The 144,179-nt window shown below is 42.2% G+C and overlaps 1 protein-coding gene and 1 long non-coding RNA gene across 14 annotated transcripts; both read right to left on the reverse strand.

Moving 5' to 3' along the window:
- Positions 1-593: 593 nt before the first annotated feature.
- SHLD1 (shieldin complex subunit 1) lies at positions 594-86,458 on the reverse strand. Of its 13 annotated transcripts, none has more exons than XR_011430881.1 (5): positions 86,361-86,458; positions 77,844-78,025; positions 54,829-55,061; positions 8,675-8,915; positions 594-1,090 (listed from the first exon to the last, which is right to left on the reverse strand). XR_011430881.1 is itself a non-coding variant. In XM_023626147.2 (4 exons), the coding sequence occupies exons 2-4, from the start codon at positions 78,019-78,021 to the stop codon at positions 916-918; spliced, it is 594 nt and encodes a 197-aa protein (XP_023481915.1). In that variant the 5' UTR covers positions 78,022-78,025; positions 86,361-86,458; the 3' UTR covers positions 594-915. The 13 variants fall into 13 exon arrangements, 8 of the variants coding, with proteins under 8 accessions (XP_023481915.1, XP_001496174.1, XP_070103545.1 ...); XR_011430882.1 differs by lacking the exon at positions 54,829-55,061 and adding an exon at positions 77,544-77,749; XR_002802804.2 differs by lacking the exon at positions 594-1,090 and adding an exon at positions 77,544-77,749 and having other exon boundaries at positions 4,149-8,915.
- Positions 86,459-112,627: 26,169 nt separating this feature from the next.
- LOC102147657 (uncharacterized) lies at positions 112,628-141,181 on the reverse strand. Its single transcript, XR_001379429.3, has 2 exons — positions 139,167-141,181; positions 112,628-113,140 (listed from the first exon to the last, which is right to left on the reverse strand). It is a non-coding gene; the product is annotated as an uncharacterized lncRNA (long non-coding RNA).
- Positions 141,182-144,179: the final 2,998 nt, after the last annotated feature.

Genomic DNA, 144,179 nt, shown 5'->3' on the forward strand with positions numbered 1-144,179 from the left:
CACTGAGCTCCATAATTTACAAAGCATTTTCATGCACATTTCGTGTACATATATATTGAATAGTCACTAACTTATGAGAGCCTCATAAAGACTCTGAGATGTAACAATCACCTATGGTCTACAATTTGCAGATAAGTAAATTCAGGCCCAGCGAGGTTGAGTGACATGCCTTGGGGTGCACAGTAGCAAAGACAGATCTCAAGGTCTCTGTCTCCAAATTCCAGCATCTTGGGTCTTAGCTATTTCCTGGGTCCAGAAGACGGGAGCAAAGGGAAGAGGAGGAGCTGGATAGAAACTAAATGAAGGCTTTTTTGTGCATGGGTATACATGTGTGTGTGTGCAATTGTTTTTAAAAATAAAGGAGTCCTGTAAATACATGATGGAAAAGGGAGAGGAAATGGGAGAGAGCTGAGGATACAAGACAGTGGGGAGAGAATGTGAAAATCAGGGAAGGGTTAAGCATTGCATCTTTGCTGCCAAGAATTCCACACCTTCCACCCAGATGGGCCAGGCACCTCTAGAGTCAAGAAGGTGGCAACCATTAACCAGGATCCCAGGGGTATCTTGCAAAGACAATCAGAATGCTTTCACTGTTCAAATATACACGAATTATATTCTCATGAAATAATAAAACATGCTTAAGGCATCTGACATTAAATGCAAATGTTGAAGGAGGCAGAGGAAAAAATAACAGAGAGCGGAGGGGTCCTAAATCTTGTGTCTTCTGTGAATGCACCGCCCAGTGAGACAGCGGATGGAAGGACGCACTTGGCTGGATTTGGAGAATTCTTGGCTCAGTTGTGGTAAAACCACTATCTCTGAAGCACAGCTCTCAGGTGTTTAAGAAAAAAGCAATGAGAGAATAAGGCCAGTGGGTTGCAAACAGGTAAACAGGCCTAACTCTGGTCCACAAGCCTATTTGCCGAGAGAATCGTTTACCCCCAAGGGGCTCTCGCTGGGATCACCTGAACAGGTTCTTTCTCTGAACGTGAACTTGCTCGTGAAGACTGAGTTCTGACACCTCGGGAAGGTGACTTTCCCCCAGGAGAAGAAAGTAGAGTCTGAGAGACCCAAACACTTGCCATGTGACCTGAGAGAACAGGAATAGAGAGAGGAAAAGGAAAAAAAAGTATTGAGTCAAAATGTAACAAAAAGCAAGCTGTTTTGTCATTTATTTGGATGTACAGAAACCAACATATAAATGAAATTTATCGTATCTGCTTCGTCTTGCTTCCACTGAAGTATTTTAAAGTAAATTACAGTCATTAAGACATTGTACCGCTGAATCCTTCAGTATACATCTCTAAACAATACGGACAGTTTCCTACCTTTTGTTTGATAAATATAAATGTTTGAGCATCGATGTTTGCCAGCCTGGATGTGCTAGGCATGGATGACCGAGACAGAGCTCACGTTCCTTTGGCAGGGGTAGGGGATGGGAGGTGGGAGGCAAACCATGCACTACGTTATGACATTTGTTTGGTGTAATTAAGGTGAAGCTCGCAGTGCTGTCGGAGTATAAAAAACGGAGAACCCCAGCTGTAGTGGGAGGTGGAGGGAAAGTAAGGAGTGGAGAGTCTCGAAAGGTCTCTCTGAAGAAGGCGCCCTGTGGGATGGCCCTGGGGTGGGAGGAAGGACAGCATCCAAGAGCAGGGAATGGAGAATGATAGCTTGGGTTTAAGTACGGGCTCTGGCACCACCTCCATTACTTATTAGCCCTCTGTGCCTTGGTTCTCCATCTGTAAAATGGGGTCAGTAACAGTGTTTTTTTCAAACAGTGGTGTTTGAAATGATGGTTGACACTTATTAAGGACTCCACAATCCTACCTTAAAACATGTTGGTTAAGGAGGTGGCATGTTGAGCAACTGAGAAGCCACTGTGGCTGCAGCAGAGAGAGTCAGGATGAAGCAATGAGCTGAGCAGAGGCCAGCTGCTGGACCAAGGACATTGAGAAGCATGCAAGGGGGTATATGAAAAATTCAGGTATATATATATTTTTAGCTATTTATTTAATTACAAAGGCCATACATGCTTTTATTTTTTAATTTTTATTTGTTATGAGGAAGGTTTGCCCTGAGCTAACATTTGTTGCCAACCCTCCTTTTTTTTTCGCTTGAGGAAGATCAGCCCTGAGCTAACATCTGTGCCAGTCTTCCTCTACTTTGTATGTGGGACGCCTCCACAGTGTGGCTGATGAGTGGAGTGGGTCTGCACCTGGGATCCAAACCCGAAAACCTGGGCCGCCAAAGCAGAGCATGCAGAACTGTAACCACTCGGCCACAGGGCTGGTCCCATGCTTTCATTTTAGAGTGTCCATGTCCCCACATCTTTGTCATCACTAGACAGGGTTGATCGTTTCAATTTTTGGCGAATCATATAAATTTAAAAATGGTGACACCGGGGCCGGCCCAGTGGCACAGTGGCTAAGAGTGCACGTTCTGCTTCGGTGGCCCAGGGTTCAACGGTTCAGATCCCGGGTGCGGACATGGCACCGCTTGGCAAGCCATGCTGTGGTAGGCATCCCACATATAAAGTAGAGGAAGATGGGCACAGATGTTAGCTCAGGGCCAGTCTTCCTCAGCAAAAAGAGGAGGATGGCAGCAGATGTTAGTCAGGGCTAGTCTTCCTCAAAAAAAAAAAAAAAGAAAAATGGCGACACCTTTTAAAAACTGCATTTCTGTATGACGTACTTCTAGTGGCTATTCATATTTATTGACAATTTACATTTCTTTTGTGAGATACCTGTGCATACTCTTAGCTCACTTTCCTATTCGTCATTTTAGCTTTCATTTACAGAAGCTCTTCATATATGATGACATTAAACTCTCGTTTGTTAATATCTGAGCAAATTTTCCTTCAAGTTTGTCTGCTATCTTTCAACATTGTTTTTTCTTTCTTTTAAAAATTTTTTTTATTATAAAAATCTCATACATAGAAAAGTAGAAAGAATAGTGATCTTCCGTATACTCATCAACTAGATTTTTGGTAACTTTAACATTTTGTCATATCCACTTTATCTTGTTTCTGTTGAAGTATTTTAAAGTCAATTACAGACATTAAGACATTTTACCCTAAATTCTTCAGTATACATCTCTAAAAAATAAAGACATTCTCTTACAAAACCACAATGCCATTATCACATATTTATGATATCTCTCACTCTAAGTTTTTTATTTGCATGTAGTCAAAACTCAATCTTTTATTGTTTTGCATTACTATTTTAGGAAGGCTTTCCGCATGCAAAGATTATAACAATACTTACCAAAATTGTTATCTGCAACTTTTATAGTCTTATTTTTCACATTTAGTTCTTTAATCCATCTGCAATTTATACTTGTTATAGTGTGAAGTGGGGAATCTCCCTATTTATTAAATATTTAGGTAATTCGATGTTTACCAGTGTTTTGAATACACACTAAATTTCCATGAATATCTTCTTATTCTCTTGCTTGGAATCCTCCCTATCATTTTCCATTGCTTTTAGAATAAAATTCAACTTCCTTATCCCGGCTTAAAAGGCCTCAGCCTGCGTCTGAAATTCACCCACCCCTGCCCTCCGTGCACTGTGCTCCGGCTCGTGGGACTTCCTTCTGCCCGGACACTATGAGCTCATTCCAGGCTGTTTGGCACTAATTTTGCACATGCTGATCCGTTTGCCTGGATGCTCCTTTGTGCGGCTGGTTCTTGTGAATCCTGCAGCTCTCAGCTCAAATGCCGCTTCTTCAGAGTCTTTCTCAGACCACCCAGTCTCGAGCGCCCACCCCAGGCACTAGCACGTCATCCTTTATTACCCCAGAGCACTTCTCACTATTTGCAATTACCTTGTCTGCCTGTCACCCTCACTAGCCGCGAGCACTGTGAGAGCAGGAGACCCTCCACCTCTGGTTCACTACTGTAGCCCCAGTTGTAGGCGATGCTCAGTCTCAGTTGGAGAATGGATGAGTCGTTGGGGCAAAGAAGATAAACTTTCACAATTTTGAGAAGGTTGCCAAATTGCCCTGAGAAAGGCTTCGTCGACTTACCTTCCTGCTGAGAGTCAATCAGAGCGCTCACCTCTTGCAACCTTGCCAGCACCACGCTCCAACTTTTTACCACGCTCCAAAACACACAAATCAAGAAATAAAAACAAACCCCAAACATCAAAGAGTATCTTATTTAAGTAAATTGAAGTTTATTTACTCTCACAAATTGCAATTCTTTATGTTTGAGTGCAGTTGTACATAATTTCATGCTTATTAGCCATTTATATATATATATATATTTTTTTTCTTAACTATTCATGTTCTTTGACAATTTTTCTATTTGTTTTTCTAATGATTTGTAAAATTCTGTTTGTTGAAGAGAAAGTCTCTTATACTGTGTTCCCAGTATTTTTCCTAGTTTTGACCTTGTTTGTGATCTTAAATATTCTTTGCCCACAGAAGTTTAATATTTCCAGGAATTCAATTTTATCAAATTTTTCCTTTATGATTTTCACGTTTTGTGTCATTCTTAGATCATCCCTAGTCCAAGATCTCTAGATATCTCTGTCTATGTGTGTATCTATGTCACTCATTTCCTATTCCAGTATTTTTATGATTGGGTTTTTTACTTTCAAACCTTTGATCCACCTAGAAATCATTTTGCTGTCAGGAGTGAGGTGAAGAATCTAGCCTTTTTTACTCTCCTCCCCCAGTGTGTGGCCAATTATTCTAAGACCATTTTGCTAAAAACTCCACCTTTTCCTAAAAACCCCACCTTTTCCTTATGGATTTGAAATGCTCCCTTCATCAAATACTCAGTTGCCATGTGCATTTATACCTATTTATGGACTTAATTCTTTTTCTTTGATTTGTCTACTTCTGTTTTATTGCTGCTTTAGTTACTGTAGAGTTAAAACTGTTTTCATGTTTGACAAGGCTAGTCCCTTCTCTTTAATTTGCTGGCTACTCATGTATGTTTTGCTTTTTAAAAGGGTTTGCACTACGGCTGCAGGGTAAAGAGGGGCAAAGGGAGATGTGGGTTGACCTGATGGAAGTTTCTGGCAGGATTCCAAGAGAGATGGTGGGAGACTACCAGGGAGAATGGATTATCTATCCCATTATATTGCAAATTTCAGTCATTTTCAGGCAAAGCATTTTTATAATGTTTGACATATCTGCATGTTGCCTGTGCTATTATTAATTTAACTTTTTCACTAATTCAACTCACTTTTAAATTTTAAATACTTATATTAGGCTTATCCTATGTAATATCTGTACAAGTATGGATTAGATGTAGAGGTTCTAACATATTAAACTAAATAGATGACAATGAAAATAAACATTGTTTGTCCATGAGGTGCCTAAAACTATTTTGTGTGCTACCAGCAGTTTGAGAAACACCGGTTTGAGCAAACCATTCTGATCAGCTCTCCAGATGAAAATCTCCACTCAGCCACTTGGGCTGGCTGGTACTCTGTTGCTCAAACTGGATGCTGGGGGCACAGGCAGGTTCAGTTTGTGAAAATCACTGAGATGTTCACTTATAAGCACTTTTCTGTGTGATTATTATAATCCAATAAAATGTTTCAAAGGTGAGCTTTCAAAAGTTTTTAAAAGTATTGCTGTCTTGTTTTGTGCTAATTACCAGCAGTAAGATCTCTTACATGTGCTCTTATGCAGCCCATGCAAAGAAATAGACTAACGAAGTAAGTTACATGAATTTAAAACGCTGGGAGCAGTTCTCTTCTTTGGAGTTCTGAGGTTCCTGAAGCAAATCCATCCTCACACAGATCCCTGAAAAGGGCGACAGATGATATGCTGGCCTGTCAGAGCGTTCATAGGATAAGATATTGGTAGAGTGATCTGTAGGGCAGAATTAGATGATAATGGCAAAGGCCAGGGCCTCAATATCCTTATCTCTTCGTCTTTATTAAAGGTAAACAGACATAAATGGAAAATACCATCCTAACCTCATGAAGATCAAATTAAGGAGCGAGATTGCAGAGAATCAAATATCTTGTGCTGACCTGTCACAAGCACTTACTTAGATACAACCAAACACACACCATGCTCTTTTCTGTCCCTGCGGGGATTCTGGCTTTTAGACTTCTAAATTCTCTGGTTTCAGAGTCTACCTCTTGCTGGGCACCTTCAGCACTGATGTTAATAAAGGTTACAAAATTCCTGATATGAAAATCTCACTGCCAAAGAGAAGCTGCTGCTTCCCTGCATGGAGATTCAAAGAGCTCGCATCTTTTGTCCTCTAAAAACAGTATAAAATAATCCAGTTTCCCTCCGTTGGTAGCCATGGAAACTAATCTCCAATATTTCAGTGACTGCGCGATACTCAAAACGACAGCATTCTCCAAGGGCATCTATTAATTTGCTTCAGATTAAAAACCAATCAAACTAGTGACCTTAAAATTCAACCTGTAGGTTTTCAGTTATAAGTCTCCCTGGCTTCACAATTATTTGGGGGCCAGCTGAATAGGAGAAGCTCATGGAGAAAGACGCAGACAATCGCTTGTCAGAGGAAAACCCGGAGTCTTGTTTTCTCAAGTGTCTCTCAAGGACCCACTCATTTCCTGTTTCCTACCATGCAGGTCTCCTGCCGGCGGTGCCTCTGCACTTCAGCGTGGAACACTGTTTCTTACCTCTGATCTTCCCAGAACTGGAAGCCTGGCCTTTAAAAGGCTTATCTCGCCATCCAAGAGTCCCCAAGAGACCAGTGTGGGAGGGCACACTCGCTCTTTTTTTTTTCTTTTTTTTAAGGAAGATTGGCCCTGGGCTAACACCTGTTGCCAATCTTCCTATTTTTTTTTTCTCTCCCCAAAGCCCCAGTATGTAGTTGTATATCCTAGTTGCAAGTCATTCTAGTTCCTCTATGTGGAATGCTGCCACAGCATGGCTTGATGAGCGGTGCGTAGGTGCGTGCCCAGGATCCGAACCAGCGAACCCTGGGCCGCTGAAGGAGTGCACGAACTTAACCACTCGGCCATGGGGCTGGCCCCCACACTCACTCTTAATGTACACTTATAGGCTGATCTATTTGCATAATCAGCTTTCTGGAAAGCTTATGGAGTCTTATGCCAATTAAATTTCACCTAAAGTTTCTTAAAATCGAATTGCACAGCCTTGCCAGCTTCTCTTCTTGCTCCCCCAAACAAATGCTATAACCCTTTCCGTCAATGTAACTGGTTTGAAGAACTGTCGAGGTCAGGATGAGTACGAGGCCTCCAATCACAGTTTCAGAGAGCTTGGTGCCAGGTGATGTCATCTTACCAACCGAGTCTCAAACGGGGGCTCAGGACACGGCCGGGGAGCAGAGCATCTGCCAGTGCGAGCCGGCACCGGCTATTTAAAGCCTCTCCCTGGCGAGGCAGAGCTCAGGCCTAAAGGGCAGGGGCAGGATGGCAAGGAGCACCTGTTCCCGGCAAACGTTTGCAGATGGAGCTCAGGGTGTCAGAAGCAAGAGCAGGATCGGGGCGAGGGGCCAACCATTCAGAGGGTGACACAGGGTGCTGGCAGCAGGCAGGCAGAAGGCAAAAATAACGAGGAAGGAGTCGACTTGGGCAGAAGATTGCTGTTTCTCTTCTACCACAGACTGACAAGGCTGCGTCGTGTCAGCCTAGCACACAATTGAGCTTACGCATACGTTGGGGGTGGTGCACATTTGTTTTCTTCTCATCTTTCCCATTTGCAATCTGATGAAGATGAAGAGACTTTCCTTTTTTTAAGAATTTGTGGATCTTAGCTGTTATTTTAGAGTCCGAATGTTCCTTCCACACCCAGTTAGTATTACAAAATAGGGTGTTCTGGCTTTGGAGAGAGAAAGCTGTGATTAAGATGTGATGTACTTTCGGAATCTGTATTTAAATCTTCATATTATTTTAGAACATATGTTCTCCATCACATGGTCTCAGTTTTACAACCTGGTACAATTCTTGTATGTGATTCAGCATAAGGCTTTGTACTCTTCAAAAAACTCATCTGATGTAAGCCTGTTCTTGTAGGTCGGGTTCTCCCACAAGTACACCCTGAGTCAAGGATTCAGGTATAAGAGATCTACTAAGGAAAGGTTCCCAGGAGACACCAGTAAGTGAAGATGGGAAGGAGGACAGGGAAAGGGAAGGAGCCAAGCAAGAGTGTGATTTCATGTTACGTCCCAGCCTTGGCCTGATCCAGAGGGGAGCTCTGCGGAGTAAATTATGCCTCAGAGCATGTCTTCCTTGAGGCAAGGAAGGTGGGCTTCTGGACTCCCAAACCAGTCAGTCACTGGCCTTAGGTCAGTGGTAGAGGGTAGGTAGAGGGTAGGAAGTGGTAGAGGGGTGGGAGGTGGGGTGACCGTGGGGGCTATAAAACCCCCAGACCCTGCTGGCTCTCCATATGGGCGCAACTGCCTCCAGCACTGGGTCACTGGGGGCTGGGCACACAGAGCTGGCAAGAGAGACCTGAGGGGATCTGGGTGGTGCACCCTCCATAGTGTCTGCTCTAACCACCAGGCACCAGTTATGGATCTTTCATCACATTCTGCTGCAAGAGGAAATGAAGAACATCTTTTGAAAGCCCTGGTGTTGGCTTTTCATCTTCTAGAGACATACTTCCTTCTCCTGGTGCGTAGAAGTGGGCGTCCCTGGAATGCTTCCGTAAGACTGAGCAGCCATCCCGATTGAGGATGACCCGGGCCATTTGAAAACTGCGGAGGGCATACCTCTGGTTCTCCTGGCCCTTCAGTTCATTGATTTTCTGAGACAGACACTGGCTGACAGATGCGGAGAGTGGATTTCCAAAGGCTGGCTGTGGATGGCTAAACATTTCGTAGAATCTATCCAGGGATTGCCGCAGTCCGTCATCCTCTTCCTTGGTCTCCAGCTGGCCCTTTACAGAAGGGTCAAGCCAGAAGTTCTCAGACGTCCAGGAATCATCTTGTGCAGTATGGAAGTTACTGCTGTCTGCAAGAGAAAACATATTTCAATACTCGAACACACGTTCAAAAACATCAGACAGCCAGCCAAGAGCAGAGCATGTCTCTTTTCAATTCAACATAGTTACTGCTCCTGGGAAACCGGCAGCGGGCAGAATCAGCTGATTTCAGAATCTTTCCCATCACCCTGGGGTTATGCTACTTGTTTGCACAAAACAAGAACATCTTACTGGCATGTTTCAGGGGTTCTTAACCTGGGGTCCTTGAATAGGACCTTGCTCAGGGTGGCTGTGAACTTGGATGGAAAAAAAAAATCCTATCTTTATTTTCACTAACATCTACCTGAAATTACGCATTTTCTTCCATGATGAATGTAGGCAAGGAGCCTCTTAGCAGCAGCACCTGTGATTTTTGTCATCAAGAGATCACAGGAATTTTCATATCACATTATAGTTTGTGGCAGATGTTTTGAAATATCATTTATGCCTATCACTATGCTACGGACTGAACTGTGTTTCTCCAAAATTCATACATTGAAGCCCTAATCCCTAATGTGACTATATTTGGAGATGGGGTTTTTAGGAGGCTATTAAGGTTAAATGAAGTCATAAGGGTGGGACCTTAACAGGAGAGGATTGGTGACCTTATAAGAAGAGGAAAAGATATCTCTCTCCATGTGCACACACTAGGGAGAGGCCGTGCGAGGACACGGAGAGCAGCCAGCTGTCTGTAAGCCAAGAATAGTCCTCACCAGAACCCAGCCACGCTGGCACCCTGATCTAGGCTTCCAGCCTCCAGAACCGTGAGAACGTAAACTTCTGTGGTTTACACCACCTAGTTTATGGCGTTTGGTTATGGCAGCCCAAGTAGACTAAGATACACTACCTCGAAATCACCATAGTTATTACTCCTGACACTGGATCTTATTATTTAAGCATTAATTTAAAAAGCATATATTCATTACAATATCATACATTTGTTCTTTAGATATTTCAATAAAGACATTTCAATATTTTTTCATTGATAATCCTGTATATTCCGCTTTATGGATTTAAAAATTTTGTTCTGAGAAGAGGTTGATGGGCTTCACCAGACGCCAAAGGGATTTGTGGCACGAACACGGGGAGGACCCCAAATGCAGACAGTTCTGGGCATTCACATAGTTCAGATATATTCTTCCTCTACTCCCTACTATAATCCAATAGACTCTTTATCTCCAAATGAAAAGCACCATCTTTGTTTTTTTTTAAGGCGGAGTAACAAATAAACAAAGTGATTTAATGATAGACTATAAGAAACCAGAACTGGAGCAAAATCCTTGTTCTTGCTCTAACTTTCTGCACCTGTCTGGGCACCCTAATCCTTAACGTAGGAATCTCTTAGGTCTTTTGAAACAAAGAACTTTCCTATCAATGTGTTCTAGAAAAGGTTTTACACAAATAATTAATTTGTAAGTTGCAGAATTCCTTATATAGCCACCAGTTTTATTCTTTAAAATTTATACTTTAAGTGAAAATAGCGTATTTTCCTTTTTTTGCTCTGATATAAGCTTTAATAAATTATCAGCTTTAATTCCACATCCTCCTTGCAAACTCAATTAGTAGTTATAATAAAAATATTTGTGCTTGCTAATGATGAAGAGAGTGCATGATGCAGTGAGTGGAGTTTTGGAAAAGGAGCTGAGACTTGGAGTTTTGACTCTAGTTTTGCTCCCAGCTAGATATGTCACCTTGAACAAGTCATACCACCTTTCTGAGCTTCAGCTTCCTTATCTACAAAGCAGGAGTTTTACTAAGAGATCTCTCTTCTAGAACGTCAATGGTAACACAGGGAACAGAGAAGTAGATAATCCAAAGCATTAGAGCATTCAAAAAAATGTGGACAGACGTTCTGTGCAACACATGTAGGCCCCACAGGGACAAGCATTCATTGATTCAACACACAATTAGCCTAACAACAAAGCACCTACGGGGAGGAGAGCCAGCTCGAAAGGGATCCCCTGGCCAAAGCTAGAACAACTTGATCATCAAAACAAATAACGAGAGTAACAGATTATAACCCGTTTATTAAAACAGAAAACTGCAAATCCACAAAAGAGTTAAAAGTTTAATGAGGAACAGAATATTTACAGTCTCAGAGTACTTCCCTCTAAAATACTTACTAATTACAAAGGGGAAAAGAATAACTTTACAGTGGAGAAGCCTGGCAAATATCACCTTAATCAAGTGATCTGAGTGAGCACCATCAGTAATGGGACAAATAGAGATCACGTGCCACCTGACCAGATAGATGCAACAGGAAGACCCGCACCACTTCGCTGATAGCCTTGCCAAAGGTGCGTCACCTGAACCCAATCATGAGGAAGAGTCAGACAAAACCAAATCGAGGGACATTCTACAAAGTGACTGGCCTGCGCTCTTCAGAAGGGCCAAGGTCATGAAAACCAAAAAAAGACTGAGCAACTCTTCCAGACTGAAGGAGACTAGAGAGACACGACAACTAAACGCACATGTGATTTTCAAGTGGATCGTTTTTGCTATAAAGAACATTGTTGGGACCCTTGAATGGGTCTGAGGAATAGATGTCTGAGGATTCAATCGCTTTTAATTTCCTGATTTTGATGGTTTCATTGGGTTATGAAGGAGAACGTCCTTGTTTCTGGGAAAACCAGGGGTGGTGAGAATCTGGTTGGCAACTCACTCTCAAATAATCCATGAAAAAAACTTATCTATATTGTACTTGCAGTTTTTCTATGAGTTTGATATTATTCCAAGAAAAAAATGAAATAAACCTTTGAAGGGATAATTGTTAAAATTTCCTTTGGTGGCCTACTTTAATATTAAAACAAACAAACAAAGCCTTAGCTCAGGGCTTGACAAATGGTACTGCTCTGAGAGAGCCAGGGAGAGAAGGGAGAAGGGAAGGGGTCTTACAATGGCAGGAAGCGGTGTTCCTTCCCACCTTCTTCACAGATGATCTGGTCCTGGGGTGGCAAGACAGGGAGACAGGGGCTGAGAAGGGTCAATGAGAAGAGTGGAAGAGAGAAGGGAGATACTCAGCAGTAATGCTGGGAAAGCTGGAGAATTCCTGAAACTGCCCACCCGAGGCAGCCACTTACACAGAACACGCCAAGTAGCAGGGCATGTACTCATTAAGGAACTGGTCAGTAACTCTGATATGCAGGATTTTAAATTTTCATCTGAGTTTCATCTTTATATTTCATTTAATTTTTGAAATTCTGTATCCACAAAAGATCCTAAAAAACTAGCCAGTCTGCTCTATTTTTCATACAAACGTCAAGCAGACTGCAACTCATCTTCAAAGTACCCCTCCCTCCCCTTTCCGGAAGAGCGATGACAATGTGGGTTGAGTCATTTACTGCGTCAGTTCTTTCGAACACTGCCTCCAGTTCATTTCAGTCTGATTTACTTTTAAGATTTGCTTTACAACCAAGTACAAGGCCATCTCGCTAATCATGTAGCTATTGTGGCCTTCTGGATGTCACTGCTTCTTGGCCAGTATATAAAGTTAATTACTTCTTTTCCTGATGCACCTACTCGTGGACAGAATGATGGATCTTTGATAACTCTGTCAGTTCCTGCTCAGTGGTGCCTCTTCTCGGCTGTGTCCAAGACTCCCCCACCCCACCTCCTTATTCTACCTGTTGATATAGCCCAGAATTGTAGGGCTCTCAACTGAGGACAGTAGTGTCTACTCTAATCATTTTTATGTCAGTGAGTGGGATCAAGGATGTAAATATCCTACATGGTACAGGATAGTCCCACACAACAAAGAATCATCCTTCCCCGAAATGCCAGTAGTGACCCCCACTCCCTCCAGAGGAAGACTGGCTCAAAGGATGGATTCTGGAAGGAGTGGGACATGAATGGTGAATCCCACCACACTGTAATATATTGATTTGCCTTGAGCTCCCCAAGGCACCTTTACTATCGATCCCTGCTCAGTGCCCCTCTCGCTGGCACCCATGTGCACCATGCATTCTTCCCTTCTCACACCTTGAGATGGCGTTTTTTTTTTTTCCTCTCAGCAAGGGCCCTAGTCCCAATGATTCTGGCATTATCTAAATTGGGTGGAATTCCCTTTTTATTTCAATATGCTTTCTGTCCTGAATAGAATTTCTTTAGGAATTGACAAGAAGAAAAGCACCAGGCTTGATATGGCAATGCTTTCACGTGCATTGTTTCAATGAGGTCACCTATCTACCAGAGCATCCATTTCTTAAATTTTCTTTTGACCAAAGACAGAAGAGAGAATACATAGGTGTTTGAGATCCTTATCAACCTAAAAATATTTTTATACATTTAGGAGTTATAGACGCTAATTTGAGTCAGTGATCCAAGACAATCGATTAGCATGGAGCATTTGAGATCAATGGTTGTGTTCTGTGAGATGCCATTAGCTTTTGGAAACCCAGATGTTTAACGGGGGTGTCTTCCAGAGAATCTTCCATGCTACTTCTCTGGTTAATAAATGTACAGCAGGATTTTATCTCTGAAACATTTTAGCCTTCAACTTTAACAGGTCTCCTCCAAAGGGTTTTGACATTTAGAATTTGATATTTAGATAATCTAAACTTGATATTTAGAATTCTGTCTCCTCCATGCATCAGCATCAATAGCCACCCACTCGGCCTTATTTGTCCAGAGTTTCTTTTACTAGCAATTGGTAATGAGGAGGATCTGTGATTTCAAGGCTGTACAGAGCTAGAAGAAACCTAAGACTTAATAAAAAAATATGGAGAGTTATCAGGACTTAAGGAAGGAAGAAATATGTGGCTTGCATGGTCTCCTACTGTGTGGCCCGCAGGGGAAGCAGCCCCTTTCTCAGGGCACTGTGTGGTGCTCCTACATGTGGCCCGGCTGCCTTGGTTTGTCTGTTGGAGGCTCCCTGGGTTCTGTGTGGCACTAAGAAAGTCACGGGAGGAGAACAAGGTGAATGGGGAGGGGGCATGTCCTGGTCATCAATGGTCACCTAGCACACTTTGCATGCAGTGACTCGTCTCCTTTATAATAGCAGTCAGACTTCAGAGGCCTCAAGGTTCTCTACATGGATGACTATCATTTTTAGTGTATTAGGAGCTGTGGCCCATGGGTCTGAGGCCCTGCTCTGCTAGGCTGTATCATGCTGCTCCAGATCTCACTTTCTTTTCCTTCCTACCCTCTTCTATTTCTCTCACTCCTGCCACCCCACTCCATACTCTGTGGAGGTAAATGAGAGTGAACAGGATCACTGGATGAACAAGATTAAGGCCTATCTCCAGGCCTATAGGCCACATGAATGTCTGAAATCTCGCTTTATTTCTGATCCTCGAATGCATCAAGGAAGCTCCCTCTTCAGAGCCTTTGCTCTTGCTGTTCCTCTGTGTGGAACATGCTTTCTCCACATATCTGCAGGACTGGTTTCCTCACCTCCTTCGGGTCTCTGCTCAGATGTTACCTTCTCAGTGAGGCCCTTCTGTATCAGTCAGGATGGGCTAGGTAATGCTACACAACAAGCAAGCCCCAAATCTCAGGGGCATAAAACAACGAAGGATTATTTTCACTACTTGCAGCTCTGAGTCATACTACAAGTAGATCTGTATCATCCTTGCTCTTACCCTTGAACCCAGGCCAATGGGGCAGCCACTATCTCAACATTGCTTAGTGACTGCAGCAGAGGAAAAAGAGCATGGTGAAGCAGGCAGTCACCGGGAAAGCTCGGTCACTTCTGTTCACATATCACAGGCCAATGATAAGTCATACAGCCAAGCCTGATTTCAAGAGGATGAGTATGAAAAATTCCTCTGTAGGGAGAGGCAGAGAGTATTGGTGAACAATAATCCAGTTTACCAAACTTCCCTGAACACACTATTTAAAACTGCATTTCCCTCACTCCCCTAGGCTCTGGCTCTACCTATCTCCCTTGTCTGCCTTCTATTTCTACATAAATCTAACAGCATCTAATGATATATATGATCTGTTTGTTTATCATCTAGCTTCTCCTACTCAAGGATTTTTGTCTCTCTTTCTACTTGTTGTAGCTCCAGGGCCTAAAACAGTGCTGGCACATGGTGGATATATTTTCAAAATTTTGATGTTTTGTTTCATTTGTTGAGTTTCATTTTCAAATGAACATATAAATGTGTGCTATTACTAGGGTGACCAGTACTTACTAGGGTGACTGGGAGGTTTGCCCAGGACGACTCCAGTCTATGCCTGTTGTCTCAATTAATTATTAATGGCATCCTCTTTCACTTGCAAAGGGGCCCTGGGTTACATGATTCATTGAGTGTACACATGTATCATGATGTACTACATATATCGGCTGACGGTGGAGGGGTAGGGCAGATATGTCTGTGTTAACAGTGAGAAGTTCCCGCCATACATCCCTATGTCCTGGGGGGGCTGATTTTTGCTACCAGAAATGATCCCATACTGTGGTTTAAATAAATAATAAGGTGTCTACAGACTTTTGTTTGTTTTGTTTGTTGCTAAACCTTCTCTGGCTTTGTTCTACAGCACTCCAAGACAATCCTCCTTTCCTTTCACTTCTTTTTACACAACTGGCACTTCTCCTACCCCCTTGCTGTCAAGAACCTTTGGGTTTCTGCCCTGCAAGGAAAGGACCTTCATTCACTCCACCCCTTCAGCAACTCGCTTCAGTTCCTCCTTCTGGTTTCGTCCAGCTTTCCCCCGCTGCGTAACAGCACCAGCACTGGAGTTCTAAGGCACTTACTTCCTGTCTTATTAATAACATAAAATTAATGACAAAAAAATCAATAAGCTTAAGCTTCCTTTTGCCTGATAGTACCCCCACCACCCATGGTTTATACAATTTAGAATTTGCAACTGTTCCTTTAAAGGACAAAACCCACATACTCACAAAGGTAGGGGGCAGGGTGTGGACGTCAAGAGATTTGATCCAAATTAACTCTTCAAAGGATGACCGGTCTGGTCAGGTGCCTTTGAAACGACAGTCTCAGTCTGCACGTGTTTACATCTGAAAGCTAACACTGGATGATTCTCCCAGAGGGAAGGTGGCATATGCTGTCACCCTTCATCCTAAGGATAAACAGATGTGATGGGTAGAGGACAGGGTCTTCTAAAAGGCAACTGCTGAGAAATAAAATGAATGCTGGAAAACCCCCAAATACGTGTGATCAGTGAATAACCAGAAGATCAGGTGCCCAGGCAACTAATCAGGCCAGTCTCCACGGTCTGATTGGCAAGCTATCTTGCTTCTACCGTGGCATTTTATATTCTTCTTAAGAAACTAAAATGTTCTGAAAATTATAGGGAACTATAATATCCAAGTTCACAACAGTCCAAATTGACAATTCACATATTGCCACATTTTCTTCAAGTCTTTTTTCTTATTAAAGAAGAATGAAACATTTCAATCAAAGTTGACTAGTTCTACATAGAAATTTGTTCCTTCCAGCCCGTTTTTATAAAGGGATATAAGGAATAGAGTGTTGCTTTGTGTGTGGTGGTCATTTTAATCTTATTTTCAATATACCAAGTTTTGCTTTTTTTCACTCAACTTTACGATCTTTTACTTCTAGCCATTGCTGACATATAGGGATCGGCTTCATAGTATTCTAATATAGGAATGTGCCGTATTACTTTTCATCCACTCTCTTGTTGATAGACATGTAGGCTGCATCTAATTTTTCACTATCACAAACAAGGCCTCAGGTACATACTTCCTTGTGCACTTAAGCGAGACTGTCTCTGGAAATACATCCGGAAGTGGAGTCGCTGAGTTGAAGGGAATGTGTGTGTCAGTTCCACTAGGTCCTGCCAAATCGCTCTCCAGGTGGTTGTAACATTTACACTCCCACCAGCAGGGTCCAGTCTTCCTGTTTCTCCACAGCTTTGCCAAACCCTGATATTGTCAGACATTTTAAATGGTGTCTCCTTATTTGGCCTCGCATTTCCCTGATTACTCGGAGGGCTAAGCTGCTTCTTATACTTAACCGGCCATGTGGGTTTCCTATACTGTGAGCTGTCTACTCACATTCTTGACTATTTTTCTATTGGGTTTTTGTCTCTTTTCTATCTTCTTTTTAATGGCATGACAAATGAATGACAAAGAAAACAATATCTTTGCCTGACTTTTCTTCGGTTCATCTCACAAGTGGATTAGTTTGAAGGGGATAAAAAGAATGTGAGGGTGAAAAAAAGACTTCATGAGAAGCCTCAAGTTTTGTTTTTTTCACAAGGCAATCAGTGTCACCTTATCACTACCAAAAGTGATACTGTGCTTCTGTTTAATAAAAACATCATGTACCACGCGGGACTTGGGGGTGGGGAAAACATCCAGCTTTCCAAGTCTCATTTTCTAGACAAGAAAATTGAGAGAAGGACCAAGTCTCCAGAATCACTGGATGAAGGGGTAGGAAATAGAACATAGAAGGCCAATCTGCTCATTAATTTTCTTAATAAAATGATCTTCACATGGCTGTCACTTGCCATAATGAGGATAGTGAGAGCTCGACATGCTGGCGACGAAGCAGGGCAGTCTGAGGCCTCCCTACGTGATTCAGATAATAGAAGTTTACGAAGCACAGACTTAGATCCTAAAAATGCTTAACAACTCTCTTCTTATGATGAGATTGAGGCTTGATATAAAACAGCTTGGTTTTGCATTTTTGTTAAGTAGTAATCAAGTTAAAGCATCAGAACCTGACCCCTTTCTAGCTAGAAAAGCCATAGGCAATTATCTGGTTCAACTCTCTCACTTTCTTGATAGAGTTGGAATACGAACTACGATCCTCTGACCCCCGAGAGAGAAGTTCCTTCAGGAGCCATTCGGAATTAGGAGCTTCACTGTGACACTGAGCGCAATCATTTTCAACGTTTTTCCCCCAATTGGTTTTTTAAACCTCATTTTACGTGGGAGCCTTCAGATTTGTTTCATATCCTGGCCTAGATAGTAAGGAACACTTGTGAGCAGAATGGAAAAGCAAATGATTCGGATCTAGGTTGCTATGGCAACACTGCTATTTCGAATACGACTGTTTACTTCAGCAGAGTGAAGCTAAATGTGAGCAGCTGATTAAGACGATGCCTGAAACTTTAACCTTAACCTTTACTGTTAGAAAAAAATAAGCACTTTAAAAATGATGCTTGAAGTGTTGCTGGAGACACATTTAGCGGGGAGATCATTTCCCTCTGCTGGGGAAGCAGAAACTTGATCCTTTTTCCTTGAAGAGGAACAGAGCCTACTCACAATCTGTGCAAATCCACAAGTCAATATTTCCTAATTTTAAGATTTAAAGAGGAACAGAACCGAATTCCTAACAAAACAGAGCCAGTTCCAATGCTGACATCAGCAGTAAGGCTTTCGGAGACTGTGATAGACAGGAAAAGTCTGATATTTTTCTATGCACAGTAGCATTTTTGTTAGATGCATACTTATATAAACAGATTTCACATCATGTCAAATCAGGGTCAAGTATAGCTATGAAGCAACAGATTGAATTGTAAACCAATACACCAGAATGTAAATATATAGCCGAGTGCTCCCCCTTCAAAGTAATCAGCATGGGGGCCAAGCTCTTATTTTTAAAGTGCTGACATTGCTGAGAACATGTCAGAGGCTCTTAGGAAGTGTTTCCACTCCCTCTAGAAGGCTCTTCTGAATGTCCTCTTCAGCGGCAAATCTCCATCCTCAGAGGACAGACTTACCTTTTTGGAAACTGTCAAGAGACATTAGGAGTGAATTCTGATAAATAACGTAGGTGATCAAGCAGTGTAACACGGCATGGGATAAAAAGAAAGGTTTATCTCCAAAAGGAGACTGTTTTTCTGTGTTTCACATGCTGGTTCTAAAAGCAGTTCTCACAAAGGAATTCCAAAATCAGTTCTGCACAATGGCAGGCAGTATGGTTTCGACGTATACATACCTTCAAATTTGCTACCTTGAAGGAGAGAAAGTGGATTTAAGTTCTGACCTTTGTGAAAAAGCTCACAGTCCTAGATCAGAAATCTGCATCTTTCTGTCCTGACAGACGAGATGCTCATGAGTGTGGACTTTGGATTTAGAAGGTTTGAATTTGAGTCCCAGCATGGTCACTTACTGGCTATGTGACCTTGGGCAAGTTACCTCACATCTCTGAACCTCCATGTCCTTATCTGTAAAATGGGGATAATAACAGCTCCTACCTCATAGGACTGTTGTAAGAATTAAATGATTTGTTAGCAGAAAGCCTAGCACATGATTAGCACTCAATAAATAAAAGCTATTTTATAATTATTATCATACTGACAAGGGTAGTACCAGCAACAGGGTTGTTACATATAAGTATTAAGGTATTTGTGGTTTGACATCTGGGATTTTTAATAGTGAATTGTAAATGCTCCTGTATGTCTAGTCTGTAGTGATAGGGGCCTCTCATCAGGAAAGTCCAGATGAACAAGCATTCACTCCTGACTGGAAGGAACATCACCTCTACCAATAGCTACTGCCCAACCTGGCATCAGAGTTGGTGGGATGAATCATAATGAACATTATCCATCTCACAGCAGTAGGTCTATGACTACAGCGAGGTCCCAAGTGCACGCTCTGCAAAGCAAACACGCTCCCAGCGTGGGTGGAAACAGCAGGTACCTCAGTGTGGGGGAGTGTCAAACACAGAAGCCCAGGCTGGTGGAGGCCTCCAGCTGTCCCCAACACGTCCCTTCAAGGGGGACCAGCACCAGAGTGTAGGTGGCATTGGAATGACTCAACCTCCAGGGAGCCTGAGGCGGTGGTAGCTCTTGGAAGTCGATGGAAACTATAAGTCAAGCGAACAGCTTCAGGGAAAAGTTTAGGTTAGTAAATACATGGAAGGTGGAGAAATAGGCTGCATTAAATTAAAAAGATTGATGAGAGATTATGCAGAAAAGATCTAGGGTTCACATAATGAGTGCCGGCTGAGTCAGAATTGTAGTGCTGAGTTAAATTTTAAAAGGCAAGATGAGACTGGGAAATATAATGAGAACAGTTATAGGAGATAATTGCTAATCTCCTGCCCTCTCCCCTCCCCATTTACAGTTGAATCTGAAGATAGGCAAAGCTTTGAGCCTTCTCTTCTGGAGCAAATAACTTCAGAGAACACAGAAAACTCAGAGAAACTGAAAAAAAGCCACAAACGAAATTTAAAAATAGCATAATATAATACAACCTATGCAGAAAAGGCCTATAGACAGCAGCTAAGTGAAGCTGGGGCTCAGTGAATGACAGAAAATATGAGATGAGGTTTAGGATGTATTTGTGTTAAAAATGTTTCTAATTCTGATTATTATGGGCTAGAAGTGGGTGCAAATATAGAATTAAATTTCCACCTTTACAAGGACACCTTTAATAGGACTGCAGAGATAGTTTTATATTTTTGACAAAAGAATATGGTGGATAAGTTATTATAAAAATCCTCCCTGTTACCAAATGTCTAAAGATACTGGGTAAAATATTTTTTTAAATATTTAAAAATGCATGACTGAGCTGAAATAAAATAATGTCCTTAGAGAACAAAAGCAAAATGAGAGAAGGCATTCCAAGAGGTGAGTGAATCCTGAGCTGGTGTCTAGACCTCACAAATCAGCTTTAATGGCCCCATAGGGTTCAGGACACAAAGTCTAGAGTCATGGTAGGATGGGGTGCTTGAAGGGACATCATTGTATAAAACTGAAAGCCCTGAGAGAAAAGATGAACTAGAAAAAAATTATGCCTTGCAAAGGGCAGCAGTAAGAAAACTTATTTGTCTTGGCTTTGACTCTGGGTGGAGGAAAAAAAAAAAAAAAACATCTCCTGAGATTTAACTGTGATCCAGACCTCACATGTTTGTGGCCTGATTTGAGACTATTTTTGTGGTCTAAAAACCTCCAAGCCAGCTATTTATTTTAATATGGTTCCAGATTGATGTGTCCTCCTATGCTTAGAGAAAGCAAAAGCAAATCCTCTTTAGAGGAATATACTGTCAACCCAAATCTCAAAAGAAACTCTACACATAAAGTTCCATTGAACATGAGCTCACAAGAAAAGCAATACTCACAAAATACATACTGAAAAAAATGACCTTTACTGAGAGGGAGAAAACCAAAAGAACCAGCACCAGAGTGAGACTCAGAAATTTTAGATATTGGAGTTCATGGACACAGAATATAAAAGAAATATGCTTAATACATTAAAGAAATAAAATAGTAAATAGAAAGTTTGAGTAAGAAACAAGAGACTACAAAAAATGAACAGATACATTAGAAAAAGAAAAAATTACTTAGAAAAATTATAATAATGGGTTTTTATACCTCAGTAGATGGGTAAAACAGAAGATTAGACACTGCTAGAAAGAGAATTAGAAAATAGAAATAAGATTTTTAGATATTACTCAGAATTTAGCACAAAGAGACAGAGATAGAGAAAAGAAGACAAAAAAATTAAGAGATATATAAGTCACAAGGAGGCAGTCTAACATGCATCTAATTGGCATTGCAGAAAAAAATAATAGAGAGAATGGGGAAAGGTCATGCATGATGAGTTAATGGGTGAGAATTTCCCAGAACTGATGAAAGCATGAATTCTCAAATTTATCAAACACAATGTTTTGCAAGCAAATAAATAAAAAGAACTCTATGATAAGGCACAAGAGAAAACTCCAGACTATCAAAGGCAAAAATAAAAATCCTAAAAGCACTCAGGAAGAAAAGGCAGATTACCTATAAATGAATGTTGATTAAGCTGACTATTGATGTCTCAACAGCAGCAATGTAAGCAAGAAGGCAGTGGAATAATACCTTCAAAGTTCTCAGAGAAAAGACCTTCCAACCTAGGGCCACTCAGGAAATGGTGAGGAAATTAAGATATCAATCTCTTAACTGACCAGATCAGCAAAATGATAAATGTCATAGCCAGATTGCCCTTCTATCCAAAGCTCATTCTCTGAGAGTGCTTAAAAGGGACAATATTCACACCATCTCATATTATGGAGATTTTGTCTGAAGGCAGAGGAATAAGCTACATAGAGTTTTCATGTTTTCTATTCCTTTGGTAATGTGAGTCTGTTTAATTCACTAATATGGTCCAGTCATCCTTGAAACAGTATTCCAATGCCAGACTTTGACCTCAAATCACATGTGATCATCTTAGAAGTGTAGTTCATGTCCACCCTACATTTTGTTTCTGTAAGTTTCTTTTTTAAAGGTTGGCACTTGGGCTAACATCTGTTGCCAATCTTTTCTTCTTCTTCTTCTCCTTCCCCTTCTCCTCCTTCTCCCTAAAGCCCCCCAGTACATAGTTGTAGATTCTAGTTGTGAGTGCCTCTGGTTGTGCTGTGTGGGACACCGCCTCAGCATGGCCTGATGAGCGGTGCCATGTCCGCGCCCAGGATTCTAACCCACAAAACCCTGGGCCGCTGAAGCAGAGCGCGTGAACTTAACCACTCGGCCACAGGGCTGGCCCCTGTTTATGTAAGTTTCATTCTGTAATAAGCCAAATATGTAAAATCATTCAACTTCAAAGTTGTTCTAGTTGGTTTTATAAAAAATGTAGATGATCTTAATGTTTATCAGATGTCATTTTCTCTGTAATCAACTATTTCCATTTGCTTTTCAAATAATTACTAACTTTGTCTTCCTAACTCAGCTCATGCCTGCTGTTCCAGTGCCCTCACCATTGCAGTACTAGTTATGCAGCCAGTGGCCCACGGAATAAGATAGGTGACCCAAACACTCTTCAGGAAAAAACGGAAATGAACTATTTTTACCCTCTCATGATAGTCACTCTCTTTGAAGAGATCTCATGAAAGAAGCTGTATAGCTTAGTGCTAAGAAAGTAGTTAAACTTTCTTTCATCCAATAAACTATGTCAATCGTAAAGAGACAAACAGAGTCAGAGATTATGACTCACAAGTTATTACTGGTAACCTTTATCACCTTATTGATATTCTGGAATTTTCTGTTACCTAAGGTCCTCCTTAAACTCATTTCATGTCACATATAAGTAATACAGTTTTCTTGCATAAATCTAGAAAAGAATAAAATTTTTAGGGGACTGTGAAGAAGAAAAAATAGAAAAATGACCTAATTGTACTGGTTATTCCAGATGATTAAATATTTTTGACCTCTGAGCGGCAACAACCTCAAATGCATTTGAAACTTTAGCTCCTAAAAGGAGCACAAAAAACCCAAGCACACAATAAATCTTTCATGCACATTCCTGTTTTTCTATATCTTGATCTGGCTAGTGATTAATTGGTTATACACATATGTAAAAATCCACCAAGCTATAACACATTAGATGTGTGTACTTTACTGTATGAAAATGGTATCTCAATTAAAAAATATCTACACACACACACTCCCTGTCTTCAGTAAGTCTTAGAGGTGGCACTCAAATTAAGTTTTTTAAAAAAGATTTCCAGATGGTTCTAATGGTCACTTAGACTGGCAACCACTACCCCAAAGCAACTAGAATAGGTCTTGATCAGAACAGAAATTCAGCAAACATTTGTTCCAATGAATGGATGAATGAACAAATCAATGAATGGGCCAACAAACTAATAACTATGTTATTCATGGTTGTAGGTATATCATTGACAAAGGCCAGAAAAAGCCTTAAGAATATATTTTTTTAAAAGCCAGATAATGTTTTAAGCCCTTTAAATGTCTTATCTTATTAACTCACACAACAATTCTGTGAGTTAGTTGACTGTTCGGTCTTTAGTTGCAGCCAACATAACTCACTTCGCCACTTTAAGCAGAAAGAGAGGTATGAAGAAGTATTACACAGTTCACACCATTGTTGGGAGAGCACAGAAACAGAATGTTAGCTGAGACTGTAAGAACTATTCCTCAAATCACTAAGCAGAACTGGACAGTCAAAGGGGCTGCTGACTCTCTCACTATTAGGAACCTAAAGAATTAGGAAGTTGCTGCTCCAGATGCTGCCCCACATTGACATTGTTTCTGCTATAATCTGGATGTTCCCTAGTCAGGAAGCTGCCTGTTGAATCAGGAAGCTATCATTACAGTTCCAGAACTATGCTGCCTCTGCCATTACCCACACCAGCTAAAAATGAACATCCCATGTCCCATCTCTCTATCCACACAATCTAGGTCTGAATTCAAAGGTTGCCGGGGATGCGCTTGATTAGCAGTTCTAACTCACATCCAGAACACTAGCTGCAAGAGATTCTGGAAATAGAAACTTCCACCCTCTATAAGACAAGAAATCATGCTAGGAGGAGGCTGGACTAGGCATTGAGTGGGCTAATTGATTGACTCACCGATCATGAAACCAAGGTGCAGAGATTAAGAAACTTGCTCAAAGACACATAGCTAGTAAGTGGCAGGGTCAGGATTGAGACTCAGGAAGTATGGCCCCAAAGACTCATAAGGCACATAAGAGAATAATAATAGAATGAACAGGCAAGCTCATGGGAGTGAGGTGACCAGTCCTGACATACAAACTTTTGTGGTCATGAAGAGCAACTTTCAATTTACTGTACTCATTAATTCTTACATCAGCTTAGAATTTTATGTCTTGTAGTTTCTCGTCTTCAAAATTCAAAAATGTATCAATTTACTTGATCCATTTGGTTTTGATCTAGTAAGTGTTCTCAAGTGTTTCAGGGTGTTGGGAGTTTGTGGGGGGTGGAGAAAACTGAAGAAGTTTCTATCACCAAACAGTGACTGAAGACATCCACACCATAACGGCCTCCAACTCCAGCTCCTCTCATTAGTTTCACAGAACAAATTAAAAGAACATTTAAAAGTATCCTGACGTTATTTTAGGACTTTCTAATGGAACATCTTACTGATTCCACTTTCATCGAAAAGTTTGGGAAACTATTTTGTATATAGTAGAATGATGGTTCTTTAGCCTCTGTTTAGAAAGCAGACCATTATACAGCTTTTATGGACTGAAAACCTTGAGACTAAAGCTTATGATGTATTCTCTGTTACCTTAAACTGTATTTCCACACATCCTTAGTACAGTTCGGTCTGTCAGTCTGCCTGTCTGCCTACCTGCCTATCTAGCTAGCTAGCTAGCTAGCTAGCTATCTATCCATCTATCATCCATCCACCCACCCACCCATCCATCTTTCTATGAGAATGACCCAGATAGCAGAATAAAAACATTAAACTGTATCCAAAATAAATACATCAATACGTACAGACTAAGGCTGAAAAGAGTGAGAAGGGCCAGTTCCAAATCATAGGATGAAAATGTTGAAAGTTCCCCACAAAGAAGAATATGGTAGCTATTATTAAGAGACTATAATTTTGAACAGAGATCCTTCATGTGGTGGGAGAAAGAGAAAATACTTCCCTTGATGTGACAAGTTATAAATTGCCAATCTGCCAGTTTTGGAAGGGTAAATATTTGCTGAAGATTAAGCACAGGGCAAAGGTACGTCATTAAATCGAAAGTAATTAAAAACTCAATTTAGTATCACGTGCATCGACTCCATTTTTAATGAGCAGACAGCCTCAACAACCATTTATGAGCCATAGTCCAATCTGTCTCCATGGTGGAGAAGGAAATGATAAACGTCTTCAGCGTGACTTCCGACAAAGCGAGTCTGAGTTAATTACTCTGTGTGCAAGTGAAAATGGATCTGGTTAAACAAACGAGCCTGCCAGCCAAGGAGATCAACCACATGCCGGACTAAATTTCATACTGATCAAGCGCACATCAAACTGTATCAGTGACATGTGCACAGAAGAAGGGCTGCTTAAAACTTGTATTTTATTTCCTAACTAATTTTTATGTTTATCAAAGTAATATATATGCTCAGAGCTTTCAAAAGTCAGATGAGGCTAAAAGTCTTAAAATGAACAACAGCAGTTCCCTGGTTCCTCCATCCTCCTTCCCTCTCCTGAGTCCACATTGCCACTTGCTGGTCCTTCTGGTTTTTAAATATGTCTAATTAATATGGTCACATATGATAATTTATCAGTTTTAGACAATATATGTTGATATCCTTAGCCCTTAGGGACACACACTCGTATATGTACATGTACACAGAGGCTTACTCTTCCCCCATTCTCTAAACACATTTATGTTGATTTCCTATGAAAGCAATATTCATTGTTTATATTACTGTATCTATATAAAGTCGATCACTGCAAAATGCACTAAGAATATGTTTCCTTTATTGTACGATATTATTGTTTCTATGGTTAATCACTATTTCTTTTTAGCATTTGCTTGCTTTGCTTTATAACCATCTCTAACTCTACCCACCCCTCCAACAGCCTCTCAGGAGAATTTTCCACACATCAAATTTGACAGGATAAACTCTTCATTCCCTACCCTCCTGGGCACTTCCCCTGAGAGCCTTCCACCCTCTTGCTCCACTCAGCCTGGCTGCTCTCCAGGCTCCACAGCTGTTGACTGGGGGCTCCCTTTGGTTGTCCTCCTAAATTTCTTGTATTATTTCTGCAGTAACTTCCTCTGCCTCATTTTCTGTTTTGTTTTTTGCAGATTTCTTCTGTTCCATCATTGTCTCTGTTTCTTCCAAGTTCTTTATTTCTTATTAGTCTTGGTCTCTGTATTTCGTGATGGACAGTTTCCTCAAATATCTGGTGATCTCTGGCTGTGAGTTCAGAATGTAAGGGGGAGGCATTAAAAAGCCAACTGGAAGCTCTTGCCATGGGTAGGGCTTACAGACGGGTGAGCTTCATACAGGGTGACGGAGCTGTGTGGTATTCATTCAGGTTTTCCCGAGATGCATCCTCTCCTCTCCTAACTGGTCAGAGAGTGATAAGTGAGGATGCTGTTTCAGATGGAAAGGTCTAGGAAGTCCTAAATTTAAAGAGGGAGGAAACAATGTGAATATCTGGGGCAGGTGGGTTGCAAATAGAAAATGGCAAATGCAGAGCCCCTGTGAGGATGAGCCAGGAGGCCACTGTCGCTACAGCAGAATGGGCAAGGAGGAAACAGAAGGAACGGTAAGCATTTATAATTCATGGAAACAATTTTCATGCAGACCTTGTCAGAGACATTAACAAGCCAAATATTAAAATCTTTAGTGATATTTCCTAAAAGTGGATCTGAATCATTGCTACAGCATTTGACATTAGACAAAGAAAAAACCACGATGGCTTGCCTTTGTTTGGTTAATCAGGCAGACGAACAGTTAGGTGAAATTATCTATCCCTGTTTAATCTTGTGAAGATTCTGAAAAATCAAGTCTATACCTCATAAACACTTACACTAGAGACTCTCTGAATAAGATATAAATCTGTACAATATCTGAGTTCAATCAAAGGCAGCAGCTCATGTTGTTGAGAAAAATCAAAAGCTTAAAAAAAAAAAAACCCAACCAGTTGCCAAGGCAACAAGAAAAAAAGTTACACAGAAAATGTAGTTTCCACCTGAAGCACTGTCACATTCAGAAGCTGAGTATCCTCTGGCTCTGCTATGGAAGTTTTATTTAACCTTCAGTCAGTCGTGTCTGGAGATGGGGCACGAATGGAGAATCCGCAGCCCAGGGCCTTTGTCTAAGCTGAGCAGTGGGGCAACCAGCTAGGAAAAAGCCCTTCAGAGAGTGAAAGTGAACCCGATGGTTCACAGGCTAAGGCATAAGGACTATTTTCTCTACTTGAAATTATTCTGCGGCTTTTCTTGGATGACACAATTTTACAGAGAACTTCCATTTATGAGCCAGACACCAAATGGTTACTGAGAGATTAGAAGGTCAAATACCTTGCTGGAGAGTTTCCAGATCCTTCTCCTTGAGTTTCTGTAATTTCAGAGAATGACTCAGAGCTGGCTTTCAACACCATCTGTGCTCCTCCACCAGCCACCCTGCTAAAAGCCCTGCCACTCGCAGGCTGCCAAACACCATCTCGACTCCCCTGGCCGGTTTTCTCCCCCTGGAGAGTCCACTGCTCCTTGGGGACCCCGTGCGCAAGCCCCTCCTCTATGACGCCTTGCCAATTCCCTAGGCCAAGTTGGCGGCCCCCACTCCTGGTCCCACAGCGCCCAGTATATGGTATCCAGCAGCTCATACATCCTACTGAAAGTCTGGGCATGGCTGCTTTCTCATTTTAACGTGACTTCCTAGAGACAGGAACCGTCTCATCTATAATGGGACACCAGTGCCTGGCACAGTGCTGAAGGAATGCTTTTGTGAATAAGATAGAATGAATTAATATAGCACTGTAGCTTTTAATGCTGAAGGACAATCCCAAATCACAATCAATACAACTAGTGGGAAGAATCCGGAAAGCTGGTGATGGGTAGAGGGAGGCAAATGTGTCTGGTCAGGCCCAAGCTGGCTGTGTGACTACTGAACCTCTCTCATTTTCCAAACTGTGTCTGCAGAACACCACCTGTGTCCTGAGAGATGGCAGCAGGTGTTCCACGAAAAAGGGGATTCGATTTTTCAATAAATTCAAGATGATGGGGGGTTAAAAACATTAACCAGGTCTTTTTACCGTAGACCTTTGCACAATGGCATCTTGCTTACAGAACTGGAGGAGGACGGAATGAAACCAGACAGGCGAAGCCCTACTGAGTGCTTGATAAATGCTAGTTGCTGTTTTCATCATTGTGACTCTTCTCATCTGTCTATACTCTGTCGATTTTTTTCATAATGTAGATTAATTTGAAAAACATAAAGCTATTTTACTAAAAGAATTAGTCAAATTAGAATGCAGCGCAGCTGGATGAGTTTGTAACATGTTTTTTCCTGTATTATCATAGAAATTATCCCTTTCCTCGTTCTTCCTCTGCATAAAAGTCACACACTGTTAATTTCTCTATCAAAGAATTTTTTTAACTTTGAAATGTAATATTTGAAGAAAAGGACTCACAGAATAGGAGACCCACTCACCTGGAGGCAGGAAGGCTCCACCCTAAACCTTCCTCCTGGCAGGCAGCTGTGTTCCCGGCCTCCAGAAGGCCGGGACATGAATGGTGGCTCCCAACCTGCTTTCCCAAAAACTGAGCACTGCCTTCCTGATAATGGTAACATACACATCACATCTATAAACTCACCCTTCAGCAGCTATCTGCATTCCAAGCATCACAAACTTGAAGGGAATCAAATGTAAACACATGTGAAGTTTTGTCTCCTCAATGCCGAGGACAGCAGGCGCATCTTAGGTGAATGGGGTTCCAGGAGAGAGGATTATGGGACCACATCAGGCCATAGGGTTAGGTTAGGGTCAGACATAGGCCAAGGGTTAGACAAAACGGAAATGATAAAGATATGGATCCAAATTCAATCCCTTTTCTCTTTTCCAGACAACTATTCTCTTTCTCTCTGTCTCCCTCTCTCTGTCACACACACACACACAGACACACACACACACACACACAGAGCAGGGGACTCACTTTAGAGGGACTCTGTTCAGGACAATTATTTATAGCGACACGGTTAAGCAGAGGCCTAGAGATAACGCAAATGTCACAGAGCCCTCAACCAGAGGAGAGCTGAACAAACAAAACAATGTACCCATTAAGGTATTTTAAAGGTCAAGAGAAACAATCTGTCAGGGCGACAGGGGTGATTTTTCTTCTTGCCAATGAATAATCTCATTTAAACAAGTATCAATTAAATACTTCAGGAGTCCAAGGAGAGACTAGAGACAAAGCTCAGAGGAGTCTGGAGGAAAAAAACTAAAGAAAGTCCAGAAGGAGAGAAAAATAGGAGTCTGTTTTAGGACTATTTCAGGAGGAGGAAGCAAGAATACAAATACCGTATGGCGTGTGCATCCAGGAGCACCACAGAGCTGGAGCTCCAGGCCACGACAAGGAGGACAGACACATCAGCCACATAGCAGTGGTGAAGGGAAGGTGATTAGCATGTCGTTCCAGGAACGTAAAGAGCAGCACAGCCTTGGACAGCCTAGAAATCTCTACCAGGAGGGGCAAATCTTCTGTTAAGATTCTTAGGCAGAGAACCAGGATTAATGGGATTTTAAGGTCAAAAAGATGTTAAAGTCTAAGAGATCAAAAGACCTCATCCTGCCTTCAGGATGAGATTGAGGACAATAATATTAGTAAGCAGAATGGTTCTATCCTGGAAGAGCTCCAAGTCTTTTTTAGTATAAAAAAAGTATAATGTATCCACCAGCCAAGCTAATCTCAAAAATTTAAGCAGTGGATAAGACAAGCTTGAGTTACATATTCTGTCAGACTATTCTGTAGCGAAGCATGAAAGCCCAGTTCTTAATCTAAATTACACTTCACATATGGAGAGTAAAGAAAACCGAGCAGAAAACCGAAACATGCACAGTTTCTACCCTACCCAAGAATCCTTTAAAACTATGGAGAAGTTTCTCTCCTAGACTCACTTCCATTACCACTAAGAAATGACAAAAAAGGGCGGAGAAGGGCAGGGAGCATGAAAGCAAAGGCGTTATAAGAAAAGCAAAAGAAAATATAGTAAAATAGTAAAAGAGTTTCTCTCTGAGTGGAAGGATTATGGGTGGTTATCTTTTTCTTCTCTGTGCTTTTTCATATTTCCCAATCTTCTGCAATAAACATGTAAACAAGAAAATTTTTCAAGAGAGAGAGAGATACCAAAGGGATTAGAGAAATCCAATTGAGACTACTCAAAGGAAGCCACACAAACTATTGCCACTTAAAAGCAAAAGCCTGCTCTGCCTCAGACAGGGCCTCTGTTCATCTTCCTATTTCTTCAAGGGTGACAGTCATTTGTCAAATAGTTATTATATGTCCACCAAGTGCCTGACCCTGGATGGATAGATGAAAGGTGGGGCTGTTGGTCTTGACAAACTTGCAGTCAAGAAAGAATCAAAAGAAATAAAACCCCTAGAGCACTATGAACTGCTAAATTCTTTTGATGATGGATGTTATCAGAGCTGATAGAGAACAGAGGTCAGAGCTGCCATAAAGATTTCACTGAACCAGGAAAACAGAGCTGGTGCCTAAAGGAAAAGGGGATTTGGATAAAGCTCCCATGGTTCTCCACAAAAAGGTCACGGCTGGGTTGAAGCATCTCCGTGGTCTCTCTTGGTAGGTAATGTGGTTCAGCTTAAAGACGGGGCAGTGCTTGTGTGCCCTTGAACCTTCTGTCAAAGCATCATTGTAAACTTCTGCCTTTTCTAATGAGTCAGCCTGAAAATTATAGTGGCGTCTTATTTCCAAATTAATATATTTTTAACTTTGTATTAAGTTATAATATATGTATAGGAAAGTGCCTAAATCACAGCTCTATTAATTTCACAAACTGAACACACCCAGTATAACCAACACCCAGATCAAGACACAGAACAGCATCAGGACTGCAGAGCCCTTCTTGTCCCCGCTTCCAGTGACTACCCTTCTCAAGGTTACTGTCATTCCCACTTCTAACACCTAGATTGCTTTGTCTCTTTAATACTGCACATAAATGGAATTATACACTAGGTGCCCTTTGGTATCTGGCTTCTTTCACTCAACCTCATGTTTGTGAGACTCATTCCTGTTGTTATGCAGAGCAGCAGTTGGTTCATTTTCAATGGCGTATGGTATTCCATTGTATGAACACATGACCATTTATTTATCCATTCTGCTGATGATGGGCATTTGGGAATTTCTAGTTAGGGCTGTTACCATTAGTGCTGCTATGACTATTCAGTCTTTGTCTTTCCACTAACATCCGGATGCATTTCTGTTGGGTACGTATCTGGGAGTAGAACTGCTGGGTTGTGGGATAGACAAATGTTCAGCTCTTAGAAACATTGCAAACAGGTGGCATAGCTTTTCTGAGAATGAAGGGCCCATCTCTGTTTTTGCCTGTTCCAAGCTCTAATGTTGGTGTCCTGTATCAGGCCTGCCCCAAGTCTCATCTTCTATCATCCAAGATTAAGAGCTCCCAAACCATTCTCTTTTCATTTACCTGAAAAATATTATTTTCATAGATATTGCCTATGCTTATTTTTTTTCCTAAAGAAGAGGCTTTTAACCACGAAGGGCAGAAGAAATTATATTGTAGTTAAAGGCAAATTATATTATAAAGGACAAGCTGTCTGGTAAAACACAACTTATAATTACAATTATCTTCAAAATAAATCAAATTATCCATATAAACTCAACCACTCCCTGGAAAATTAATGAAAAGCATGACAGTGTTGAGCTTTTAATTGCTTCTAATGCAAAACCTCTAAACCTAAACTTTGGTTATCAGGCAGAGAAGAGGCAATTAGTTTGCAACAGATGCGTCAGTAAAAACCTGTTACTACGTGGCCCCAGAATTAATCTTCTCTAGTTTATGAAGTCCATCTGTCCAATTTTTTCAGGTTTTCACTTTAGGCAATCCTACTTAGACTGTCCCTCCAAACTAATTGCTCTTTCCTCTTTTTTTTGATCAGGATCTTTTCCTAATGTCTCCAGTATGTAAGCTTCACAAGAGCCCTGTTATCTCAAACCCCAAGTTTAATTTCCTTTCCAGAACTTTTTTTTCCAGAATATTAAGCCTCAGAAAAACAGCAGATGAAAAGATCATTGAGCAACGGTGGGTCTTAAATAAATCAAGGCTTCCAGGCTGTGTTGCGACTTCCTGTTTCCAAAAAGTAATCTTTTTTAAGGTTATTAAACATCATTTGTGACCTTTAAAAAGAACTCCCTGAAGTCATTCATTCATAATAAAAGATGGTTAGACTATCACAACACTGAACAATATAAAATGACGCCAGTTTTCAATTCTAAGACCTGGTAGTGCCTAATACACATTTTTAAAATTACTGAATAGGTTTGAAATGGTCCAAATAACAATTGAATACATTTTACTTGGCACCAGCAGGTTAAGAAACTACAAATAAACACAATGAGGAAAGAGAAATGAGAAAGAGAATAACTTCAGAAAAATGATAATTCTCCAAATATTATATTCTCTATGGAGACTGAAGGAAAAGCGGATTTGTTCTTGGTATAAGACCTGCTCCCATACAAGTGGAAAGGGTGGCTGCTCTGCCGACAGGAGAGTGGGGACATAAAGAAATGACTCCTTCAAGCAGTAAGGAATGACTTGAGGGGCATGCAAAGGGAATTCATAGGCCCTTCCATGGCACCTAAAATCCCCACTCTGCTGGCCTGCTGAGGTCATGACATGTCATGGAGCATTGTGATCAATATGTTTATTCATTCAACATATCTTTGTGAAGGATCTATGATGTACCATAGACTGTTCTAAGGTCTGGAGACTCTGTGATGAACAACACAGATATGGTCCCTGCCCTCATGGAGCTAAAGATCTAGAAGAGGAGGTAAAACAAGGAATAAATAACTCCACAGATAAATTCTAAAGAGTGACGTATAGGGTGCCTGCAGAGAATATGACAGCAACTAAATCTGGATGTGGGGGAAGGGGTCAGGGACTGACTTGGTTATGTACAACATGTGATAGAGTTCACCAATGTTAAATATGCTCAATCCATTGTTCATAACTAACGCCATCTTTAGCCAGGTAAGTGATATTTATCATATCTTTCCATTAGCCATGTCAATACAACTAATTTTTTTGAGTGCTTGTTTTTATTTCAACCATTTGGAAGCTTCACAAAGGAATGCAGAGATGAGTATGGTGTGGTCTCCAATCCTCAAAGAGTGGATGATCTAGTCTGCAGAGGAAGCAGTCCCCGAAACCACCCTCCAGACCACAACATGAAACGCACCGTAATGAGTCTGTAAGGAAATCTAACTGGAGGCAGGGCGAGACTGCAGAGAACAAGCATATTTGGGCTGGATCCTGTGAATCTGTAGTACTTCTCCAGGCCTAAAAGGAGAGAAGGGAACTCCTGGGGAAGGGAATGGGCATGAAAAGTTGAAAAGAGGCATAAAGGTCACGGTGTGTTTGATGAGCAGCCTACAGACTGGCTGAGTGGCAGGGGAGGAGACCAGAGCAGCATGGGGGCAGAGGCAGGAGGGCCTACGGGCGTGGGCCAGACCAAAAGCCATCATGTCTCAAGGCTGAGGGGGCTGTAGACCAGCAGTACCCAGGGCACTGTGCAGATGTTTTCCACCTACCCTCTGGTCTAGATCCACTCTCTACCTGGTTCCACCCTGCTCTGCCCTGGGAGGCTGATTAAATAGACTGCATCGAGGGGCTGGCCCCGTGGCCGAGTGGTTAAGTTCGCGCGCTGCGCTGCAGGCAGCCCAGTGTTTCGTCAGTTCGAATCCTGGGCGCGGACATGGCACTGCTCATCAGACCACGCTGAGGCAGCGTCCCACATGCCACAACTAGAAGAACCCACAACGAAGAATACACACAATTATGTACCGGGGGGCTTTGGGGAGAAAAAGGAAAAAATAAAATCTTTAAAAAAAAAAAAAATAGACTGCATCGATGGGCACCTTGCCCTCTGTGTTGGAGTTGGGAACTACGGGGAGGGCTGGCAGGAGATGCAAGGAGGGAGAAAGGTGAGATTGGACTATTTACTTCCCTGGCTCCCTTCTTGGGTAGTTGCCATGGGCTGGCTACATCCCTCCACCTCCACCAAGCTCACAGCTCCTGTCAGGCAGCCCACTCATCACAGCTCCTGTGAGCGTGCTCTCTTGGTAGTGCTAGGCCTGTAGACTACTGTGCTTCCCCCTGTGGTTCCTCACACCTGCCCACACCTTCGTACACAATCTCTTATTAAGCCTTCCTCCAATTACGTGGCTCGACTGTGCTACCTGTTTCCCACCAGCACCTGCATTAATACAGTCATGCAGCAAGGACATCAGGGGGCGGCTAATGAAGCTATTAGAGGCAAATGCAAAGAGAGAGATGCCTATGGGAGCACGCGGGGACTAGGGGACAGACGGTCATGATGACAGTGAAGAGTAGGGAGAGGGGGAAGATGGAACAACAGACTAGCCACAGACCACAGCACTTATGTGAAACCCACCATGGGCCAGGCACTATTCCACAGGCTTTAACATAGCTCATTTGACTCTTACAGCAAAAGGTCACAAATGACGTTTAATAACCTTAAAAAAGATGCCTTATGAGGCATCCCACTTAACAGATGAGGAAAATGAGGCACAGAGAGGCTGAATGACTTGCTCAAGGTCCTAAGCTAGAAAGCGATGAAGCTTGGATTCAAACCCAGGGATGTCTAGGACAGAGTCACATTCTCAACCTCTGTGCAGGACTGACCGCTCTGGCAGGGGCACAGAAGGGGACTTCAGAATTCAAGATCTTGGAGGCGGCAAGGCCCTGGTGATGACAACTCTCAGAAAATCATCTGTGTAGATTGCTGAAGTAAGGCTACTTGGAGAAAATCTTGCTGCCCTATACAAACTCTGCTCAGTGACAATGCTGAATCTTGTGCAGGTATCAGAATGGCAGAACTTTCCAAAAAAACTGACCATGTCCAAATAAATTACAGTTGTTTCTGCTATCAAACCATAATTATGTTCCTAAGAAACCTCACATTATCAAAAAGCATATCATATAAATAGTTATTTCAACATGAGAAAAGGAGGATTGTGGTTAGAGTTGATAAAATTAGATAATTTTTCCTGTAGGAACTTTGACAATAAAGTTTAATTATATTTTGTTACCATCAAAAAATAATAAATGGCTTGATCACAGACCAACAAAAGAGAACCAAAGCAAAACCTGAACAGCAGAGAAAAATAACCTGCAGCCAAGTTCACACCCACTGTAGGTAAAGAAAAGCCCTTGATGCCACCTGGCCTCCGGCCACTCACACAGGGCAGCAACGCTCCCCTGCGCTCTGCGGGCAGATGCTTCTGTCCTCCAGGCTCAGGATTGTCTCTGATGGCACTCACATGACAACCCCTAGTGATCCAGAAAATGCAAATTGTGCTTCCCACATAGTCAAATGCATAATAACCAGTTCTGGGAATGCAAACTTATACCATAAGGAAAACATTGCTCAATAATGTTTGTTTCAGGTCTCTTTCAGCAGACCAGACCATGAACACAACAATGCTCTAGAAAGTGCTCTGGGAGTGCCAGAGACATGTAACAACTGCATGGCATGTCTCATGACATCCTAAATGGCATCTCACCATTGTAACTCAGGCTGTCTTCCTTTGGCCAGCAGGCCAATGCCAACACATTCCTGTTAATATCAGAAATAACTCCCATAGCAATCATTTCCCTTTCCTTAAGGAGAAAGAGAGGAAGGGAAAATATTCCCTAGTCAGACTCAAATATTCTTCACTTGCACTGGGGGCTGTCAAGCATGCCAGCCTAGCTGAGGCTATAATGAGCAATCCAATAACAAGCTCTTACACACGTCATTTGGGGGCCTGCAGCCACACAGCGGGCGTTCGATAATAGCTACTGACCGTATTGACCAGCCTCTGCCTTATTCTGTTCTTCCTGAATATGCCCATGCTGGGTCCCATGCGCAGTAAAGACGGGGCTATAGAGAATGGTCCATTTCTGCAGTTGTTCCCCTGATATCAGAGGCAGGTTGCCATGATTACGTGTACACGCAGCTTTTCCATGCAAGACGTGGTAGCTGGTGGATGACGCTTGTTAATCAGTGATGTTCCCTACATTCACAATAACAGGAGCCAAGAAAAGCTGAAACTATGGCGAATACTTATCCTTTCAGGTTCAAACTGTTAATTTGTTTTAAAGGCATACACCCTCTCTTTGGAGTTTACCAGGAGAGATTCAATAAAGTACTTTAGAAGGGATGTGGTTTAGCTAGGTGTATTGTCAGTTTTAAAAATTTCCTATTTCCCTGATGCCTCAGCATCCCCACAAACAGGCTGTGGGCGACCAGGCGCACGGCTGTGATAAAGCTGGTCCCTGCTACAAGCTCCCTTCTGGCCCGCCCCTGACTGTGACCGAGTGACATTCAGATACATCAATAAAATCTTCTCATGCCTTTTGCCTGTGTGGGGATAGGGCCCGACCCCAGTAAAGGCACTTGCTGCAGGTGCTCACGCTCTCTCGGTTCCCCACTTGGTTGGTTGAGTCTGCTCCCCGGGTACTCCTCCCCTGTGGCCCCCTGTGTGGCCTGCCTCCTCTAAGACCTGTAAACATAATAAATCCTTTCCTTTCATATGCCTCTCCAAGTGCAATTTCTGTGGCTCTGTTGCAATCATCTTTAAAGACTCCACAAGAGGGATTTACTCCCCCATTTACACACACTCAACCATCCAGTGGTTTTGAAAAGGAAGTGAGGGCCTCTGATGACCATGGCAGTCAAGGGATGTATACGGGCCACAAGAATTGATCCACATCCTTAGACTTGAAAAGTGCAATCCGAACATTAGGATTTGGAAAAGGCAACCTAAATTTTAGCATCTTCAAATAAAATTGAGAAGACACAAACGTCAATGCACATTGTAGAAAATTGGAGATTTCACCATAAAATTGTTCCATGGGTACCTTTTCCCCTTAAAGATGCAATCTTCATGACTACTAATGAACCAGCTACGTGCACTGGTGTAACCATGGGCCTACTAGGAGCAGTTCAGCTGACCTCACCTGATCAACAGAGTAACTAAGAGCTGTCTTTCAGGAACTGAGATGCCCCCCCTTGTCCAGTTCAGGCCAATTGAGACCACCAATCCATCAATTGGGCCTGTGCAAATGCCCGACGAGTGTCCCTTTCGACATCAAGGGGCTGAAAGCTCCACCCTCAGATCACACCAACACCGCCATTTGTGAGCATGCGTCCTGTGAGGGGCCGTGAAGCTTGATTACACTTGCTCAGATCATCAATTACATCACTTCTCTCCTCCAGTCATCTATCTCCACGCTTCAGACGGCCCTGCCTTTCATCCCATAAATTGTGCCCCAAGCCCTGGATCAGGGAGACAGATCTGAGGGCCCATGCCTCCTGTCTCCTTGTAGACTGATTTTGCAATAGAGCTGTTTCCTTTTCCCAAAAGCTGATGCCATAATAATTGGCTCTTTATGTGCATTGGGCAAGAGAGTCCCAATTTTGTGCAGTAACACTGGTATCTTAAGTGCAAGTTTTAAAGCAGGTATCTATGTATTCTGCTTGGTTAACAAATGTCCATTTGTAGACCTTTCATGCAATAGAATTCAAATTGTTCATTAAAACAAAACAAAACAATGATATAGGAGAAAATTGCCTTCCTGGATAGGAATATAGAATAGCAACATTTATGGATTTCACAATAAAGAATTCAATTCTTTACATGAAAAAAAAAAAGCAACCTTCATCTTCTAAAGACAAGGTTGGGAGCCGGCTGCCTGCAGGACGCGCGCTTTCTGGTCTATTCCTCCACGCTGACTCTACAAAGGGCAGCTTGCCCCTGTGGGCAGGGCCTGTGTTATTCAGAACTGCCTGTGATTCCTGAAATTCCTCAGTTATGGCTGACATAGAGGAGAGGGTACATTGACATCCTGCTCCATTCTACTGCAAGTAGTAGCTCTGAGAGTGTCTCCCTTTTTTCCTTCACATTGCACTACCTGTCCCCCCAAATCTGATCGCCTCTTCCATGAGCACACAGCTAGGCTGCCTTTGCCAGCCTCCCTTGCTGCCAGGTGTGGCCATATGACTAAGCCCATAACAAGTGCAGTGGTAAGTGTGTGGAGGGGTGGGTAGAGGGTGGGTGGGAGGAGAGGCAAAAGCCTGGCTGGAGTGGTTTGGAGAGAAATTGGGAAGGTAAGAATGGAGACAGCGGGTCTAGCCAAGTTAGATGTATTTTTCACAGCCCTTTGCTATAAAAAGGAAGAGAGAAATGGAGCTGTAGCTGAAGAGCAATGTGAGTCAAGGGAGGATTTCTTTTTTGAGATGGGAGATATTACAGTACGTTTTATGTTGCTAAGAATGAACAAGTCGAGAGGGAACCATCAGTAATGCAGGAGAGAGGAGATAACTGGAAGTGTGATGCCCGTGACCAGGAGAGAGGAGACGGGGACTGCCCACAAGTGGAGGGACTGGCCTTAAACAGGAGCAAAGACAATTCACCCACTCTAACAGATGGGGGCACCTGGGGACCAAGGCAGGTGGTCGGGGATGAGAAAGCTTTTTTTCTCTTGTTTGGCTTTTCTCAGTAAAATAAGAAGCAAGAAGTAAAGTTATGGGCTCATAGAGTGATCCTTAGAAGAGGCAGATAAGACCCTGCTTCCTCTAGACCCGGCAACAACAGCCTCAGGCTGGACCAGTGGGGGCGCCAAAGTCCACCGGGCCGCCCCGCTCCCAGGCCAAGAACTGCCGAGCCCTTTTCTTTTTCTTTCCTTCTCTCTTTCTCCCTCTCTCTTTTAGTGATTTATTTATTCATCTATTGCCACTGCAGGTTCATAGTCATGTTGTGAGCTGAAGTTTGTTGTGAGTTTCAGCAAAACGATATAGTGCATAACATTAAATTAATGCTGTTAATTTATTAGTTTTATTGTTTATTGTTTTGGTTTTATAATTGTATAAACACCATAAGCCAAAGGCATTTTTTGATCTTAAGTGTTCTCAACAAATACCAACATACACACAAACAGTTAACTATGTGAGGTGATGGATGTGTTAATTACTTTGATCTTGATAATCATTTCACAATGTACGTGTATATCAAATCATCACATTGCACACTTTAAATATAGACAATTATGTTTGTCATTTATTCCTCAATAAAGCTATTAAAAATGTCAAGCCCATTTCTAAGGAGAGGAAATAGTTGGGAAACCTGACCGAGCAGCCAGGAAGGAGCAAAGGAAATTCTCAGGAATCAAGACCAGGGAGAGTAAAACTACTAACCTTTTAACCATGCTTAAAAAACTAAAAATCCTTGATCCATTCACTCAAAATTTCCCTAGTGAACACTTCCTACTCACTGAGAAAATTACCAATGCCCCAATAGGAAAAATAGGCTAAGGACATTTTCAAAGAATTAATAGGTAAAGAAACGTGAGAGGCCAATACATCTAAAAAAGTATTGCATATCATCCATAGAGTCAGAAAGCAGAAGGGTGGTTGCCGGGGCTGGGGGAAGAGGGAAATGGTGAGCTCGTGTTTCATGGGTACAAAGTGTCAGTTTGGGAAGATAAAAAAGTTCTAGAGATGGATGGTGATGATGGCTACACAACAGGCAAATGTACTTAATGCCATTGAACTGTAAACTTAAAAATGGTTAAAATGATAAATTTTATGTTACGTGTGTTTTACCACAAATTAAAAAATAATGCATTTCATTGGCAAAGAAATGCAAATTAAAACAATGAGATGACACTTCGTACCCATACTATATCCTCAGTGAGGACACGCAGTGAGTTTCCATTCCTGTGGAATGAGTGCATGTTGCCAGGATGCAGGGAGATGAGCCCCCTCCCAGCCTGGTGGGTGGAAGATAAACAGGTGTCATTATCCTAGAGGGCCATGGGACTCAAATACTTTGACTCTGTAATTTATCTGTCAGGAGTCTATTCTAAAGAAAGAATCAGCAGCCAGGCTCAGAATATCTAAGTGTGTACACAGGAATCCACTACATGCTGGAAGGCTGAGAGGGCGCCATCAGCGGATGACAACTTGGAGGAACGTCTGGAAGGTACAAAGGCAAGACAGAGTGTGAAACCCAACAGTGCGGGCACCCAAACCCTGCCTGGCTGAAAGAAGATGGCACATGAAAAATGAGTTTCCCAGCAGAAATCGGAAATGATCCTACCATCAGAAGCAGGAGAAGCTGGAAGGAGAAAAAGTGGGGGAAGGAGAGGAGGAGGTCGGTCTGGATATTATTCAAAGGGATCCGAAGAGCTGAGCCAGTACCCCCCCAACACACACAATAAACATGCATCTTCTCAGAGTTGCCAGCTCTGGTGTGTGTGTCAGCAGAATGCAACACAAAACCTGTGAGACATCTATGGTCACAGCGGCATTATGTAAAAGAGTAAAAATAATAATAGCCAGCAAAAACGGTTAATAAATTATGGCACATCTATATAACGGAATGGTTTCCAGCCATTAAAAATGACTTTTTAAAAATTTAAATGATATAAGAAAAGGCTCACAGTATAACATTTAAATAAAATTGAGACAATTGGCAAAAACTGAATCAGGTCTGTGGATCAGATAAAAGTTCTGTATAAAGGTTGGTTGATCCTGATTTTGATAACAGTACTGTACTTACATAAGAGAATGTCCCTGTTTTTAGGAAATATACACTGTACTAAAGTATTTACAGGTAAAGGAGCATTATGTCTACAGTGACTGAAACGAGTAAGAGAGAAAAATAATAAACAGAGAGAAGATGATGAAGCAAATATGCTAAAATGGTAACAACGAGAGAATCTGGGTGGAGAGTATAATTTTGTAGAAAAGCAACTAAACCAATAAAAAAAAGAGCTAACAATATGGACAGGTAATTCACGGGAGAATAAATAAAGATGTCTAATGAAAGCATAGGGTGATGCTCAAGCTTACTAATAATCAGAGGAACACAAACCAGAACAATGAGTTCTTGTTTTTCACCCATGTCAGCAAGAATGTGGGAAAACAGGCATTTTTAGACAATTTTGGTACAGCCTTTTGGAGTGTTATCAGCAGTTACCTCACAAATTTGGGAATGTGCAGGCCCTTTGACACAGAAGTTCCATTTATAGGAACCTATCCTACAAAGGGAAGAAAAGCAGCATGCAAAATTACACATAGAGTATGATCCTTATTTGGTTAAACAAAATAGCTCAAAGTAAATCACAAAAGCGGTAAAAATTAATGATTATCGCCAGGTTTTAAAAAGGAGACTGTTTTCTTCTCAGCATCCTTTAAAAACTATGAAACATTCAAACACACAAAAGCAAATACAGTAAACCCCATGTAGCCACCAACCAAAGCTAACACATGTTAACAGCTGTAAGAAAATAAATCGGTAGGTATTTGAAGACCATCCTAACTTCTTTCCACCCTTTTCCTCCTAGAGTTTCTTCTTTATCCACTTTCTTCTTTAAGTTCTTCTAGCTTTTCCACGGATAACCTATTAACCTTATAACAACCACAAGCCTTTTCAAAGCGCAGTACTGAATGCAAATAAGCAAATCGCACACTGCTCATTATGTCCAGGGGACTTTGGTAACTCCCTCTGATGATGCACTTGTTACGGAAGAAACTGTGGGATTGTCAGGCACCTCCACTCGCACGCCATAGCACAGGCTAGTTGTAGAGCTCTGAGTTGAAATACAAATGACATTTGGGAACCAGCAGCTTTTCCATTTGAATGCCCAGGTGACTCCTCAGAGGAAGACAGCAGTCGCAACATGACCAAGGAAGGACTGTGCTGATCCCCTTTCTTTCTAGCCCAGTCACTTTGTTACTGATGAGGAATTTAAGGTCCAGAGCAAGCATTTGACTTGCTCAAGACCAGACCCCAGGTCTGCTATGGGGGAGAATAAAGGAAGGGCCTTCCCAGGAGCCTAGCACTGGATCCCTTTCTCTCCCTTTTTGGAAAATGAGGATTAAAAGGTGCCCCAGACCACAGCTTTGAGGTGTTCCCAGGATGTTCCACTGATGTCCCTCCTCAGATTTCCTGCACCTTGAGCCCGGCCAGTGCCCCCTTCATTGGACAAAGAAGAGGCTTTTCCCATGTACCTGGCTCCCTGGTCTTGTTCAGGTTGACATTTGTTCATCCAAACTTAAAAGTCTTCTTGGGGGCCAGCCCCATGGCCGAGCGGTAAAGTTCACGTGCTCTGCTTCGGCAGCCCAGGGTTTCGTCACTTTGAATCCTGGGCGCGGACATGGCATGGCTCATCAAGCCATGCTGAGGCGGCATCCCACATGCCACAACTAGAAAGACCCAGAACTAAAAATACACAACTATGTACCGGGGGACTTTGGGGAGAAAAAGGAAAAATAAAATCTTAAAAAAAAAAAAAGAATTCATTCATATTTAAAAAAAGAAGTCCTCTTGGTGATCGATCCTTGCCTCTCAGGTGTCAGCTCTTTGGCCTTATAGTATGATAAGGAACTATCCAATTGCTGGGACTAAGAGACACACACACAGCCCCATAGTGCTAGGTTGTCACCCTATATTTCGCAAGAAAATGGACAACAAAAGCAGTAAATATCAGCTCTCCTGAGCCAACATGATGAACTTTTAAATGAAATTTTGCCTGACTAATAGCCCACGTGGTAACCATCCTCCAAGATGGCCCCCAGGGATCCCCATCTCCTGGTATTCACATCCTTGTGTAGTCTCCTTCCACACTGTACCAGGGTTGGTCAGGGTGACCCATAGAATACTGCAGAAGTGATGTCTGTCACTTCTGAGACTAGGCTATAAAAAGACAGTGAGCTTCTGTTTTGCTCTCTGTCTCATTACTCACTCTGGGGGAAGTCAACTGCAGTGTCTTGAGGATACCCAGCAGCCCTGTGGAGAGGGCCATGTGGAGAAGAACTGAAGACTCCGGACAAGAGTCACATGAGTGAATCTTCTTGGAAGCACTGCATCTCGCTCCAGTCAAGGCTTCAGCTTGACTGCAACCTCATGAGAGACCTTGAGCCAGAACTCCCCAGCTAAGCCACTTCCAGATTTATGACTCCCAGAAACGGTGAGACAACAAATGTTGTTTTAAGCCACTGAGTTTTGGGGTAATTTGTTATTACTCTCAATAGATAACTAAGCTCCGTATCCTTCAATATCCAGTATGCTATAACAAAGTTTTTACCAAACTATATTTTAGAGGATCAAAAGATGTTGGTCACAGACTTCCACATAATTTTAAAGCCCTTTATTCAATATATTTATAATTGAGGGATCCATATTTTTTATTTTCTCAGTTGATGAAACTCAGATAGTAAAAGATTTTTCAAAGGACTAAAAATTGCTGCCATAACCTCCAATACCCAAGCAAATTGTGTATTTCAAAGAAGGAGTGGGAAACTCTTTATTTTATGGGGCTTTAGGGTGTCTGCCTTCCCGGTAGGCTCTCCTGACCAGCCTGCTGGAATCCTCTTTGTAGCTGTCAGAAAGCTCCAGATCTAGGACGATACATCAGGATTGTAGCTGCGGCCTTTGTCATCCCTGGTTTCTTTCTCCAGGACACTGTAAATCAAAGGCCCAGGCTAAAGTTATACATCAAACCTGGAGATGAGAAGAAATGACCAAAGGAGACATAAATAAAAGCTTTCCCCTGTGAGACAGTACGGCAGCGGGCTCAGTTTCCATTTAACATCAACCTGAAGTAACATTTTCCCTTCTTTTCTTTATGAACTCTACCTGGTCTTTCACAACTATGCTTTTTTAAACCTTCTCATGACAAACAACTCTGAGTTGGCCTAGTGAAAATATCACTGTGGGAGGATGTCTTCCAATCTGAACACTTCAGAGGCTGGTTTCTTAGGTTTTCTATCACTGGATGGTAAATTCCAAGGGGCAGAGACTGCATCCAGCTCACACCTCACCCCAGGAGCTGGCACAGGGCCTGGCATATAATAGCTGCTCGCTGAACAATCTGATGAATAAATGCACTGAGAGGTCTCTGAAGGCCTTTCAATCAATCAAAGGGTATCAGCTGAGTGCCTATGGGTACAGCAGGTACAAGGAGCTCTAAGAGCCAAGAAACTTAACATGGCATATACCTGAAGGACTTAAAAAGACTGTCAAGTCTTCCTTCTGTATCTGCTGGAACCCAGTAGTTCTTTAGGCATAAACACAAAGGTGTGACTGTCTTAGCAAGTTACATGATGTTTTAAATATTCTATGTAGTTTCTGCAATGCCTGAAATCAATAACATTCATTGAGTACTTACTATAAGTGATGAAGGCAAAGCAGTTATAAAGGTGGTCATTACCTTTAATAAGCAAAGTTTGGGACTGGAAATAATAGATAAGGGTAATAGTATAGATTATTTCTTTTCCTTCTAATGTTCTGTATTTTCAATTTCTCCTATAACTGGCATCTCTTGATTTAAAGTCAGAAGAAAATAATGGTACTCCTGAAGGGGTGGAATGAGGTGGAAGGGGGAAAAGTATTAGGCAAGTCAATAAAAATGAGTCAGGGAAAGGAACCCCTGATGGTAAACCGCAATGAGTAAGAGCACAAGCGCTGGAGTCTGCAGATCTGGGTCCAAATCTCAGCATTGCGGCATACTAGCTGCATCTCTGGGCAGATAACTTTGCCTTTCCAAGCCTCAGTTTCCTGACCTGTTAAATAGGGATAATAGTGTCCTCTTTAGGTAGAGAATAAAGATGAAATGAGATAAACACTGAAGGCTCTCCGCACTGTGGAAAGGATAGAGTAAATGCTGGCTATTATTTCAATATTACTATGGGTGACAGTTAGTGATATCTGAAGTGACTCTTGGGGTTACTACAGCAGCTCCAACTTCTCTCCTGATACACAGCTGCAGAGCTTCCTCTGACCCCATTCTTCTACCACCATCCTATTTAGTTTCTCTCATCTCTGCCAGGGGTAACCAGTAACACCCACTGGTGTGCTTAGGTCTACAGGTGGGATCCTGTTAAGTGGGGCAGGGCCAGGTCATGGGACCCAGGGTTCCTGCCATCCCACCAATTCAGTATGTGATTTCAAGCCTCTTACTCACTCTTGGCAACTCTGTGTCACCTAACCTACAAAATGGGGACAAGATCCCTGCCCTTACTTACTACCAAAAAATATTGGGGGTAAAAAGAACTAAAGAAATAGCCTCTGGCAATGACAAAGTAACTGGTACCAGATGTGCCCTTTTGCTGTAAACAACTAGAAAACTGGAGAAAATGTATAAAACAACTGTTTTCAGATATTGGACACAGGTAGTATAGGACTTTTATCCCTGAGAGAAGGGAAATAAGTAAGATGTGCCTACAATTGCCCCAACTCTCTGCCTTGAGGCACTTTGTAGACCACAGTGCAGGGAAGGGCAATCCAAGCAGAGGGCAGCAGTCTCTTCACTGAGGAGACCAAGAGCGGAGTCTGAGGTACTTGAAATCTGCGAGGCAGAGTCCTTGAGAGAAGGGGAAGGGAGCTACACAAAGAAAGAGCTCCAGAAATTGGCTCAGGGACTCTTTTGAGTCTCACTGAACACCAAGCTGTGCTACTTAGAGAGAAACTCCATAAAGCCAGGCAAAGCAAGGGAGCTGAGTTGAGCAACTCCCAGAGCTCACACAGGGCGGGGAGACATGCCTGTTCTAATGCCAGAGTGGAGGGACCTTGTTGAACACCTGGGATGTTCAGTAAAGACCCAGAAAGGCCACACCTTAGTAGTAAGTTAAACCAGCCATAATCTCCCTAATGAGCTTAAAAAAAGAGCCTTGAAACCATCACCTTGATCAGCAGATAACTTAACTGCCTACTCAATCAAACTTCAGTACTTTTTAAAGACAGCAAAATCCAGACATTCAACAATGTAATATCATGAAGTCCAGCATCCAGTAAAAATCACTAGACATGAGAACAAGTAGGAAAATGTAACCTATAAGCAGGAGAAAAATCAGTCAAGACAAACAGATCTTGAAATGACAGAGATGATGGAATTAGCAGGCAGGGATTTGAAAGCAGCTGTTATAAATATCATCAAGGTTTTAAAGGAAAACATGAACACAATGAGAAAAGAAATAGGAATATCTGTGATGGTTTTTAAACTGGCCCTTTTACACTGTCAAGCATTTTAGTCATAATATTAGTTCTTGAGCAGAATGTGAAAAAAGTATGAACTAGGGATCAAATGAGGAGAACAAGTTCCAGCTCCAGTTCTGCCACTATCTTGCTATGGTCCTCAGCTCCTCACTTACATTTTCTAGACTCACACTACCTCTTGTTTACCCACAGACAACAGATCCCTGAAGAAACAGACTTCACTTGTTCAGCATTTCACTTGAAATCAACCTTTCATTTACAGTCAGATTGTATTTGGCAAACCTGGGTTCGCACAGAAGAACTTTGTTATATCTGAAGAGGAATCTTCAATGATTCTTGAATCTACATGCCCTGGGAATCCTTTTGTAAAAGTACGAAATTTTTATTCAAGGAAAATGCATCTTTGTGGTACTACATTGACAATAAAATCACCAAAGAATTTAAAAAAGAATGTAATTAGAGAATAGAAATTTCTTTTAAAATACTTACATTTGTGTTCAATTCCATGACCAAAAAATTCATGGGCCTCAAATTCTACCAGTTATGCTATTACTTCTATATAGAAATAAATTCCTAAGTACAGGAAGAGAAGGAGCCCATGGCATCCCATAAAGTGGGATAATACTGAGAAGGGATTTTCAACGGTTATGGGAGCTTTATCAAGAGTCCTTCTTCTAGAGCAGGGGTTGGCAAATATTTTCTGTAAAGAACTTGATAGTAAATATTTTAGGCTCTGAGAGCCACATATGTTCTCTGTTGCATATTCTTCTTTGCTTTCTTTTCTTTCTTCCTTTTTTAAAAAAAACTTTAAAACTATGAAAGCCATTCTTAGCCTGAAGGCTGTGCAAAAACAGGCCTTGGGTCAGATTTCGTCCATAGGCCATAGTCTGCCATCCCCTACTCTACAGCCTTACTTAAACACCATTGGCCTCCATTTCAGACGTTACTGAATTAGAATCAGTATTTTAACCGGATCCCCATATGATTGATATGCACATCACATTTTGAGAAGCACTGCTCCAAGGCAGTGGTTTTAAAACTTAGCTACATATTAGAACCACCTGGGAAGCTTTTTAAAAATCCTGATCCCTGGGCTGCCCGCCAAACCAATTAAATCAGAGCTTCTGGAAATGGGTCCCAGGCATTAATATCATTAAAGTTCCTCCCAGGTGATGCCAATGTGCAGTTAAGGTAGAGAATTGAGGTTGAAGAGGCTCACTTAGCACAATCAAGCTTACCAGCAAGCTCATCTGCTAGTAGAAACAGCAGCCCAACGCTCCCCCAGGCCCACTCCCTCTTAGGGGTGAATTGATTCTAGAACCACAGAAACCCCTAAGGAGCATGAGTCAGGAAAAGGAACTTTAGAGCAAACTCTTGATGTCTCCTTCCAGTCCTCTGGTGGTGTGTGCCATTAGAAAAGTCATTTTGGAAATACAGAACTTATTTAAAAGGATGCTACCATTTTAGCCTCAAAAGGTAAATATTTAGCTAAAAGTAGATAACTCATTCATCTTTTTTTTAAAGATTGGCACCTGAGCTAACATCTGTTACCAATCTCTTTTTTTTCTTCTTCTTCTCCCGAAAGCCCCCCAGTACATCGCTGTATATTCCAGTTGCAGGTCCTTCTGGTTGTGCTGTGTGGGACGGCCCCCTCAGCATGGCTTGATGAGCCGTGCTAAGTCTGTGCCCAGGATCCAAATCAGCAAAACCCTGGGCTGCCCAAGCAGAGCGTGTGAACCTACCACTCATCACTGGGCTGGCCCCTCATTCATCTTTTTTGACTTTGGAGTTATCTTAAGGAATTAATTCTATAGGGCTGTGCTCAGAAGCATTTCAAATTCAGGAACATTTAACAGAAAATATGCAGATATTCCTAAATAAACCACCACTGAGTGCTCAGTACTTTTCTTCAAGACTCTTGGGTCCCAAACAACAACCTCATGGATGAGACTTACTTTTTCCAGTGTTAATAAATATTTAACACCTTTAAAGATGCTTCTTGGATCGATACCCAGGCTACCATGGAGGAGAAGCAGTAATAGATGTTTTGAGAAAGTTGGCTCATTTCTTGGTATAAAGTCCAAAGCAACCACTTCACTCAGTTCCTATTGCTTGTTTCTTTTTGCTTTGTAATTTGAGGAAATAGTGCTGTAAATACATGACTTTTTCTCCATTTGCTCTTTTCTGATATTTGCATTTCCTCCTCCTCCAGAGAAAAGTATATAAGAGGCTCTTTATCACAGAATTAACTTTAAAAGCAAAAGAAAAACATATTAATTTACTCCATTAATACTAAAATCCTCCCAGATGTTACCTGTCAGAAAGGCCTTTCCTGGTCATGGTGCTTAAATTACACTGCCATCTCCTATCTTGCATTCCTTTTCTTCATAGCACCAGCTGATACCTTATTTATTTTTTTGTTTTATTGTCTAGCTACCCCTTCTATACCCCCTCCAACTGCGACCCCAGTGCCTAGAATAAAAGCTCCTTGAAGGCAGGGTCTATATCGGCTTTGTTCAGTGGGTATCCCCAGTGACAAGCACAGGGCCTGGTTCATAGTAGATGCTCAATAATCATTTCTCGAAAGGATGAGTGAACAACATCTACTACATTTTAAAGAATCAAGTCATTAGGGGTTCAGATAAACAACCAGATACAATATGGAGAAAACAGAAAAGAACTCAGCAGGTCGGCAAGGCATAATACTCATGAGAGTGTTACAGAGGGCAAAGTTACTTCTCATTAATGTAAGATTTACTCTATAAGGCAAAGAGACAATTTAACTGAGCTTGAAGCTTAGTATAATCTACTAAAAATATGATCCACAAACCTTACAGAAATCTCTCCACCAGAGAAAATTTAATCCACAGAAAAGAATAGCCCTGTTGTCCTACAAGAGGCCACTCATTCGCTCGTCCAAAGATATCAGAATTTTTAGAAATGGAAGTAGCAACTCTTGAATTTCATGCATCATAATCTCTAAGCAATAGTTATCAATAACACTTCTTACCATTTTCCAGTCGCCTATTAAGCACCAGGGCACAGGAAGCAGTGCTTTATACGCTATGGATGTCAAAGTGTCCTGAGCACGGGACTATAGACTCGCGCTAGGCCCTGAGCAAGTTCTCACCAGTCCATGGCCAAGTGAGAAACTGGTGAATAGGGAGGGCTGCTTGTTATCTTGGGATTAGTCTTTCTTCCATTTTGGATATTAAAATATCCTTTCTTTTACGAAATGATGGTAGATTTGTGAAGTTAGTGATATAGATCTTTCCTTGGCAAAATAAAAAGTTGGGCTAATTTATGTTGTCCTCAAAAGAGACAAGGAGGAGGGGGAGGAAGAGAAACGGCAAGAGGAAGAATAGTCTAGGACTCATGGACATATATTATCTCACCTGATGCTCACAGCAACCCTGTAAGATAAGGATTAGTAATTTCTATTTTACAGATGAGAAAATGAAGACTTAGAGGAAAAAGAAACTTGCCTGGGGTCACACAGCTGCCAAGTGAAGGAGACAGAATTTGATGCCAGTCTCCAGATCCAAATTGCATTTGTCTACCATTCTGCTGCCAAAGAGAGACCAGATTAGGACTAACACCTTTCACGTTAGAGATACCTTATTTAGGCAACTGGAACAGAAGGGATTTAAAACTCCTGAGATTTTTGTCTGTTTTGTGAGATTTCACCATTTGGAGGGCATGCATTTTCCAATTTGATAAGTAAAGGTTTCAACTCTCAGTGCCACTGGCTGTGGTCCTGCTGTCCTGTGATTTGGTGAGAAGGAAGATGCTCCCTCCAAGAATTAAGGTAAGCCAGGAGACATCCATCCTGGAACTCACTGTCACCGAGGGAGCGACGTGATCTGGGGCATCTCTCTGAGCTGCAGTCTCTTTGTCTGTATTTGAGAATAAGCCCTTTCCTGCTTTCCCTCAGGCTTATTGTGTGGAGCAAATACTTTGTACAGATCACCACTCAGTAAACATCTATTTAAAGAGAGCTGCATGAATGAACTAATGCTGTATATGACTGCCACAAGACAACTAAATGTCTAGGCTGAAATGTTATTATGTTATTAGAGCTTCTCAGAATTGGATAGATAGATTCAAAGCACAGGATCTTAAAAGCCAGGGCGCCTGCAGAGTGGGCCAAGGATTGTATGACAGAAGTATGTCTGGTGGTAGGGGAAAGAAAGAATCAATGGATGACATATCTAAAAGAACATCTTACGTTTCTACTGCTCATCCTTACCCCACTTCAAAGTTCTATTTGCAGTGGCAGAATAACGGGATATTTTAACACTTAGAGAGACCCTGTAGATAACTCAGACGAATGCACTCATTTCACAAAAAGGTATTAAATGGCTTGCCAAAGGTCCCACAGCAAATTAAAGAGGCAATAGTGAGATATTAGAACTCCTATTTCCTGATTCCCAACTAGCCCAATGCTAACATCAGTCCACCATGATATCAGTCCCCTTAGTTACTTAATGTGTAACAATACAGTTTTTGGCAAAAGTGCAGCACATGATAAACTAGATACACTAGAGAAATGAAATAACAATGAGACCTCAGTATGAGTCATCACTGTGTAGAGCAGGGTTTCAGAACCTCACACTATCGGGCTGGATAATTTTCTCTTGGGGGCAAAGGAAGCTGTTCTGTGCACTGTAACAGGTTTAGTGACATTCTTGGCCTCCACTCCCTAGATGCCAGTAGCATATGACAATCAAAAGTGTTTCCCAACCTTGCCAAGTATCCCCTGGGGCACAAAATCACCCCTAGTGGAGAACTGCTGTAAATACTTGCTGTCTACACAAATGAAGGAGGATGGAAGCAGGTGTTATGAGATATAAGAAGAACATAGCTAGAAGAAAACTTGTCCTGGGCTAAAGCTGGAGCTGCTGAGGGCCAACACACTGGGTCATTCTTGGTGGCAGAGTGGCAGCCCCTTTGGGAACAAGCTGGACTGTAACACTAAGGCCCACCTCACGGGAGACACACAGCTTTTCCGACATAGATGCCACTAATCAGACACCTGATATAGAGATGAGCGCATAAACGGAAATACAAATGTAACTGAACTCAGAGCAAATGTATCTAATTCTAAGGATCCATTTAAGGAGAGCCATGTCAGTTAATGCTATCAAGATTTACTCTCAACAGCAGTTAGTACGCATTTCATGGAATTAAAATGGGTTGTCTATTTTTGTGCAAACAAGTACCTTCAGATCCTTTCTATTATTTAGCCATACATCTAGTTCTTTAGTGATTTTTTAAAAGCTGTCATTTAATCACTTATGAACACAGTTTATCCACCCCCAACATTTCTCACCTCCTCTTATGAGAAATTATTCTTTTTTAGTTCCACCTCTGGAAGTACATTCTAATGATGTATGTGCCACAGCTCAGTATCTGCCACTATGGCAACTCATTAAAAAATGCCACCCCCTTAAATCCCTTCATAGTGCATTAATTTGATGTTATAAAACATATTTTACCATGAATTAACTCCTAGAAAATAATAAGATTAACCTAACTGGCTTCTATAACACTTCCACCATATGTAAATGTGTTTCTTGTACATTTTCAAGGAGATCTTTTGTTAGTCATTAGGCCACATTATAAATATTCTCTGCTAAAATCTACTAAATCACTAATATTTAAAATACAGCAATATATGGAGGTGGCCCAGTTGCACAGTGGTTAAGTTCACGCACTCTGCTTTGGTGGCCCGGGGTTTGCCGGTTCGGATCCAGGGCACAGACCTACATACTACTTGTCAAGCCAGTCTGTGGTGGTGTCCCACATACAAAGTACAGGAAGACTGGCACAGATGTTAGCTCAGAGACAATCTTCCTCACCAAAAAAAAAAAAAAAAAAGATACAGCAATATAGTTCTCCAGATATGATTCAGCTAATGAGAATATTCATTTACCAAACGCATTGGGTAAGATACGTCTGAGGAAATCCACTACAAGATTGAGAGTAAAAGCGTGGGTACAACCTAAACATCCATCAACAGACATCACATTAAATAAATTATGGCCCAACCATACAGATGAATAGCATGCAGCCACTAAAAATCTGAGATTTTCATGTGCTAACATGGTAAGATGCCTTGATATAGCATTAAGTGCAAAGAGTAAGATACAAAATGGTATGTATGGTAAAACTCCATTTGTATTTCTAAAAACTAAACATATGTTCTATTTGTGTGTGTGTAATATATGTGTGTATGTAGGTATATGGATGTATAGCTGTATGTATGTATATGCTTATAATTGCATAGAAAATATCTGGAAAGATACACGAGTTATTTACGATTACCTCAAAGGAGAAGTACTGGGGAGACCCAGGACTTTTACATTTCATTTCATACGCTTCAGTACTATTTATTTTCATAACTTTTTTTTAAAGAAAAGGATGACCAGTGCCTTCATTACAAATATCATAGCTATCATACAAATACCAGAGTGAGGCCCTCCCTCCGAAGACTGGGAGCAGCGAGTCTAGAACAAGAGCAAGATACGCTCGGATTTATTCTCTCCAGCTCGTGGCCTGAAATCACCAATGGCTTCCAGGGAGCATGCACCCCGAAGCCTGACAAAGAAAGACTATATGCTCAAAAAGGAAGTCTAAGGGGTCCCTCTTTTCCAGCAATGTTAAAATCATCCTAGGGGCGGGCCCCATGGTGGAGTGGCTAAGTTTGTGTGCTCTGCTGCGGCAGCCCAGGGTTTCACTGGTTTGGATCCTGGGTGCGGACATGGCACCGCTCATCAGGCCACGCTGAGGCGGCGTCCCACATGCCACAACTAGAAGGACCCACAACTAGAAATATACAACTATGTGCTTGGGGGATTTGGGGAGAAAAAAAGCAGAAAACAAAAAGAAGAAGATTGGCAACAGTTGTTAGCTCAGGTGCCAATCTTTAAAAAAATTAAAAATAAATAAATAAATAAAATTATCCTAGGTTGACTTGCCAAATTGGGAACATTCCACAGAAATAGGTCTCTAACTTATGAAACTGCTTTAAATAATGCAGTGTTATATATATATATATATAGGGATGGGTACTATTTTCAGAAATATTTTCAGAAGTTAGGAATTTACAGTATATTTTTGGATTTTAACTTATTTTTAAACCAAAGTGATATCATTGTGCCAATTTTGAATCACAATTCAAGCACAGGCAAACATGGCCAAGAGCTGCCCTCAGCCCAGCGCAGGAGAGGGACACCAGGCAAAGGCCCGTTGAACAGAGGCACAGCCCTGTAAGGCTCCAGCTGAAAGCTGCGGGCACCGTCCTGGCACATGGCTGCTAGCCAGCGTGATCATGAACAAAACGACTATTCAAGGCAGAAAACTACAGGTAATGGTTATAAGACCACTCATTTGCTCTCAGGTACTAAAAGCAAGTCTTGCAGTGGAAAGACACAATGTGTGGTGTTCTAGTGGAGAAGGTGGTGACAGAGGGCTGGCAAATGTCACTGCCACCACTCTGCACCTTCCCCCACCCCAGCTTACTCAGTTCATATCCCCTGGGCACACACAAACAAGAACACGGGTTGTAAATAAGGAACGTTGGTATCTTAACTGATCAGCATGTCATGGACAGGCAAGATGACTATGAAAGTCAGCCCTCCCATCATTCTGCAGCGACACAGTGATCAGGAATCTCTCTGTCCGTGGCCAGCAACCTCAACAGCTCCTGGGACAACTCTGTGGGCCTCTGTTCCACTTCCATCAAAATTCTATTATATGGTTTCTTTTAGGCCTAAACCTAATTCCCTGAGATGTTGAGAGGTAGTTTATCAAAACTGCACGCCTAACTAGTAAGAGTAGAAATGGACACAAGGCATTTCTTGCAGATAATCCACTTCTCCACAGTAATACAGGAAAATGATCAGTGCTTCTTAACCATCACAAGGGATGGGATCTATGATAGAAGAAAAAGAGACAAGCAAATGCTCTAATGTTCAACATGGAAGAAGGTACAATCCATAAACCCAGACATTATGGAGCACTCATCCTGATGCTTAAGCAAGAGTTAAAAGCATGGGGGTGGGGACCGTCATTTGCGACACCTATTGTGTGTCCAACTCCATTGGGTAGGTATTATTGCCCCCATAAAACAGACGAAAAACCCGAGGCTCAGCGAAGTTCTTTAACTTGCCTAAAGACACCAAGCAAAAAGTGATGAAGTCCTTCAGACCCCAAAGGCTGTACTCTCCCCATTCAACACAGAAACAGAGGTCACCAGGAGCCACCGTCAGTCCTACCATGTTAGGCCCATGTCTGTCTGATCACAAATTTAGCAGAGTTCAAGCATTTATATGCTTACTTTGTTGTCTGCCCCAAATAATCTACCTTTCAGCCCTTTTCAAGAAATTGAAAAATGTACCACCTGTAGAAAGACCGAATTTCTTAATTTGGGGAAAACAAAAGGGGGATCAGGGCACTGACTGACAAAGGAGAGTAAGAGGGAAACACAATCGTCTTACCGCAGCTTCATGACTGTGAGACCAAGAGTTGGGCGTTAAGGTACAGCTTTCCCGGGTCGAGACAACACTATCTTCTGGGAGGGCGAAAGGGCATTTGGGTTAGTGTTGCCAGATTTCTGTTTTTCCCTCAGCTGGCCACTGTGGAAGGTTGCCAGGGCTCCTGCTGCCTGGACTCCACCAAGATTTCCCAGGCAGGGCAAAGGCTTGATTTCAACACCAGCACACAGCCCTCTCTGCGGTAAACAAATGACAAGGAGTCTTTCAACACGCAGAATCTCTTGGGTTGTTTATTAGTTTTTTTTGCCCTGCCTTCAAACACTTCAAGTTTTCCAAGTCAATAAGAATTATCTCCTGCAAAATTGGATAAGATCTCACTTTTTTTTTTTTTTCAGATTGGCCCCTGAGCTAATATCTGTTGCCAATCTTCTTTTTTCTTTCTTTTTTTCTTCTTCTTCTCCCCAAAGCCCCCCCAGTACATAGTGGTATATTCTAGCTGTAGGTCCTTCTGGTTGTCCCATGTGGGACGCCGCCTCAAAGTGACCTGATGAACGGTGCCACGTCTGCGCCCAGGATCCGAACCGGCGAAACCCTGGGCCACCAAAGCAGAGTGTGTGAACTTAACCACTTGGCCACAGGGCCCGCCCCAAGATCTTGCTTCTCAACACAAATTTCTGTTGGATGCACCAGTACGTGTTTCCAGGCAGACACCTTCATCAAGTGCAATTTCTGCCATGGAATTCCTGGGATATGTTAGGCTGTAAGTGAAACGCCCTTGTAGAGTCACAGATCAGCTGTAAGATAGTGGAAGATTACAGGATGTGACAGACCTCGAGCAAACAAAACTGGCCTGCAGGGACCATAAAGTCACGTAAAAAACACACAGGAGACAGTGTAAGCTAGATTATTTTTTTCTTGCTCTAGACTAATGTTTTGCATTAATTTTATTGATCCAGCCATAGGAACAGACAGCTTCCTCTTTTGATTACAGAGGCAGGAGGCAGGCTCCCAGCTCCCAAACAGCAAGCCCACCACCACCTCCTTTTGTTATTCTTGTTTCATTCCTTTAAATGTTCAAGTCAAGGCTTCTGGGTGCTTCCCCTGAAACCACATAACTCATTTGAAGCCCATTTTTTTCTGAGGAAGGCTTTCATTCTTTCTATCAGATTCTCAAAGGGATCTGCAATCAAACAAGGGGAAGCGCAAATGTCTTCAAGGCTCTCCAGTCTTCAGGAATGTTTCTACTTAAATACAGCCCTCTTGAGGGGTGTGGTGTGGGCTTCTTGACTATATGCTGAGTACAGGGAGAAGGGAAGGCCAGGGCTGGTCATCAAGCCAGATGGGAGCCAGAGCAAAATGGAACCCATTTCACTTTGTCCTGGCACTGGCCCAGGCCCTGTTGTGTGTGTGACAGAGAATTCTACGGTGTAACCATTAGAAGAAACCTCAAGAAGCACTGCTGCTTTACAGGGTGCGGAATGAAGGAGCCACTTGGTTACGGGGCAGCATTGCAAATGGCAGTCACTGACAAAGACCTGGTTATACTGCCTAGTTCTACCCATCCTGTGTGGCCTCAGTTAAATGACCTAGCTGGGCCTCAGTCTTCTCAACTGTAAAATGAGAATGAAAACAGTATCTCTCCACTTACTTACTGGGATAAGGCCAAGTAATCACTCAATAAATGTCAGCTATCATGACTACTATCGGTAGGTGACTTTATACTCCCTTTAAAATCATTTTTTGGTGTGACCTTTATAGTGAGCACTTCCTGAGGGTGAGAGATTTATCACGATCCCTGTGTTAATTCTTCCATTTAAGAACTTGTGGCCACGTGTGTTAAAAGTGTATTCTTAGCTTTGCTACTTAACTATTTCAGAACTTCTATCTTCAAAGGACCAAAGCAAGTTATCCCTCCACATTTTTCTTATATCCTATTTTCTACAGATATCACGTGAAGTCTACAAGCATTTGAACATTTCTAAGCTCAAAAGACATAACGCCAAGGTGGATTTTCCAAACTCTCCACTGACAACACTTCCTGGATAAAACTGTCTGTCTATGCAGGATGCTCTGAACCTCTTCCAGTGCTTTCATAACTACTCTTTATTTTATTTGTGCGTTTCTTTCTTTATTTATACCCCTACCTTTTCCCGTCAAGGGCTGAAGGTGGCTTTAAGGACACACAAACGAAAGCAAGATGGCATAAAATAGAGAGCCGAGGAAGAAGAACAAGGAAGAAAGAAACCCCAAATCCCTGGACATTGGGAAGAAAAAGGTATTATTCCTGCTTCCCAGAGAAGGGAACCAGGGCACAGAGCCACTAAACGCTTTTTGAAGCTATGCAGGTTAAAAGCTAGAAATAACCTGAGCCCAAGCCAGCCCTAAACACGACATCCTGGGACTCTGGAGTATTGGGACATTGACTTAAAACAAAAGAAACCAACTCAAAGAAACCACCATCCAGGTCAGCAAAGCTGGGGCAGACAGACGGGGCCTCTTTCGGGAGAAGTCCTGGGAGCTGGATGTGGATGGAGCTCAGAGGGGCAGTGGTGCTGACAGCAATGATGATGATGGAGACCATAGATCGGGTACTTAAAAACTGCCAGGCACCATTCTAAGAACATTCTCAGCATCATCTCATTTAATACTCATCACAATGCCTTATGACGTAGGTACTACAATTATTCAAATTTTGCAAATGAGGTCCAGAAAGATGAAGTAACTTGTCCAAAGTCCTCGAGTGTGTGCGTGGCAGATTTGGACCCAGGCAGTCTGACTCCAGAGCTCCTAACTTCTAGTGTCTCCAGAGACCCAGCGCAGACAGAGGCCACCCACAGGAGAGCTGGGCCTGGAGGACCAGGGACATCCTTTCACAAAGCTGAGAGGGTGAGACGAGCAGGCATGGGGGTGAGCCAAAGAAGCTGCAGGGAGAAATGAGGACTCAGCCAGAAAACAAGGGAAGTCGGAATCTAAATCCCCCTGCCTTTTATTTGGATTCTGGCAGCTTGCTGAGCAGGAGAAATTCCTTAAAGTGACCTTACAAGACATTTACTTGTTTCAAGACATAACCTTGTTTCCAAAACCAACCTTATCTGTGAGATAGGATAATGGGATGATGATAATAATACTACTACTAATAATTTTAAACAGTTCTTCCTGTGGTTAAATTTAGAGCCATCATTCAATCAATTAATATTTCCAGAGCACACACTATGTACCAGGCACTGTACTAGGCACAATGGTTTTGAACACAGGGGCTATACAGAAGACTTTATGTAATTTCCATAGCACATTAAATATTTTTTAAACATTAAAAAAATGTCTAAATTTTATAATTGAGCACTCCTAATTCTTCCATCTCTGAAATATGAGTGGGTATCAACTTCCCAGGCTATTCCTATCACAGTTCTCCAGTACATTACTGGTTTTTTGTACAGGGTCCCCTCCTCCTCCCTATATCTTCAAGAGTCACTCATACCTTCCACAGTTCTTCCCTGTGCTCACTTCTAGCTGTGGCTTCTTCCTTCCATCAGATCCCCCCTACTTTGACCTTTGAAGGAGTCAGTAAAGCTATATGCCAAATATTTCCAATTCTCTCCTCTCCAGGCCAGGATTGTTCTTCCTGGCTCCTTCGTGGAAATGGGGTCATGTCTATAGTCGCGGGCAACGGAATGTGAGTAAAAGGGATTCTTGATGCTTGTCACTTTCAGGAGGGATCATTGAACTGCCAATGCGAGGCCCTCCAGAGTCCTCTTTTTCCCCCTACGGGGCAATGGCAATATTTGAGATGGTCCCTGGGTCCCATGCTAATAGCCCAAAATTAACATGTAGAGTGGATGAGAAATAAACTGCACAGTTTGTTTTGTTTGTTTGTTTTTTTGAGGAAGACTAGCCTTGAGCTAACATCTGCTGCCAATCCTCCTCTTTTTGCTGAGGAAGACTGGCCCTGAGCTAACATCCGTGCCCATCTTCCTCCACTTTATATGTGGGACGCCTACCACAGCATGGCTTGTCAAGCGGTGCCATGTCCGCACCCGGGATCTGAACTGGTGAACCCCAGGCCACCGAAGTGGAACGTGCGTACTTAACCACTGTGCCACTGGGCTGGCGGCAAAACTGCATAGTTTTAAATTGCTTAGATTTGGGGGTGTTTGTTGCCATAGTGTAACTTAGCCTCTTCTGACTGACACAGTCTTTTAGTGAGGCTCAAGATTTCTGATGTACAGTGATCACTTCTTCTTTTCCAGGAGATAGATAGAGATAGAGACAGAGACATAGGGACAGAGCTACAGCTAGAGTTAGATAGAGATAGAGACACATATAGACACAGATATAATTTTTCTAGTAATTTCTTAGAGTTTGAGGTGGGAGGAAGAGGATGGAATGTGTCCCCTACCAGCCATCCTGATCCAATCTCTGTATATAAATTATTTAAATACAAAAGTAAATAGAAGCTGCAGCTTCAAGACACCTTAGAGAAATCTCACAATTTAAATCTGGAAATATACAAATGAAAGGATGTTTTTTTAAATCTATGAGATGAGAGACACAAATGATGTCTTGGAGTATAAAAAGCAATATGCTCTATATGAACTTACAAGACAGTATGGGAAGAATCTTTGCTCTAGCTCAGGGTTTCTCGACCTCTGAACTATTGACATTTTGGCCCAGAAAATTCTTTGTTGTGGGAAGGGCTGTCTTGTGCATTGTAGGATGTTTAGCATCATCTCTGGTCTCTACCCAATAGATGTCAGTAGCTCTGCCCATCTCCCCAGTTTTGACAGTCAAAAATGTCCCCAGCATTGCCAAACATTCCCTGGGGGACAAAATCATCTTCAGTTGAGAACTGCTGCTCTAGCTATAATCACAAATAGACTTAAACCTCTAGCTATAATCACCAATAGACTTGGATAACAATTTTCTTTCACAAGAGATTAGACGGTATCATGTTTATGTACTGACACAAGTGTTGTTCCAGTGCCACACAACTGGATCCAAGACAAATCAGTGCAGGCTCTGATGTTTAGACCAATGACGTCTCACCACCTTTTTCAGAATTACTTCTGGGGCATGAAACTTGAGCCTGTGAGTGTCCTTTTAGAAGATTTAGACTCAGGTCAGGTAAATTTAAAGGAATGTGGTGTTTATCCTACAGTAAGATGGCCACTAATCAACACTTTCCCTCCCAGTGTGCACATGCCATTCCTGCATCAAGAGTGGAGTCAACTCCTTCATCCCCTTGAATCTGAGCTGGTCTGTGACTGCTTTGATGGATAGAAAACAAGAGAGATAAGGCAAGCCCTTAAGAGGATTGATAGTTTCTGCTTTTCCTCTCTTGGAAGGTTCATTCTTGGGATTCTCCCTATTGGGACTCAGCCACCATGTTGTGAGAAGCCAGAGCCACATGGGATTGGAGAGGCCATGTGTACGTGCGCCAGTTGACAGGCCAGCTGAGCTCCCAGCTGATGGCTAGCACCAACTGTCAGTCATACGAATGAGCGATCTTGAACATTCCAGACCATTCAAGCTCCCAGCCAACATCACACGGAGCATAAGAACCACTCAACTGAATCAAGTCAACTCACCAAATTGTGAGCTAACAAAATGGTTGTTGTTTCACACCATGAAGTTTGGGAGAAGTTGGGCAGCAGCAGATAACCAAAATATGACCTCACATACAACTTCTCTTGGTGACAGAGAGTAGAAGGGTCATATGTATACGCAAGACAGACATGTAGCGAAAATAGTGAGCAGAGAGGCCTGTGACAATCACAGAGTCTAGGATTGCATGGCCAGGACTGTGAAATTCCTGAATATCCCAGAGATGTCAGTGAAATCAAGTGATTGGATATTCACGAGTAGCAAAGTCATTACAATGTGACAAACAAATGTAGACATGTCTTCAGTCAAACATTATTCCCTGTAACATACAATTTTACATGAACATCATCATGGCAGATACTATTGACCGTGTGTCTAGTTATGTGTGAATACTGTGCTTTATATACATTATCCTTCATGCTCGATGAAGTCTTGGAAGATAAGCATCCTTGTCTCTCTTTCCCTCTACCCTCTTTCCTTCCCCACTCTTCCTGCTTCCTTCTTTCATCAAGAAGGGCAGTTTAAAATTTTTTTAAATCGCATCAATACACTGTTAGATGAGAGAGAGCTTCCTGTCATTACTTTGAGCAAAAATAGAATCTAGAGCTCTGTTTATGTTTTTCTTCCCAGGGCTTAATATGCTGAAAGACACTAAATAATCCTTCTTAGTTTCCTGGCTGGTTGTAAACAACTTCAAACTTCTCATGCCTTTGAAGGCTGAGATAATACCTGAAAAGTGATATGCAGGTTTACGGTCTAAGATTGGGAGAGATCAAGTATCCTTCAACTCCCCTCCCAGGTTCTAACTCACCCTGCAAATGTTTACTGAGCGCCTGCCATATGGGGAAACACCATGTCACCTCCTCAGTAGACGAAATCTAGAAACAGATCACAAGTGGGAAGATTCTATCCGGACAGATACAAACAGCTTCCAATAATGGCAAGGCTTGTGGCCACAATCTAGTAGTAGGAAAGACATTTACTTTCCACCATTCTGTAGAGTTCCTGGATATTCAACACCAGGCATAGTAGTCAATATAGAGCATGCACTTATGCAGTGTTTACTGGATGAATAGAAAGCATTACAGAGACAGCAATGTGCATGCGTGGAAATAACGTAAGGCAACTGTGTTCACTGTACAGAATAAGTAAAGTATGATTATCTGATATTATTAGTTCATACTGACCCACAAAATTCACTTGAATGTATAAAAAAAATTCTCATTTACGGCATGTAGCCAATTCCAAATTTGTTTTTACCGATTTCTGAATTCTGCTAATTCCTGTTTTTGCTCAGGCTGTTATTGTCTTAGACGGTTGTAGGAAATTATCACATAATCCATATTCATGAGGTCCCAGTTTGAGAGGCAGACATCACATTTCAATCCACCTGTTCTTTGAAGGAAGAAATCACGATTAGCCCTAGACCTGGCGACAAAGATCAATGGTCTCTTCATCTTTACAAAGTAACTCAAATTCAAATTTGGGGAATAGCTGAGAGTTTACAAGTAGAGAGAAAGCAGTGGGAAAGTGTAGGGTACTTCTCAGATGTACCACGAAAGAAAAACTCCACTGGAATCACCTTAAATCATAATTTAATGGCTACCTGTTTTATTATGCCTATTTCCCTATACCTTAAGAATGTTAATAATAACTAGGGCCAACAGGGCAATTTTAAAAAATAATTTTAAAGTCTACAGGTAATTTGAAAGTACTCACAATAAGAAAACTCTGAAGTCTAGGATAAACAGTTATAAAAATATTTCCTCAAGATCGATTACAGTTTGCATTATGGCTTGTCTGCTTTGGTAAATGTAAAATAACATGCTAATTTCTATTTCTTAAGGAATATTTTTTAGCACCACTCAGAATGCAATAGCTTCAACAGCTACTCTTTTCTTAGAGGATTCCAACATGGGAAAATAAGAAGACACCTGCTCCTTCCTGAATAGATGGTCTTTTCTTGAATGAGTTTGTCCATTTCTATTTGTTCTGGGCAGCTCTGAAACTCACACTGCCTGATTTTGTCCCCTCCTATTTTGTTTGCATGTCTTATTCTCCCAACTAGACCATCAACTCCTTGCACACAGGATTCACGTGTTCCCACTGTTCTACATCACCGTCAATCTATAGCATAGTGCTTGATACGAAGAAGACAATAAAAAACTGTTTCATTTGACTGGTTAGACCTCGAACAAACACGCCACATAACACGTCCTCACACACGCCGTTCTGCTTAGAGCCAGCTCAAATTAACCGGGATCCTTCATCATACAATTATTTGTAGATGCTGCATAGGAGCATCTTCAAATACAAATCAAAGCATTTTGCAAATGAGAAGGCATCCATTGACAAATACAACATTTGCAATGAAGAGATTATATGAGAATAGAATCATATAATTTGCCTATAATTATACCCAAAGTTAGCAGAAAATATATATACTAATAGAAAATGCTAGGAAATAATTCCACAGATGCTTTGGGTCAGTGTTCATTAGCATAACTTCTCTGTAAGGCTCTGCCCCAGTACAAAGTAATTTTTGGCCAGTACTGAGCAACAGAAAGAATTAGAAGGCTTGATCTCTTCCTGAAAGGAATTCAACAAGGAAGAAGTGGAAGTCTAGAAACAACCCCAGGGACACTACTAGTTACAGCAGCAGCGGTAGCAATGACACCTACCTTTGCTAAGGGTACTAAGCTCCAGGGACCTCACTCAGTCCTCATGACAGCCTCAGAAGCAGCAATATCATCATTCTCATTCTAGAGATGTGGAAACCGAGCAAGGTGAAGGGTAGCAACTTGCCCAAGGCCAGAAAGCTAACAGGTATGGAATCAAGGCCAAACTCAAATTAGTCTGGCTCCAAAACCAAAAGTAAGAATGCAGAATATGATCTTTAAAAAAGTGATGGGAATATTGAAAACCAGAGGGAAAAATAAAACAATTAAATAAACAGCATAAAGACAACTGGCTCCCATTGGAATACAATAAAGCTATCACCCCACCTCGTACCTTACATCAAAATAAAGATTTCAAAGTAAAAAAACTAAACTTTAAAAATACTGGGAGGTGCCTATTTATATAATCTTGGGAGTGAGAATGATTTTCTAAATATTACACCAAAGCAGAAGCACTGATTAATAAAAATTGACTATATAAGACTCTAAAATCTCTACACATCAAAAAACCAACATATGTACTTGTAACCACTAAAACTGGAGACAAACTAATAACGATTAATAGGGGGATAGTTTTAAAGATTATAGTGTATTTGTACTGCAGAAAACTACGCAGACCTTAAAAGGACTGAGGCACAAACAACTAAAGGATGATGTGATCGACTGTAGAATTTTAAAAGGCAAGTTGCAGAACAACACGTTTTTGCTAGAGATTTTTTGGTTTGTTACAATCAAACACAAACAGAGACCAGACTTGAAAATTCCCCGAGCAGACAAAACCAGTTTGGTCATACAAGCAAAGCTTAATTTAGCTTATTTTGCAAGACAAGCTACACTAACTTGACATGGGTCACTTCTTGCTCTGAAAATCATAGCAAAACTTAAATTGTTGCCCAAAATTGATACAAGGTAACCACTAACCAGTTCCCTTTCATTTAAGAAAATTCTAATCCTGTAACCAATCCCTGTGAAGAATTAACAGTCACTGCCTCCTCACTGCATAAACTGCTTTATAACAATATTCCTCTGAGCCTCGTTCCATGTTTTGGTTTGAGTCCTCCTGGTTTGCAAACTTTTTGGTGTGTGCACAATAAGTTTTTACTAATTACTCCTTCAGTGATTCATTGGTTTTACTTCTGTTTTTCTTTTTTTTGACCTTTTGACAGGTTAAATGCTATGCATGAACAACTGTACTAAAATACATACACTTACATGCACAGATTTACCCATTCTGGGATACATTTATGGGTAGACCCCCTCCCAAATACACATAACACTATTGGTTACCATGAGGAAACAGAAAGTGGAGGGTGAGACTAGAGAACATTCTCTTTTTGCTTCTTTTTGGTCTGTTTTACGTTTTTTTTACAGTACATATTACTTTGGTCACTTTAGAGACAATAAATTTTAATCAGAGAATGTATAAAAATTAAAAGGCAAAACTGGGAAAAATAATTGCAAAAAAAGCTAAAGAGTTAGTTTTCTTGATGTATAAAGAACTCTTAAAAATTACTAAGAAAAGATGAAAATTCTAATAGAAAACAGGCAATTCATTGAGAAAAAATATTCAAGAAAACATTTCTTTATACTGTAATCAGATAAATGCAAATTAAAATAAAAAACCCTTTGTTGGGGGCCTATAATTGGCAAAGTTTTTTTTTTTTTTTTATTAATGTTATGATAGATTACAAGCTTGTGAGATTTCAGTTGTACATTTTTGTTAGTCATGTTGTGGGTACACCACTTCCCCCTTCGTACCCTCCCCCCACCCCCCCTTTTCCCTGGTAACCACCGATCAGATCTCCTTGTCAATATACTAATTTCCACCTATGAGTGGAGTCATATAGAGATCGTCTTTCTCTGACTGACTTATTTCGCTTAACATAATGCCCTCGAGGTCCATCCACGTTGTTGTGAATGGGCCAATTTCGTCTTTTTTTATGGCTGAGTAGTATTCCATTGTGTATATATACCACATCTTCTTTATCCAATCATCAGTTTCTGGGCATGTAGGCTGGTTCCACGTCTTGGCTATTGTAAATAATTATAATTAGCAAAGTTTTAAGAATTACAATGCTAGTGTTGAGAAGAGTCTTGGAAGAGTGATTTTCACCCCTTTTCTGGAGGACAAACTAGCTACTATAATTCCATCAAGTAAACCACCTTTAAATCCTTTAGTCTTATCTTTAGGGAAAAAAAGCGCAATTTAACTTGGCAAACATGCAAAGAAAAATTAGACATCAGTCTTTACGTTTGTATTCTAGTCTGTAATCAATCAAGCAAGATAAATGAAAAGATGTCCTCAAATTAGATAATGCATGTGCAATAACTAGACCGAAGATTAGTGGCCTTAGGACAAGTTAGCTTCTCAGATTTTAGCTGAGTAAAATAATCTCTAACAACTTGAAGTTTTATGTCTAGTAGGTGCAAAACTCTGCAAAGAGTGAATTACAAAGGCTTAACATATCCGGTACATTTAATTTCTTTTTCTTGGCGAGGTTGAGGAATATGCAAAAAGTAGTCACTAGAGGGCAGTAGACTCAAACCCTGCCCCACAGCGAGAGCTTGCCGGGCACAGCCAGGCTCCAGAGCCAGAGCAGCTGCTTAGGTATTACTGGATAAAAACATGGGATATCATTTTCACCCATTCTCCCCCAAACTTTACTTCTAAAATGGCATTGGCCCATGGGTAACTTTCTCATTTTTTTATTTATATTGTGCCTAACATTCCCTAGTATTTTCTAAGATTTCTTTGTAAAAGAAAATTCTAGACAATTATTGACTATATTGTGAAGAACTGGGGCTAAATCTCTTTGCTTGCTTGTTAGTTTTTAGAATTTATTTAAATTTTCTACTCACTTGTATTCTTTTTGTAGGCAGGGAAAAAACAGTGCTATAAAATGTGATAGGAATACGGTTTTCTTAAGAAAATAGCTTTAAAAAGAAGTCTTTAAAACCATAACCATAATCTCATGCACTGTAATTACAGAGATATTTGCTGAAAAAGATAAAGAAACAGGCCTAGTAGAAACGTACTTTCTTCATGATGGAGAAATGTAGTGATACCTTTCTGCTCTTGGTAACATTATATCTCCTCACAGATGTTCATTTCTCTGCTGCTTTCTTATCAAGGAAAAAAGCCAGGGGGCTTTAGAATTTGGGCTAGTCTGAAGGCTTTCTAAATGAGAGTCAAACAAATCTGCAAGGCTCATGTAAAAGTATATGCTATTCAACTTAGAAATTTTCTTGTCCTATAGCAGTCATGTGCCACATAACAACATTTCAGTCAATGACAGATCACATATATGATGGTGGTCCTGTAAGATTAGTACCATACAGCCTAGGTGTGTAATAGGCTGTCCCATCTAGGTTTGTGTAAGTGCACTCTATGATGTTCATACAATGACAAAATCACCTAACCATGCATTTCTCAGAATGTATCCCAATTGTTAAGCGATGCATGACTGTATGCATAAAATCAATCCCCGTATAAATTTGATGATAAAGCTATAGACTGGTGATCAGGGTACTGTGATACTTTATATCTATTTTCAAATATTACAAATTTCACTTATATATGTTTTTCATTTATTCATTCAACTAGCCTTTACGGAGCACCTACTCAGTGCCAGGCACTGTCACCTTATCCTCTGCTCACACAGCAGAACCTAGGTTTAGAGGGCGGCAGCCGCAGGCATCGTGATTAGACTAGGGAGAGGGCAAAACGTGAACCCTGACAGGCAAGCCTCAGGGAGCCAGGAATGAATTCAAAAGCACGTACCCTTAAAAGTTACGTTCCAATAAGCTGGGTTTTTGTAATTTCAAGCATGTTAGCAAAGCTCAGCTCTATCAAAAACTCCAGGGAGCCTGCAAGTTGGTAGAGGGCAGCCACTCAGCAGACAAAGAGCATGATTTACAATTTCAAAGGCAAAGAACCAAGAATAAGGAGAGTTCCTGGGCCAAATGAGAAAATTTCTTCTGGATAGAAAAAGTTATCAAGGGTTTCATTTATTCCAGCAAACGAAGTTAAAATTCCTGACTTTTCTTCCTTTGGTTTTAACATAAGAAGCTGGATCCTGCCTGGTGGGAGAAATTTAACTGAGAAGGCAATGCCTTTTCTCGGATTAGTCAGCAGGTAGTTAGAGTTCTTCAACGATGGGAAGACGAGAGGTTGGAAGGGGAGCTCAGTAGGCAGTGGACACAACGCTGGTCAAATGACCAGAGTCCTGGTCGCCCCCAAGAGGGTGCTGATATTGAAGATGGTCAGAGTCAGCAAAGTTGGCAGGAAGAAGCTGACAGAGACCGAAGGAGGTGACTGCAAATAATTAACACTTAATACTTACTACTTACTCATACCTGGATGTCTGCATTTCTTTAGAGTTCTGCCTTTGAAGTCAGCCTGACTCAGATTTGTCTCAGCTTTCCACCATTCTTTGTGTAACATATGAATAGGTAATCTAAGGCTCTATCTCCTCATGGGTAACACGGAGAACATAATAGTATTTCTTCCTTGGGATGGTTGTGAGAATCAGAAGGAACAATGTGTGTAACATGTATAGCACAGTGCCTGGAATGTAAGTGTATGATAAATGATAAACTATTCATCCTTCCATGTTCCCTTAATTATGTATAGTGTTCTTTGTCCTACAAACATATAACAATGAATGACACTAGTGATGGTGTATGTTTACCTATTTTAATCAAGTTATTTTCTCATACTTTAAGAAGACACAGCTGAGCAATGAGTCATGAGTGAATGTCCAGTTGGAGAAGGCCTTGAGAGAGCTCTGGGGTCACGGCTGTGCAGCTGGGCTGAAAAGATAAAGGCTGTAGGTGTGGCTCCAGACAGGAACACAGCCTGTTTTTCAACTCAGTTGGGATATCTTTTCAAAGCAGCAACTGCAGGCAGAGTACACAGAGGTAAACAAGTCTCTTCTTCCAGAGCAAGTGTCCTTGGAACTCCAAAGCGAGGAGCAATGAGAGATGACACAGATGGCAAATAACATTCTTGAGCCTTTATAATTCTACTCTTAAACTACTGCCATCTCTAATGGCCATTTAAAGTTATCTACACTTTAGCAGTCTAAAATAGAGAATTGTATTTTGTTATTTTTTTAAAAAGGGAGAGAAAAGTCACAGTTAGAAGTTGTCTGTACAGACGGCCACCAAGGAAATAGGAGTTGCCAAGTGTCTATGTGACTTTGGGTGATTTCCTTCATTATGCTGCGGTTCAACTTCCCCTTGTAGAAAATGAGACAACTAGGTGAGCTTGGTGGTTTTCAAACCGTTTTTGGGCCCTGAAATCCTTTCTTCCAATGAATGCTTATCTGGAAGCCCACAAGGTAAATAAGCTGATACAGATGAGCAAGAGCGGAGAGTGAGTCCAGGGTCCCTGTAAGCTCACTACCTCCTCCCCATCTTGACCTTGTAGCTCCTAAAGGGCTGCCTGGAGCACAGTTTGAAAACCACAGGCCCAGAGGCTGTAACATTCTCTAACTCTATGGGCCTTAGTCATACACACTCATGTTTTATCCTTCACTGCTTGGGCCACACAATTAGGACACGTTGCTGCCTTCCCACACTGGCAAGCAAAGAGTTCAAAATCCTGTTCTGGACCTGAAAATTGAGTCTAGGTGGCTGAATCTACAGAACTCAATCCCGGAAGTGGTAACAAATGCAGAGATACATTGCCATGCAGAATACTCAAACTTTCCAAATAAAACCCATCAAGTTGAATACGTGATATGAAGTTCTAGATTTTGTTCTACGATTTGTCAGAGAACTGGTTCATCAATCTCCTTCTTTCCCTTCCTCACTGTGTCTTAGGTCCAGTTTAGAAGGTGCTAGGTCATTAGCTACTAGGTTGGATATCACTCAATGCATCTATAAAGAAAATGTCTTAAACATCATTTACACGTCTAAAATATACCCTGAATCCTATTTAACAACACGTAAAGAATTCTATAATTATTATAGAATTCTATTTTGAGATTTTGGATTTAACAGCTTATAATTTCTTATGGAAATAAAATTTTCTACAATTACAAATAGATACTATATGAATCACAGAAAGAAAAAAAGACATATTTATCTACTCTTAAATATTAAATTCCTTGGATGAAAAGCCTAAATACACAGGTTATATGCAGGCCTTTGAAACTGGGATGTTGACAGACTCCAAAAGAATAGGGAGTATTAAGCTACTATTTACTTTAAACTTAGGGCTGCCTGTAAGCTAGGGCCTTTAATCATCAAAGACTTATTGTGTTTAACACCCAACTTGCTGTACACATTCAACCAATTTCCCCAACAACTGCACCGAGAAGTTCAAGTTTGAGGACAGGGCTGAGGTTTCCCACCTCCATATTGTAACGTCTAAGCAACACCTTTAGAGAAACTCTCTGTCTGGCCTTAGAATGCATCTCGGGGGCTCTGCAGGACAAAGGTGGCTAATGAGCTGTGCCACACAAGCTACCCAGAGTTTATCAAGCCATAGCAGTGCACACAGGACTGCGCCTCCAGCAAACCTTTGTGACTTTGCCATTGAGAGGTTTAACCAACACCATTTGCCACTTCACGGGGCGCTTCCATTCTGCTTACACTATGCTTTCCTTGAGCCCAGTAACAAAGGAGAAAGGAAACAAGTATCTAACAACAAATTGTTGCTATCCATCAACAAGCTGTACTCGGGATTAATTGATGGATTCAATTCAGCAGTTTCTGGAGTGGATTGGAGTTGACCAGGGAGGAGGGAGCACGTTTCAAGAAGGGGAACAATGCAGCTGAGGCATTATGGCCTGACTCAGCACAAAAGCAGGCTCAACAGGAGTGGCAGGCCCGTGTTAATGAATAGTTAGACACCAGCAGGGGCCTGTATTCAGCTGGCATGCACCTGTACAGCCTTGCCAGTTGGTAAAATATTGCAATACTGCTGAATTGGTTGTTAAATATTTTGAACAAATACCCTGAACATCAGATTGCACAGTCCTGAAAATGAGGCACGGGAGCGTTGACTGGCGTTGGCAGGAAAGCGGAAGCGTACGATGACATCTCAAAGGGACAGAAACAGAGAAAGTGGTGGAAACGGTGTTTCGGGAAGACCTTTGTGGCAGTGTGCGTCTTCTGCCTGATCCGACCAGGAAGAGCAGAGGGAGGGAGTTTCGTAATGCTGTGCCTGGCTTAGGTGACAAGTTGTTTGCTCCACCAGCACTTCATGAGAAGTGGCTAGTCGGTCACTTCAGGACAGATGAACTCTGTTTATTTAGACAGATATAGCCCAGCCTCATCTGCTTTTGGGTACCCAGACTGAAATGACCAAGGCTTTGAGGTTTTTCTGACTAATACTCTCAGATTCTTATCAACCCATTCGTTTCTTGGGAAGTGCTCTTAAGTCTCATGTCCCTAGGCACTAATATCCTCCTCCAGGGCATGAACAGTGATAAGGCTGTTGCACATATAAGATAAGGGAGAGAAGTGTCCACTAGGTTTAGCCCCTGGGGACACTCACTCGCATCTGAACCAGGACAGGCTTAGTCAAGTGAGTAATGGGGGCAGAGGTCATGTGCCCGAGAATGAGGCACAACAAGTCCTTCAAAAAGCCTGGCTGGGCAGAGCAGGTCAGTGATAGGCTCCGAGCCAGAGGCAGCTGCAAAGTGAAATGGGGAATCCTTTACAAAAGTTAGGCTTAAGCCTGGGTCCATGTCCTTGTAACCTGGCTTTTGCAGTAGTCCCTGCCTAAAACAGACTGCCAAGAGACAATCTTGCCTGCCACTCTTCCAGGATTAGAACTGTGATGCTGACTGCAACCTTGAAGCTGGGACCTTGCCACCCACTGATAAGCCAGCTGCACACTGCCTGCCCCAGCCTGGATTTCTGAGCACTCTCTCTGCATTACCTGTTGCAGGGCAGGGGTATCATCCATTGGTTATTCCATGCCACCACTTGGCGCCCCCTTCCCCTGCCAATTATGTGTCTGGATTTTGACTGGAGGTTTTAACACTGGGGTCATTTGACTGAATCCTAATGGTTAGGTCGTGGCTCCTATTTCACCCAGCAGCTGGGGAAGCCAGGTCCTAGGTTCACGCTTAGACCTCCATTCCACTGTAAGCAACCTGCCATACTCTGCCAGTTCTTGAAATAGTCAACTGTATTTTGAGCCAAGCACAAGCTACATGAGTGCAGCCAACAGTGAGTGAGTACGAGGGTGGGTACAGTCTAATGCCGAGTTACCCTGGATGACTATCCAACTGGAAACCTTTGATTGTAATTCACCAATCCCTCGGAGATCAATTCCTAACAACACCCAAGCAAACAAGCAAACCAAGAACGCAAGTTGCCTTGGGAACTGGATGTGTTAAGGAACTGAGATAGAACGGTAGCCATCAGAACACCAACAGAGATCAATGTAACGGCAGACTGTGTCTCTGAGCAAACAACAGATCCAGAGTTATCAGAACTAGATTAAAATGCAGGGGAAGTCTGCTGCAGGGCTGTGGGGAGAGACCCCATAACGACAGCCAACTACAAACGTGCAGCGAATGGAAGGAAGCGACATAACTCATAAGTAGAAAATGAAAAACTCGAGCTCCTGGACAGCTTTGAGAACTCCGAGGTGGAAGATGGTCAGACCAGAGCAAATCAGGCTGGGCAGATGGGGCAGGGACTTCCCTCAGAGCGTAGGGTGGGCCACGTCAAGTTGGATGCTCAGTAATGGTCAGACTGCCAGTGACAACCTTTCGTAAATTTACTTTGTAGAAAATCTCTTTCCCACAAAAGGCAGCTCTGGAAGGTTTAGAAGAAAAGAAATAGCCTTCCGTGCTGTGTAAATCCCTCCTAATGATATCAGAACGAAGTTCCCTTTGTGGTGGATACACCTGAGCGATTTACTTGCGCTTACATAAACTATCAGATACAGGGCTATTAAAAAAACAGGAGGGCTGTCCTCCACTTGATCCCAGTGTAATCCTTGCTCCCATCATGGCTGGAGGTTATCATTTCACTTAGTTCTTGGGAAGTTCTGGGGGATCTGATTCATGTTTTGTGTGTGTGTATGTGAGGAAGACTGGCCCTGAGCTAACATCTGCTGCCAATCTTCCTCTTTTTGCTTGAGGAATATTATTGCTGAGCTAACATCTGTGCCAATCTTCCTCTATTTTGTATATGGGATGCTGCCACAGCATGGCTTGATGAATGGTATATAGGTCTGTGCCCAGGATCCGGGCCTGTGAACCCTGGGCCTCTGAAGCAGAGAGCACAAACTTAACCACTATGCCACCAGGCTGGACCCTGGTTCATTTTTAAAATAGTCATAATGAGTATTACGAGTAATAAATGCCACAACATACAAAAGTACCATAGAATGACAGAGTGTCCAGCAAAATAAATGTTTTTAAATATTTAAGCCTGAATAAAATAGTATCAAAAACTTAATATATATCCTTCCTAAAATTACACCCTCCCAAACTGAGTTGTTTGCTCTATCAAGCTAACAAACTTGCTGAAATTTATTTCCAGCAGTTGCTTGTCTCACCGGTATCATCCACTTGGCTATTTTCCAGGTAAGGAAAAGTAATTTTTTTCCAATAAAAATATGATTTAAAACACTGCCTTTGGATTCAGCCCTGCTCTGCCATTTATTAAGTGACACTGGGTAAGTTTCCTAACTTCTCCAAGCCTCCATTTTCTCACTGATAAAAGAGGGCTGATTCCCACTTCTCAGGTTTTGGTAAGAATTAAAAGTGGCAATGTTTGTAAAAGTGGAAACACTTATCATGGAGCCCAACACCACCAAACCTGACAGGCAGCCAGCCCTCCATAAATAGGAGTGATCATTACTAATGTATTCTAAGACATTCCCGCATCTAGCTATGCGGAGAAAAATGGCCACACACCAAACCCTCTTTGGGGTAGCATGTGCAAATCAATGTGAGTGTTTTAAACACGTGTTGCGGAGGACAATCAGACATGGCCAGAGAGAAGAAATGGGAGAGGAGGCTGGACACTGAGGAATGGCTCCATCTGGAAAGGCCAAGTGGGGGCCGGGGTGGAGAGGAGAGTGTCAGGATGTGTCGGGGTGGGTAACAGAGACAGGATGCCTTTGAGGGACATCACGGAGGCACCTCCCCCAAATCTCTCTTCTACCTGCTCTTGATTCCTGAAATTAAACCACTCTTTTAGGTTAAGGCTACATATTCTTTTTTTAAAGATTTTTTTTTTTTTTTTCCTTTTCCTCCCCAAAGCCCCCCGGTACATAGTTATATATTCTTCGTTGTGGGTCCTTCTAGTTGTGGCATGTGAGACGCTGCCTCAGCGTGGTTTGATGAGCAGTGCCATGTCTGTGCCCAGGATTCGAACCAACAAAACACTGGTCCGCCTGCAGCGGAGCGCGCGAACTTAACCACTCGGCCACGGGGCCAGCCGCAAGGCTACGTATTCTTAAACGAAGACCTTCCTGGAAAAGTTAACATTTGAAGCTACAATCAGTCATTTATATTTTAGTCTGAGTAAGTTTCAAATTGTTTCTGGAGGGATCTTGATGCGTGACACATGAAGGACCTGGGCACCCAGGGATAGGGCACAGGCCCAAGCAGAGAGAAGAAAAGAAAGTGAGAAGAACTTGGGCTCCGAAGGACACAGGAGTGACTCACCTGTGTGTGGGGCGCACATTACACACCTCTTGTGTTCTATTTTGACAGAAATGACCCAGAGTTTATGCCACTGAACAGCAGTTTACAACTGACTCTGCACACGTTCAATGGCTGACAGTTCCGCCATGTCTCTATCAGTTACACATGGTGACAGAGGAGGCAGAGGAAATCTGCCAGTCTCCTCTTCCAACACTGATCATGCTATGGGGCTAAATTTAGGCTTCTACTCCTTAAACAGGGAACTTTCCAGTTATCCATAAGCAGCCTTAAGCTGTGTGTGTGCATGGGGAAGGAGGAGGAAAATGGAGATGTTCTATGTTGCTATCAATTTCAGCCCTAAATCCATACAGGCATGTCTCTTAATGACATAATAAAAGAAGTTAACATTCACTCATTCATTCGTCATACAAGTATTTATTGAGTACCTGCTCTCCTGGAATTTATATTCCAGTGGGGGAAGACAAATAAATAAATCAAATACACAGAGTGCCTGATGCAGCAGTGCTGTGGAGAAGAATAACTCTGGGAAGGATACGAGGCAGTGTTAGCAGGAGCTGGCTCTTAGACAAAGGAGGCAAGGCGAACCTTTAAGGGTGAGGATCTAGGGTAGAGGCCCACGCCTGGTGTGGGAAAGGCCCAGTCCAGTGGGGGCAGGGAGAACGGTAGGAGATGAGGTCAGAGAGACAGCAGGCCCAGAGCCCAGAGGGCATGGGTGCCAGGTAAGGACTTTGGCTTTTGCTCTGAGTCAGATGAGAAGTCATAGGAGTTTTGCACGAAGAACATGATCTGGTTTATATTTTAAAAGAATCCTTCTCGTGGCTGTGGTGAGAAGGGATTGTAGGAGGATAAGGGCTGATGTTGAAAAAACTAGTTAGGACACTGTAACAATAATCCAGAAGACAGATGATAGTGGGTTAGCCCAGGGTGGTGGCAGTGGAGATGGCAGAAACTGTTTAGGTTCTAGACTTATTCTGAAGGTAGAGTTGACAGGATTTGCTGATGGACTGGATGTGGGGTTTAAGAGAAAGAGAGAAGTTGAGGATAACACCTAGGTTTTTGCTGAAGTGAACAGAAGGATGGAAACATTTTTTGAGACGAGAAAGCCTCAAAGAACAGGTATATGTGTGTTTATGAAGGGGAGGGACTGGGGAGGGGTAGAAGAATTAGGACTTTGGTTTAGGATATATGAAATTTAAGAAGTCCAATAGAAATGTAAGTGATGGCGTCAAGTACACAGATGCTCTAAATGTCAAGCTAGAGAGCCAAGCTGGAGAGAGAAATTTGGGACTGAACGGGATACTGAGGGCATTTAAGGCTCCAACACTGGATGTGATCACTTAGGAAGCGAGTGATAACAGAGAAGAGATGTGATGACTCAGCCCTGGGGCTCTCCAACATTAAAAAGCTAGAGAGGCCAGAAGGAACCAGCAAAGGAGACTGAGAACAAATAGACAGTAAAGTGAGAAGAGAACCAAGAGAGGCTATTTCCCAGAAAGCCCAGTGAAGAAAAAATTCAGGGAGAAATTCAACTGTGTAAATGCTGCCGATGGACCAAGAAGGATAAGGCTTAAGATGTGACCACTGGATTTAACAATGTGGAGGTGATCAGTGATCTTGACAACAGCTATTTCCATGGAGTGATGGAGATAGAAGCCAGGTTGGAGGGTTTGGGGTCCAGGGTGGGCATTTTTTCAAGATGGGAGATATTACAGTGTGTTTGTACAATCATGAGAATGGCCAATAGAGGCGGAATCAATGATGCAGGAGATTGCCAGAGTGATGACCTCGAGTAGGGGAGAGCAGACGGGATGTGGCGCGGGAGTGAAGGAACCAGGAGGGAAGGAAGCTGATGGATGTGGAGTGTGAGTGTGTCATCATTCTCTTCTGATTGTTTTTGTTTTCTTGATGGAAGAGGAGACAAGATTATCAGCTGAGACAGAGGTTGCCAAGGAGGTAATGGAGCTTTGCAAAGAGAGAAGATACAACACAGTCATCCAGGAGGGAGGCAGAGTGAAGGCACTAGGAAAATGCTGTGCGATGGATGGGCAGCACGAAGGGTTCACTAGAGGGGGGAGCTCGTGAATTTAAAGGCAGCCTGGTCAGTGCGTTGGTGTGTTGAGTGGCCCAGGTGGACCGACCCATGAAGAGGTGGATTTCCAAGAGCCAACCATGTGCGAGGCACCGTGCCTCAGACACATTCATCCTCGTTATCACTCCCCCACAACAAGGTGGGTGTTACTATCTCCATTCTACAAATGAGAAAACCAACGCAGAGAGGCGAAGTGACTCGCCCAAGGTCAAACCACTAAAAGAAGCAGAATCAGAATTCAAACCACAGTCTGGCCCAGCAGCAACACTGCCAACACCATGCAAAATGGTTGTCTTAGCATTTGAGTGCTCCTTCTCATGTTGAGATATTTATAAGGCTTTCCAAAAGAACTTTTTTTGCATGAAATCTCTAGATTTTTAACAAATACTCCAACATAAATATTTCAACTTGCTTCTTGTTTTTACAACTGTCAACTCAATTCAAATTAATGACAGTTGCTGTCCTATGGACTATTCACCCAATAGGCAAGAAAAAATAAAAACTGAGTCCACACTGAATTCTCTGGAAGAACAGAACCATCGCCCTGAAGTATTTCAACAGGCTGACACTTCTAAAGTCCTGTTCACCCATTCGCTTGTTCCAGCAAATGCTGCGATAACCAGAGACAAGGACCCAAATCAGTCTGAGGGGTGGAAAGTAATGCAGAGGCAGCAGGACAGGAGGGGGAAGAGGGAAGGTTAAACAAACTAAGATTTTGAGTCTAGAAAGGAAAAGGATAAAGAAGGATCTAATTCTTGGTCAGGAACTAAATTAAACAGGAGGTTGACTGATCTGATTACTCTGTGTCCTGAAAATGAGAACAGAATCATAAGGGCATTTAGAAGTATTTTGTTTCATAGAATTCCCAAAGACAATGACTGGGACACATCCTACTTACTGCCAACACTGCATTCATCATCATTAAGGCCTACATTTCTTAGTACTTGAGTTCTCTAAAAATACATATTTGGGGGCCGGCCCAGTGATGCAGCAGTTAAGTTCGCACATTCCGCTTCTCGCTGGCCCAGGGTTCACCAGTTCGGATCCCAGGTGCAGACATGGCACCACTTGGCAAAAGCCATGCTGTAGTAGGCGTCCCACATATAAAGTAGAGGAAGATGGGCATGGATGATAGCTCAGGGCTAATCTTCCTCAAAAAAAATAATTAATTTAAAAAATACATATTTGGATTTTTTAATATTAGTAATAAAAACAACACAAATACAACAACACAAATAATACGCACAAAAATAACTGGCTGAGCGCCCATGTTTGGCAAACACCACAACAGGTACTTTACATTGTTCCCTGAGTTAACTCTAACTCCATGAGGCAAGCATTCCGATCATCACTTTGTAGACGATTCTGGAGCTCAGAGAGGTTAAGAGACAAGCCCCGAGTCACACAACCAGTAAGTGGGAGAGCTGTGAGTCAGGTCCGTGGACCTCTAGGTCTGGACTGGACAATGACAGGGAATAGGTGGGCTTTAGAACCAGAGACGGTCACTAACCATGTCAAGGAGTTATCATTAAGCTCAAATAATAGACTGTTTGGCAACTCAGTCAGGGAAACTTGTAGAAAAGCTGCTACCTGAATGCAGAGTGTACCTCACAAGAGGAATACTAAAGTCCCTATTACTATTACCTGTAACACATAACAGGCCCACATGGTTATTTTCCCAAGTTTTAAAAACACAAAACATACCAATTCCACTCTCTCCCTGCTGAACCAATCGTTTCCCTGTCTCTGAATGCATTTGGATGGAGATCAGAAAGGGACTCAGACAAAAAAGGCCTCCAGGAAACAGCTCCTTGTTGTGGTCACACCAGCGAAGCTGTCCTTTGATGTCTCTCCCCACACTGTAAATAAGACGTTTGTCTACCCGAGACAATGAATCACTCCTTAGAGGTCTGCCATTAGAAGAAAGAGAAACAAACTATCACATACCTGTCTATGTTAGGGGATTTTTTTTAATATTAGTTAGTTTTAAACTTGGCTTCTTACCTGGATCCACATCAGAAGAGCAAGGAGTAGAAAGGGCTTCCACAGAACTAAAAGCCTCGCTGTTGGGCTCTTGGCCAGGTCTCTGCAGCACGTAATCTCTTAAGTCGCAAGCTGACGGCAGGTCCAAAGCACTGCTCTCCTCTGACAGGCTGCCTGGAGTGGCTTCCCCGGCCGCCATAGTCCTGCCACAGGAAAAAAAAAAAAAACAATTCAATACAAGAGGCTCTGCCTAAGAGGAGCCTCCATCAGAGTCACCACTTGAAAGACTGAAGTCCCAGCATCTTAAGGACCAAACAGTAGAAACAATCATTTCCCTTCCCCTGTTATTGTCGGTCTTCCTTGTCCTTCCTTCAGAACTAGTATTTGTTTACTGTGTTTCTTTATCATGAGAAACAAATACTCTCAGCACAGAAAGAAACCATTACTGATTTCAGCTGGGAAAAAAGCTCCACATCGGCGGGGCGGGGGAGGGGAGCCAGCCCAGCGGCGCAGCGGGTAAGTTCACACGTTCTGCTTTGGCGGCCCAGAGTTCGCCAGTTTGGATCCTGGGTGTGGACCTATGCACTGCTTGTCAAGCCACATATAAAGCAGAGGAAGATGGGCACAGATGTTAGCTCAGGGCCAGTCTTCCTCAAAAAAAAGCTACATGTCTGACACGAGAAAGGTTCAATCATAGAACTCCCACTCGATGAAAAATGCAGCATTAGAATTCCAGGGCTACAAGAATATTCAATGAGAAAGGAATCTATTCATGACAATATTAAATAGAAAAATATTTTAAAATCATAAGTCGAGTTTGATCCACATTTCATAAAATAAAACATGTGTGGGATGTGTGTGTACGTGAAATAGATGGATCTATAGCTAGAAAAAACCAGTCTGGAAGGCTAGATCCCAAAATCAATTTCAGGGGTTATGTGGGTAGTGAGATGACAGGTGATTTGCATTGTCCTCCTTGCATACTCAAACACGCACTCAGTCAGTTATGTAACATGCCAGGCCCCATGCCAGGCGCTGGGGATACAAAGGTGAACATGAGAGACCCTTCCCCGACATTGCTCACCGTTTGGGGTGATCCAAACACAGAGACCTATCCTGTTAACACAATGACAAGGCAGCAAGGAGCCCAGACAGGGGCAGTGGGCTTTCTGGAGGAGGTTATCCCCAAGCACGGGGCAGGCCAGGCCATGGCCCAGGGCCAGCATGAAGACCAGAAGAACCAGTTTGGGCAACCACAAGTGGCATGGGGTGTCAGGAGTTTGAAGTGAGAGCCAAGGAACTGTCACACACTGGGTAAGTGGGGAGGGACAAACCCTGGAGTCTTGGCTGGATGGCCGTGGGGCCCTCTCCTCTTCCGGCGCAAGCTCTGGGAAGGACAGCAGGGCCTGGCTGCTATCAGCAACTTGATACACAAACTCTCTAGCTGAGCTCTGGAGACTGCGACGTGGCTTACTGGGTTCAGGGTTTGGACATTTCCTGTTAAAAAGCAGGGGCGTTCCTCACCCCTCCTGGGTCTATGTCTACCTGTGGGGCCTAAGTTCTCTACCAGAGGGCTCTCTGCAATGCACCCAGCCCTGCCCACCTCTCTACAAAATAACTGTGGACCTGGGGAGACCCTGGACCCTCTGCTACTCTCTGCTTCATAAGGTGTTGTCATCAATAAATCTTATTATAGCCAACGCCACATGTCATGTGTGCCATGGGCCACCACACACCATGCAGAGGAGTTACATGGTCAGATCTTCAGATTTGGCAGCTGGATAGCATGTAGGTTTGTAGGGCCTGAGCCTGGTGGCAGGCAATCTCAGAAGCAACAGGAATTCATTCACTGCAGTGGTCCAGGTGAGAGAGGAAGAGCTTGTGAATGAGGGCATGGCACTATGGGTCAAAAGTAGGGGGCAGATTAAGAACATACTTAGGAGGGAAATGAGAGTAGAACTTAAGTGAATAGACAAAGGGGTTAAAGAGGAACTGAGAGTCGAGGAGCGGCAGCTTCAGCGGTTGGTTGTATTACTAACTGTTAGAAAAGACAGAAGAAGGAATAGGTTTGGAAGGAGGCAGTATTTCAAATTATGGCATACTTCTAGCTGTTAAAATGACAATCAGAACTTGAAAGATCTCAAAGACGTATGTTTGAATGAAAGAGGGAATTTCAGAATAAAATGATCAGTATAATAATAAGAGTAATTAACATTTATTGAGTGCTTGTTGGACGCCAGGCCTTGTGCTAAGAGCTTCATCTGCAACAGCCCTAGGAGGCAGGGAATCCTACTATTACCCTCATTTACAGTCAGACAGTCAGCCTCAGACACAGAGACGTAGCGTAACTTGCCCAAGGAAAGCCATCTAGAAAGTACCAAGCTGGGACGAACCCAGCTCCAAGACTTCCCAGCCTCCCGCATCTGCACAGCCTCCATGCTGCCGCCCAAACTACCTGATCAGGCAAAGACAGGAAGTGTATAAAAACAAATCAACAGAGAGGCCTGGTGAGATCCTTCTTGTTTGAGGACACCCAGTCACACGCTCTTGCGGCCATTTGCTCAGAGTCAGCCAAGATGTCAGATGATTGCTTCTGAAAGGAGTGGAGTGATCAAGGTTCCCAAAGAAGCAAGAACATCCTGTCTTTTCACACATGCTATATTAGACAACCAAGCCTGGGGTTTCAGCAACCACCTCCGCCACAGGCATCTGCTGTTCCTCCTCCCATCCTGTTACCACACACTGCTCGGAGGCTTCTGGAAGGGAACACACAGGTCAGCGAATGACATTGGCATATCCTGCCTGCCTGGAAAGGTGCCTTGAAATCAACCATCAATCAAGGGTGTCCTTAGTGATCCAAAATGAAAGGAATCCTTTTTGAAAACAAATAGCACATTGATCTGCTATCTGTCCCTTCTTTTAGGATCACTATTAAGTGACAAATCCATTCCAAACCAGGCATTCGACCTAAAAGGGAAAAAATGCCTACTGAAAGGCAGATTCCTTTATATTATAAAATAAGTATCTGTGCGTGTGAAACACATTATTTGGGATCCAGCAAGTGTGTACAGGAGAAAGCGAGTACTAGGGACAGATGAGACCCTTCTCATGGTCTGAAACCACCTTGGCTGGCAAGTGGAATGCAAACGTTATCCCTTGCCCCAAAACTTTTGATATGTGGTTCAACTTCCTTCTCCAGAACTGGTTTAATGACACAATCTAAAGATTGTTTTCCAAAACCGGAGAGTACAGGATGCCCTGGGGTTGCAGGCACAAGTCTCTAAGTACATAGACACCTGCGTACCAAGAGAAGCAGCCATTCCTCTACCCCACAGTCTTACAGACCTACACATACAAGCACTCAGGGTCCATGTCAAAGAAGTAGTTTAACTTCATTTACTTTTTTTCAATTAAATCTCTTTCCTTCCAATATTTTACATGAAAAATTTCAAACATAAAGAAAAGTGGAGGGCCGGCCCCGTGGCTGAGTGGCTAAAGTTCTCCACTTCAGCTGCCCGAGTTCAGAGGTTTGGATCCTGGGCATGGACCTGCTCCACTCATCAGCCATGCTGTGGAGGCATCCCACATACAAAAAGTAGAGGGAGACGCACAGATGTTAACTCAGGATGAATCTTCCTCACCAAAAAAAATGAAAAGAAAAGAAAAGTGGAAAGAATTATATAATAAACATCCATATAGCTACTGCCTAGATTTCATAATTAACATTTTACTATGATTTTATCAGATAACCATCTATCCAACTCTCTACCCATCTATCAATTTATCTTATTTTTATACATATTTCCATTTAAATTTTAATGTAATGAAACCTCCTGAGCTGGGGTGTGATAAGATCAGTTTGCCTTTTCAAACACTCACTCTGTTAGGCAAATGAAGCATGAGGCAGAGGAGGTTAACCACGAAGCAGGGAACACAGCCAGGAAGCTCGACAGAAATGTCTGGAGAGGTGCAGGGTCTCTGGAGTTGGAGAGACCCAGGTTTGAACCCCTGCTATCACTTTTTAGTTGTGTCACCTTGGGCAAGTCACTTAACCTCAGTTTCCTCATCTATAAAAATGGCTTGATAACAGTACTTACCTCACAGGGTTGTCATAGGAATTATATGAAATTAATGCAAATAAAATACTTACTCCAGGATCCATGCTCGATAATGTCAAGCTCCAATAAGTAAAATAGTAAGAAATAAAAAACACATTACAGGCTCCTATCTTCCCAGCCTACCTCCAGTACATGTGCCTCTCTATTTCCCATCTGGTAGCCATCTTGCTTCGTTCATCCCTACCTAGTTCACAATCTTGTTAATACCCTTCCCTGCCCATTCTGTCTTTTTATCACACCCCTTTGGCAAAACCCCAGCCTGGATGAACTCAACTATCTATCTACTCTCCATGTGCTGGACATGAGAGTCACATAACAGAGCAAACTGTTTCACTCTAAATGAATGAGCACCAGCCTAGAATGGGCTATCTGACCAAATGAATCCTGAGATGTCTATATCATAACTCCCTCTCCCCCTCCCCTTGACTCTTTCATGTTTTATCCACTCTTCTTCAACTCAGACCCACCCCATCACTCACACACCTTCCTCTTTCCAACACATCATCTCACTTGCTAATGGACAAAGGAAACAGAATCCAGCAGAGAGAAACAACTTCAACTCCCCTATCAAACATAGCAAAGGCTCCCACATCTGCACACTGGTTCACCTCTCTTCACCTCTCCTTACAACAGAGGAGTTGTCGCTCCTGCGGCAAAGGCCAAACCCTCCACCTGGGCTTTAGATCCCACTCTCTGGACCTTTCTGGAAGCCTTCAGCTTCTCTCGCTTCTGCTCCACCAGACCTTCACTTAGGCTTTTCAATATGCCCAAATTGCTCCCACTTTTCAACAAAACTTGGTGTGTAAGAGAATGTCTTTGTTCTCTGTAAACGCTACTCAAATATTTAGTGGTAGGGGGATATGATGTCTGCAACATACTAAAAATGTGTGTGTATATATATATGTGTATACACACACATTATACATAAAACATATACACACATGAGAGAATGTTAAAGTAAATGTATGAGGCAAGTGTAGACAATTGGTGAATATGGAAAATGTTATTTGGGAGTTTCTTGTACTAGTCTCGTAATTTTTTGAAGGTATAAAATTACATCAATATAAAATTTCTCAATAAAGAAAAAAAAAAGCAAAAGGAAAACCTTTAACACCTTCCCTCCTCACGGCCAGTCTCCAATTCCCTCTGCAAACATTTCCTCAGCTCCACCAGCTCCATCACCCTACCATAGAACTTCTAAAAACTCCTTCTTCTGACATTCTTTCTTTGCTTTTCGGGAAGTCACTCTCCTGCTTGTCCTCCCATCTTTTTGCCTTTGTTCCTTCCTGCCTGCTCTGCTGCTCACCCTCCATCTCCAAATGGACTTCCTCAAGGCTCTCTCCTCTTCTTTCCTCCTCTGCGACATCAATTATTGCCCAGAAATTTCTGTCTAGCCCAAATCTCCCAACATCAGGTCCCCTTGCTTTCCATGCTTCAGGCATAGTGGTTTTCCTTCAGATTCTCCAAAAAGCCCTGCTGCCTCCCACTGCACTTGTCTTTCCCTCTCTTGGATAACGCTTCTAAAAAAATGGAAGGGGAGGGAACACTTCCCAATTTGCTCTATGAGCCCAGTATTATTCTGACATTAAAACCAGAAAAAGACATCACAAGAAAACTACAGACCAATATTATGAATACAGAAATCCTTGACAAAATACTAGCAAACTGAACCCAGCAACATATAAAAAGGATTATACTTCATGACCAAGTGGAACTTATCCCAGGAATGCAAAGTGGTCTTAACATCAGAAAATCAATCAATGTAATACGCTATATTAGAACAAAGGACAAAAACAACACACACACACAAGCATTTGACAAAGTCAAACATTCATTTATAATCAAAACACTCAACAAACTAGGAATAGAAAGGAACTTCCTCACTTTGATAAAGGGCATTTTTTTAAAAACCTATAGCTAGCATCATATTTGAGGTGAAAGACTGAAGGCTTTCCCCCTAAGATCAGGACAAGATAATGACATCTGCTCTAACCACTTCGATTCAACATCGTGCTGGAGGTTTTAGTCAGCACAATTTAGGCAAGAAAATAAAATAAAAGGCTTCCATATTGGAAAGAGACAAGTAAAACTATTTCTATTAGCAGAAGACATGATTTTTGTATAGAAAATCCTAAGGAATCCACTTAAAAAACCAGTAGAACAATTAAACAAGTTAAACAAGGTTGCAGAATACAAGATCAATAAGTAAAACCATATAGAAATGATTTTACACTAGCAATAAATATTTATGTATATTATATAATAATAAATATATTATACACATTTACAAATAGTATTTATAAATATTGTGTAAATATTTATATACACTAGCAATAAATAATTAAATTGAAATTAGGAACATGATGCCATTTATAATAGCATCAAAAAGAATAAAATGCTTAGGAATACATTTAATAAAAAATGTGTAGGGGGCCAGCCCCATGGCCTAGAGGTTAAGTTCAATGTGCTCTGCTTCTGTGGCCTGGGTTTAGTTCCTGGACATGAACTTACACCACTTGTTGGTGGCTATGCTGTGGCAGCAACCCACATACAAAATAGGGGAAGACTGGCACAGATGTTAGCTCAGGGCGAACTGTCCTCAGCAAAAAAAAAAAAAAAAGTGTAGGGCGTGGACACTGAAAACTACAAAAAAAATGTTGAAAGAAACTGAAGATCTAAAGGAATGGAAACACATCCTATGTTCACAGAATGGAAGACAATTTTTTAAGATGGCAATATTGATCTACAGATCATTGTAATTCTTATCAAAATCTCAATTGGCTTTTCTTTTTTTGCAGATACTCGACTAAACTGTTTCCAAAATTCATATGGAAATGCGAGGGACCCAGAGTAGCCAAAACAATGTTGAAAAAGAACAAAAGATAGAACACTTATACTTTCCAAATTCAAAACTTCCTACAAAGCCACAGTAATCAAGACTCTGTAGTACTGGCAAAAGGATAGACACATAGATCAATGGAATAGAACTGAGAGTCCAGAAGTAAAACCTTACATTTATGATCAATTGATTTTCCACAGGGTGCCAAGACAATTGCACAGAGGAAAGACAGTCTTTTCAACTCTGAGACAACTGGACATCCACATTCAAAAATGTAAAATGGTGCAGGCACACTGGAAAACAGTTTGGCAGTTACCCAAAAGGTTAAACACAGTTACACTTTGACCAGGCAATCCACGCCTAGGCATATATGCTCAAGAGAAATAAAAGTATATGTCCACACAAACTTTACACAAATGCTCATAGCAGCTTTATTCATAATAGACAAAAAATGGAAACAATCCAAATGTCCATCAACTGCTGAATGGATGAATAAAATGTGATATATACATACACGGAATATTTTTCAGCAATAAAGGAATGAAGTTCTAATACATGCTACAACAAGGATAAACTTTGAAAACATTATACTTATTGAAAGAAGCTGGTGCTAAAAAACAAAACAACAGGCCCCAAATGGAGTTGCTTATACCAAACCCCACAACTGAGACCTAACTTAATCACAGTTTGGGCTCTCCCAGAAACAGAATCTTAAACCAATCAATCAACAATCACCTGATTAGCACTAGTTAGGTAACCCGCCTGACAGACCCCTGCTATTCACTAAAGGAAAGTAACCTCGCAATAACCAACCCAATTTTTGGCCTAGTATAACTTCTTTGTTCCTGCTCCTTTCTGCCTATAAAAATCTTTCATTTGTACAGTGCCTCTGAGCTCCTTTCTGTCTACTAGACTGGATGCTACCTGATTCGAAGGGATTTTTGCTAAAATAAACTCCTAAAATTTTTAATATATCTCAGTTTATCTTTTAACACCAGTCAAGAAAGACCACATATTGTATGACTCCATTTATATCAAATGTCCAAATTGACAGATCTATAGTAGATTAGTAGACTAGATAAGTAAACCAGTAATTGCCTAGGACTGGGAAGTCATGGTGAATGGAGAGCGACTGCTAATGGGTACAGGGTTTTTCTTTGGGGTGATGATAACTAGACTATGGAGATGAATGCACAATTCTGGGAATATATGAAAAGCCACTGAGTTTTACATTTTAAATAGATGAATATTATGGTATGTGAATTATATCTCACCAGAGCTGTTTAAATGGAAGAAAAAGATTCGAAGCTCATTCAGACATACTGCCTGCAAATTCCAAGGATTCCCCAAAGCAGAGGCTGCTGAGGCAGCCAAGGCCATATATTGGGGGGGTGGGGGAAGGGAAGGGGGATGAGGGCGGGAAATTGGGAATGTACCAGGGGAAGCCTCCATAACTTCCCAACTGTGAGACAACGATCCGATACGTTGCTGAAATGCCCTCCCTACTTCCAAACCAAAGGCACTCCTGAGTCGACAGAGACAACTGGCCGAGAAAACTCGGCAGCTGCCAATTACACTCACCGCCCCGCGAAAGCAGCGCCCCGGAATCCGGAAGCGGAAGCGCAAGTGCCATATTTGTTATGGGAAAGGCGAGGTATGAAAAGAAGTCATCGGAACCATCTTTGCTGAGGGCAGGCAAGGGCAATGGAAGGTAGTCGCGGCCATGTTGACTGAGGGCATTTGCGCGGCCGTCGAAGCTTTTCGCACATGGCTAGTTTGGGCGATTCCTACAGGAGGCCTGTTGGAAAATGCGCTTGGTGGACACTAACTGAAACAGGAAAAATATTGAAAAAATTTTTTTAAATGTAAATGTCTACATTTAAAAAACCATAGAAAGTAGACAGATATATTAACAGAAAGAATGACAATATTTTACTGTGTTGCGTGCAGGTAGCTGTACACAACTGCCAGAATTGCAGGTCCAAAGAAAAGAGACTGAGGGTTATTGTCCCATCTCTCTGTCTTCTTGAAAGAGTCTCATACACTCACAGCCACCTATGAGGAGGATTGGGAGAGGTCCCTATAAATTAGGAGTTCTGGACTTGAGATGAATATTTTAAATAATACTAGCTGAGGTTTGGCCAACTACATGCCAGATACTGTGAGTTTAAGACACCCTGGGAGATGTAGTGACCTTTTGGAGGCCAATTTAAAGGTACAATTAGAAGTAAAACTAACTTTCTTTCACATTCAGACAAACCTAACACAGCAACTGTAAGTTTCATTTTCTCTTCCAGCATTGTGCATTGCTTATCAAAGTGTATAATTTTGATTTTCACCTTTTTTCATGTCATATATCTCATAAAAACACTCTTTCAAAGTAATTTGATAGATTCTGATTAGAAAAAGTCTAGAATGACATTAAGTTACTTTCCTATTTGTTTCAGAAAATGACAAACTCAAATATAATTGAATAAAATTATCTGGATTATTATGCAACTAATAAAAATGATAAAAGATATAGCAAAAGAAAATACCAGATCGTGCATTGCATTCTCCGTTTTCTTATCTCCTTGGTTCCCTTTCATCCCCATTTCTCAATCTTTCTGTGTATTTCTTGGCAGTGACATTTTTGAAGAGTACGAGTCAGTTATTTTGTAGACTGTCCCTCAGTTTGAGTTTGTCTGTTGCTTCCACCTGGTTCCCAATAAAGTTGAACATTGTTGATCACTCCTTCCTTCTAGAAAGTCATGTTCCTGGGTTTCCCTGATACCATTTCTTTATGATTTTTCTCTTTCCTCTCTCAAATTTCCATCTAAATCTTCTTTCTCTTTGTTGTGGGCCTCTCCCAGGGTTCTGTCTTGAATCTTCTCTTCTCCCTTCTCTGCAGATGACTCCCAAATCTCTAAGCCTCGTCTCCTCCTGAGATTCAAGTCAACATATCCTCCAGCCATCTTGAACTCAATCTTCCACCACCTCCAATCAACCTGCTCCTATCCCAGTGTCTCCTGTCTCAGTGAGTTGGCTCATTTAGTTGCCAAAACCAGAAACTGTTTCTCCTGCTTTGTCAGCGTGTCCCATACCCATCAATAATCAAATCCCCTCGTCTGCTTCTTTCCCTTAAAGATCTATTGACTCTCTCTTAATTCTCTCCATCCTCACTGCAACTTTCTGAGTCCAGCCCACCATTTTCTGCCACCTGGATGACAACAGCTTCCCACAACTCCGTAGCCGGTTTTCTTTTTAATATAAAGATTGATCACACCACTCCCTTGCCCTCGGGTTAAAGCTCAAAGTTCTTAACCAGATTCAGAGGATCCCTACCCCTTACTTCCCATCACTATCCCCCAACCCCCCACCTGTACACTGACTATTTTCTTTTCCTTAAATACTTCATGCTTACTCTCTCCTGCCTCTGAGATTTTTACCCATACAGTTTTCCCTTAGGAACACACTTTTCTCCTCTTTTTTGGTCTCTCTCATCCTTCAAATCTCAGCTTTAGGGAAATCTTCCAGGAAATCTTCTCTGACTTATCAATATGAGTTAGTGAGCCCTCCCAGGAAGGCTCATGATTTGGTCCTTCATTTACCCTGATTACCCTCAGTTCCTTTGCCCTTTCTGTTTCTCTGACTAAACTAAACTGTAAGTGCCTTGAGGGCAAGTACCATGTCTATTTCATACTTGTGGCCCAGAGCCCAGCCAGTGACTCACATGTAAGTGCTCAGAAATCGCTGTTATGTGCATAAATGGATAAATCTTTTCCCAGGTTTCCTCCATTCCCCATTCCACCCTACTCAACCCTTACACCTTCCAAACATCTCAAAAACATGACTCCTTCCTGATCTATTGTCAGTGAAACAGCCTTTGGAACTTTTTGCCATTGTCACTCTTTCCTTGAAAAATAAGTTTGTTTATACGCTAATTCTCATATATTCTCCTGTGGCCTTTCTATGATACTGTTTATCTTTCTGATGAGCTTCCTGGAGCAAATTTCTAAAGTCTGGAGTGACTTCTTTTTGCCATATAGCATGCCTCTGACCATCCTTTCTTACCACTTTCAATTAGTCAGTGTGGAAGAAATGAAAACTAATTGAAGTCATCAAAACAAAATGGTCAATAATTGGGACCTTAAATCTGCAAAGACAGCAAAATAGCAAGTTCATTTCATTCCTAAAGTGAAGTATAAATTATGTTGGATGCCCTGCTGTTTTGCCATTGATTATATAATGGCTGTATAAATTGGGTTATGTCACAATCTTATGAAACTCCTATATTTCATGGTTGATTTTTCCTCCATTAGCTTAGCCAGCTACTTCAGTCAAACCTCTTTCAGTAGAAAGAAGTCACATTAGGAGAAAGATCAAAATAAAATCTCTTTCAAAGGGGGGAGATATTGTTTGCAATTACCTTATCTCTCTATGTAATTCTGAACCTTGATCTAATTACTCATCCATCTGGGGATCTAACTTTAAAAAATAAGAAAGGAAACCTTACAAAAGTTCAAAGGTTAAGTAATTGATGAGTCTTAAGGCATCTTATTGCTTTTCATTAATGCAATAGTCTAAAGCCATAATTAAGCAAAATAAATTGGTAACCAAGGAGAAAATATCAGATAGATTGTAAGTGGTAAGACCATAAGATCCATGAAAGTGGAGGCATTTTATTTGCTAATGAATACATAGCACTTGGACAGTGTATGTTTATAATGAAATAAGCTTGGACCTTAAGATCTAAAATCAGTACTAGCACAATAGTAAAGAGTTTAAAAATATTGCTTGATGGACAGTCTATGACATCAAGGAAAAGTATCCATTTCCTGGCATCTCAAGCCTGTGAGGGCTTAACAAATAACATGCCATTTCATGATGCTAGGGACAGACACATCTGATCTATGGCCCAGAGCCATCCTGGAGTGTCTACATCAGTGATGGAGCAACAAGTGCCCTGAATGTAGAGTCAGGAGGCTGAACTCCAGTCTTAGCTCTCTTACTAACCAATTATCTGTGTGGCTGTAGCCATTTAATCCCTGTGATCCTTAACTTTCCCATCTGTAAAAAAAGGAACAATAAATGCCTACCAGGACTATTTTTTTAAAAACTGCTTTGCTTAGTGCAGTAATTGGTGGACTGGTGGCCAGCAATTCTGAATTCACTTTTCTCCCGCAGTAATGATTTGAACAATGCCAGATATAATGAAAGTATTACATGTGTGGGGACCTGGAATTGGCCACCCCAAGATATGTCTCTTTGGCATCAGGATTATTTGAGGTTGATTGCTTTTGATAAACTGGGACAGGGAAGGAGGCTCTGAGGAATGCAACTTGCCCTTTGTTAGGACACGTTTACATTTGTAAGGTAAATCTCTATCTGTAAAAGGTGCCTCCCTCTCTGTACCAGGAAGAAGAAAGGAGATGACCTTCTCTCCAGAAACTCTTAATCAATACCAAAGGCAAGGACTTAAATCTGCATTTTATTGTGCTAGTCTGGTAACCTCCTGTAACTGACTTCCCTCCCCCTCCCAACTTTGGCATTTCTTTAAGGATTAAGCATCTTTCTTTAGGCTGGGAACCAACTGCAGCGCTCATCTGTGACTCCCCCCCCCCCCCCCCCCCCCCGCCCCAGCCCAAGGCAACACACCTGCTACCCTGCGGCGCTCACTGAGACAGCAGACCTATCTGCCATTTCCATCAAGAGCTGTGCTGACAGAGCAGCCTCATGACTGTTGTAAAAGGGACATTTCAATCAATGACTGTTGTAAAAGGGACATTTCAATCACATGTGAAACACCCCATTTGGGGGCTATATAACCACTCTGTGCACCCCACTTCTTCGGTGCCCTTTCTTCCTTCGGGAAGAAAGGCCCCAGGCCATGGTTCCTCATAAAGCTTTGTTTAATTTTCTCTTGCTATTCTGTCTCATGTGAATTTAATTCGTTCTCCAGCCAGACGAACCCCCATTTGGGGAGAGGAAATGTCCTCCTCCCCTACACATGTCAGCAGAAAACAAATGCAACTTGAAGAGGCTTTAGCTAAGGAAACTGATGAAGCTTCTGAATACTAAAGAAACAATTTGATTCTTACACATTTATTGGAATGTGATGTCTGAAGTCTTAGTAGTTACTGCAGAGCTTAGAAATCAGCAGGTACAATATGGTGATGAAGATTTTTATGTGCTTACATTCTGCCTACCTCCAAGAATTATTAAAGGAAGTGAATGAGTGTTTTACTTGGGGGCTTTGGACAATATATAATATGTTGTATTCCATTTACTATGGATGCATAATAAATTACCCCAAGACTTAGAGACTTAAAACAACAGTTATTGATGAGGATTTTTAGGCTGCTTAATTTTAAAATGGCTTATGATGAGGATTTTTAGGCTGGTTAGTTTTAAAACTACAGATGAGATTCAGGCTCCAAGGAGTGGAATTTGTTTGCCCCTTTGTTGGGAAACATTTACATTTCTAAGGGAAACGTCTATCTGTGAAGATGCCTCCCTCTCTGTGCCAGGAAGAGGGGGGGATGGTCTTATCTCTAGAGGCTCTTGGTCAATGCCAGAGGCAAGAACTTAAGTTGGTTGCTGTCTGGCAATCTCATGTAACTGGTTTAGGGTGGTGGTGTCTGACCTTTCTAACGTTTACTTAATCCGATTTGATTCTTGTCTAAAAGTCATGGGATCACCCAATGACCAGACCCCACCCGCACTGATACCATTTTAACTTTTTTTCATGTTCTTTCCTTTGTCTTGTAAAGAGATGAATCATATACCTATGCCTTATAAAATTAGCCCTAACCCTCAACTCGGGGCAGCAGCAGGAGCTCTGACTGCCCGTGGGTCCTGTCCCCTCGCACCAGCTCTGCCTGCCCATGGGTCCTGTCCCCATGCCAGCGGGGGCAGCAGCAGCGGCTCTGCCTGCCCATGGGCTCTGTCCCCATGCCAGCGGGGGCAGCAGAAGCGGGGGCAGCAGAAGCGGCGGCAGCAGAAGCTCTGACTGCCCATGGGTCCTGTCCCCATGCTATTCCACACTATTTTCTAAATAAAAGAGCACTACTGCCAGATCTTGAGAGTCTAAGAAATCTTTCTTTCGACTCCTCGGCTCACCGATCCCGCATCATTTCTGGTGGCCCGTACGGGGAACTTGCTTCAGGGGATCTTCCGTACGGGGATCTCGCTTCATCGGCTTGTGAGCTCGAGTTCTGGTAAGTGCCCTTTTCTTCCTTATGCCTTTCTCTTTTTCAAGGATGGATCTAGATTCACTGCTCCATCGGGAACTTTCTCGGACAGCTGTATGAATCCACGTTTGCTGCCCATGGCTACTCTATGGGGCAAATTGTGGCATTCAGCTTGAAGAGATTCAGTACCTTAAGCCTCAGGGTGATGGAGAATGAATTAATCCATTCCTTCCTGACTCTATCTCTAATAGACAAATTTTACGTGGGCGCGGGTCGGCCACTTAAGTCATTAGGACGGCCGCCAATCTCCAAGACTCCCGTGGAAGGTTTCTTTTCCTAAGGCTGGATTGGCATCCCTCCCTCTGGCACCTGACCATGCTCTGAACTGCGAGGAAAGTCCCACTCGGGACTCCGGTTCAAGGGAAGTACCACACTCTAACCTTTGGTGGAGTATGGGAACCCCTTCTTGGGAGAATGGCTCCAGGATGCAATTGGGTAGAATGTCCCCCAGACTGGCGGAAAATTCCTCACTGTCTTTCTCTTTCTCACTGTCTTTGTCCTTTTCTCTCCTGGGGACCATACGCCAGGCACCTATTCCTGCCAGGCAGAATAGGGAAGATGTTCAAGGGATGCCCCATCATCCCTTGCTACAGGAACCCCAATGGGGGGATTTTCAAGGTAATGGCCCCTTTTCTTTCTCCTTTTCTCTCGGGAACCATTCACCAGGCCTATGCTGTCAGGCAGAATAGGCACCAGGCACCTGTTACTGCCAGGCATAACAGGGAAGGTATACAAGGGATGCAATGCCGGGGGACGCCCCCATCACCCCTTGCTATAGGAACCCCACAGTAGGAACAATGGGTAGGACGCTGCCCTAGGTTCAGGGGGGATTTTTCATGGTAATGGACCCGTTTCTTTCGTCTCTCTTAAGAGTTACAATGGCCATTTTCGTCTCCATTTGAGCTTTGCAATTGGCAAAGAAATCTTTAAAGAGTAAAAGGCTCCACCCCTGGGAGCCCCAACTTTGGGTTTCTGGGCCTGATCACCCCAGCAACCCTAAGTGGGGGTGCCCTCTCTTGACGGTTGACTCATTGAGTATTTTAGTCACCTACTGAGTCGGCTATGAGGGTAGGAGACCTGTGAGTCATTCTGTGAACTGTCGTGCTAGCATAGTGTGTCCCAGCACGGGAACTGTTGTGTGACTCTTATCTTGATAACCCTCTGGAAGAGGCCAGGAGGGCGAGGTCTGATCTCTTCTTTTCCTTTCTTTGTCTGTCTTGTTCATCACCTCCTTTGTTGTCACCAAGTCGAGGTTAAAGTTCAGGCTGGACCTGAGCAGAACCTTGACCTTCTGTAAAATCAAAACTTAAGACTTTTGCCAGGGACTTAACTCTCAACCTTGGCACTGGGAGTGCCTCCAGCCAGTTCCAGGCCTTTGCCTCCTGCTTCCCTGCCTCAACTGTGCTGGCTCGGAGACAAAGTGCCCAGGCTGAGCGGGACTTGACTAAATCTTATAGCTATGTCAACACCCGCAATCGGCCTCTGCACCCTTTCTCCAGCTGCTGTCAGTCAGACACTGGCTTTACTGCCACAGGGAAGGCCCCTAAGCATCCCCAGAGACCCACCCTGTGGATGCATTCTAACTCTATCTGGGAGAAAACTTGAGGGGTTTCTCTGTGCCTTTGTGATGCAGCTGGATAGGTAGATCAACCTGGAATGTAATTTGAGTTACAAGCCAGTTTCTGGGAAATCAAGAGCAACTGTCCTTAGAAAATCCTTGCAAGACTGGAAATACAGCTCTAGAGGCAGTTCAGACTCCACCTAGTTCCTTTATCACGAAAAGGATTATCATCTCCCCTCTCCAGGAACTACTATCTAGCCCATCACTAATTCCTAAGACTGAAGAGAAAAAAAAAAAAAAAAGAAAGAAAGAAAGAAAGAAAGAGGAGGGGAGAGGCAAAATGGCCATAAGCGTGCCCTTGCAAAAAATCTAGCATCTTGAGTATCTTCTCCACAAATACTGGTAAAAAACAATAGCTGTAACAATAGCTGTGCAGTCTCTGTGTATGTGTGTCTATGTGTACGTTGTATGTGTGATATTTTACCTCCGGATGGTATTACCAAAATTAAGAGCTCTGTTTAATTGGCTTAAAGTAAGCGCTTACATAAATTCTAAATGTAGTAGAAATTAATCCAATGTCTTTCAAGTTAACGTGATGTGAATTAACCTTTGGTAAATGAAAGCTTGTTTAAGTTTGTTGGTTTGATTGAAAATAGTCTTCTTGTCAGAGTTGTCGGTATTTGCATATGATGCAGGCATGCAGCCTGGGTTTACTACTCAAATAAGTTCGTGTTGTCTGTTAAATTCGTCAGTAAAATAATAGCTTTAAATGATAACCAGTTTTGTCTAATGTCTCAACGTTTTCATAGGTAATCTGAACGTAATTGTTGGAAACAAACGGATTAAATAGATAAAAGTGGGTACAATAACTTTTATGGTCTGTATACTTGGAAAAAACTGCTTCGAAATTCTTTTTGGTAACAATCTTGAGTTTTGCCAAGTTAAGTTAAATGATAAAAATCTGAGTATCTGGGTCATTTTTGGATTGGATAGAACTGAAACATTATTGCAAAACATATATAAGTTATTTACTTTTGGCTTCTTATTGTAAAGAGGCTAAAAGCGTTTGGGTCTATTAAAAAGCGTGCCTTGTGTTTTATTGTGAAGCGGCGTGTTTCTAGAAATTATGAAGTGTTTAGAATGCTGATATAAAAGATTGCTTACCTTTTCAGTGTTTACTAGGGTCTGTTAAGGGTTAAAAGTTATTAACTTATATAATTAAAGCTACTGGGAATTAATAAGGAAAACAGCTCTGTATTCAAGGAAAGTAAGGTGTAAGTTTTCAGTAAAGAAGGTACAAAGAATGGAAGTATTTTTGTTTGATGGGTTAAGAAAGATAAATTTGTCCTAATGTACTAGAAAGGAAAAAAAGAAAGACTTTGGGACAAATTCTGAAGGCAAAAAGAAAGTTGTAGAAGGTTTGTGAAGAGAAATTCTGAAAGGAGTTTTATGCCTGGTGAAGTAGACTAAGATTAAAGTAAATCCAATTAAGTGAATGAGTTTTAATGTTAAAAATAAGCGGGTGCAGAAATTAAAATTTGGCTTTGAGATCTCTCAAAGGATAATTTTATTGAACTTTTGGCCTGCTCTAACTCTACCTAAAAGACAGAAAATCTATGTTTTGTTAAAATAATTTCCTATATTCAGAAAGAAAGAGGTCTCTTCTAAAATTTTTTTTGATGGTGTTGTTTGCTCTTGACTGTCTCTGTTGTCACTTTGAATGGATGCCTGAGCATTGTTTAACAGTGAGCGTTGTTTCCTATTTGAACAAGCATTTCAAAAACTTTTGATATTTTTGACAAGCTTCTCCCTCAAAAATATTCAAGTCCTGAATGAAGGCTTTCTTTTGACCTGGTAGATGGAAGAAGAATTTCTCTGAGGATTTTCAGAGGGCCCCTGAGACTTCTCAAAGAAATTTGCTCTCTTCCTATAAGGAGGAAAATACTAAATTAATTAGATTTATTTGGTTTATTAATTTACATGGGTAGCATTGTCAAATAAGCAATGATAAACTTTCTTATGTGGTATTACGTGGGTGAATGTTATTAATATACGTGTCTTAACATTATATAGCATTCCTAAAATTCTAATCTGTTCTGGTTATCAGTCATAATTCCAGTTATTATCTTAAAGTGTTATATGTCACAGAAATAGCCAAGTTTCTTTGCCAATTGCCCTTTTGAGTCTTTTGTCCATTTGCAGATAGTTGCTGTTTTACTGTGATGCTTTTTGCTTTTGCAAATATGTTTCATCTCCAGAGAAATTCCTGGAAAGGATTCTGACACAAGGGTTCTAAACGACAGGTTTCTGATAAACTTTCAGAGTGTAAAACTGAATTGGGTAAGAAATTACAGAATTCTAACAGAAACTAAGCTCATAGATCTGCTAACAGAAGATTAAGTTCAAGAATTGATTATACAGGACTGTGTGAACTGATGAGGATGATTATAACTTTTTATGACTTCTGTTTGAAATATTGTTGAGTTTTAATGTTTTGTTTTGTTTTCTCAGATTTAAGGAAATCTTTTCTCTTATGCTAACTATGACTTAGAGCAATTTGGTGAAATTATACCTTTATGAGCAAAACTGAAACATTTATCTTTTTCTCCCTACCTGATCCCTCCAGAATTTAGAAACTTTGTGAGTGAGTATGGATATTTTGTGGCAATATAGTTATTTGCATAAGTTCAATAAGAATCTATTCTCCTTATAACAGGACACATTGGTTATATTACCAAGGCTTTGACTGGAATGTCATATTTGAAACATACAGGCTCAGATATGACAAGACAGCTTTTCAGGAACAAAGATTGGACTTTCTGGAATACAGCCACTTGGAATCATGGGCCTGGTACCTTGTTTACAGAGATTCTGGCAATCTTACCCGGTAAGTAAGGAAGCTTGCTTATCTGGCAGGTGCAAGGAACCTCAGAATATTTTGAAGGACCTCGAGGAGAGAGGAGTCCACCCAAACCTGTAGGTACTGCAGGCAAAATCTGATGGCAAGTCCTTGGCTTGGCTTTTCTGGCCTCGATAGGCCTTTACAGTTCAATCTGAGATTCCTCATAAAAATTCCAGCAAAGCAGATTTAAAAAGCCTGTATAATCAATTGGTATTCTTGCTGCACTTATGTAAATAATTGGCAGACCAGTTAATCTTAATTTGGCTATCTTTTATAAAAATGAGGGTGATTTTAGAGAGAAAAAATTATGTTTCAGTAGAAGGTATAGTACACATTCATGGATATTAGATTCTAGCTCTTCTCTTCTGCAAGATTCATCTGTTACTAATCATAATGTTTCCTTGTGGCCATCCATCTCTGATACCTGGGAGTTCCCTGGCCACAAGCAAACCTTTTCCTTCAACACTACCGCCCAAATACTAACTAGATTTGCCTTGTCACAAGTGGATCATAAACAACAAGTTCCAAAGGTAAAGTCCCCAACTTATGGATACACACAGGATGGACTATATCAAATTTGGGACGAATATATTTGGCTCACTCCTACTAGTGGTCAACTCAGTCAAAAGGCCACTCTATGTTGGGAACAAACCAATCACACCTGTGATACATGGCCTAATAGCACCCGACCTATGGGAAAAATTCCCCGTTATATGTGTTCTCATATCCTAGCCTTAAGAAATACTGATTAGTTTGAGACTGACTGGGATAGACAGCCCAGCGTACGTTGGTTAGCCCCGAATGGCACTCAGTGGTTATGTGGCTCCAACTTATGGCCTTGGCTACCACCTGGATGGACTGGACGATGCACCCTAGGTTTCATCTGGATGCAAGGTAGAACTACATTTACTATATCTCCTCCTGCTAATTTACCCAACCTGCAACAGCGCTGGACCCGCTCTGTCTTCCACTGGTATGACCACGTTGCCTCAATTTTCCTTCCCCAATTAGGAATCGAAAGTGTCATCTGGCACATGGAAGCTCTAAACAAATTTACTATGAAAGCATTAAATGATACGCAACATAGCCTTTCGCTGCTTGATTTAGAAGTGTCCCAAATGCGTAAGGCAGTCCTCCAAAACCGAATGGCACTGGATGTCTTGACAGCAGCGCAAGGGGGTACTTGTGCCATTATAAAAACTGAATGTTGTGTTTATATTCCTGACTACCATCGGAATATCTCTGGCTTCCTGTCTGATATGAGCCACCAAATTAAGTCCATGTCTGACCCTACCCTATCTCTAAGTGATTCGTTGAACTCTTGGTCAGGTCCAGGTTTCTGGCCTACTATCAAAACCTTATTCATTGGGTTAATCATCTTGCTTGTATTTCTTATTATAATTTGTTGTCTATTTCGTTGTTTGTCTTCCACATGTCAACAAAGTTTCACCTCCTGGACCACCTCTCATCAAATGATTCTCTCGTCGCCAGAGGATCTGTACACCTTGTCAGCCTTGGACTCCACGGGTGCAGCCTTCCGGTCCACTGAACCTCCTACCTGTACGCATGGCCCCATTTAGGGACAGCTCTACGACCTTGTACAGCCGGAAGTAGTTACAGAAGACTGACCATCGTCCATATCCCCAAAAGATTTCGGGGCCAAAATGGGTTCAGGGGGGGTTTATGATGAGGATTTTTAGGCTGCTTAATTTTAAAATGGCTTATGATGAGGATTTTTAGGCTGGTTAGTTTTAAAACTACAGATGAGATTCAGGCTCCAAGGAGTGGAATTTGTTTGCCCCTTTGTTGGGAAACATTTACATTTCTAAGGGAAACATCTATCTGTGAAGATGCCTCCCTCTCTGTGCCAGGAAGAGGGGGGGATGGTCTTATCTCTAGAGGCTCTTGGTCAATGCCAGAGGCAAGAACTTAAGTTGGTTGCTGTCTGGCAATCTCATGTAACTGGTTTAGGGTGGTGGTGTCTGACCTTTCTAACGTTTACTTAATCCGATTTGATTCTTGTCTAAAAGTCATGGGATCACCCAATGACCAGACCCCACCCGCACTGATACCATTTTAACTTTTTTTCATGTTCTTTCCTTTGTCTTGTAAAGAGATGAATCATATACCTATGCCTTATAAAATTAGCCCTAACCCTCAACTCGGGGCAGCAGCAGGAGCTCTGACTGCCCGTGGGTCCTGTCCCCTCGCACCAGCTCTGCCTGCCCATGGGTCCTGTCCCCATGCCAGCGGGGGCAGCAGCAGCGGCTCTGCCTGCCCATGGGCTCTGTCCCCATGCCAGCGGGGGCAGCAGAAGCGGCGGCAGCAGAAGCGGCGGCAGCAGAAGCTCTGACTGCCCATGGGTCCTGTCCCCATGCTATTCCACACTATTTTCTAAATAAAAGAGCACTACTGCCAGATCTTGAGAGTCTAAGAAATCTTTCTTTCGACTCCTCGGCTCACCGATCCCGCATCAGTTATGATTTATTATCTTTTGTGGTTTGTATGAGTCAGTTGTGCAGTGGCTTAACTAGATGGTTCTGGCTCAGTGCCTTCATGAGGATATAAGCCAATATCAGGTGAGGCTGCAGTCCTCTGACGGCTTAACAGGGGTTGGAGTCTCCACTTTCAAGGTGGCTTACTCATGGCTAGGAAGTTTGAGTTGGCTCTGCGTGGGAGGCCTCTGTTCCTCTCCATATTGGCCTCTCCACAGGGCCATTTGAGTGTTCTCACAGCAAGGTGGCTGGATTCCCCAGAGCAGGGGTGGCAAACTTTTTTGTAAAGGGCTAAATAATAAATATTTTAAGCATTGTGACTTTGAGCCTTGTGAGCCATCTCTAGTCTTTGTCACATTTTCTTCGTCTTTTTTTACATCATATTTTAAAAATATAAAAACCTATCTTAACTGACAGTGCATTAAAAAAACAGTCTATAGGCTGGATTTAGCCCATGAGCCCTAATTTGCCAATCCTTGCCCTAGATTAAGCAATCCAAGAGACCAAGATGGAAGCTGCCATGTATTTAAAGACCTGGCCTGTGAAGTCATACACTGTCCCTTACACCATATTCTGTTGGTCACTTAGGGCTTGATTCATTGTGGGAGGGGACTACACACAGGTGTGAACGCTATGCCAAAAACAAGGATCATTGGAGGCCATCCTGGAGGCTGACTGCCACACAGTGCTTTGAAAAATAAAGCAGTGTCTGCTGAAGGAGTGTAAATCAGTGCAGCCACTATGGAAAACAGTCTGGAGAGTTCTCAAAAAATTAAAAATAGAAATGCCATATGACCCAGCTATTCTACTTCTGGGTATTTATCCAAAGAACATGAAAATACTAATTTGAAAGATTTATGCACCCCTATGTTCATTACAGCATTATTCATAATAGCCAAGACTTGGAAACAACCTAAGTGCCCATCAACGGATGAAGGGATAAAGAAGATGTGGTGGGTGTATATAATGGAATACTAATCAGCCATAAAAAAAGATGAAATCTTGGTATTTGTGACAACACGGATGGACCTCGAGGGTATCATACTAAGTGAAATAAGTCAGACAGAGAAAGACAATTATTGTATGACTTCACTGATATGTGGAAGATAAACAAACAGACACATAGATGGGGAGAACAGATTGGTGGTTACCAGAGGGGAAGGGGGCAAGGGGGCAAGGGGAAGGTGGGTCAAAGGGCACATATGTACAGTGATGGATGGGAATAGACTTTTGGTGGTGAATACGAAGTAGTCTATACAGAAGTCAAAATATAGTGATGTTACACCTAAAATTTATATAATGTTATAAACCAACGTGACCTCAACAAAAAAATAATAATAGCTCTGTCTGAGGAGCATAGCAATTGATTAACATCGTAGATCACACAGAGAATTGTCCTTCCATTAAAGATAAAATATTCTGCTCCTAATTGCTTGCTATTCTTCTAAATTATTTGCTGAAAAGTTCTAGAAAAAAGAGAATAGAAATAACTAGATTGTGAGAGGAGACTATCTTTTCTATCTTCAAAAATGCCACAACTCCTAGCAAAATTATTTTGAAATAGTAGGCATTAAATAAAAATGTTTGTTGAATTAAAAAAATATATATACAGTAGTATCTAGAAGGCCTCAAAAGAGCCTTTTTTTTCCAATTGTTCCATTCAATTATTTGGCACTTTGTAAGTCAGATATTAAAAGATTATTTAATTATCTTTTTTCAGGCAGTTGTCCTGACTTTATATAGACACAGTATGTGTTTTCTGAGAAAAAAGAAAAATGTAGGAAAAAGCATGAGTCATAAGATAGTCATTGAGATACCTCACTGTCAAAGATCTAGCAATGACTTTTTTGTTTCTTTTTACATGTCCACTTGTCTTTTTGACAAATACCTTTGAGGAATGTTCTCAAAGATAGTGTCTCATCGCCCAGATGTTAGCAAGTACGCAGAGGACTTGATGGAACTTGCTAAGAACTATTCGCTTCAGCCTGCTTTATCAGTAACTTTTGGGTCTCCAAATGATTTTGCTGTCATTTTCTTTAACAAAGTCCTTCTGAAATAAGGAGATAAGATAAAACCACCTTCTTCCACTCCATATTGGCAAAACCACAGGTTCAGCTAAGTGGAGCACCAAATTATTGACATTCTCCCCTCCCCCACACCATGACCCACAGGAAGCCTGTGGGGTGCAATGAAGAGACCTGTGCAGGTTGTGGGATGTCCTTGTGCCTGCATTTCTCATCTTAAGCTGAAAGTAGCATTTCCCATAACACCTAAGAGGTTTCAGTCATTTGAACTCCAGTAAAAAGCAAGTCCACTCACACTAATGAATTACAAAGTTTAGCATATACTCCTAAAGTTCTCTTGAGTTGTACAAGTCTTTGTTTTCCAATCCTGGGAAGTATATTTCTAAATGCTGGCAACTGAGAAAGTGTTTCTCAGCATAATACAAAACTCAGTGGGTATAAGGAAAAGTGTGAGGAGTGGACTACACAGAAATGTGAAAGCCACCCTAAACACATACTGGAGCCACATACAACTCAGACAAGGAGCTAACGTCCATATTATGTAAAGAGATCACTCCAGGGAAGCTGTTCTGGAAAGATGTACGTGGTCACTTGTTAAATGGGACAAGCAAAGTTCTAATCCAGTTGCGAGAAATGTACATAGAGGAGAAATGTGTAATTACAAAGCTCAAATGCTCCAAACCGACTGATGTAGAAAATAACAATGCGAAGACACCCCTTTCAGTGGGCTTATTATCTTAAATTGGCTCCCTCCTTTGTTGTGGATGGCCAGACAGGCGCCTGAGAGAGGCAGAGTGCTCGCTTCTCGTCTGCGGTGCGCTCCACGAGTCAGCAACCTCACAGCTCCTGGGGGTGCTGCTGCTCCTGTTCTGTGAAAAGGAGGTAATAAACCATCTCTCCCACCTTCCTGAAGACGACACGTGAAACATACTTTCCCTTTGTTAGCAAAATGATTGTCCTGACTCACTCCCTTTTCTCTAAAAGAGAAGCACTTAACTACCGTTCACTGATAACATCAGTTATCCATTGTCAGTAAGTCCTCCGGAGCAGACTGAAATCCACTAACCTCTGAGGCAGACAATGAGCCAGATGTTTCCTAACTTCCGAAGGGCAGAGGCAACCTCTCAGGAGGGTGAAGTGGAAGGGTACGCGTTAGGTCATTTGAACAGCACAAAGGAGACCATCCTGCCCCAAGGTAACTTTGTTCATGCTATGTAATTGAAGTTCCACCATTAGAAATGTATTCCTTTGAATCGTGTAGTCCTCATTCAGAATGAAAATACCTTCACATCAGCTCCTCACATGGGCAGTGAGTTCAAAGTTGGGTCACTGGGAATAATGCCTAGAAGGCCCCCAGGCCCTCGAGTGAGGAGGTGCAAGGGGCGTGCACAGGAGACACAGGCCATCTTACCCTGGACCAGCCCTAAGGACTTGGAGAGCTCTAGGCCTTTCAGGTCAGTGTGCCCCACATAAACCAGGCCAGGCTGACAATCTACTTTCCAACTGCAAGGCAACTTTAGGCTTTGGCTGTGTTCCCTCTGAAGTCACCTCCCTCTGCACCTGGGAACAGCAGTTTCCCAGGAAAACAGCCACCAAGCAAAGGAGCCTAGTGACTCACTGGCATCATTTCTTTCATCTGGTTGGAGGCCCTGGAGATCCACAGAGTGGGGCTCTGGCAGTGGAGACACGCAGATAGGAGCGTTCCAGGCAGGACACTTGGAAACGTTTCCTTCCTCTGAACCCTAGAAGGCCGTTTTTTTTGTTTTTTCTTTCAAATTATATCATCACTGCAGATTTTCTAATCCTTTCCATGGAGAATGAGTCAGTATTCTGCTCTGATTTAGGATCCCAAGGTGCTGAACAGGAATGCCTTTTCCCCTTTGCAAAAACAACTCGCTGCATCCACATTCTTTCTCTTAGCATATACCCTACCATCTCCTAAGCCCCAAAAACACTAAACTAAGGACCATTCCCACCAGCCCTGGGCATGAAGAGGTTTTCATAACAGAAAACAATTAATGCATAATCTGCAAACTGCATGGGGCTGGCGGAGGGGGACAAGGAAGGACCCAGAAAATTGCACATGTTTAGACATCTACTGCACCCACAGCCACTCAAGAGACAGGCACACCCAGGGACCAGCCCACTCGAGAATCATCTCAGGGATTCATAGCATCAGGAAGAATCAGGACTTTGAGCTCTGAGCAGGAGTTTCCTCACCCAACCATGTTACAAATGCAGTGAGAGCGTGCTCTGAATTAGGGTGATAATAAACTTATTACTAACTTTCTCCTAGCAGTTGTCTCTAACATTCCTCTCAGAATCTTGTTTCTCTGCCTTTCTCTGCGTCTGACATTGCTCACCTGTTTTCCTTGACAAACTTAGTGAGTTGGACATAAAATTTGAATATAAATTAGACTGCTTCTTGCTGACCATCCCTTCATTTCCTCCCTCCTCCTGGATCTGTAGGAAAAATATTCCTGGGGCTGGCCCCGTGGCCGAGTGGTTAAGTCTGTGCGCTCCGCTGCAGGCGGCCCAGTGTTTCGTTGGTTCGAATCCTGGGCACGGACATGGCACTGCTCATCAAACCACGCTGAGGCGGCGTCCCACATGCCACAACTAGAAGGACCCACAACGAAGAATATACAACTATGTACTGGGGGGCTTTGGGGAGAAAAAGGAAAAATATAAAATCTTTAAAAAAAAAAAATGTTCCTTTCATGATAGAGTCGAATTAGAAGGAACTCCCTTCCTCTCAAAAGACAATAGAAAGTCAAATAACTCAATTCTCGAGGACTGCCAGGGAAAAGTCACTCATTGGCATAATGGCTCCTTTGTAAATTCATCCTCACCAACTGCGCTCGCGCAACACAGTCTGGTCTTCCAGCTGCGTTTCTCTGATCTCAGTGCAGGTTCCTCTCTTCCACCATGATTGTTTCTCAATTCCCTCCTCTCCCTCTTAGCTGCGGACTTGCTTCCTAATGCTGTTAAACCTCCAGCCCCATCCAGATCTGGACCACCTGTTCCTCTTTCCCTCCGTGTAACACAGACGTTGCTGACAGTCCCTTTTTGTCTTTCTAGGCCTTCTCCTCTGTCCCAGCTTGTTCACAGGACACACACTGTGGACCTCCCCTCCCCTCCCATCCCTACCCTTCTCTTCTCTGGCTAATTGCTCCCTCTCAACTGGGGTCTTTATATCTAGATCTAGATTCCACCCCTTTATCTATAATGCATACATATAGTACACATTGCAAATACTTCCTCCAAGTTTGTCTTTTGACTTTGTTTATGATGTTTTTTGTTTGCTTGCTTGCTCATTGTGGTTTTTGCCATGCAAAAGTTTCTTCCTTTTAGTTAATCACATTTATCAATCTTTTCTTTTATGGCATGTAGGTTTTAAGTTAGAAATGCCTTTCCCCACCCTCAAGATAAAAAGGAATTCACATGTGTTTTCTTCTGGAATTTGTATGCTTCCATTTTTACATTTAGATACCCAATCCATTTGGAATATATTCTTGTATGTGATGTGAGATATGGATCCAATTTTATAATTTCCAAATGGCTATTTAGGCATCTAGTAAATCTAGAAAGTCTTAGCCCCAGAGATTTGAGATGCCTCCTTTATAGTATTCTAGATTTCCATATGTATGTGAGTCTACTTCTGGATTTTCTATTTGCTCTTTCTTTCTTTCTATTTTTTTTTTTGAGGAAGTTTAGCCCTGAGCTAACTGCTGCCAATCCTCCTCTTTTTGCTGAGGAAGACTGGCTCTGAGCTAACATCCATGCCCATCGTCCTCTACTTTATATGTGGGACACCTACCACAGCATGGCTTGCCAAGCAGTGCCATGTCTGCACCCGGGATCTGAACTGGTGAACCCCGGGCCACCGAAGCGGAACGTGCTGAACTTAACAGCTGTGCCACTGGGCTGGCCCCTCTATTTGCTTTTTCTATTCCTCTATCTGCCATAAAGAAAAACCAAACCCTCCCTCAATCCCACAGGCTTCTCTAGCTTTTGTCCCAGCTCTCACCTCCCCTTCACAGTCAAACTTTTCTGAAGAGTTGTCCATTCTCTGCCTCCACTTCCTTGCCACCCATTCACTCCTCAATTCCTTCCAGTCTGGCTTTCACCCTCATCATTCCATCAAAACATTTTGAGCTCAAGTCGTCGCCATGGCACTCAATTCCATGGGCACTTTTCAGCCTCATCTTATCTGCTCCCTCATCAGCTTTTGACACTGTTGAATGTTCTTCCTTTGAAACGCTCTCCTGATTGGTCTTCGGGTCTCTACCATCTCCGGTTTTCTTCCTTCTTCCTTAGCCAGTCTGGCCCAGTTTTCCATGCAGGCTCACACTACCCTACCTGGCCGTGCAGCCTTGGAGGGTCTCCGGCTCACTTCTTACTGTGCTCTGCGCATGCTCTCCAGGTACTCTCATCCCTGCCCTCAGCTTCAGGTCTAGCCAACCCACAGGTAACTCACAAACACCTATCTCCCACCCAGTTCTCACTTCTAAAAGAATTTGGACCCATTTTTCAAATCCCCTTTATGAAATTTTCATTCAAGTATTTCAAAGACATCTCAAAGTCAACATGTTCAAAACTGGATTCAAGAAAAACCCATTTCATTTTACCCTCATCCCCAAATCTGGTTTGTATTCTTCCCATTTCACGGAATAATATTCACCACCCATCAGCTGAAGAAACTTAAGTGTCAATCTTGACATCTTCTCTTTCCTTGAATCCCAGATCTGAACCATTGCCAAGTCCTCCTAAAGACTTTTCCCATCAACACATCCTCATCCGGGCTATCCTCACTTTGTAGCTGGATTCCTGCCATAGCCACAAAGCTGGTCTCCCTGCGTCCTATTCTCACCTCCACCCTCTATAGTCCACTCTTCCCTCAGCAGCCAGAGGGGTCTACTTGAAATTAAAGCACTTTGCTTGCTTCCCTTTGCTCTTAAGATAACCAAAATTGTAACATAGTCAACAAAAGCCTCGTAGTCTGGCCCTTACTTACCTCTCCTTTCTCCTTTTACACTCTACTCCTTTCCCCTTGCTCTCTGAGCTCCACTGAATGAGCTGACTTTCAGTGCCTCTGATCTCCCCTTTGGAGGGGCCTCTCCTCATGCTGTTGCCTTTGCTAGGCCACCCTCCAGCTACCCTCCCCAGCCCAGCCCCTTCCATGCTCTCCCTAACTAGGACCAATATTCCCATTATGTCCTCTGTGGGTACCATGTACCTCCCCTTGGAAATGTTTTAATCACACTTAGCATTTCATGTTTACATGGAGATTTGTTTTCAATATCTATGAGGACAGGACCACCTCAGTCATTTGTTTCCATTTTATCCCAATATCTACCTCTGGACATGACACACAGTGAATAAATGAATAATGTAAATCAGCTCCTACTTCTTTCAAAGTCCTTGTTTTCTACACTTTAAACTTTTAAATAAGTAAGATTTTGTTTTTCAAGAAGATGTTCTTATGAAACATGGGATGACAGTTAAGCATGGAATCTGATATGATAACCAGAATTTGGAGAATCAAGATATTCTAGTTCTAATTCCAGTCTTATAAACCTTACTGGTGAATTCAGAAAAAAATTTTAAATATTGCATACTTCCCCAAAGCATCCAAAATATGGCTGCCTCACTGTTATTTTTATTATGCTAGTTGCTTTCATATTCCTCTTGTCCATTGGCTTGTCAAATTCTTGTTGGAATATCCCATGTCTTACTGATTTTTGTGTCTCCATGGTGTCCATTACTTCAAAGCACATCGAAGGTATTCAATCAATGTTGAATAAATGAATTAATAAATGTCTAACATATAAATGGCATGGTTATTAATAGAACTATGAAAATAATGCAATACTGAAAACAGTTGAGGAAGAGTTGGGGGATTTCCACTTCAATTTAATCAGAAGTAAAATATAAGCAAAAGTGCCTCAAATATAATAAGCCATTGATCAGAGATTTGAACAAAGAGAGTTGATGTCAGGTCAAACCATAAGGTAGTGTTCAAAAAGACCTTGGAAGAAGCTTAACTGGGGAGTTGAGGAAGACCATAGGCATTTGGAATTGACAGAATAGCAATGTAGATGAGGCTCGCCAAGAGAGCGTTGAGTATGAACAATTTAGAATTAGCTTCACTTATACATAAGTGGAAACTTACTTAACCATGTTGAAAGATTTTTCTTAGTGTAAATGAAGTCCAGAGGCAGCTGGTCTAGTGCTGATAAATTGACTCCATGGTCATCTGGGACCAAGACTTTCTATCTTCTTACTTTGCCATTTTACACATGTGGCTTCTCTCTCATAACCCAAAATAGTTGCTTGGGTTCAAGCCATTGTATTTGCAGCCCAGCCAGGGAGAAACCAGAAGAAAGAAAGATGGCCATGCTCAGTCCTTTAAGGACATCTACTGGCACTCATTGGTCAGAACTTTGTCACGTGACCACATCTAGCTTGGTAATATAATCAATTTAATCTTTGTTCACAGAAGCCACATCCCCTGTTAGAAGTTAGGGAGAATGAATAATGGGGATCAAAAAACAGTCTCTGCCCCACCATTTAATCAGAAGAATTGAAAACAGAGTTTGTGTTGTAAAATGTGAAATTTGGAGAAAATCTGTGAATTGAGCCAGTCTTCACATTTCTAGTCCCTACACACAGACTTCTGAGCACTACACAGCTCCACAGATAGTGGCAAAATGAGTGCTCGTGGAGCCTCAGGTGGACCTCTGCACCTCAGTAAATCCCACACTGGTGCCTGCTCAGCTCTCTCCTTCACTCCCACGTGGCTGTTCCAAACCTTCACCACTCTTCTACAGCCACTGTCCTCCTGCCTCTCTGGCCTCTGACAACCCAGGGGAAACAGATGCTTCCAAGCATGGGTACCTCACTTCCATCCCTGTATCTACAACCCTACATCTCTCATTCACCACCATAACACACATCCTCTAGTTGTTTGTTTTTCTTTCTTTTTGCGTTTTATGGTGCCCTTTCTCCTGGTTAAGATAAATCCTGCTTCTCAGGAACCAAGCCCCAAAGATGATTATGACTTTTCTTAATACCTTCTCTGCCCCAGCACTTTCTAAACATTTTCAAGCCTCCCCTATCTTAAAAGAAAGAAAGAAGTTTCAGATCTCCCTGAATGTGTGTTTTCATCTAGCCACCACTCTCCGTCTGCCTACACAGCCCAAACTCCTAGGAAAAATAGTCTACTTCCCTTTCTCCCACTTACTCTTCAACACATTGCGATCCCATTGCAGCTTGACCTCTGGCCTCTCTTGTCTACTGAAACTGCTCTGGCCAAGACCCCTGATGACCCACCAATTGCCAAATCCAATGTTCTCTTTTCGATCTTCACCTTTCCTAACACTTCCTTGGCATGTGACACTGTTAATACTTCTCTTCTTCTGGAAATTCCTTTTATGGCTTCTTATGAGCTCTGTGCCTGTTCCTTTTCCATTTTATTTTCCACCTCTCCTTGATGTTCCTGAGTTGGCCTCAGGGCAATCTCATCCTTTTCACAGCTTCAAATACTCCTCATGTGCTAATAACTCCCAAATCTTTCTCCAGCTCTGGATCAAGAAGTTCAGTTATCTCCTGGACATTTCCACCAGGATACTGAGTTGCTCATAATTCTGTGGGGAGCAATTCGGCTTGGGCTCAGCTGCGTAGTTCTGCTGATCTCACCAGAATTCACTCATAAGGCTGCAGTCACCTGGTGGTCCATCGGGGCTCAGTGGTTTAAAATGGCCTCACTCACATATCTGGTGGTTGGTGCGGGCTCTTGGCTGGGGCACTTCAGTTCTCCTCCATAGAGCTTACCAGGCTTAAGCATATCGTTGTCTCAGTGTTCCAACTCCAGCCATAAGAGAGCAAGCCTCAATGTGCAAGTGCTTTACAGGCCTCTGCTTGGGTCACTCTTGCTAATGTCTTGTTGACAAAGACAGTCAACAGTTGCAAAGACAGTCACACAGCTAAGCCCGGATTCAAGGGGTGGAGAAATAAATTCTACTTCTTGACGGCAAGAGCAGCAAAGTCACGTAACAAAGGGTCATGTATACAATGATGGGAAGAATTATTGCAGCAGACAATCTACTACAAGCTTCTTCCCATTCCACGTATGTTTCTTCTCATGTCTCTCCTATCTTAGGGAATGGTGCCAGTGTTTCCCCAATCACTCAAGCCAGTCGTTCTAGTTTACTCCCTCCTTCCTTGCAGCAGATACTGTAGGTTGGAGGGCTTAATACCGGTTTTCAACCTCTTTCTCTACTATGGAGATGTTGATGAGAAACAGTTTCTCACACCATAGGAGTGGTCATGTGATGCAGCTCAATAAATATGTCTCCAAGTGGTTTTGCAAAAACCTTTTCTTTCTTATTAAAAGGAACAGACCCTGTCTTTCTTATTTCCTCCTTCTGTCCTAGAACACAGAAGATATCTGGAGCTGCAGCAGCCATCTTGTGAATATGAGGTGACAAATATTAAGGAAAGGCCAAGAGAATCACAGAGACACCATCCTTGATATTGTTGGATCACTGGACCAAAGGTGGCAGTTGCCCTGGTCTACATTTCTTGTGGCAGGAGGAAAACAAACTCCTCTCTGTTTAAGCCACTCTAAATTGGGATTTTTTTTGTTACTTTCAGTCAAAAGAATTTCTGACACACCTTCATTCCCTAATCCAATCAGTTGTCACATCCTGTAAACTCTGCCTCCTGAGGTTTTCTCACGTGTACTTCCTCCATTCTGTCCCTGCTGTCTCTGCCTTAGCTCACATCCCCTTGGAGCTACCTCAGTAACTTCCCAACTGGCTTCCCTGCCTCTAATCTTTTCTTCAACCTAAACCTCTTTATTGCCAGAACTTGAATTATTCAGAGGTTCCCAATTTCCCATCGTATAAAGTCTTAATTATGTAGAATGTCCTCCAATGGTTTTCTTGATCTGGTTTCTACATACCTCCCATGATTCAACAGGGCTCTGTGGGGCCCAAGAATTTGTATTTCTAACAAACTGAAATCATCTCTGATGATGCTGATGCTGCCAATAGTGGGCAAACCACTTTTTGAGTAGCATCAGTACAGAGTTCTTTTCCTTCAGAGCATTAGCCTCAGTTTATAACGATAGATTCCTTCATTCCTTGATTCAGTGGGTCTCAAATATTAGTGTCCATCAGAATCCCCTGAAGGGCTTGTTAAAACACAGAATGCTGGTTTCCACCCTGCAGAGTTTCTGATTCAGTAGGTTTAGGATGGGGCCTAAGAATTTGCATTTCTAACAAGTTCCAGAATGATGCTGACTCTGCCTGTCTAGGGCTACACTGTAAGAACCACTGCCTTAATACAGAGTTTCTCAGCCTTGGCACTGTTGACATCTTGGGGTAGATAATTCTTTACTATGGAGGGGTTCTTCTGCACCTATAGGATGTTTAACAGCATTCCTGGCCTCTACTCACTAGATGCAAGTAGCAAGCTCTCCAGCTGTGACAAAAATGTCTCCAGACATTCCCAAATATCCCCTGGAAGACAAAATCATCCCTAGTTAAGAACCACTATCTTGGAGTGACTGTTGGATGTTTATCCATCTCCTTCTTTAATCTCTAAGTTTCACAAAAACAGGAGCCTATTTTTTGTATTCCTGGTGCCTAATGTAGGCACTCAACAGATATTTGTTCAACAAACAAATCTAATTCCAACAGTGTTTAAGGCCTTTTAATGCTTCCTTCTCCAATCCCTTTCCTGCATCCTCTCTCCCATCGCCAAAAAGCGTGAAAAGAAATCTTCCTGGTGCCACCCTACCCTGAACAGCAAGGATAGGCTTCCAGGTCTCTTTGACCAGGAACATGGGGCTGAAGACATTCCCCAATCTCAGGCCTTTGTTTATAAGTGCTGGTGGTTTGTATTGATTGCATTAATTATGTTGATTGTCCAAAGAAGGAAGAGAAAGACGTTTTATTTTTCCAGGATAAGGTGGAGGGTGACGTTGTGTTCCCCACCCTGGCCTCACCCACCCCCACCATCCCACTGGGAGAAGAAGAGGAGGTGGATCCAGCCCTTGGCCCCTGCAAGGTTTCCCAGGAAGTGACAGGACCTCAATGGGAGAGGTCTGTGTGGGCGGATGTGTATGGAGGTTGGAGTGGCACTGGGATTTTGGTGACCAAGCCTGGGGTCACTGAGCTGCTCCATGGCCCACCCAGATTGGCAGAGCCCAGTCAGTAATGACTATGTTTCCAGTCTTTTTTCCTGTACTTTTATAATACATCTGTGCTTTAGCAGTGATTCTCAAACTAATATCTTAAGCAAAAGCACAATTCAATAATGAGAATTTTATAAACTGTGGCAGGCTGGTAGAAAAAGGATACTTTGAATCAGGGTAATGCTGCTCCTCAACAACAGCATCATATGGGGAGCCACCTATGACACCCATACTTTCAGGTGGCCCAATAATGAAGACAGGGAGGCTGAGGATTTGGAACCCTGGAGGCAGCAAGTAGGAGTCGGGGAGCTTGCAGAATTGCTGTCACAGTCTGTTCCTGCTCATGCATATTTGACTTCCTCCAACTCCACATATCTCTAAATCTGGGGCAGCTTGGTGAGATTGCACCATTCTAGCTAGAGTAATTAGGGAATAAATTGTTCCATTCTAGGTTGTTTTGGACCACAAACACCTTGCTCTATGTGCCAGCCAGGTCTTCAGGCCAGGTTTTGTGGATGCCAAGAGGGTAGTTGAAGATTTGCTCAGTCACCTGTGAGGAGATTAACCATCATTGTGCTTTCAGGGCTGTGAGAAGGAAATTCTCACAAAAAGTGCAGTAGAGCAGAACTTTTTGGCTCACGGAGAGTGTGAGTGTAATTTTATGATCCTGTTCAGGATTAACTGACTCTTTGATAGGCTGTTATAGAAGTTACTTGAGCTAGCTTGGAAGACAAGGTAGAATTTATCCCTACATCATACCTATTTTGGCATAATTCACAGACCAGGGGCCGGATGTAGGAGGGAGACTGGAAGAGGAAGTCATCTCTCTTCTCTGATTCTCAGGCCCATTCTCTTCTCCTCTGCCTCTCTCTCTGTGTCTCCCCAGCACCCCTGAAACATCCCACCTTGTCCTGCAGACTAGCTTTCCCTGCTTCTCCTACCCATGGTACACTATGACCTTGCAGAGCTCCCGAGTACACATGTGAGAGCCCCAGCCTCCTGCAGACAATGACCAGCATCTTCTCTGTTCCAATATGAGATCTCAGGGAAAGAGATCTGATGGGTGCAGCTTGGGTTCAATCAGCTATGGGTCATACAAGCAAGACTGAAGGGCCCATCCTAAAGATGGCGGCAGTTCCCAGATACCGTCTGTCTTAGATTGGATTCCCCCAGAAGCAGACCCTGAATCAAGGATTCCAGTACTAGCTTATTTGGGAAGAAGCTGGAAGAATATATACTCCCACTAAACCCTTCTTAGTCCCTTTGGTCACCTTCTGGGGCTTTCTGTTTGCCAAACTCTCAAGCCAGAAGGCAAAGAACCCCAGGAAGCATATTGAATTGGCCTGTGTTAGGCCCGCCACCCAGGGCACAGGACAGGGTGGAGAAGAATAACAGGTAAATCCGAAGGGGCAAATTGAAGACACAATTCATACATTTCTCAGGAGAATCTTATTATGTACTCTAACACAGTTATGAGAAAATAAATTATTTCATCTTTCAGCTGTAGAGAATCGTAGCATTTAGGCATGCCCAATTTCACAGTATTACTCTTGAGATTTGAATAGTCTATCAATATTTGGCATTCATCACTGTTTCATACAACCTAGGGTCAGAAGTGTCAATAAATTCCCAGACAAATTTTAAGCATATTTTGATTTACATAAATAAGATACAGGCCTGTCATAACAAACTTGACCAGTTCAAGTGTCAAATGCAGTATGGTTATTTTGTACACATGAGAGTAGTTATGTCCTAAGCAGAAAGGAATTTGACTTTAGAACAGTGATCTTGGATTTCATTCTTTATATCTTCATGGGTTGCTTCCAGAAGTCGCTGTCCAGGGTTTCCTTTAAACTCCTGTCACATTGATCCAATTGCAATCCATAAAGATTTGTAGAAATAATTCTTCCCCAAACAGCTTTCACCAGAGCCTCATGTAGTTTCTGCAACAAACAACAGCAACAAAAATAAGTTGTTGGTATTAGTTTCCTATTGCTGCTGTAGCAAATTACCACAAATTTAATGGCTTAAAACAACACAAATTTATTATCTTACAGTTTGGGATGTCAGAAGTCTCAGATAGTCAATAGGATTGGTTTCCTTCTGGAGGCTCTAGGCAACAATCAATTTCCTTGCTTTTTTCAGCTTCAAGAGGCTGCCTGCCTGCATTCCTTGGCTAGTGGCTCCTTCCTTCATCATCAAAGCCAGCGGTACAGCATCTTAAACTCTCTCTCTCTCCTCTTCTTCTATCATCACATCTCCTTCTCTGACTCTGACCCTTCTGCCTCCCTGTTATAAGGACCCTTGTGATTATATTGGTCCCACCCAGATAATCCAGGATAATCTCTCCATCTCCAGAGCTTTCATTGAATCACCTCTGCAAAATACCTTTTGCCATGTAATACCTTAAGGGGCCATAATTCTGACTACCACATTATTATTAGGGTCATTCCTTTGATACCACAATTTATGAATACCCCAAACCAATTAGACAGAGGATCTCTATCACTCTACACATTTCCAGGTGATAGTAGGAACCCATGGTAGCATTCGAGGGAGGCTCTCAAGTCCACCAGCAGAAATTTATAGGATACGCAGTGGGGTAGAAGAGCATTCTTTCCCAAAGGTACTTGCCTTTTTGGAGTTGAGATTGAACTCGGGGTAGAGTGGGTGCCGGAGAAAGCAGGAGAAGAAGGAGGAGGAGAAATAGGGGCAGAGAAATCTCTTTGGGCTAGCTGCAAAGAGCGATTGCATCAAACCTTCTAAACACAAAATTTAGTTCCGTGATAGGAAAAATGATGTTAGTCATCAGTGCTACATTAAACCCAAGGATTCATTTGTTAGTTTGGGGCTAATTCTCCAGAGAGACTTAATGCTTAGCTTTGCCAAATTTGTTTCTTCCCAAGCTTTTCCTCCAGGCTGCTGCTCATCCCATCAAGCTTCATCTCCCACCCACCCTAACCTCTCTTTTTTAGATTTACTATACTCTCAGGTTTCAGGGATGGACTTATTATTATCAAAGTATATATACTTACCAATAATTCTCACTTTCTCTGTCTTGGTTCTGTGTTAATAAACAAAGAGTTATTTTTTTCCCTGTCACCAATCTACAGAGAAAAGGATATTGATTAATTTTGTTCAAACTAAGCAAACAGATTCAAAGGCTAGAGATATTGTTATCCTCTACGCCACCACATGAGAACAATTTAAATGTATCTTATGCCCAAAGAGGCACCTTGTATTTTTCAAAGATAGCCACAATAATATCTCCCTTCCTCTGTTCTTTTAATGTAACTGACACTCCTCTCACTGAGAGGGGCAGCCTGTGTTCCCTCCCCTTTAATCTGGGTGGGCTTGTGACTATGGTGGAAGTGACACTATGTGACTTCTAAGGCTGGGTCATAAAAGATAGCACAGCTTCACCGAGCTGCTCCTGGGATACTCTCTCTTAGAACCCAGCCACCTTGCTGTGAGGAAGCCCAATAAGAGACGTGGAGAGGCCACGTGTTGGTGTTCCAGTGAACAGCCCGGCTGAGTTCTTAGCCAACAGCCAGCAAGTCCTGCCAGACTTGTGAGTAAGCAAACCTCCAATGATGCCAGCCTCAAACTGTCAAGTTACCCCCTGCCTTGGAGTCTTCTCAGAGGAGGTCCGGGGGCATTATGGCACAGAGACAAGATGTCCTCACTGTGCCCTTTCTGAATGCCTGACCCATGGGACCCATAATCATACTAAAATGCTTGTTTTATGCTACTAATCTTGGAGCAGTGTTGTGGCAGTGACAGTAACTGGAATACTCAGGTAGATATAAATGTAGAAAGACACATTCTCACCGGATATAAACTTTAACAGGATGTCTGAATCTTACCATTTTTTTTCCCAGCTTGTTTCATAAGAATAACAAATGTCTCAACCCCGTTAATCTAATCCAGAGCTGACCTTTTTTTCCTCCTCTAACGCAATTCATCTTTTCCAAGGAATTCATGTGACCGGAGTTCAATGCTCTAGAGAATTCATGAAACCTCATAGAACCTGGAAACACATCCCATTTAAAAGGATAGACTTGGTCTTTTTCTCAAAATTTATTTTTGTAAAATCTGATCAATAAGGGAACAAAGCAAGAGGGAAACCCCTTTTTATAAATGGTGGGGGTGGTGGGGGTGGGAGTCAGGGGAGAGGGGCAGAACAAGATGACAAAGATTGAGAGTAAGGTTGCAAATGATGATACCCATTCAACAGAAAAAATTCACTTCTCTGAAGTTTTCCCATCCTTAGAATATTAGTGATCATAGATCTGTTGGAACGGAAGCCTTTTCTGGGCTAGTTTTCTGATCGATTTTTGCTAGGTTAAGTCGCCCTTCAATTCTGCCCACTCTTCAAAAATTATCTGTAAATTCAGAGTTCAGGGAGTAATAATTTCCTAATAAAGTGTTTTGTGAGGTCAGTTATACGAAGGAAGGAAGCTATTCATTCTTCCATTCAACAAATATTTGTGTTGGCTCTGTGGAGGGAGGAACGATAAGAAGAGATGATGGGTGAGACTGGCACTTGGGGTGGGACAGACAAATGATTTAATCAACCTAAAAATAAAGTCTGTGTGATTTCACTAAGTGCTCCAATGCTGACAGCAGGGAATTTGCTTACTCCTCTGTATAGTCGTGTAAACTTACCTTGTGTTCTTTGAAATTCTTTCAAAGAATGGGAAGTAGAGAACTGGCTTATTTGATAATGCCTCTGGGATAATTATAGGAGATAGTTATCCTTTTTAATGTCAGCTACTTATTCTTTTGAACGTCACTGCTTTTTTGATGGATAGCTCAAGAAAACCAAGGCTGGCTTATATGTGTGGATTGATGGATACAGACTGTGATTTTCATAACACTTTATTAACACTTGATTTCACTTAAAAACTCAGCTTGTGGAATGAGGAGACTGAGAAAGCACGGATGATTGAAACCCTCTCATGTTCTCTAAACCACAGTATTGACACTCTCCACCTCTCCCCCCAGCCTTTTAAGGCAGACAGTGATTTGCAAATGGGCTGATTACTGTTTCACTACCTTCTGCTCCCTGAGCTGCTGCTGCTGTTAATTAGCAAGAAAAAGGTGATGGGCTTTTTGATGATGACTAGGGACATATATAATCATCCTCATAACACACTGACATCTTTAAGATTGCTTTGGATTGTGTCTTACTGGTTCTATCCCAAGGGGTTAGAACTTCAGAAATATTAACTCATTTAGTCTTTGTTACAATTATTAGGGGTAGATACTTTCATTACATCCCATTTTAAAGAAAGGAAACTGAGACACAGTTAGGGTAATTAACTTGTCCAAGGTGACAGTGAGTGGTCACAGAAAGTCAGGATTTGAACCATGAACTTTGGCTCTAGAGTCTATGTCTTAGCTGTTATACAATGATGCTATTGAGGGTTTATATATCCCCTTTACTTAAAAAACAAATACCCCCAAACAAAAATTCTAAGAGGCCACATTGCTGGTGTATTTGGTCTTTGTTCTAGTCTCATCTTTTCACTAATTGATAGTTACAAGTAATAACTCAAGTCTTTTGCAGTTAATTTTGACCCAAAGAGCATTAGGACATATTGTTCTGGAGAGCCCATTCTTGGAAAGGACATGTTTATGACTAGCAGACAGCAGGCTCTGGTTTGCCTAACATTTTCCAGGGAGACAGTAGGTTTTCAGAAGCTGCCAAGGCTTCTAAAACAAAACCCAGGACAATGTTCATACCAGAAGTATGCAGAGGGTGGGAAACGGCTAACTTCTCACGATCATCTGAGGGAAACTGGGAGGGCTTAATTGGTCACTTACATACATCCTATCATTCCATCCTATCTCTGTTTATAATCTTACATACCACCATCTTTGTGGTTGTTCATTTATCGCCAAGGCCAAGTAGGAGGTTAAAGATAATTATAGGGTAAATTCAGTTCATTTACATTGTCAACATTAGTTGGCTTCTCTGCAGTACTTCCCTTGAAAATCTCCAGCTTCATTGCCCCACTCCTTTCCCCTGACGCGCAGACACATACGCAATGTGACAGGTTGGGGGAAGAAAATGAGGCAATCAATATACTGCAGCTTCTCCCATCAAAAGATGGAGTCATTTTTTGGTGAAATATGGGCATGGCTACGTGGCAACTTGCTTTGTCCAGTGGGACATTAGCAAATGGGATGCACACAGAAACTTGAAAAATACATCATACTGGGACTTACCATGTTGCTGGGAGCTCTTCTGCCATCATGTGAACAAGCCCAGGCTAGTCTGCTGAATGATGAATGATGTGTGGCCAATTCATCCTGTCACCCCAGCATAATTCTCCCTTCCTCCCTCCCTTTCCCCAGTCAGCCACAGTTGATTGGCTCAGGGACAGTGATTGACCCAAGTTTAGCCAATCAGAGTCTATCCCTGGGATTTTTCAAACTGTGCCTAAGAAAAAGAATAGTCTCTCTCCAATAGTAGAATCTGTAAGATGCAAAACTAAGGATTTGTTCATAGCTGTGTTTCTCACCAAGTAGACAATGCAAGTCTGCAGTGAATAGGAATGAACCCAGCACAGAGAAGAAAGTAGAAACGAGAGATGGAGAAAAAAATGCCCTGTAGCATTTAAGAACTTAAACATCATCCCTGATTCTCCTGCAATTGGATAAGTTAACTTCCTTGGGTTTCTTGAGACAAAAACGTCCACCTTTTCCCTAAGCAGTTTGAGTTGAGTTTCTATTACTACCTCTCAAAAGAATCCTAATTGATATATCCTATTCATTTGCATATATAACTATTATTTATGCAATAAACAGATAGATGATGATTTCCATCCCTACATTCAGTAGGACTTTAGGGACTGTCTTGATTATCTATTGTTATAGAGCAAATCACCCCAAAATTAGCAGCTGAAAACAACCACCATATTATTATCTCTTGTGGACCTGTTGGTTGACTGGGATGAGCTAGGTGGTTCTTCTGCTGGTTTCATTTGGGGACTCTCACATGGCTAGAGTCAGATGGTGGCTGGGGCAGAGTCATCTGGATGCTGAAGACTCAATTAGCTGGAACATCCAAAATGGCTTCTTTACTTACATATCTGGCATCTCAGGGCTCCTCCACCTGGCCTTTATCTCCACATCATCCAGGGCTTGTCCACAGTTTCTCTCTTTCCAACAGGATAACTGGACTGCTTATGTGGCGGCTCAGGGCTCCCCTGAACCTGTTCTCAGAGATTAAACCTCCTTGTGACCCAGGTTTGGAAGCCACACAGCATCACTTCCACTACATTCTTTGGTGAAGCCAGACACAAGGTCATTCTGGTTTCCAGGAGAGAGAATTAGACTCTTACTTCTTGATAAGAAGAGTAGCAAAGAAATTGCAGCCATTTTGACCTACCACAATAACTTTTGGGTTTTAACAGATGTTATTTAAATTTCAGCTTCAAGGTGTGTGGTATTTGGAGATTCCATTTATAAGAAGAACTAAACCTTTAAAAAAAGTTAAAGGCCAATAAAAAAAATCCTCCTGCAATCTGGTATTTTCATGTTTATGGATCTTATTCTAGAACAGGCACCTGCTTAAAAAGGTCATGAGATCTTCTATTAAATATAACTTTCCCCCAAAAGTGGGTTATTTGTGTAATTACGTGTTTAATGTTGGGCTCCCTCACTTGACTAGAAAGTATGAGAAAGCAAGGACCACATCTTGGTACACGGTGTTCCCCTGGCCAAAGAGGAAAGGCATAGTGTCTGTCCCATGATCAGTGCTCCTTAAATATTTCTCAAGTGAATGAGTACAGTGATTCTTAACCAAAGGTGATTTTGCCCCTAGGGGACAATTAGAAAGGTCTGGAGATATTTTTGGTTGTCACAACTGGATGGAGTGTTGCTCCTGGCATCTTGAGGGTAGAGGTCAGAGGTGCTGCTAAACATCCTACAATGCACAGGACAACCCCTCACAACAAAGAATTATCTGGCCCAAAATGTCAATAGTGCTGAGTTTAAGAAACCATGGATGAATGAATAAGATGTGAAACTGATTGTGTTGTCATAACCTACTCTATTGGGACTCTTTTGAGCCGTAGGTTTCCCAACCTTATCTCCATTATCCCAGCTGACTATCCCTGGTTTTCAGCCTATAACTTTGGTTCCTCAGTAGGAGAGGAGCCAGGACTAGAAGCCTATGACTAGCCCTGACCAGTCACCTCCTCCAGAGATCTTCACTGTCCTCCTCTGCTTCAGCCTCAGAGCGTTATCTGAATTGGCCATGCAGATGACTTGGTGTACTGTCTATCTTACAATTGCCCCTCCAGGTCCAAGCTCAACCTTTCTCCCTTCTGTTCTGTGCTCTAGAAGGCTGACCTTCATGGACTGCCACACTGGGCCCCTTCCCTCTGGCTTCCCTTTGGATTCAGCCAAGGTAGCGGAAGGAGGGTAAGGCTGGAGAACTTATTTTCCTCGATTCCTCCTTGTTGATTGCTATAGGTTGGCTGCATCCTTCTTCTGAAAGCCAGAGCTTCTACCAAGAGTCTTCTGCTCTCTTTAACTGTAGCTGCTACTGTCTGTTGACCCTTCAGACCTAGTGGTGTGAGTGGCTCCCCACCTTTGCACACTGTGCTGCACCATCCATTTTGGTTTCCCTTAACCTGCTCATAGCCTTGTAAATAGTCTATCAAATTCTCCTTGATTATCTCATTTACATGTGACATCAGTTTCCTTCTGGGAAATGCATTGGGAATTATAAGACTGCCGTATGCTTTACTTCAAGGAAGACTTGCCATCTATAAATACCTGCTGCCTTGTCTCACCTGTTGGTTTTGATGATCCTGGAAACCAACAACAAACCTAAGCCGGCTGAGTGCACCATGCTTCTTTGGATAAAGAACGTCTATGGTATTACTCCATTTTGAGTTGAATCTACAGTTGATCCTCTCTTCCTTTCCTTGTTACCCACCATCGCATCTCGACACTCCAATACCCAGGATTAACCAAAGCTGGGTCCTTCCCTTTACCCAAGTGCGTCATGCTACTGAGGCTGGCAAGCACCAGAGATGAGTTTCCTGCTGAGTTGTGACATGTTGGCCCTGAATGACCCATCCTTTCCTGACCTTTTGCACAGCTCTGAATTCTTGGCACCTGCCTGCTGGCACGGAATCTGCTGCAGCCTTGCCAGGGACTTGCAGTCAAAAGAATTCCTGATAGGCCTTCATTCCCTAATCCAATCAGCCATCACATCGCATCCAGGAACCTGGCCCTGCTCCCCTGCCTCTCTCTGCAGTGTGTACATGACGTAGTATTTGTTATAGTTACTGCCGAGTTTGTTGTCCTTATAGATGCCCAACATTATCAGATGCTTCCTCCAACATCTTAATAAATTATTCACAGTAATCTAAGAAAGGAAAGAAGAAAAAAACTAATTTCTATAGCTATGTGTCATATCCTGCTTTAGCAATTACTATGGCTGCACAAAAAGTATCTCAAAATTTAGCAATTTAAAAGAACCATTTTATTCCGTTCACGGATACCATGGGTCAGGATTTCAGGAAGAGTGAGAGTGATTTGTCCCTGCTCTATGATTTCTGGAGTTTCTGCTGGGAAGCCTTGAAGGCTGATAATGACTTCACAGCTGGGGCTGGAATCATCCGGAGTTCCGTTCACTCATCTGTTTGACTTCTGGGCCAGGATGACAGATGAACGGCTGGATCATATGGTAGTTCTATTTTTAATTTTTTGAGGGACCTTTATACTGTTTTCCGTAGTGGCTATGCCAATTTACATTCCCACTAACAGTGCGCAAGCGTTCCCTTTCCTTCACGTCCTGGCCAACAGTTGTTCTCTCTCATGTTTTTGATAATAGCCATTCTAACAGGTGTGAGATGATATCTCGTTGTGGTTTTGGTTTTCATTTCCCTGATGGTTAGTGATTTTGAGCACCTTTTCATGTACCTGTAGGCCATCTGTATGTCTTCTTTGGAAAAATGTCTGTTCAGACACTCTGGCCATCTTTTAATAAAATTGTTTTGTTTTGTTTCTTTGTTATTGGGTTGTATGAATTCCTTATATATTTTGGTATTAACCCCTTATCAGATATACAATTTGCAAATATTTTTTCCCATTCAGTAGGTTGCCTTTTCACTTTTTTGATGGTTTCCTTTGCAGTGCAGAAGCTTTTTAGTTTCCCTGAAGCTTCTTTATGACTGAAGGACAGAAATATCTAAATGTCACAGTTGACCAACAAGGTAGAAGCCAATACCAGATTTAACCAAGTGATACTGAACTGCTTCTCGTCCCAGAGGGGTAGACACATACACATTATGAGAATTTTCCCAAGGTGATGGTATAAATGTAGATAGTTATCCATGATTATAAGAGGTAAGAAGAATCTGAGAAACTGAAGTCTAAAGGTAACATATAAAGAAACACATTTTTTAAAAGTCTTTGTGGAGTCACCAGCACAGGAATTCTCTCTCTCCCTGAGTGAGAGATCAGATCAAATGGGGAGAGATTCCAGGAGCTTTAACTATGCTCATTTCCCATAGATATCTGAATTTCTGATAATGTTAAAATATGTGGGAAATCACAATATTTCCTTATATGGTATATCCTAGTTGGATTACTTATATTTCTTTTCCTCCACATGAGAAGTAAAGAGAACGAAATTTTCCAGGTTTCCCTTTGTAATCAATTTTGTATTGTTTCTGGTAAGCCACTTAATATACAGTTGGTATACATGCAACAACATGGATGAGTCTTATGAGCCTCATATTGAGGGGAAGAAGCCAGGCACAAAATGATGACATACTCAATTATTTCATTTATATAAAATTTAAGAACAGGCACAATTAATCAATGGTGTAAAAATCAGAATAGCCTTGGTAGTAATTCTCTAAAACTAACTTTCCAACAATTTGCCAGGGATATCATATTTTGAAATTTCAAATTCTGCCTTATTTCAGAGGCTTCTTAGCCATTGTGCTCAACTCATCTATGGGGACGCTCTGGATGCCACGGGAGACCGCATGTTGTCTCTGATGTGCTTGGTGGATATGGTATTCTCTCCTCTAGACTGGACTCCTGGGACCTGCAGATATTTCTCCTCTTCCCTACCTCATCTCCTCTCCAGGGCAGACCTATTTCCAGAGTCTCTCCAAGTCCAGTCTGCTCCACGCTGCAGGATGAACAGGCACCAGCCAGGAGCCAGAATCTAGCACTGCTACCACAATACTAAGAACACTGCACAACCTGCCTGCCTGAGTACCTGTGGGCATAACTTTGGGTTTAAATCACTGATTATCTGAGTTTGAGTTCTCCCCAAAGCAGACCCTGAGACAAGGTCTTGGGTGCAGTCATTTACTTGGGTAGTGACTCCAAGTAGCTCAGTGAGAGGGAAGGGAGAAAAGCCACAAAAGCGTAGATTAATAAGCAAGTCACAATTTAGGGCAAACTGGGCTCAATTCCATTGGGGACCTTCTGAGAAACTGTAGACCAGGCTTTCAGAAACATTCCTCTGAGGGATGGGGAAGCTGAGGAGGTCATGCACTGTTAGGGACCAAATGTCTGTGTCCCCCCCAGATTCACATGTTGAAGCCGTAACTCTGAAAGTGGCTGTATTTGGAGACGGGGCCTTTCAGGAAGTAACTAAAGTTAAATGAAGTCATAAGGGTGGGGCCCTTATCTGATAGGATTAGTGAGCTTATAAGAAGAGAGCCCAGAGCTCACTCTCACTCTCTCTCTCCCTCCATGCACACTTGCTGAGCAAAGGCCATGTTGAGGACATAGTGAGAAGGCCACCAACTGCAAGTCAGAAAGAGAGCCCTCCCCAGGAACTGAATAGGCCAGAACCTTCATCTTGGACTTCTAGCATCCAGAACTGCGAGAAAATTAATTTCTCTTTTTTTAAGCCACACACTCTGTGGTATTTTGTTATGACAGCCCAACAGACTAAGACATGCACTATCTTTCATTCTCAGTAATCACGGGTTGCCCTTGAGGGCATTGCAGGTAGGAAATTTTGTCAGTACATACAGAGCTTCCCACCTCAGCTGCAGGTGAACTCAGAGGTGAGCCAAGAGAAAATGGCCAGTCCACACAGTGTTTGCTATAACATTGTTTCCAACCTTTGACTTAGAAAAAACAGTGCTGCATTGACTATCCTTGTACATATGCCATTTTGTACATGTTGAAGAATAAACTAGGAATAAATTTGCTCCATCAAATGGTATGGACATTGTAAATTATGATAGATAGGACTAAATTGACCTCCTAAAGGATTATATAGATTTACATTCCATCTCAATGTCTGTTTCTCCATGACCTTTCTGACATTGTTTATTAGACATTTTCATCTTGCCAGCCTAATAGGTAGAACACAGTGTCTCTTTGTGATTTTTATTTGTAAATTTCTTTTGAATCAGTGTAACAGAGTGTGAGACAAAGGTGGGGGAAAGGAAGATTTCTTGCTTCATTGGCAACCTTGGATCATACATGGCAGGGCATGGATATACTAGCAGCCTCAAAAGTTGTAATGTCTTTGGCCTGGCTGAGGCCAGAAGGAAATCCCCTTAAGTATAATTTGGTCCAGGTATCACTTGATCTTAGTGGTAGCCATGGTAACAATGGTAGCCTCAATAGAGGCTGCAGAAGTAGTTTCAAAGCATCAAAGGCCTTGGAGCAGATTAAAGCCCAGGAAACTACAGTAAGGATGGAGTTGGAGGGTAATAGTACATACTGCATAGTAACCATATTTGTCAGCTAACCTAAATTACTTCTGCCCACTCCGAGAAGAGGTGGGATCAGAGACAGAGAAAAGCTATGTGTGCTATCATAGTGTTCCTATATTTTCATCTTTGCCTCAGGTCCACAGTTATTTTTCTGGGCTTTATCACAGACACTATATTCCTCTGGAAGGGAGAAGGACCATAACATTTAAGCAGTTGAAAACACTATATGCTGCCACCTCCATTATTCCTGTAAACAAATCAGAAATGGGATGACTGTGTGTAGTGCTGGAGAAAAGTTATGAGGACAGTTGCAGGGAATACAGCAGCAGGAAAATTTTGGAGAAATAGGTCTGGGGACCTGTAGACAGAGGACTGTATGTGGATAGAACAGTGTAGTGAGAGCTCCCTAGTAAAATTTTTTAATTTCCAAAAATCTCAAATTTTTGGAAATAAAATAAATTTTTGTTAAAATTTGATAAAATTTGTGTTAAAAAATAGTTTGACTTTTGCTTCTGGTAGTGGTGGTAAGATAATTCAAGCCAACTCTCTTATTGAGGACCATTTAAAAACTGGGTGAAATATAAATATATCTTTAAGTCATTGATTAGTTAACAACAAAGTAAAGAATTACTGAGCCAAAATCTGAGATAAGGCAAGAATCTAGAGAGGTAAGTACAGTGTTCAGAACTGCTTTTGCCCTTAGGTCATTTGCTGATCTGGAAGTAATAACTATAGTACTGAACTGTGATTTTCAACAGTCTCAAAGGATGAAGGGGATAAATGTCAAAGCTCAGAGGCTGCCCAAGTTGAGAATTCTGACAAATCGCCCTCCACTTTGAGTTGGGATCAAGCCTACACCCTTAGGGTAAGAGTGAACCAGAAGTAAATGAAAACTCCTAAGGGCCTGTAGCTGGGTTCGTCCCACCTGGGTAGTCCAAGGAAACTTGAAACTTAACTTGAATTAAGGTAGTCTTGGACTAATATTGTCTCCACATGACTGGTAGAAGCAAACAAAATCTTCTGTGGAACAAGGTACCATCATGTAGGCCTCAAATAATTCCTACAGATCAAATTCAATATTTAACACGCAATCAAAGATAACCAGACACATGGGGAAATAAGGCAATGTGAGCGAGCACCAAAAGAAACAACAGCCAACAAAAATAGACCCACAAAGACTTGAGATATTAGAATTATCAAACAAAATTATAAAATAACCTTTGTTTTCTGTTTAAAGACAAGCTTGAAAATATCAATAGTAAGCAAGAAACTGTAAAAGTGACATAGCAGATATGAAAAAGAACTAGACAGCACATTTGGATCTAAAAAATAAAGCAAGCAAATTGAAAAATTAAATGGATGGGTTAAAAAACGTATTAGATGCAGGTGAAGGGATAATTCATAAAGTGGATGATAGGTCAGAGAAATTATCCAGGATGTAGCATGGAAAGACATAAAGTACGGAAGACTTGATAAGAGACCTGGAAGATAACGTGAGAGGTCTAATATGTATTTAATCAGAGCCTTAGAAGAAGATAAAGAATGAAGTAGAAGTAATATTTGGGAAAAAAAAGCATTAGGAATTTTGGGGAGCTGATGAAGGATATCAATCTGTAGATTCATGAAGCAACAAATCTCATGCAGGATAAATAAATTCACCCTTAGACACATAATGGAGAAACTTCAGAAGCCAGAGAGAATAATCTTGAAATCATTCAGAGAAAAAAGATAGATTACCTACAAAAGACTTATAGAAGCTAGAATAGAATGGAATATCTTCAGTGGGCAGAAAGAAAATAACTGCCAACCTAGAATTCTAGTTATTGCCAAAGTATCCTTCAAGGACAAGGACAAACTAAGGACGTTTTAGACAAATAAAAATGAAGAGACCTGGACTACCAGCAGACATATATTAAAGAAAATTCTACAGGGTGTTATTTAAACAGAAGGAAAATGATCTCAGATGGAAGGTCAGAAATGCAAGAAGGAATGAAGAGCTATGTATGTGAGCAAGTCTGAATAAATATTCAGTGTACAAAACTAAAATAATAATGTCACACAAGGTCTTAAAAATGTATAATTAAAATATGAAAAGAAACAATTGCTCTAATGTGATGATGGGAGTTAGAGGATTTCAGACTTGCAATAATAAAGTTAAGTTATTTTAAATTCAGTGATTTTTTTTTATAGTAAAAGTATTTTTGTAGCTGTAAAGGGTATAATACCTAAAAATCCTCGTGCAAATCCAATGTTTGATTACACTGAGCATCTTTTCAAAAGTGAGGGAGGGCCCTGTCTTTTACAGACTCGTTATATACACTCTTGTCAACTTTAACATCCGTTACTAGGAAAATAGGGGCCAAAAGACGAATAAGATGTTTTTTTAAAAACCCAGAAGATCAAAATAAATTATAGGCCCATTCGCAATAACCAATGATAAAAGAATAAAATACCAACTAAGCAGCCCACACAAACAGACAAAGCAAGTGTGGGTACCCATGCTGGCCTTGGGTCCTCTTCTTTCTTCTAGATGCCAATTCTTCATTGAGTTTACATTCTATAGGTTGAAACTCATGTCCACATGTTAATTAAAAGGATTATATTCAGTTTCTGTTCAGAAACTTGTGCTATAGAAGAGTCTGTTATTAATGACACAAAAAAGCAGTAGAGAACCAAGGAACGGCTGGGACCTTTGGGGAGAGCTGCCACATCAGGTATCAGTGGCATTTCTGAACCTGCTGCCTGCTTATTCCTGGAAGTCTCTGCAGAGTTGCCAGCCAGAGATATCTTTTTCTTTGTCCTCCCCTCTCTGATGCAGAGTCTTTGTTCCATGCTGATCACATTACTGGGGTGTTCTATTTTAGGCTAACCTTGACTGACTTCGGTTCTTTTGATAATACGGAGTTGAATAATTGGTTTGCTTACAGCAGGCCTTCTGACTTATCTGCTCCATCAGTGGGACAGACTATCAAAAGGACATCTACAGCATACGGTGGGAAAGCTGAAAAGACCCCTCTGTTTTCAGAAAAGGCAGCCACATCCCAGCCTGTGCACAACAGATGCCTGGGCTCCCAAAACCTGTATGTACTGTAGTTAAAAATGACTGCACATTTTCTTTTTCAATTTACTGAGTAGATTTCAGGCAAATATCATCTGACTGGGAGTAACTGCAGTTACTGGTATTACCAGATTGTTAACAATGATAACTCTATTCAACAGAGATTCAACTACACTCTGAGTAAATCTGTATGACAATTTTGTAATAAATGCTGTGCAACCACAGATGATGTCATTAAAACACAGAATATTTATTATTTTATATAACACAATACACAAACATATTATTATATAAAGTTTTTATGGTAGATTCAGAGCCCACATCTTATAAACAAATAACGGAAAAGAAAGCTAGAATTAAGGGAAGACAAGCTGCCAAAGAGAGAAAAAGTCAGTAATGTGTCAATTTCTGAAACCTTCCTATTTTTTAGGCTTCTGAAGATGGTTCAGCTGTAATGGTAGATTAACCCACCAGGAATGTACAGCATGGACCATTGTGCAATCTTTCCAGCAAGGATGCAGCCGACAACTGTAATAGCATCTTTGTTTCACCGATCAGGTAACCGATAGAGAGAGAGGTTGGTTAAGCAATGACCTAAGGTGGTACACTGTGAGTCAGTAACAAAACCAGGATTCAAACCAAGCAGCATCTGACACTCAGCGGGATGTACCAGGTACATTTTCTGTGAATTGGCAGCCTTGCAGTATTCAGAACGTGACCCTTCTTTTTCTTATAATCTGAATGTTAATCTCCGTTTTTCAGGAGGTCCTTCTCCAGAGACTAAAGGGTTTGAATACAGAATAAACACATAAACCCCACAAGGCAAAGGCTTTTTCTGAAGGCACAGCTCTTAGGAGTGGAAAGACTTCAGCAAAATCAGTCTTGGCCTCCCACATGAGTTTTCGTCTTGGTGAAATCAGATTTAAAATTATGTCAGTACAGCCCTAAAGCGTTAAAAAAAAAAAAGAGAGAGAGAGAAAGAGAGAGACAGCCCATCTATTCCTTTTTTGTCTTCAATAGTGCAGGCCATTTATGGGCTGAAAGCCATAATCTAGGAAAGCTACATTCTAGTAGAGCCACATTGAAGAAAGTTGCCTCCTACAGCTTAAGTCATGGGTGCATGTCCTGATGTGTACTACGCCAAGCACATGTACATATTGATAAAGTACATGTGCGTACATATTTTTGTAAGCCCATTCCTTATCATTATATCCTACAGCTGAATTTGAAGTGGATAAAATAGTGACACAAATCCAACTACTCCCACCTGAGCCATGACTCTATGTGTGGTACCCAAGGGTGCTCAGGGTGCAAAAGGCTACTGCAGCCTAAGATTCACAACACCACCAGGGTCTCAGATGGTTTAATTGTGGCTTCCACCCACCCTCTGGGAATCCTCTCTTCTTCCAAATTAGGATTTTGAAAGGAGGCACCTTCTAGCTTGATTACATCCTAGGTCAATCATTTTCCCTCAGGTACAAGAGCAACAAGTCAGCTAAGAGAAGCTACTAGGAGCATGAGATTTGCAGTCAGATCTGGGTTCAAATCCTGCTCCTGTCACTTACTAGCTATGGGACATTAGACAAGCTATTTAATTGCTCCAATGTCCTGGTTTGGGTTCCCTGGAAGGAGACCCTGAGCAAACACTCAAGAGCAAGTAATTTATTTGGCCAATGATCTAGGAAACACTAAGAGGGAAGTCAGGGAAATGAGATCAGAAAGGGAAGCCAGACAAAAGAGGAGAAGGTGTGTTACCAACATGTCACTTCTATAGACAACTGGAGCTTAACTCCACTGGGGAACTCTGGAAGACTGTGCAGAACAGCCATCTAAGAGTTTTCCCAACCACAGGGTGAGGGAGTTGGGTCTTTATCAGTCATTGGTTGAGGGCAGCTTGGGGGCAGGAGGAGCGTTAATTTCTGGGCACTTTGGCCGTTCCCCTCCCCTCACAAGGGCAGGACAGACTCTGGCAGCCAGAGGAAACCCTCAGGCAAATATTGTAAGTGTGGGCAGTTGGAGATGTGGTCCTGGAGCCCAGAAATGGTAACTGCGAGGGCCTATGGGCAGAACACAGACAGGATCTGCTACACCCAGCTGCATTTTTTGTTATCTCCAACACCCACCTTGCAGGCCCACACATAGCAGCCCTTCCATCCATGGAAGCTGCTATCATTACAGTCAAAATGGAGCAGGGAAGTTGAGAGAAAGTGTGGTAAACTGAACAATGGCCTCTCCAAAGATGTCCACACCCTGATCCTCAGAACCTGTGAATATGTTACCTCACGTGGAAAAAAAAGGGGACTGAGCATATGTGATTAAATTAAGGATCTTGAAATGGAAAGGTCATCCTGAATTATCCAGGCAGGTCCCATGTCATCACAAGGGTCCTTATAAGAGGGAGGCAGAAGAGTCAGAATCAGAAAAGGAGATGTGATGATGGCAGCAGAGATCAGAGTGATGCGGGGCCATGAGCCAAGGAATGCAGGCAGCCTCTAGAAACTGGAAAAGGCAAGAAAATGGAATGTCCCCTAGAGACTTCAGTAGGAACACAGCCCGGTTGACCCACTTTAAACTTCTGTTAATTTAACTTAACGAGGCCATTAGACTGAGGTGGTTCTAATACCTTGGCAGCCTGTATAAGCAAACCTAAACCTAAGCCTGTGAGAAATCAAAACCTAAGGACAACCAATCACAAACAACCAACTGGACCTTCTCAAATAAGGCAAAGGCTTAAGCTACAGTCAATCAAACCATTTCTCTGATTGCTCCCGCCTTTTCTCTGTAAAAGTCTTCCCCTGGCTCCCGTTGGTGGGGCATACCTAACCACTTCCAGTTTGATGCTGCCTGATTTGAATCCATTTTTGCTCAAATAAACTCAAAATTTTTAATACGCCTCAGTTTATCTTTTAACAGTTCTGGCCTGCGGAACTATAAGACAATAAATTTGTGTGGTTTTAAGGCACTAAGCTTGTGGTAATTTGTCACCGCAGCCATAGGAAACTAACACAGAGGGAACATGAGGGATAACAATAGCAAACACATAATATTTCCTATGAGCCAGCACCAAGCACTTTAAGTATCTTAATGCCTTTAATCCTTAAACCAACTGTAGGTATATTTGCTACCTGGACTTCAATGCGTTTTGCCAAATTGAATGTCCTTTTATACCTCTTCTTCTCTATCACTTAATGATAAAAAGCTCTCAATTAATTTTATCATTATGGTTTCCTTATGCATACAACCAACTCTTTTCTGGAAAAACCCCTCACGGCAAAAGCTTCCTCCCTCTGCCAAACAAAAAAAAATGAAAGCTGACAGTTCCACTCGAAGCAGGTTGGATAAAAATTGGCCTTGGCCCCTTTGAGTCTCCCTGATTACAAACGGATGCTTTTTATCTTCCGCAGTTTGCTGTGCCTTAGTACAGCCACTTAATTATTCAGAGGAAGTCTTCGTGGTATTTTCACTGTAGAAGTTGCAGCTTGGACTAAAACCGTACTTCCATCATCTCCAATGATGAAGTTTCCAGACTGAAGGAATAGACACATCAGTGATGCGATGTTCCTGGAGTCCATTCTCTGCTCTGCAAGGGAAGCTAGGCTTGGGCTTCCGATTCTTGCAGCTTGAAGTCCTCACTCACTAAGGCTACATTGGCAGGAAAATCCACCAGGGACGCTGGGCCAGTGACTGTAGAGATGCGAATATAAAATTGCCACGAATACAACAACGGAAGTTTCTGTATTCTGGGAAAATGCTAGAAGTTTGGGGAAAGACTCTCTACTAACCTGCAGATCAGCATGCTATTGTATTAGGCTTGCTGGGTACCCTCTCTCTCTCTTTGTTTACTGATTTATTTCTAAATAGTTCTAGAAATAAGGGAGGAAAGGCAATTGGGCTGTCAATTCATTTAAGAAAGAAGGAATGATGACTTACTAACAGGAAAGTCATTTAGCCAAGATTTTAGGGACAGATTATCAACACCGTAAAGAAACAAATGTTTATTTGACTTGGAATCTTCCTTGGGTCCGCAGAAGGTTCCGGCTCTTGACATTTCTCGCCCGGATTATTGCGTCAGCTTCCCACCTGTTCCTTTCTCTGTCTTTTTTTTTTTCAGCTGTAAATTCCTCAGGGCAAGCCCCTAGCCTTATTTAGCTTTGTTTTTCCAAATCTCAGGCAGTTCCAGACACAAAGAAGGCCATTTAGTTCCTGAACGAAATGACAAGTTGACTGACTGTGTACATTCATCCATGAGTAAATAAGCTCACCCTTTATCATTGCTGAATCATTCCAGGTTGTAGCTGAATGCCCAGCACAGAGCCTGAGTGAGCTCAGGGACCACCTGTCGAATATCAATGAGGGTAAAGCTGCAAAACATGAGCCTTACCCACTCCTCTCCAGACCTCTCCAACAGCCAGCCCTCCGTAGGTGACTTCGTTCCCCCACAGGCTTCATCACTGCAGTGCAATTCAGCATGTTATTTCTTGTGCCCTGATGGAGACGCGATGCAAGGTCTATGGATACCTGAACCTTTATGCAGTTCACAACCTGCACAACATAGTTCAACCCCAACAACCAACTAACGTTGCGGTTGTCCACTTCATGCATTCCTGCCTTCGCAGGGAACCCAGTCTCTAACACAGTCTTAGAACAAGAGATGCAGGCATAAGAAAGAAACAAAGAGAGGCCTGTTAAAAAGAGGAGAGCACACAATGGAATGAGGACAACCGAGAATGGGAAGCCCACGGTGCAGGGACTAACTGGGAACAGGAAGGGGAAGAGAAAACGTGCCTTCTCCTTAAATCCACAAATGCTTTCATAAACAGAACTACAGAAAGAATTGTACATTGCGATTTGAGAAGGACAATGAAAAGAGGTTTCTCGGGTTTTAGAGTCCGGGGGTCTCTGATACTCTTGGGGGGAGCTCAGAGATGCTCCTAGATAAGGTCAGGATTTCTCAACTGGCCATAGAGATACCTCTTGACTGGGTGACCTTGGGTGCCTGAGTTATTTGATCTCTCTATGCCTCCATTTTTGCATCTGTGTATATCATGGAGTTGTGAGGATAAATTAATCAGTTTCTGTAAAAGGTCTAGAAGGATGCCTGGTACATAGAAAGTATACAGTACTATAATTATTGCCAATTATTATAACTTTTTGTTGTTGTTGGAACAATTCAGCAAAATAGAATTCTGGCTAATTGTTGGACAACATTGTTTCATATATACATCAAACAGGACAAACAAATAAATAAACAGGAACTACACTGACAAGAAAAGGCGGGGGGAAGAAAACTTTCATCCTTGGCCTTTTTAACCATCTTATACAAACCAACTACTATAGTACAGCTCAGTACATTGTAGGAGAGGAAAAAGTCTTCTACTCTCTTAGGTTTAGTACCTGGAGCCTGTGAATTAAATTGACAAAAAATAGATTACAGGAGAAAAAGGTTTATCTTGTTTGCATAACTGTCAACAAAGTAAGTAGCTGGCTTGTCAAATAGTTCAAGTTAAAGGCTTGTATACATAACTTAGTAGGGGGAAGAGAGAGAGGAGAAACAGCTTCTATCGGAAGAATAAATAGGCTTCTTTGGGAAAGACAAATGGGTTTGTAGGAGAACAAATGGGAGATACGTTTGTGATAATGCTCATCTACGCAGGCGTGAGTTCTCCTTCAGTCTTCTTCAGAGCCATGAAACTCCTCGCTCCCAGGGAATTTACCATAGCTTCATTTCCCAGAAGCTGCTGCTTTCGGTCAGATTAAGTGAGGCTTGAGGAGGCTTTTTTCCGCATCTGTTGAATGTCCAATGTCTTCAGCTTCAAATAATCGTTATGCTAACTCTGGGGTTCCAAGTGGTTCCCCGCAACACACGCACAAAATTAATGGATGCTCAGCATGAGATTTTGTTGCTGCTTTCACTTTTCTTTTCGCAAGGTTATTTTTTTTTTCCTCCATTGAGATTATAGTGAACACGGTCACACCACAAGCAAAGTCAGATGTAGGACAGAGAACATGCTGAAGTTGTGTTTGATCATCCGAGACCACTAAGCAAGGCGAACCCCTAACAAAAATATAAAGGGTAAATTAAAAATACCCAGAAAAATTCCTTTTTAAAGTACTTTTAAGGAAAAAAGCAGAGCCTTGGACCTTTTGGTTCTTTTTTCCTCCCCCGTTGCAAATTCACGTTGCAGTTTTGGTTCGGCGGTCGAGAGCACGGGTCACCTGCAGGTGGCCCTGCCCATAGGGGACAGACAGGTGGGAATCTACTCCAAGGGGATTCTGAGAGCAAAGGGAAGGCAAACAGGTGTTTTCAGAGCGGGCTTTCTCTCTCTCTCTCTCTCTCTCTCATGTTTGTTTAACTTTTCCTTTTTTGCTGTCCAGTCATGCTCATCCGTGTCCACATCATCATGCCGTTTGCCCGTAGCTGCCTCGGCCTCCTCGCCTTCATCTCCATCCTCTTCCTCATGCTCCGCTTCCCCTTCTTCTTCTTCCTTGAACTCGCGGTCAGCCTCCTGCTCCCTGTTTGCCTCATTGGCCCTTCCATTAGCAGGGGCATCTCTCTCACTCTCCGCCTCCTCTGCAACCCCTTCTCCTTTCAGTCCTGGGTGCTGGTCCTACAGCTGGCGGGGCAGCTGATTAAAAATAAGCGTGAGGTTGGAGACTCTAGGGGCAAAGCTATGGGAGTCTGTGGTGGCGGAGGAGGTGCGCAGACCACGGAACATTGCAAAGATGGCTTTTCAGAGCAGCCAGTCTAATACAACAATTTTTTAGGGACACGCAGGCTGACATAATTGCCAGACCTCACACCACAATCATTCAGAATATTCCTAACTTTTTAGGTCAGTGTTTCTGCCTTAGAGGGTCCAGCCCACAACACCCAAGAAAGAATATCCAGTCGTTAACTCCTTCAAAGAACTTTCCATTCATCCGGTTCTCCCAACGCCTGATTCGTCCAGCAGCATCTGCCTCTCAGGTGAGGAAAGGGAAGACCAGAGGGGCCAGGTGACTTGAGCCAAGTCCCCCACACAAGTCCGCACTAGGGTTCCTGCTCCCAAACGGAATCACCTCCCTCAACACAGTCACTGACTCTGTATTGATGGTGTCCTCTGGATTCAGGGTGCAGAGAGCGTGCAGAAGATGGGGAACACCCAGCAAATAGAGGCTCTGCTTCATTAAGAAGCAAGTTGAGACTCGGGCTGTTTCTGCCCAGCTCTTCTTCCTGACCTTCATGCCCTGTCCTTCTCTGGTGTCCTCTCTCCACAGACCTCCCTGCTGTCCCCGAAGGAAGAGAGCTTGTACCACAGGTACACCTGCATCCTCCTTCCTTCCTGGGGCATTTGGATTTAAATGGGGCCCTTAGAAGGTTCTCATCTTTATAAAGAAACTGTTTCCTAAATTGCCATTCTTTGTGGCAGCCCTGGAGTGAAACCAGGACTGCTGGGGGTCTCCCCCACCAGCGTATATGGGATAACTCAAGGTATGTTTTGCTCTTGCAGGATAGAAACAATACTAGAATGAAAGTCAGAAGGCCTGGCCTCCAGGCTAGGTTCCTCTCCTGGCCATTTGGTCATTTACCTTCTGCAAACCTCAGCTTTTTTATCTGTAAAATGGGAACTGTTTCACCCTATCTAAAGTTAATTGTGAATGTTAACATTAATGCAAAGATTAAGTTAGACTATGTCTGTGAAAATACTTTGAAGCCACTGAAATACTCCACTTGTAGGCCAGGATAATTGATTGAAATGCAAATTTGTTTTTATTTTCCCTGTGTAGCCAGCCCTCAGATCTACAAGGTAAAAGCAACTCTTCCTGTTTCTGGGGAAGGCTGAAGGTCACTGAAGACTGGGGTAGGATGAGAGTCTTTGAGAGACAAGGGGGCAGTAGTACAGTAATGCTTGCTCTGGCACCTGGCCAAGATTCCCTCTTCAGGACCGAGACACTTATCCCCTCAGGTGCCAGGGGGTTGGCCTCTGGTGGCTGCCTTGACCACAACCACGTGCCCTTCCTGGTGGTAGCCTGTGACCAAAGACTGGCAGCCTCAATTCGGGACAACCCTGAAGGGCCACCCCAGCTCCAGAGCTCCCGATAGGATTGGTTGAGGCCTCTATACTAACAGCATCACAGCCCAACTTCCGGATCTGCCAAACCTCCCTCCCTTACTCCCCAAAAGATGTTGTCCCCCAAACACTCCCCAACAAACTTCCTACATGCAGCTCTTCATCTCAGAGTCTGCCTCCCCAACACTGGGCAGGGGTGCTAAGAGTCCTAGACCCCATTCTCAGCTCTGCCAGCACCTGGAGGAGGGGGCAAGGTTTCCTAAGAGAACGGTTGCATGCTGCATCTGGGAAGAGAGGAGGGCGCTGTACCACAGAGAGCTGGTAAAAGTCTTGAAATCTGCATCTTCGCCTTCTCCCTTATGTCCCTCTAGCATGTAGGTTAAATGATGTCCACATTAGCTGGCAAAGAATGAGTGACCCCCCTAAATCACCAGGCATTTATTGCGTCTACAGCAAGGCCCTGGTGTCTTCCTCTGGGTTCATGCCTACTGTCTTGTGTGCCTAGGAGCACAGTCTTTCTGGAGTCCACTGCCCTCATGTTTCCCTTGGCACCTAAATAAATTCCCGGGGTTATTGCCAGAATTCAGATAAACAACCCTGACCTCAGCCTGAACTGAAGGGGGGAAAAAAAAAGACAACCTCAGATAACCTTTTCTCCTCCTTTTTTTAAGTATACAGACCTTTTAGCACAAGTCCCACTGGGATTGCATCTTAAGATATTTTTATTCCCTATCCACATATCTTGAGCTAGAACCTCATAACCAGCCAAGAAGGACATCAGGGACAGTCATTTATGTTATGGTGCTGACAGACCTCATTAGTGGAAGATGACCTGTGTGGCATTGGAAGCCAACCAAATGGATGCCAGCCAGTCAGAACAGATGCCTGTAAACAAGCTGTACTGTTTGTACTGACTGGGTGCTACCCTGCAGAGACCTGCATCACTAACTCTCCATAAGACGTCAGTGCTAAGTGCCATCTTTGTTGGATTCCCCCCAAAGCAAAACCAGAGAGAAAGACGTGGGTACAGGTAGTTTATTTGGGAGATGATCCCAGGAAGCAGAAGTGAGACAGTGGGGACAGTGAGACAGAGAAGGGAGAAAAGTCAACTCAGGTGTGTTAATGAGCTGGTTACTGCTGTGGGCAACCGAGGTTCCATCCCACTGGGACAGAACCACAGAGAAAGCACATCAGAAGTGTTCTGCCATTGATCCCATCCCCCATTAGATGAACACCCCAACTCCCCGAGGGTGTTAACTCCGTTGCACTTTCAAGTTACTTGAATTTGACTAAGCCATCTTCCACTGTCTTAGAGAAAGCAGAGAGCTGTTTCCATATATGCTTCATGAAGGATACTGGTAAAGCATACGAACTGACTGACCAAAGGTGCTGCACTTAAACCATAAGAGTTGAGAGGATGTCACCAACAGGACATCACAATGTCTGTCACAAATGCTTAAAAAAAAATAAATGAAGCGCACCAAGGGGGCTGCCTACATCCCCTTAAATCTTAAATTATGGTAGAGGACACATGCTTTTTGTCTGCCCAGCATTGCTTCCTTGGGGGAACCACCTTTCTCTTCATCTCATTGTAATTGTGTTTGTTCTATGCAGGAGGCAAAATAATAGCCTCCCAAAGATACCCATGTCACAACCCCTGGAACCTGTAACTGTCTTAGATTGCATGGCAAAGGGGAATTAAAGTGGCAGAAGGAATTAAGATAGCCAGTCAGCTGACCTTGACACGGGAGATGATCCCGGATTACCTGCTCAGCCCAAAGTGACCCCAAGGCTCCTTATGAGAGGAAGAGGGGGACAGAAGAACTCAAGTCAGAAAGATGACAGCATGACATGGAGGTTACTGCCTTTGAAAGTGGAAGAATGGGGCCAAGACATGAAGTGGTCTCTATAAGGTAGAAAAGGCAGGGAAATGAATTCTCCTCTAGAGCCTCAGAAAGGCAGGCAGCCTAGCCAACGCCTTGATTTTAGGCCAGTGATTTCCATCTAAGACTTCTGATTCCCAAAACTATAAGATAATAAATCTGTGTTATTTCAAGTCACTAAGTTTATGGTGAATTGTTACAGCAGAGATGGAAAACTGCAATACTCCATATGCTTTGATGAGGCTGACCAGGCCAATTCCTCACGCCAGGGGTGGAATCATGACTCAGTCATCGATCATCCGCTCCATGATGATTCATTTAAGAACAAGGACACAACCTAGACAGGTCTAGGCCTTTCCCAGTCCTAATGGGAAAGATATATCCTCTTTCACTGGGGTTATGATCTCTCTAGTCTTTCCACTTGTAGGGACCCTTCTGATTATATTAGGCCCACCAACCCCACTGCGTAAAAGCACAGAGGATGGGAAGTTTTCAGGAGCCTAGCCTGGAAGTGACGAACTTCACACCCACCAACCTGCAATTAAACAGAATACGGTCCCGCAGCTCTACCCAACTGCAAGAGAGACTGGGAAAGTGATCTATAGGTCCCAGGAGACGGAGGTAAAGCATTTCAAGGACAGCTAGGCATCTCTGCCTCATCAGCTTGGCTGTGAAATCCCTCCCTTTTTAACCTAACTGGAATTTATATTCATGCCAATAGATTCACCATGAACATAATCACTTATTTAAATAAGTCTGCTCAAATTCTCCTTTTCCAGAAAGAGCCCATGGTGACCCCCTTCTCTTCAGCTCTTAGACCTAGAGCATCACGTATCAATATTTTCATTTTCTCAGTTTATCAAGGAGAAGGAGAGAAGGGCAGCCGCCGAGGGTGAAGAGAATGCTATCAGAAAACCTGAGGGGCTTTTTCCACCCACGCACGCATTCCCCTTACACACAGCGTTATTTGTCCCCAAAGAAGCCCGGCTCTGGCTCACTGAGGCTCATTGCTGACATGAGCCACAGCTGTTGATAGGGATGTGTGGAGTGGAAGAGAGACTGAGGACCACTGTGGTACGTTTGTCACCCCAGCATGCAAATCTGGCCAGAACCCTTACTAGTAGGAATTTATTATGCAATAAACGCATATAATGCTGCAAGTCAGATCATGACCCATAGAATACAGCCTCATTCAATAAAGTCACCTATAATTGCAATTCATGGTGTCAGATTATACTTGTCACTTTTTTTTTTTTTGCATGGACCCATTGGTGGCCTCGTGAAACGTGTGGACCTCCTTCTTAGAATAATGTGTTTAAATTCATAAAACAAAATACATAAGGATACAAAGGAAACAATTATATTCAAATGCACTTATCAAAATATTAAAAAATTAGCAAATGTTTGATATTTATGCTTCTTTATTAACGCATTAAATATTAAAATCTAACTGAAGGTCTAAAAAACCAAGATTTTTGAAGTAGCACTGAGTCTGCAAGCTGGAAATATCTGTGTATTTCACCAGAGATAAAGTCACAATTCCTGCTAATAGCACTGTGGTTTGTTTCCCACATTCATCATTGAAAGAAAGGTCAATTTCAGTTAGAAGTTAGTGAAAATAAAGATAATTCTTTTCCTATCCAAGTTTATGGACTTTCTGAATTTTATCTACAACTATATATTCTGAATATTAATCCCTTATCAGACATGTAATTTGCAAATATTTTCTTCCTTGCTGTAGATTGCCTTTTCACTCTGTTGATATGTTCTTTGATGCACAAAAGCTTGCCCTTATGGAGTCCAATTTGTCTATTTTTGCTTTTGTCATCTGTGCTTTTGGTGTCATATCCAAGAAATCATTGCCAAATCCAATGTCCTAAAGATTTTGTCCTATGTTTTCTTTGAAGAGTTTTATAGTTTTAGCTCCTATGTTTAGATCTTTGATCCATTTTAAGACATTATCTAGGGGCCAGCCCGGTGGTGCAGTAGTTAAGTTCACATGCTCCACTTCGGCAGCCTGGGGTTCACTGGTTCGGATCCCAGGCGTGGAGCTACACACCACTCATCAAGCCATGCTGTGGTGGCACCCCACATGCAAAATAGAGGAAGATTGGCACGGATGTTAGCTCAGGGACCATCTTCCTCACCAAAAAAAACCCCATCATCTAATTTAATCCTTGTGACAACCCAAAGAGACAGGTACTATATATGATACTCGTTGTATAGATAACAGAAAGAGCAGTGAAGTAACTTACCCAAGGAAACAGCCAGTGAAGTGGTGGAATCAGGATTCAAACCCCTGTTTGTCTGACTTTAAACTCGACTCCACTGACCACTTTCTGACACTCTTTCACATGTGTTTTGTGCCTCTCTGGGCATACCTGTCTCCCTCTGCCTGGAACACCTTCTCCGGCCTTTGCCTGGCAAACCCTCACCCCTTGCAGCAGATGTTGTAGGTGTCCTCCCACATTCCCTTGGCCCCCAAGAGTTCAGTTGATGTCAGCCAGACTTCCAACTGCCAGCACTTGCAATTTTCTGCCAGAGAGTTTTCTGAAGTTTGTGGCACCTGCTCCACATACACACATGGCAGGCCGGAAGTGCCAGGAAATTAACGCCTCCAGGAGAAGCTCTCAGCCAACGATGATGGGAGTTGATCAACACCCTGTCCTTTTGTCCCTTAATATGGTGGTTCTGTAGTATAGTCTACACTGCTTCCCAGCATCCCCCAGAAGGATTAAGCTCCATTTGCCTACAGTTGTTAACTTACTTGATTATTCATTTTTATTTCCTTCCCTTCCTTGTCTCACTTTCTCACTCCTCTACTAGTATTTCCTGGGATTATCACCTAAAACACCTGCTTGCTCTCAAATCTTTGTCGCAGGGTCAGCTTCTGGGGGAATCTGACCTAAGACACTGCTCCTTCAAAGCCCTGTTCAAACTCCTCCTTCTCCAAAAAGTCTTCTTCACTTTCCTTTGGAGTTGGCTGTTTCCCCCTCTGCCCGTTGCTGGCGGCACACTCCCTGAAGGTCGTGTTGCTCTCATTGTCTTGCGGCGGTCAGTTTACACATTGGGTGTGGGTTTTCCGTAGCCTCTGTAACAAATTACCACATAGTGGCTTGAAGCAACACCCACTCATTATCTCACAGTTCTGTAGGTCAGAAGTCCAGGTACAGCGTGGCTCTGCTGAGTCCTTGGCTTAAAGTCTCACAAAGCTGTAATCAAGGGGATAGCAGGGCCTGTGGATGGATCAGCTTCCAAGCCCATTCAGGTTGTTGGCTGAGTGCAGTTTCTTGTGGTTGTAGGACTGGGGTCCCGGTTTCCTTTCTGGTTGTCAGCGAGGGCCAGTCTTTGCTCCTTCAACACTTCCCACACTTCTTCTCATGCTTTCTATGTGGCCCCCTTCAACAAAAGCGGGTCAAGTCTTATACTTTGAACCTCTCCAACTTTTCCTTCTGCCTCTTCTCTCTGACTGCAGCTGGAGAAAGTTCTCTACTTATAAGAGTTTACGTGATAAAAACTTGGGACCAGATAATCCAGGATAATCTCCCTATTTTAAGGTCATTAACCTTAATTCCATCTACAAAGTCCCTTTTGTTGCATAATATAACATATTTACAGTTCCAGGGATTAGGAAGTAGATATCTTTGGGGCGTTCTGCCTACCTCATCAGTCTTCCCCACTCTATCAGTTACCTATTTCTTCATAAAGAAACCACCTCAAAATTCAGTGGTTTAAACCAACAACCATTTTGCGCCCTCATGACTCAACAACTGCGGCTGGGCTCCACTTGGTCTTTCTTCTGCTGGAGTCCCCAGTGGAACCAAGCCTCAGTTACCTGCAACAGGAAGCCATGTTTGAAAGCTTTCCTCTCTTCCCTGTCTCACCTTCCCCACTTCCTCACTTGGGCTTTGTGTGTCCTCTCCCAAAGAAATGGCTTGAACCCAAGTCTTCATCTTAACGCTGTTACCATCACGGAGTTAAAGTTTTTCTTATGATTCCTCTTACTTTCTGGGGTTATCTTCCATGCTATTTCTACCCGGTCTCAGCCTATCTATATGTATGTTGCCTTTTCAAAATGTTTCTGCCATTTTAAAAAAATACAACCAGACCTCACTTCTGCCTCACTGCATGGTCCACACTCCAGGTCTTCTTATGATCAGAAATCAATCTTTTTAACTGGATTTGTCCTGATCCAGCCCTTTGTTTCCTCACAGTTTGAGAAAAATAGTCCGATTGTCTAGATAAACTTCATGCTGAGGCTATAGATTTTCATTTCCTAATCCTCTCTATTACATTCTGTAACTTCCTATTTTTTTTCCAAACTCCTGGTTTGAATTTTGAAAGCACTAGTTGGTAAGCAATTTCCGTTCCTTGACAAAGAGAGCCCTGTTTACATTCAGAGTTTCTTGTTCTGTTACGTAAGGGTCGAGCACTTCCTCCTTATGTGGTACAAGCAATTTATATCAAGCTGTGTCTACACACAGCAATAAAATCATTGCAGAAATCTTTGGATCATAGTCCTTCTGCATGGCCAAAGTATAAACACAGAATGTTCTCACTTATACATGGAATCTAAAAAATGTTTTAAAAAATCTAAAAAAACAAAAAACCCAAAGAATCAAACTTGTAGAAAAAGAGAACTTATTTGCGGTTACCAGAGGGGATGGGATAATTGGATGAAATGATCGAAAGGTACCAACTTTCAGTTATAAGGTAAATAAATACAAGGGATGTAATGTACAACACAATGACTATTGCTAATACTGCTGTATGATGTTACAGAGGAGGAAGAACTATTCCTCTACCCTCTAGGTCTTTCTGGCTGGTTTAAGAATTAAATTGACGTGAGACAGAGTAACAAGAGAAAATAAAACAAAGTTTAATAACACGTACACATGGGAGAAACCCAGGAAAACTGAGTAACTCACCAAAATGGCCAAAGACACCACCTTAAATACAATCTTCAGCTAAAGACACAGGAGGATGTTGGGGGTAGTGGTTTGGGACTGCAAAGGGGAGGAAGGCAATTCACATGGAGATGGAAAAGCAAATGTTTGATAAACAAATGTTTGCTGGGCCATTTATAGACAACGTGACATTCAATAAAATGGGCTTAGCCAGGATTCTCCCAGTCTATCATACCCAGAGTTATCTATGGTGATGTCCTGTTCTGGGGACAGGACTTCTATTTTAAATTCTTTTTGGCAATTAGGGGGAAGTTCAAAGTATCTTTCAGAGTCTTTTGTCTGTAAAAATAGTGAAGCCAAAGAGACACATTTTGGAGTGGCCAATTCTGATCTCTCACAATGTATAGGAAAATTATTGAGAGAGTAGATCCTAAGACTTCTCATCAAAAGGAAAAACAATTTTTTTTCTTTCTATTTTTTGGTATCTATATGAGATGATGGATGTTAACTAAACTTATTGTAATAATCATTCCACCACATATGTAAGTCAAATCATTATGCTGTACACTTGAAACTTATACAGTATTGCATGTCGATTATGTCTCAATACAACTGGAAAAATAAGTAAGTAAATAAACACAGAATGTTAAGGTTTAAAAGGCCACAATTTACCTTCTATTTTCAAAGAAAATATCATGAATGGTGGAATTATGGGTAATTTAAATTTTTTCCTGTTTACTGTAATTTCCAAAATTTTGTAATGGTCAGATTTTAGTTTTATAGTCAGAGAAAAAATAATGGGGTTTCAAAAAAAAATCCATCACCCAATCAGCCTCTCTAACACCTTATCTAAAAAAAAAATCCTCCTCTAGAGCACCTCTCTTTCCAGATAGAAACTGAAGTCCAGAGGGGTTACCTGAGGCCATCTGGTTGACTAGGGCCACTAATTCCTGGGGTGACCCTATGCATAAGTCTTGTTTTAGTGTGGAAATCCCCAGAAATGGACTCTAAGACAAGGACTGAGTAGTAGTTTATGTGGGAGGTGATCCCAGGAAACACCAGTGGGAGGAGAGGTGGAGATGGGGGAGGGAAAGCACACAATCAGGGTGAACTATCCAGTAAACTACCACTCAGAGAACGGGAGCCGTGTCCGAAGGGGACCTCTGGGAGCCAGCACAGAACACGTTTCAGAATGTCCCACTGCGGGGAGAGGGAGCTGGGCTGTTGAATATGCCACCCTCCATCAGTGAGACATCAAGGACCACTCCCATGGGGGTGACAATTGTTGAGCACTCTCGCTTGTCCTGTGGATGGGCAAAGTGGGCTCCGGCAGCTAGAAGAGGGCAGTGCCCACTGAAGGGGTCAAAGTGAGGGGATGTGGGTGGGCAAGAGCAGCATCTGCCACAGGTGTAATATGGAAGAAACGAAACCGTGAACTTGGAGGAGCATCTGGATCCCTAACTACCCAAACCATCAGCCTGTGCTGGTGGGCACAGGGCCCCAAATTCATCACCTTTGGAAACCTCATTTAGGTTAATGGACCACCTTCAGGAAATTATTTGTAAGGGGCAACAGGTCAATGTACCACACCCAGTAACATCTATGTCAGTCAAGATTCTTTGGCTGCAAGAGACAAAACCCAACTCTGTAATCAGTGTAGACACAAAATCGGGGGTGTGGAGATGTCACTTCCTTGTGTGAGCAGAAAGGGAGGGTGCAAACTTTTGTAACTCGTCCACACAGAGTGGGTGCAAATCTTGCAATGAGTCCACCAGGTGAGGTACCTTTTTAAAAGGTTTGCACGAAAACACCTTATGTGTTGGGGCCAGCCCCATGGCATAGTGGTTAAGTTCTTGCACTCTGCTTCAGCTGCCTGGGGTTCGCGGCTTTGAATCCTGGGTGCAGACCTAGCACTGCTTGTCAAACCACACTGTGGAGGCAACCCAGATAAAACAGAGGAAGATTGGCACAAATGTTAGCTCAGCGACAATCTTCCTCAAGCAAAAAGAGGAAGATTGGCAACAGATGTTAGCTCAAGGCCAAACTTCCTCACAAAAACCTCTAAAAAACAACAACAAGACAACTTATGTGCTAATAGCAGCCTAGCCATTCCCAGAAGAAGGAAGGGATGCTGGGTACACGGAATAAATATCCTCCTCAATATTGTGACAAATAAAGTAGCTGCTACTCAGCAGAAAATAAGGCTGTAAGGAACAGTGACCGTTGTCAGTTAAATTGTGTCCCCTAAAAAGATACGTTGAAGTCCTAACACCCAATACCTGTGAATTTGACCTAACTTGGAAACAGGGTCTTTGCAGAAGTAATCAAATTATGATGAGGTGACACTGAGTTAGGATGGGC

Source organism: Equus caballus, chromosome 22, assembly GCF_041296265.1.
Source record: "Equus caballus isolate H_3958 breed thoroughbred chromosome 22, TB-T2T, whole genome shotgun sequence".
NCBI classification, from domain to species: Eukaryota; Metazoa; Chordata; class Mammalia; order Perissodactyla; family Equidae; genus Equus; species Equus caballus.

Coding starts and splice junctions, on each gene's coding strand:
- SHLD1 (XM_001496124.5), bottom strand. CDS start 78,021: ATGGCGGCCGGGGAAGCCACTCCAGGCAGCCTGTCAGAGGAGAGCAGT. Junction 8,916..77,843: donor CTCTTCTGATGTGGATCCAG/GTAAGAAGCCAA, acceptor TTTCTCTTGCAG/ACAGCAGTAACTTCCATACT.